The sequence below is a fragment of the Salvelinus namaycush genome, unplaced genomic scaffold, assembly GCF_016432855.1.
Source record: "Salvelinus namaycush isolate Seneca unplaced genomic scaffold, SaNama_1.0 Scaffold9, whole genome shotgun sequence".
Classification (NCBI taxonomy): domain Eukaryota; kingdom Metazoa; phylum Chordata; class Actinopteri; order Salmoniformes; family Salmonidae; genus Salvelinus; species Salvelinus namaycush.
In genome coordinates this window covers 918,577-1,062,755 of record NW_024061641.1, presented here as the reverse complement: position 1 = coordinate 1,062,755, position 144,179 = coordinate 918,577, and the positions used below count along the sequence as shown (strand labels likewise).

Here is a 144,179-nt window from a genome sequence, read left to right as displayed (position 1 = left end):
TACTTTTCCACACATTTTACAACCTTACAGAGGGAGGGAGAGAGAGAGAGAGAGAGAAAGGGAGAGAGAGAGAGAGAGAGAGAAAGGGAGAAAGAGAGAGGGAGAGAGAGAAAGGGAGAGAGAGAAAGGGAGAGAGAGAGAGAGAAAGGGAGAGGGAGAGAGAGAGAGAGAAACACTGAGTGAATCTAAACTCCCACGTTGTCTGAAGAGTATCTTCCGTTTTCTCCTTCTTAGTGAACATCTCTAACTGATATCCAGCCTACACCCTGTATTCAAAGGTTGGGTGGGAACGTTACAATGCTAGAAGGCTAAACGGCTAAATGGCTAGAAGGCTAACAGGCTAGAAGGCTAACAGGCTAGAAGGCTAAACGGCTAAAATGCTAGAAGGCTAACAGGCTAGAAGGCTAAACGGCTAAAATGCTAGAAGGCTAAAAGGCCAAAAAGCTAAAAGGCTAGAAGGCCTAAGGTAGTGACCTCAGTATCTGGTACTGAAAACCCACATAGCACAGGAGCACCCGTGTCTGTTGGATTTTTAAAATATTTTTGATAAAATAGGATAAAAAAAATAAAAAAATAAGACAGAGAGACAGAGAGACATACAAACAGACAGAAACAGAGGGAGAGAGACAGAGAGAAATAATGAGAGAGAGAGAGAGACATTCAAACAGACAGAAACAGAGGGAGAGAATCAGAGAGAAATAATGAGAGAGAGAGAGAGAGAGACGTGTTTCTTCACTCCATACCCCAAAGGCAATCTCACACATCTTCTCCACCCACTCTGTGCTGACGCTTCTCTCTGCAGCGAGCACATGAGTCTTGTCGTTGGTCTCCACACAAAAGGCGGACATATTGTCTTTGGGACAGGCTTCAGTGAGGGCAGGGAGGATAGAGATACAATCTGATAGACGGATAACCTGAGGAGGAGGAGAGAGAGGGACAGAGCAGTGGAGGGGAGAGAGAGATAGATTATTATTCATATATTGTCTTTGGGACAGAAAAATTAATTCTTATTTTTGAACTTTCAACCCAACCCCTCAAGCCCCTCCCCCCTACCACATTTTCCCATCGATCCGGGGATTTGAACCGACAACCCTCCATCCAACTAGGGCTGGGAGATATGGCCTAAAAATCATATCTACAGTTTTTAGAACTTATGGGCGATTCACGACATATATATAAATAAACGTTGTATAATTAAAGGTCCAATACACTGCATTTCAAACAGTCAGCAATAATCTTATGAATTCAGGGCTTGTGAAGTTATACCTAAGCTAAGTATAAGCCTTCCACAAGCATAATTATTTTATCAAAGTAGTTGAACCTGTTTTTTTGTGTGTTTTTTTTGCAATAATCACTGATCTGGCTTTTTTTTAAATAAAAATGCCCTTTTTATTACAGATGTAAATCAGAAACATGCAAAATGCACATTCACTAATAATGACCAACTTCTGGTAGCAGCCATTATAGAAAATGAACACAGTTGTCTTAAACAATCTGTCAAGCACAAGCCCACGTGCTAGTGAGTAGCTAATGTTTACATTTCAAGTGTAGCCAACTTGGATCTATTTTCTAGCTAACGAGGTTGAACAGTTGAATTGTTATGAACACACCCTTCTGTCCGTCTCCAAATGTTTGAACAGCATGTTAGCCTGTCCACTTTGTTCAGATGTTGAAATCAAGTGGCCTACCTTATTTCTTAAAATGAGAACAAGTTATATAATTGTGTTTTATGCTTATTTCACATGTATAAAACACAGACTAGACAGCTAGTACAACAGTGTTTGACTAAAATGCTGCTAACGGTACGTGGTTACCCCAATGCCTCTCACTACAAACTGAGCATTCATTTTCCAGAATCAATGTTCACTGATACTCTCGTTTTACTAGTGTCTGTTGACCCGTGTCTGTTGACCCGTGTCTGTTGACCCGTGTCTGTTGACCCGTGTCTGTTGACCCGTGTCTGTTGACCCGTGTCTGTTGACCCGTGTCTGTTGACTCGTGTCTGTTGACCCGTGTCTGTTGACTCGTGTCTGTTGACCCGTGTCTGTTGACTAGTGTCTGTTGACTAGTGTCTGTTGACTAGTGTCTGTTCTGTGCGCAATTGGAGTAGTTGAGACATAAAAAGAGTATTGTTAGAATAGTTATCTTCTCCTCTATCACAGTATAATGTCTTCATGTGTTTTGGTGTCCATATGACCCATTCTGTTTGACCAAACCTCGAATGCAAATAGCGAGTTGATGTGATCTCTCAACTTTGTTGGCATGAGAGGCAGGGGGAGGGGCTTGGCGTGTGAGGCAGGGGGAGGGGCTTGGTGTGAGAGGCAGGGGGAGGGGCTTGGCGTGAGAGGCAGGGGGGGGCTTGGTGTGAGAGGCAGGGGGAGGGGCTTGGTGTGAGAGGCAGGGGGAGGGGCTTGGTGTGAGAGGCGGAGGGAGGGGCTTTGTGTGAGAGGCAGGGGGAGGGGCTTGGTGTGAGAGGCAGGGGGAGGGGCTTGGTGTGAGAGACGGGGGGAGGGGCTTGGTGTGAGAGGCAGGGGGAGGGGCTTGGTGTGAGAGGCAGGGGGAGGGGCTTGGCGTGAGAGGCTGGGGGAGGGGCTTGGTGTGAGAGGCTGGGGGAGGGGCTTGGTGTGAGAGGCTGGGGGAGGGGCTTGGTGTGAGATGCAGGGGGAGGGGCTTGGTGTGAGAGGCAGGGGGAGGGGCTTGGTGTGAGAGGCAGGGGGAGGGGCTTGGTGTGTGTGTAAACAATAGAGGAAGAGGCGAAGCAAACCTCTCACCTAAATCTGTCCAAAATATGACCTGTGTGTTTCTATGGGCTTATATTGGACCTAAACGTGTTGCCTTCCTTCCTGCCTTTGGAACAATGGCTCTCATTGTTGGGATGGAGACGTGCATCTCTTCATTATGTCCAGAAAAAACATTAATTTAAATTAATCGAATGAATTCGATATGTCGCCCAGCCCTACGTCCAATCAGGGATTTGAACCTACAACCCTCTGTCCAATCAGGGATTTGAACCTACAACCCTCTGTCCAATCAGGGATTTGAACCTACAACCCTCTGTCCAATCAGGGATTTGAACCTACAACCCTCTGTCCAATCAGGGATTTGAACCTACCTTCTTGTCTAGTTTCTTGGTGTTGGGTTTGTCGCTGGCCCCGCCCCCTGAGCAGTCGAAAAACTCTAAGCGAGCGATGCCATTTTGACTGGCTGGATAGAGGACAAACCAGTTCTTCTTCCATTTCTGATGGAGGGAGAGAGAGGAGAGGGAAAAAGACTGATGTTACAAATGATCAGTTATTCAATCCAACTACTAAAATGGAAACAGCTTTTAGTAGAGTAAGACTGTTTGGTAACCACAGTCAGTACTAACCAAATGAATGTATTCTTCAGTAAATAATATTACTATAGTTAATTCTATCTAGATCACTAGGACAGTAGTGATCTATATGAGAACACAGAACACTATATGAGAACACAGAACACTATATGAGAACACAGAACACTATATGAGAACACAGAACACTATATGAGAACACAGAACAACCCTTGAGGGGAAATAGGGGAAATCTGCAAAGGCCTTAGTGATATACAGGAAGTGGTATACAGTAAGTAGGAACGTTTAGAGGACTGTACTCAAGTCCCTAAGAGAAAGTGTAATCAGTCATACATACACACACAGTCTCTCAAACAGGTGGTTAAATCAAATCAAATTTTATTTGTCACATACACATGGTTAGCAGATGTTAATGCGAGTGTAGCGAAATGCTTGTGCTTCTAGTTCTGACAATGCAGTAATAACCAACAAGTAATCTAACCTAACAATTCCACAACTACTACCTTATACACACACAAGTGTAAAGGGATAAAGAATATGTACAGTCTCTCAAACAGGTGGTTAAAGACCTATTCAGAGAATGGAACCTCCAATTGGGCTATCTATAACAAGAGGAAGTACCAGCTAACATCATGGAGTCCCTTCCTGTTCAGAGACACACAGTGTAACCTCAGTAAACACAGGAGGTGACTAACTAGGAGTGTGTGTGTGTGTGTGTGTGTGTTTACGTTCTGCCTAGAGTGTAAACAAATTAGGTGGCCCTATGTCATAACCTCATTGCTTTATTTACAAAATATTGAGCTAATGTTTACACTCTTAACAAACAGGAATGGATATGTGAGAGAACGGTGTGACAGAGGCATGACCTTTCTATAGACAGACTCAAGCTCTTTACATGTTCAAATGTCGCTGCTCACGCCATGCAAATTACACGTCAACTCTAAGGCATAAGGCTGACAGAGAGGGGGAAGAGATAGAGAGAGGGGGAAGGGAGAGAGGGGAAGAGGGAGAGGGGGAAGAGATAGAGAGAGAGGTGGAAGAGAGAGAAGGAGAGAGAGAGGGGGGAAGACAGAGAAGGAGAGAGAGGGGGGAGAGAGGGGGAGGAGAGATAGAGAGGTAGAAGAGAGAGGGGGGAAGACAGAAGGAGAGAGAGGGGGGAAGAGATAGAGGGAGGAGAGAGAGAGAGGAATACAGAGAGGGAGAGAGGGAAGAAGGAGAGAGGGAGGAAGAGGAGAGAGAAAGAGAGAGAGGGGGGAGAGAGGGGTCAAAGTGAATATGTTCGGGCCTAAATGACATCAGTGATGGAGAGTAGACAGACACACACACTCACACACATAGACACACACACAGTGTTGTCTCACATAACAATCTTAAGATGAATGCAGTAATGTACAGTGCATTCTGAAAGTATTAAGACCCCTTGACTTTTCCCACATTTTGTTACGTTAAAGCCTTATTTTTTTTCCTTATCCATTTTAGAATAACAATTTAATCAATCTACACACAGTACCCCATAATGACATCGCAGTACCCCATAATGACAAGGCAAAAACACGTTTGGATTTTTAGCAAATTCATTACAAATAAAAACTGAAATATCACATTTACATAAGTATTCAGACCCTTTACTCAGTACTTTGTTGAAGCACCTTTAGCAGCGATTACAGCCTCAAGTCTTCTTGGGTATGACGTTACAAACTTAGCACACCTGTATTTGGGGAGTTTCTCCCATTCTTCTCTGCAGATCCTCTCAAGCTCTGTCAGGTTGGATGGGGAGCGTCGCTGCACAGCTATTTTCAGGTCTCTCCAGAGATGTTCGATCGGGTTCAAGTCCGGGCTCTGGTTGGGCCACTCAAGGACATTCAGAGACTTGTTCCGAAGCCACTCCTGCGTTGTCTTGGTTATGTGCTTAGGGTCATTGTCCTGTTGGAAGGACAATGGTCCTGAGCACTCTGTAGCAAGTTTTCATCAAGGATCTGTCTGTACTTTGCTCCGTTCATCTTTCCCTCTATCCTGACTAGTCTCACAGCCCCTGCCACTGTAAAACATCCCCACAGCATGACACTGCCACCACCATGCTTCACCGTAGGGATGGTGCCAAGTGTCCTCCAGACGTGACGCTTGACATTCAGGCCAGAGTTCAATCTTGGTTTCATCAGACCAGAGAATCTTGTTTCTCATGGTCTGAGAGTTTTTAGGTTCCTTTTGGCAAACTCGAAGCAGGCTGTCATGTGCCTTTTACTGAGGAGTGGCTTCCGTCTGGCCACTCTACCATAAAGGCTTGATTGGTGGAGTGCTGTAGAGATGGTTGTCCTTCTGGAAGGTTCTCCAATCTCCACAGAGGAACTCTGGAGTTCCGTCAAAGTGACCATCGGGTTCTTGGTCACCTCCCTGAACAAGGCCCTTCTCCCCCGATTGCTCAGTTTGACCGGGCAGCCAGCTCAAGGAAGTTCCAAACTTCTTCTATTTAAGAATGATGGAGGAACTGTGTTCTTGGGGACCTTCAATTCTGCAGACATGTTTTGGTACCCTTCCCCAGATCTGTGCCTCAACACAATCCTGTCTCGGAGCTCTACGGACAAGTCCTTCGACCTCATGGCTTGGTTTTTGTTCTGACATGCACTGTCAACTGTGGGACCTTATATAGACAGGTGTGTGCCTTTCCAAATCATGTCCAATCAATTGATTTTACCACAAGTGGACTCCAATCAATTTGTAGAAACATCTTAAGGATGATCAATGGAAACAGGAAGCACCGGAGCTCAATTTTGAGTCTCATAGCGAAAAGTTTGAATACTTTCCGAATGCTCCTGCAAGTGGTTCTGGGTAGAGTGTCTGCTAAATGACTAAAATGTCAATATAACTGCCGCTGAGACAGAAACCAGGGGACAGGAAGTGTGTGGGATAATTACCCAGGAGCCTCTGCCTCCTCCTGCCTGCTATATGCAGCTGTGTATCCCTTCTTGCACACACACACACACACGTGAGATCAGATCACTGTAACTGTATAAAAATGAAAACGTAAATTATAATTTAATACCTGTATTATATAGCATTGGTGCATATAGCCTACTGTATAATCTGTAGGTAATCTTTAGGCATAATATGTAGGTAATCTTTAGGTATAATCTGTAGGTAATCTTTAGGTATAATCTGGTGTCTCTGCATGCAGTATCCTGGTATGTTGTGTTGACATGACGATACTAAAGGAACGAGCCAGCAGCACCAAATAAGGCAACGGTACGAGCATCAACCACTAATACTGAATGGAAATTATGCAAATGAACTGATAGCTAGCGAGAGAGAGGACATGGACTTCCTCAAACCTGTGAAATCATGTGTGTGTTTTCCGCTTTCTGCAGCTGCATTTCTCCAAATAAAAAAAAGACACACATTTACCTTTAACATAACAACCCAACTGTAACAGCTCACTTCTCTCCCGTGCAGAAAGCCCAGCAATCAATCACATTTTATAGTGTAGAGTGGAGGGTGTTATGGTTATAGTCCAGTACAGTGTTGTCTGACCAGATGAATAGACTGAGAACGCTGTTAGACTAACACACACGCGCTAGGGTCACTAGGAGAGATTAACAGGGAGTAGGTCTACACACTCATCAGTGTTAGAGAACATAGCAGAACATCGCGTTCTACTCTGCATCGCCTTGCTTTCCACTGCCGCGCATTAAAAAAGAATGAGAGGTATCTATCTGTTCAGACACTGAGTCATTGTAACTCAGTCAACTCTTCACAGAAGACTATTTTAGGCCTCTCCATCTGTACATCTGTTACACACCTGCCCGGTGTGTGTGTGTGTGTGTGTGTGCAGACAATTTTCACAGCATATAAAATAAGTACACAGACATAGCAGTGTATAAATAATACTACTACTAATAATACAGTGTAACCTCAGGAGCCTGTCTGGCTGGGTTTCACCTCGGCTTCAACTCAACTGGTACACTATTCCTTAGTGCTCTACCTTTTGACCCACGGCCACTACTTAGGGAACTAGGACCATACAAGGGTGTGTACTGTCACCCCTCTTTTTATTCCTCTACACCAGCGTTTCTCAAACTCGCTTTTTAAAAAGAAAATCCACCAGAGATAATACTTCCTCGGGAAACTGAACTCATTCCACAAATCAATATCCCTAACTTTTTAACAGTTCTTTCAACGAGAGCGCTCTATGTTTCTGGTTCACAGTGTCAAGAAGAGGAACTGCCTCAGGACCATTATAAACACCTGATCTAAGATCCCCCTACGGGTGTCTCTCTGGCTTCATTCTTTGAGCAGCAGGGCCAGGAGGAAAGGCCCATGACATCCTCAGGGACAGCATGTCCTCAACCCACAGTTCCAACTGCTCCCCGTTGGACGCCACCTGTTCTGTCTCAAGTGTTCCACCCAAAAGGCGCAGGGCCTCGTTTGTGGCCAAGGCCATCCGCCTGGTTAACAGGACCATCAAGAATGACTATTCTAGAGATAGTTTAGCCATTAATTAACAACTTTTAGTTTGAATTTTTGTTTCTTTAGATTGAACCATACACTTTTACCTTACTTTTTATACGGTCTGTTTGTCCTGTCTGAAGCACCCTGTCAGCCCCTCTGGGATTAATAAAGTTGTATTGTATTAATGTCAGCCCCTCTGGGATTAATACAGTTGTATTGTATTAATGTCAGCCCCTCTGGGATTAATACAGTTGTATTGTATTGTATTAATGTCAGCCCCTCAGGGATTAATAAAGTTCTATTGTATTTATACTGTAATAGCTTCTCTGATTTTTACACCCTGCAGGCCCCTAATAACACAAGATATCCTCCATCCATCCACCACACCCAGTCTAGAGTCTGCTGCTGCAGGGTGCAGACAAGCAGCTGCCTGTCTCTCAGTGTGTGTGGAGGCTGATGGGAGGAACTATTGGAGGACGGGCTCATTGTAATGTCTAGAAAGGTACAAATGGAACAGAGTCAAACATCTGGTTTCCATGTTTCATCTGTTTTTTTTCTCTCCCCAATTTCGTGATATTCCCGTACAACTGGCGACCGAAGTCAGCGTGCAGGCGCCCGGCCCGCCACAAGGAGTCCCTATAGCGCGATGGGACAAGGACATCCCGGCCAGCCAAACCCTCTCCGAACCCGGACGGCGCAGGGCCAATTGTGCGCCGCCTCATGGGACTCCCGGTCACAGCCGGCGGCGACACAGCCTGGGATCGAAGTGCCGCCTCAAGCACCTCGACGCAGTGCCTTAGACCGCTGCGCCACTCGGGAGGCCCTGTTTGATACCGTTCCGTTTATTCCATTTGAGTCATTACAATGAGCCCATCCTCCTTGCTTATCAGAAAGTCAAAACATAGCATCCTCCTCTGACTGCATTAGTAAGAAGTTTCAACAATCATACATGCATAGATGCCTAGCTGACAAGACAAAAACACAATAATAATTCAAATGAAGTAGGGTACAGTTAAGATCTATAGTATGCATATCTGTATGATTTAAAAATGTGAATTGAGCAGTGCTCAGCTATAAATGTACTTATGAAACCTTTCAGACTTATTAGTAGTACACAGTTGTGTCACATTTTCCGACCTCAAGACGTGGTTGTATCAAAGTGTGTGTTCTCACCAACAGAACGGATGCTTACACAATCCTCCCTGTTTAACGTCTACCACCCTCTGACACTGTCTACCACCATCTGACACCATTTAACACCGTCTGACACCGTCTGACACGTCTACCACCATCTGACACTATTTAACACATCTACCACCATCTGACACTGTCTACCACCATTTAACACCATCTGACACCGTCTACCGTCATCTGACACTGTCTACCGCCATCTGACACCGTCTGCCGCCATCTGACACCATTTAACGCCATCTGACACCATCAGTCATAACCACACATAATAATAGACCATGGTACACTGATGGACCCACCAGAAAGAGAGAGAAACAGGAGAGAGAGAGATACAGAGAAAGCTTTGACTATGTACAGACTCAGCGGGCATAGCCTTGCTATTGCAAAAGGTCGCTGTAGGCAGACCTGGCTCTCAAGAGAAGACAGGCTATGTGCACACTGCCAACAAAATGAGGTGGAAACTGAGCTGCACTTCCTAACCTCCTGCCAAATGTATGACCATATTAGAGACACATATTTCTCTCAGACTACACAGACCCACAAAGATTTTGAAAACAAATCCAATTTTGATAAACTCCCATATCTACTGGGTGAAATACCACAGTGTGACATCACAGCAGCAAGATTTGTGACTTGTTGCCACAAGAAAAGGGCAACCAGTGAAGAACAAACACCATTGTAAATACATTTATTTTCCCTTTTGTACTCTAACTATTTACAAATCGTTACAACACTGTATATAGACATAATAAAACATTTGAAATGTCTTTATTCTTTTGGAACCTTTGTGAGTGTAATATTTACTGTTCACTTTTCTTGTTTATTTCACTTTTGTTTATCCATTTCACTTGCTTTGGCAATGTAAACATATGTTTCCCATGCCAATAAAGTCCCTTGAATTGAATTGAGAGAGAGAAACAGAGAAAACGAGAGCGAGAGAGAGAGGGAGAGAGAGTTGAAAGAAAAAGTACAAAGAGGCCTCTTACAGACCAATGACTAGTGACCGTGTGTTACTATTAATGTTCATATACAGGCCTGCGGGCTATAGGGCAAGGTAGCTATATACAGGCCTGGGGGCTATAGGGCAAGGTAGCTATATACAGGCCCGGGGGCTTATAGGGGAACATAGCTATATACAGGCCTGGGGGCTAAAGGGCAAGGTAGCTATATACAGGCCTGCCTGGGGGCTAAAGGGCAAGGTAGCTGTATACAGGCCCGGGGGCTTATAGGGGAACGTAGCTATATACAGGCCCGGGGGCTTATAGGGGAACGTAGCTATATGCAGACTGAAAGATATAACATGAAGGTCCTCTATTAGTAATAGTGATTACTAATAGAGGACTTAGTAATAGTGATACTTGATAAGTAATAGTAATAGTGATACTTGATAAGATTGTGTTATGGCTTCTTAATTAATAAAAACGCACATGCATACACATTACACACACACAGTAATAGGCCTACTAAGTTGCAGCTGACAGTGCAGAGAAAAAACAACTAGTCCAATATTGAAGCTCAAACAGATTAAATAAAACACTGACAGTATAGGCTACTATACATTCAAGTTTGGACTGCTCTAAACCTAGACCTATCCGTCAGCAACAGTTGAAACTAGTTGATGACTATAGGGCAATATCATGTCAAAACATTGATGCTGAGTTGCAATAGAGAGGTAAACTGGTGCCTTCTCTACTTCCCCTTGTTGTGGAACTCGTTCGGCAATACGATTTTGCATAATATCAAAACTAAATCTTTGACATGGGATGTAAATTAGGCTATAATGATTTGCGGGATGGTCGGACCCGGCGTCTGAACTTGACTGGATACAATAGCTTACTTTAATTGGATCAATGTGTGCTCTATGACGTAGAAGAACGGTCCCAAGTCCAGTCCGCGACGGTTAACCAGATAGGGGCTTTCTGTATTTTTCCTCTTCAACTTGAAAACAGTTTTAGTGGGCTATGACAAGTTAGAATTACGTAGTTGTATGATATTTTATTGTCTTACCTTGCCAAACTTCTGATGTTGAACGTAAAGTTGTCCCTCTTTTACGTGGGTATCCATCTCTAAAGTTCGGACCCCGTCCGAAGAACTAGGAATACTCTCGAATTTGACACCACTTTTCGGTTACTTTTCCTTCTCTGTCTGAACTTCCTTCAACTCAACTTTACTTACTTCCGCAAACAACGCGCTTTTCTCAACGTCCCGAGGCATTTAAAGTATTTTAATACAATTAAGACATGTTTGAAACGGGAGAAAAAGTACCCGGTGGTCTTGAAAAAGTTGTTATCTAACGTCCTGAAAACCTGACGGTTATGTTATTGTCCGTCGCTTGTCGCCACCCGCCGCTCCCTCTTCCTCCTTGTGCCCCGCGTGCCGTGTGTCCACGCAGTCTGGCGTGCATGATGAGTGCGCTGCACCGCTCTCTCCTCTCTGTTCTTCTCCTCTCTCTCCTCCTCCCACCTCCTCGTTTTGCACTCAGTCTGACAGTATGAGGACAACAGCAGAGCAGCATAGTTCAACAGCTGGCTCGCAATGCCACACACACACACCTTTGACTTATGTTTATTTGTTAATGAATTATTTCGGAAATAAGTAGAATGTGCTCAACCAACGTGAGTAAAGGTGCAACCTAAAAACGCGTAGACGTCATTGGATAGGATAAGGCGCAATCCTCGCTCACCATGAAAAATAGGTCGTTTTATTAGATACATTTAAAAGATTGACGTTTCAACGTTCAATAGCCTTCTTCAGAATAATTACAAAGGGAAAGGACAAGTTCATACCGGGCATTCTTTCAAACGAAAAATAGCATTGCAACATTTTGTGCATAAGGCATTTGAATTCAGAGTCCATTTATATAATTAATTGGAATCCAAATAATAGGCCTGCATTGATCCTTCATGTGTTGACTTGGTTGTGCCCAGGTTTGCTCAACATATAGACAATGCTTGTGCCTTTTGCCAAGATGTCACACAGGAATTATGTGTGTTTGTATTCTTTGTGAAGTTACATAATATCTCTCCTTGACCTCTCTGGCTGACTCAACACACCTTGTCCCCAGATCTTTATCTTCAAAATAACAGCCACACAATCTTTATAACTCTCTCTCTCTCTCACACACACACAAATACACAGCATATTTTGTACTATTCTTGTGGGAACCTAAAATTGATTTCCATTCAAAATCCTATTTTCTCAAACCCTAAACCTAACCCCTAAGCCTAAAATACCCGTTGCCCCCCCCCCCCCCCCCCCCCAATTCTTCATTGGCATGGGAAACATGTATCAATTCAATTTCAACTTGTGTAATTCCGCCCCCTGCTGGTTATTAGGAAATACTGCGACACAGAGTAGATACTAGATTAGCTCCTGAGTGAAGCTGGGCGTTGGATGTAATTATTTACAAGGCATGGACATCATAAGATCCTCCCACAATAAAACTGATTATATAAAAGTTATTTAAAAAATGTCGAAGTCTAAACTGTATAATGTGATCTGATTGGATCGGAAACTGAAGTGACGTGTCACATGATCGTAACAGGAAAAGAGAGAAGTAATGGCTGCAGTGTTCGGTGGTGTTGAAGGGTGAGTCTCTAATAAACCGTTTTTATCCGGTAATAATTTGAATGAAAACGTGTTATCAGACAGATGTAGTGCAGAACTGATTAAGGCCAAAGGCTGTGCTGTTGTTTGATTGTCACATCGAAAATAAACCTGTCTGACTAAACTCTACACCAACGATTCATCAGAAACTTCCTTTCACCGGGGAGTGGAGTTTAGTCAGTTAACACTATCAATATTCTTAAGGAAAAGCTTACTATTCATTTAATTTGTTTGTGTGTGTGCGCTCCTGTCTGTCTGTCTCCTCTACTGTAACAGTGGTGGGACCCACTCCAAGGCGGTGTTGGTCTCTGAGAATGGGGAAATCCTTGCAGAGACAGACGGCCCCTCAACCAACCACTGGGTGAGATGACAGATCTAGGATTAGTTTACCATATTCCCTAGCCTGATGTTAACCGTTAGGTGGTTAAAGTAAAGCTGACCTCAGATCAGTCGAAGGCCCCTCAACCAACCACTGGATGAGACCACAGAACTGCCAGTACACTTTTATTATGACAGCGAGTAGATTCCAATGTACAGGAAATGAGTTCCTGCACCTCTTGTAGATTATTATCTTAGAAATATTATCCGGCATCTAAATAAAAAAAAAACATAATTGGCATCTATTTCAGTCCAACCACTTGTAAGTGCTGATCTGAAGTCAGATTTGTGTTTTCCCTCCTAATGGTTAAGATCAGGATTTAGAGAGGGTAAGCTGGTCTTAGATCTGTGCATAGACGTGTGAAGAAAGAGGACGTTAAGCTTCTATTAAAGTCATGAGTGGTTCTTCTACATTATGAAACGTTTCATGAGTGATGACTGTATGTGTTGTCTTTCAGTTGGTGGGTGTTGACAAGTGTATCGAGGCCATCAACGACATGGTCCAGAAAGCCAAAATAGAAGCGGGGCTAGAACCAGACACACCTCTCCACTCTCTGGTGAATCAATTCATGATTTTAATGCAAAAATCTAATCTAAAGCCTAATATACAAGCATTTCGCTACATCTGCTAAATATGTGTATGTGACCAATCAAATTAGATTTGATTAGATTTTGATATACTATTTACCAGCTCTGTTAGCTACTCAAAATGGCGTTCCTGAGCACTTGCATTGAGTGTATAATTTGAGACGCATCTACACAGAATCACCTTTTTTTGTGTAGCTAATTGTAGTTCTTGGGTTGTGTATTGTGTAGGCTAATAGTTACTAAGGCTTAAGGTCAATTCCATGTTTAAAAAATAATAATAATAATAAAAAAAGGACCCATGAGCACCAACGAACAATTCATAGGAGCATGTCAAATTGGGGGCAAATGAAAGTCTATATGTTTTACAAATTAAGGAATATATATATATATATAAAAAAAATGTATAAAATGTATATATATATATACATTTTTCATCCTAAAAATTGGGAAAAATCAAAGGCTTTGATTTCTTGTCAAGCAGATGGAACAGGGATCTTTTTTTTACCAGAAAAACTATTAAAAGTATTAGAAATGCATGGAAACACAATACTGTTGAAGACCCGCGACAGCTAATATCAACACCTATATTTACTGTTGGAATTTCTCTCCCTCATGAGAAGGGAGGGAGGATAATGAAAGTTCACAGAAGTAACAAGTTTATTTATTTATTTATTTATTTAACCTTTATTTAACCAGGAAGGGCTCATTGAGATTTAAAATCTCTTTTTCAAGAGCGTCCTTGCCAAGATAGGCAGCACCAAGTCATTACAAAAATTACAGACAGACAACATGAAAAACTACAAGTAATCTAGTAAAAACCATAGAATTCACAAGAGTATAACAATATCAAAAACAGCAAATTAAAAACATTGACAGGTCAGGGAATCAGCCTCAAAATCATTCATCAGTGATTTAAAAACACCAATCGGGACAAGTTCTTCCAGTTTAAAATTATTTTGTAAGGTGTTCCAAGACGATGGCGCAGAGTACATAAAAGACCTTTTACCAAATTAAGTTCGGACATTTGGAACAGTTAGCAAGTAAAGGTAGACCTACCAATTAGTTAGTGTTTTTACTGATATACATTTTGTGTATGAATTATTAAATGATTCAAACTAAATTCTGTTACCAAGTCGTTAATTGAATGTCCTAATAATCAGTAACGGAATTTCTGCAAATGAATTGGCTACAATGTGAAATGATAGTAGTCACAAACCCCAGTTAGGTCACCTGATACTCTTCTGTTCAGGTGATAACGGTTTCCTTTCACTTTCTCTTTCCCAAAGATAGACATCCAGATCGGACCAAATCTGAACCAACTATGTTTCACAAGTTTGGACAGTACAGTAGTGTACAGTACAGTAAAGTAGAGTACTGTACAGTAGAGTAGAATAGTAGATTATAGTTCAGTAGGGCACTAAAATTGAGTACTCTACTCTACTGAGCTCTGCTGTACTCTACTGAGCTCTGCTGTACTCTACTGAGCTCTGCTGTACTCTACTGAGCTCTGCTGTACTCTACTGAGCTCTGCTGTACTCTACTGAGCTCTGCTGTCCTCTACTGAGCTCTGCTGTACTCTACTGAGCTCTGCTGTACTCTACTCTACTGAGCTCTGCTGTACTCTACTGAGCTCTGCTGTCCTCTACTGAGCTCTGCTGTCCTCTACTGAGCTCTGCTGTACTCTACTGAGCTCTGCTGTACTCTACTGAGCTCTGCTGTACTCTACTCTACTGAGCTCTGCTGTACTCTACTGAGCTCTGCTGTACTCTACTCTACTGAGCTCTGCTGTACTCTACTCTACTGAGCTCTGCTGTACTCTACTGAGCTCTGCTGTACTCTACTCTACTGAGCTCTGCTGTACTCTACTGAGCTCTGCTGTACTCTACTGAGCGCTACTGAACATAACTGTACTGTACTCAGCTCTACTGAACTCTACTATACTCTACTCTACTGTACTCTACTATACTCTACTGAGCTCTGCTGTACTCTACTCTACTGAGCTCTGCTGTACTCTACTGAGCTCTGCTGTACTCTACTGAGCTCTGCTGTACTCTACTGAGCGCTACTGAACATAACTGTACTGTACTCAGCTCTACTGAACTCGACTATACTCTACTGAGCTCTGCTGTACTGTACTCTACTGAACTCTACTATACTCGACTGAGCTCTGCTGTACTGTACTCTACTGTACTCTACTATACTCTACTGTACTCTACTATACTCTACTGAGCTCTGCTGTACTGTACTCTACTGAGCTCTGCTCTACTCTACTGAGCTCTGCTGTACTCTACTGAGCTCTGCTGTACTCTACTGAGCTCTGCTGTACTGTACTCTACTGAACTCTACTATACTCGACTGAGCTCTGCTGTACTCTACTCTACTGTACTCTACTATACTCTACTGAGCTCTGCTGTACTGTACTCTACTGAGCTCTGCTGTACTGTACTCTACTGAGCTCTGCTGTACTGTACTCTACTGAGCTCTGCTCTACTCTACTGAGCTCTGCTGTACTGAACTCTACTGTACTCTACTGAGCTCTGCTGTACTGTACTCTACTGAGCTCTGCTGTACTGTACTCTACTGAACTCTACTATACTCGACTGAGCTCTGCTGTACTGTACTCTACTCTACTCTACTGAACTCTACTGTACTCTACTGAGCTCTGCTGTACTGTACTCTACTGAGCTCTGCTGTACTGTACTCTACTGAGCTCTGCTCTACTCTACTGAGCTCTGCTCTACTCTACTGAGCTCTGCTCTACTCTACTGTTATGTCCAAACTTGTGAAACATAGACATCTATGATTGGTTCAGATTTGGTCCAGTCTGGTCCAACCAAATTTGGTTTTGTTTGGGGGCAGAGCTCATTAAAATAATAGCCAGTGTGTAGAATAATACCCAAATATGGAAAGGAAGATATTGGATATTTCTACCTTTGTGTACCTATTTAGAATACATCACCATGAAGAGAATGACATTAATATCCATAATGATGTATTACTGTGTAATACAGATCAGGGACCCATGATGTAATTCCATTACAGGAAGTAAATCCACTTTACTTATTGTAGTTCAAAAGAGATTTTTTCAAAACTCAAGGTGTGATGTCATCGCTGACGCCACATTCTTTCTGCAGACGTCTGGGAACCTTAATTCAGATGGTTTTCACATTAAAAAAACTGAGGGAGATTTTACCAAAATTGTGTTACCTAACTTTGCATCTACACTGTTCTTCCAGTAAATGTGTTTTTGTAAAATATTCGGTGTAAATTGTTTAAAGTTGTCCTTGTCCATAGAGTTATATGGTTTGTTAAACTTTGAAATCAATGGTTTTTGTTTGGCATACATTTTAAGTGAAGAATCTGAGTCCCAGCGCAAATCCGTTAGCGTGTAATTGCCTCTTTTTACTAAGTAGGCTAACATTTACATTTACATTTAAGTCATTTAGCAGACGCTCTTATCCAGAGCGACTTACAAATTGGAAAGTTCATACAGATTCATCCTGGTCCCCCCGTGGGAATTGAACCCTGGTCCCCCCGTGGGAATTGAACCCACAACCCTGGCGTTGCAAGCGCCATGCTCTACCAACTGAGCCACACGGGGCTAACTATTATGATAACTTGTAATATCTCGCTGTCCCAGGGAATGTCTCTAAGCGGAGGGGAACAGAAGGATGCTATTGATAAGATCATCCAGGAGATGAAGAAGAGGTTTCCTAAACTCAGCATCAATTATTACATCACCACCGATGCCATCGGCGCCATGGCAACAGCCAGCGACCGGGGTAACGGAACCGTCTTTTTAACGTAACTTTTTATTGAAAGTGATAAATTAGGATTTTAAAGAATGATTTAATATGATCAATAGCCAGTATCAGAAATGGATCGTTAATCTGCGTTTTGTGTCCTTCGACTTAATTGTTGAAAGGAATGTTCACTGTCATCATACAACTGTGTAGTATGACTTCACTCATCCCTCCATCTCTCTCTGCCCCTCTCACACTCTATATAGGAGGTATAGTGTTGATCAGTGGGACTGGTTCTAACTGTAAGCTGGTGAACCCAGATGGAAGCCAGGTCGGCTGTGGAGGCTGGGGTCATATGATGGGGGACGAGGGATCAGGTAGCCATGACGACAACAATCAACATAAACAGAAGAAGTCCGATAAACTTGTCTAACTCTTATGATCACCTCTCTTTTCCTCCATTCATTCCTTTTTTCATCCTACTGTTTCTCTCTTTCTCCTCCCCCCTTTTCCCTTCCCAACCCTTTCATCCCCCCCCCCCCCCCCCCCCCTTCTCTCTCCCCACTCTTCTCCCCCTCTCTCCCCCCTCTTTCCTCTCTCCATCAGCGTTCTGGATCTCCCACCTGGCAGTGAAGACGGTGTTCGATGCCAAAGACAACCTGGCCAAGCCCCCTTATGATGTCGCTCACGTCAAGAAGGTTATTGAGGATTACTTCCAGGTGAGAGGTCAACCGAAAGTACAACAGGAAATTAAATCGAGTACAGGCTTAACTGAATGACAACCGAGACAGAATGCAATCAGTTGCCCTAAACGAGGTTCTGATGACGGGTTTCGGTTGTTTGGAGGTGGAAGGTCGTTTGGTGGGCAGGTGGAAGGTTGTGTGGTGGTGGAGGTGGAAAGTCGTTTGGTGGGCAGGTGGAAGGTTGTGTGGTGGTGGAGGTGGAAGGTCGTTTGGTGGGCAGGTGGAAGGTTGTGTGGTGGTGGAGGTGGAAGGTTGTGTGGTGGTGGAAGGTTGTGTGGTGGTGGAGGTGGAAGGTTGTGTGGTGGTGGAGGTGGAAGGTTGTGTGGAGGTGGAAGGTTGTGTGGTGGTGGAGGTGGAAGGTTGTGTGGTGGTGGAAGGTTGTGTGGTGGTGGAGGTGGAAGGTTGTGTGGAGGTGGAAGGTTGTGTGGTGGTGGAGGTGGAAGGTTGTGTGGTGGTGGAGGTGGAAGGTTGTGTGGTGGTGGAAGGTTGTGTGGTGGTGGAGGTGGAAGGTTGTGTGGAGGTGGAAGGTTGTGTGGAGGTGGAAGGTTGTGTGGAGGTGGAAGGTTGTGTGGAGGTGGAAGGTTGTGTGGAGGTGGAAGGTTGTGTGGTGGTGGAGGTGGAAGGTTGTGTGGTGGTGGAGGTGGAAGGTTGTGTGGTGGTGGAGGTAGAAGGTTGTGTGGTGGTGGAGGTGGAAGGTTGTGTGGTGGTGGTGGAGGTGGAAGGTTGTGTGGTGGTGGTGGAGGTGGAAGGTTGTGTGGTGGTGGTGGAGGTGGAAGGTTGTGTGGTGGTGGTGGAGGTGGAAGGTTGTGTGGTGGTGGTGGAGGTGGAAGGTTGTGTGGTGGTGGTGGAGGTGGAAGGTTGTGTGGTGGTGGTGGAGGTGGAAGGTTGTGTGGTGGTGGTGGAGATGGAAGGTTGTGTGGAGGTGGAAGGTTGTGTGGTGGTGGAGGTGGAAGGTTGTGTGGTGGTGGAGGTGGAAGGTTGTGTGGTGGTGGAGGTGGAAGGTTGTGTGGTGGTGGAGGTGGGAGGTCGTTTGGTGGTGGTGATGGAAGGTTGTGTGGTGGTGGTGATGGAAGGTTGTGTGGTGGTGGTGATGGAAGGTTGTGTGGTGGTGGTGATGGAAGGTTGTGTGGTGGTGGAAGGTTGTGTGGTGGTGGTGATGGAATGTTGTGTGGTGGTGGAAGGTCGTTGGAAGTCTGCTGCTGCAAAACAGCAAGTGGGAAACACAATGTAGATTTATACCCATTGGTTGAAAGGAAGGAAAGTGATTATTGCACCAGTGAGCCCATAGGTTAATCAGCAAGCGGGGTGGAATTGCCTTGGTGTGCCTTGCTCATAGACTGAAGTTAATAGGTGGAGGACATTCCCCTTGCTAATAGTGAAGGAGGAAGAAAGACATGACGTTATGCTGATGAGGTGACGTTATAAACACTACCCCATAAATGCCTTTATGCGTTCCCCGATGAATTAAAAGTGCCAAGTCATTCAGACCAGCCTTCCTGATTTAATCAGGTGTAAATGTCTTGGCACTTTTAATTCATCAAGTAAACAACATATTTTACATATTTTCCCCTCTCTCTCCCCCTCTCTCTGTTCTTCCAGGTATCAGACTTGATGGGGATGCTCCCTCATCTCTATAGAAACTTCCAGAAGTCTCAATTTGCTGGACTCTGCCAGAAATTAGCTGAAGGTTAGTTTTCCTCCTATTTTCACTCTCCCAACAGCATAAGTGTGTTTGGACTGAACTCATGTGGTGCATGGTTTTAATCAACCTCAGATACCATATTACATATTTTGTATTGATCTATAAATGTGTGTTATTGTGAGTTACAGGGGCTAAAGCTGGTGATGCTCTATGTCAGTATCTGTTCACCCTGGCAGGCAGGGTCCTGGCCCAACACATAGTGGCTGTACTACCTAAAGCACAACAGGTGAGACACACACATTTTACCTACATACAGTGCAAAATTTGACTTTTTACACATTATGTTACGTTACAGCCTTATTCTAAAATGGATTAAATGTTGTTTTCCATCAATCTACACACAATACCCTACAATGACAAAGCAAAAACAGGTTTTAGGATTTTTTGGGGCAAATAAATAAAAACTGAAATCACAATTTCATAAGTATTCAGACCCTTTACTTTGTTAAAGCACCTTTGGCAGCGATTACAGCCTCAAGTCTTCTTGGGTATGACGCTACACGCTTGGCACACCTGTATTTGGGGGGTTTCTCCCATTCTTCTCTGCAGATCTTCTCAAGCTCTGTCAGGTTGGATGGAGAGCTATTTTCATAGCTGCACAGCTATTTTCAGGTCTCTCCAGAGCTGTTCAATCAGGCTCAAGTCCGGGCTCTGGCAGGGCCGCTCATGGACATTCAGAGACTTGTCCTGAATCCACTCCTGTGTTGTCTTGGCTGTGTGCTTAGGGTCGTTGTGCTGTTGGAAGGTGAACCTTCACCCCAGTCTGAGGTCCTGAGCGCTCTGGAGCAGGTTTTCATCAAGGATCTCTCTGTACTTTGCTCCGTTCATCTTTGCCTCAATTCAGACTAGTCTCCCAGTCCCAGCCGCTGAAAAACATCCCCACAGCATGATACTGCCACCACCATGCTTCACCGTAGGGATGGTGCCAGGTTTCCTCCAGACATGACACTTGGCTATCAGGCCAAAGTTAAATCCAGAGAATCTTTTTTCTCATGGTCTGAGAGTCTTTAGGTGCTTTTTGACAAACTCCAAGCGGGCTGTGGCTGTCTTTTATTGAGGAGTGGCTTCCGTCTGACAACTCTACCATAAAGGCCTGATTGTTGGAGTGCTGCAGAGATGGTTGTCCTTCTGGAAGGTTCTCCCATCTCCACAAAGGAACTCTAGAGTTCTGTCAGATTGACCATCGGGTTCTTGGTCACCTCCCTGACCAAGGCCCTTCTCCCCCGATTGCTCAGTTTGGCCGGGAAGCCAGCTCTAGGAAGAGTCTTGGTGATTCCAAACTTCTTCCATTTAAGAATGATGGAGGCCACTGTGTTCTTGGGGACCTTCAATGCTGCAGAAAGTTTTTGGTACCCTTCCCCAGATCTGTGCCTCGACACAATCCTGACTCGGAGCTCTACGTACAATTCCTTCGACCTCATGGCTTGGTTTTTGCTCTGACATCCACTGCCAACTGTGGGACCTTATATAGACAGGTGTGTACCTTTCCAAATCATGTCCAATCAATTGAATTTACCACAGGTAGACTCCAATCAAGTTGTAGAAACATCTCAAGGATGATCAATGGAAACAGGAAGCACCTGAGCTCAATTCCAAGTCTCATAGCAAAGGGTCTGAATAAGGTTTCAGTTTATTTTTAATAAATGTGCAAACATTTCTACAAACCTCTTTTCGATTTGTCATTATGGGGTATTGTGATGTCATTATGGGGTAATGTGATGTCATTATGGGGTATTGTGTGTAGATTGAATTATTTTTTTCCTCATCCATTTTAGAATAAGGCTTTAACGTAACAAAATGTGGGAAAAGGTCAAGGGGTCTTAATACTTTCAAAATGCACTGTACTTTCATCCTTTTATATGATGTCGTATATAAGTTGGTTCAACAGATTACACTGATATTGTATCCCCCTTGTATCTCTCTCTGTCTCTCTCTGTCCCCCTCTCTCTCTCTCTCTCTGTCTGTCTCTCTACATCAGCCTCTGTTGACAGGTGAACAGTGTCTACCCATCTTGTGTGTTGGATCAGTGTGGAAGAGCTGGGACCTGCTGAAGCCAGGTGGGTTAAAACTGACTGTTGTTGGATCAGTCCAGTCTGTTGTCAAAATGTCCTCTTATGGCAGGATTTCCTAGCCTGGGTACTAGTCTGTTTGTGCTAAAATCCCACTCCTTGTTAAACATGTTTGGAATGGGATGATGGCACAAAAAGATCTGGGACCAGGCTAAGGATTTCCCAGGTCAACATAAAGATTTGCTTTTTCAAGCCAACAGTCCACACTTGGATGTCAAAATGACACTAAGATCACCGTGCACAATGCCAAGCGTCGGCTGGAGTGGTGTAAAGCGCGCCTCCATTGGACTCTGGAGCAGTGGAAACGCGTTCTCTGAAGTGATGAATCACACTTAACCATCTGGCAGTCCGACTGACTAATCTGGGTTTGGCGGATGCCAGGAGAACGCTACCTGCCCCAATGCATAGTGCCAACTGTAAAGTTTGGTGGAGGAGGAATAATGGTCTGGGGCTGTTTTTCATGGTTCGGGCCCCTTAGTTCCATTGGAGGGAAATCTTAACACTACAGCATACAGTGACATTCTAGATCATTCTGTGGTTCCAACTTCGTGGCAACAGTTTAGGGAAGGCCCTTTCCTGCTTCAGCGTGACAATGAGCCAGGCCTAATCAACCAACATCAGTGCCCAACCTCAATAATGCTCTTGTGGCTGAATGGAAGCAAGTCCCCGCAGCAATGTGCCAACATCTAGTGGAAAGCCTTCCCAGAAGAGTGGAGGCTGTTATAGCAGCAAAGGGGGAACCAACACCATATTAATGCCCATGATTTTGGAATGAGATTTTTGACGAGCAGGCGTCCACATACTTTTGGTCATGTAGTGTGTTTTTTAATTTGTTTAGCTCACATAATATAATTTAACATTATGCATTAAAGTGTTTAATAGAACAAATGTGGCTAAAACAAATGTAGACATTAATACATGCATTTCTATAGCTTCTAAAATATTTTTTTTAAATGTGGGGGAGTACCAAGATGGAGGAGCAATGGCTTCCAAACAGCGCCCCCTGTCAGCCATCTAGTGTATATATAAATAATTGGGTTCAGCTAAGCTCTAACCGTCTCGTCGGCAGGTTTCACAAAGGTCCTGGCGGAGTTGGAGTCCACGCCTGCCTTCAAGGGTCGTTTCTACGGTTACAACCTGCTGACCCTGAGGCAGTCATCAGGGTCGGCGCTAGGCGGCGCGGTTCTCGGCGCGAAGAGCGCGGGCGCCACGGTAACACTCAACTACGCCGACAACACACAAGTCTTCTACAAACACTCCTTTCAAAGCAGTCAATGAGGAATCGCCTCTGAACCAATTCAAACGAAGCCTCACAAGCTTGACCAATCAGGACGCAGCTATAAGTAGGGCAACGTTTGGGATTGAACCAATAATTAAGTGCTTGGGATTTATTTGACCAATAATATGGCCTTGATTTGATTAGCTCTGATTTCTTGTACTTCTAATAACGCTCCACAAGAGGGTGATCTTTAGCTATCAAGCACACCGCATCTGTCCATCATTGTACTGTAAATCTAATATATCAGCAGGAAAGATTTGTATGTTTAATCATATTAAGAGAATATAGTCTCTGAGGTATCTGTTTTCCCAATAACTGTAATGCAATTATGAAATATACACAACATTTTGTAATCTGTTTTGTAGTAAACATTTGTGAAAGCATTCGGTCGCTGTCTTGTTATTTTTACCGATTCTTCTTCTCTCACTTGCTGACACAAGGCTGCTGCAAGCTACATAACCATGGCTTGGATTGGTCAGAACAGCCCAGCCATTGTGACATCGTGGTTATGGATTGTTGTGATATGACATTCTATGAGTCACAACATTCTACTCCAAAGGACACAGCAGAGAGCAAGTTCTAACCAGTGTGACATCATAGTTCTAACATTCCGTTTCTAATCCAGAGAGTGTAAAGGAACATTCTCCTGTAGAAGTTCACATCAGCTGTGTCCACACACTGGCTGCTTTCTCACTCTGGTAAAGTGATAGATAGAATGTAAAAACCAGATGAGTATTATGACAAGCCGGAAGGTAAGGTAAAATCAGTTTGTTTTTGTGAGGTAGACCTACCTAATTCAATACCACCAAACTAGTTCAAGTCAATGGTTCAGCTATTGTGCTGTTCACATACGACAGATTTGCCTGTACTCATATATATACCGTTGAAAGGAATGACATTGAGCCCTGATGTGTCATGTAAGAAAGTCTATTTTGTCTCCACTGTCTATGAGCGACAGAATGAAAGAGGAAGACATTGAGAGAGAAACAGTTTTAATCCCGGACCCCCAAGGGCCTCTTCAGACCTACAGGACTGTCTTAATTGAGCCTCTACAGGTGCGCCGCAAACTTCCACGCCCCGCACTCATCACCCCACCCAAGGTGAGTGGGATGAGCTTTGAAGTGGTGTGTGTGTGTGTGTGTGTGTGTGTGTGTGTGTGTGTGTGAGAGAAAGTGTCTGTGTGAGTGGTAAGACTTCTACAAATCTATCCAACAACATCAGCTAACTAACTATTGATGCGGTGGGTAGTTTTCCCCAACTCAGCCCAACGCTGGTCCATGGCTGATTCTACATGTTGGGGACTTAAAAAGTAACTATGGTGACCAACTGAGGCTACACACAAGGCTGATTCTTTAAACGACCGTTGCATTAGGCGGTTGGATCGGCTTTAGTTGATGTGTAGCGCTTTAGTCACCTGGGTACCCGCCTACTTAGCTGACATTCCACTCCTTGTAGTCCGTGTCATATGCCAAAGACTGGGTTGATGTTTAGCAACACATGGAAACCATGTGTTTGATGTCTTTGATATGAAGTCCACTCATTCCGCTCCAGCCATTACCATGAGCCTGTCCTCCCCCAATTAAGGTGCCACCAGCCTCCTGTGGTAGGTACACACACACCACCACCAGTCATAGATGTAAGTACACCAGACCTGTACCAGACCTGACAATACTTTAATGGATGTGTCTATACTGGTGACTCAAAGACAACCTCTCTGCTGTACGAATTGTGTTTTGCATCTCTGCGCTACCAGCATAACTTTCAAACAGGAAAGGACAGATGTGATGGCTCCTCTCATATTTCTGTCTTATCTTAGTCTGACCACTGGGGGGCGACCACTGACCAACCTAGACCTAATTATCTAACACAACTGACACTATTAACTAGACCAACCTAGACCTAATTATCTAACACAACTGACACTATTAACTAGACCAACCTAGACCTAATTATCTAACACAACTGACACTATTAACTAGACCAACCTAGACCTAATTATCTAACACAACTGACACTATTAACTAGACCAACCTAGATCTAATTATCTAACACAACTGACACTATTAACTAGACCAACCTATCTAACACAACTGACACTATTAACTAGACCAACCTAGACCTAATTATCTAACAACTGACACTATTAACTAGACCAACCTATCTAACACAACTGACACTATTAACTAGACCAACCTAGACCTAATTATCTAACACAACTGACACTATTAACTAGACCAACCTAGATCTAATTATCTAACACAACTGACACTATTAACTAGACCAACCTATCTAACACAACTGACACTATTAACTAGACCAACCTAGACCTAATTATCTAACACAACTGACACTATTAACTAGACCAACCTAGACCTAATTATCTAACACAACTGACACTATTAACTAGACCAACCTAGACCTAATTATCTAACACAACTGACACTATTAACTAGACCAACCTAGACCGTAAGTCCACCTTACACTTGACCCATGTGTGTGTGTTTTGACTATGTTAAAACAAGAAACATTTCACTAGTCCCCACAAGGAAAAAGGCTATTTTAAAAAAGGCTATATTGTTGTTCTGGCTCGGACGAGGCTTACTTACTCACCTTTTGCCTAACTGCTGCTCTGTAATGCTGCTCTGCTGCGCTATAATTCCTGCAAAGAGGCCATCTATAGTCAGGCATAGATTTAAGGGAAGGGGGAAAGGATATGCTTTCAACCGAAATGTGTCTTCCGCATTTAACCAAAACTCTGAATCAGAGAGGTGTGGGTGGCTGCCATTGTTGGGGTTTAACTGCCTTGCTCAAGGGAAGAACGTCAGATTTTTCCACCTTGCCAGCTCGGGGATTCAAACCAGCGTCCTTTCGGCGGTTACCTGCTAGGCTACCTGCTGCCCTTAATCTGCAGTGAAGATCTGCGCAATAGTACGATTGAACTTTAAAGGCAATGTTTCCACGTTCGCAGAGATTGCATTCACAGTAAATGCTGCGTATGTCGGCTCAATCAGAGAATACCTTTAAATTTCACTCGTACTATAAAGTGGATCTTCAGCGCTGGGGATTCAATCTAGCCACTAGAACTTGTCTTGACATCTTTTTTACATTTCAGATTTGTGTAAGTATTCAGATTTGTGCTTTAAGATAGACAACACATCCTCAAGACAAAATATTTGACCTATATATCCTTTTGCCCCATCTTTCTTCCCCTCCATCACTCTCTCCCATCATCTTTCTTCCCCTCCATCACTCTCTCCCATCAGCTTTCTCCCCTCCATCACTCTCTCCCTTTAATTTTTCTTCCCCTCCATCACTCTCTCCCATCATCTTTCTTCCCCCCATCACGCTCTCCCATCATTTTTCTTCCCCTCCATCACTCTCCCATCATATTTATTCCCCTCCATCACTCTCCCATCAGCTTTCTTCCCCTCCATCACTCTCCCATCAGCTTTCTTCCCCTCCATCACTCTCCCATCAGCTTACTTCCCCTCCATCACTCTCCCATCATATTTATTCCCCTCCATCACTCTCCCATCATATTTATTCCCCTCCATCACTCTCCCATCATATTTATTCCCCTCCATCACTCTCCCATCATATTTATTCCCCTCCATCACTCTCCCATCATATTTATTCCCCTCCATCACTCTCCCATCATATTTATTCCCCTCCATCACGCTCTCCCATCATATTTATTCCCCTCCATCACGCTCTCCCATCAGCTTTCTTCCCCTCCATCACGCTCTCCCATCAGCTTTCTTCCCCTCCATCACGCTCTCCCATCAGCTTTCTTCCCCTCCACCGCTCTCCCATCAGCTTTCTTCCCCTCCACCGCTCTCCCATCAGCTTTCTTCCCCTCCACCGCTCTCCCATCAGCTTTCTTCCCCTCCATCGCTCTCCCATCATATTTATTCCCCTCCATCGCTCTCCCATCATATTTATTCCCCTCCATCACGCTCTCCCATCATATTTATTCCCCTCCATCACGCTCTCCCATCATATTTATTCCCCTCCATCACTCTCTCCCATCATATTTATTCCCCTGTCCCAGGGTGACAGAGTATGCTGATAAGTTTGGTTCTCTGACTCGGGCCTTCAGAGGAACCCAGCCCTCCATATACTACATGGTCCCTAGTGTGAAAACACAGTGTGTGAGTGAGAGAGAGAGATGGTCCCTAGTTAAGGTAACTGAACTAAATGACTATCGCCCCGTAGGACTCACTTCTCTCATCATGAAGTGCTTTCAGAGGCTAGTTAAGGACCCTATCATCTTACCTGAGACCCTAAACCCACTACATTTCACATACCGCCACAACCGATCCACAGGCAACGCCATCGCACTACACACTGCCCTATCCCATCTGGACAAGAGGAATACCTATGTAAGAATGCTGTTTGACTACAGCTCAGCCTTCAACACCACAATAACCTCCAACCTCATCATTAAGCTCGGGGCCCTGGGTCGGAACCCCACCCTGTGCAACTGGGTTCTGGACTTCCTGACGGGCTGCCCCCAGGTGGTGAAGGTAGGCAACAACATCTCCACTACGCTGATCTTTAACACGAGGGTCCCACAGGGGTGCGTGCTCAGCCCTCTCCTGTACTCCCTGTTCACCCACATCTCCAACTCAATTATCAAGTTTGCAGACGACACTACAGTGGTAGGCCTGATTACCAACAACGACGAGACGGCCTACAGGGAGGTGGTGAAGGCCCTCGGAGTGTGGTGTCGGGAAAACAACCTCAACGTCAACAAAACAAAGGAGATGATCATGGACTTCAGGAAACAGCAGAGGGAGCACCCCCCTATTCACATCGAAGGGACAGTAGTGGAGAAGGTGGAAAGTTTTAAGCTCCTCGGCATACACATCACAGACAAACTGAAATGGTCCACCCACACAGACAGCGTTGTGAAGAAGGCGCAACAGCGCTTCTTCAACCTCAGGAGGCTGAAGAAATTTGGCTTGTCACCCAAAACCCTGACAAACTTTTACAGATGCACAATCGAGAGCATCCTGTCGGGCTGTACCGCAGCCAGGTATGGCAACTGCACCGCCCGCAACCGCAAAGCTCTCCAGAGGGTGGTGCGGTCTGGGAGCAAACTACCTGCCCTCCAGGACACCTACAGCAACCGATGTCACAGGAAGGCCAAAATAAGAATTAAGGACAACAACCCGAGCCATGGCCTGTTCACACCGCTACCATCCAGAAAGCGAGGTCAGTACAGGTGCATCAAAGCTGGGACTGAGAGACTGATAAACAGCTTCTATCTCCAGGCCATCAGACTTTAAAAAATCGCTCACTATCCGACCTCTGCCCAGTACCCTGTCCTGAACCTGGGCTTTTTCACATAGAAAATTCAGTACCCTGGTTCGGTTTCCTGGAGCGTGTTTGTGAGAATATTACAGAATAAGTTTATCATTCACAAAACCTGAAAAACAACAGTTTCATGTTGCGATTAGCAAGATGCACATTCTACATGACATTAGCGAGCTAGCTTGTTTTAGAACCTGGTACTCTGGTCCTGGATCTTGGACCCATTACTCAAGCAGGTCCAGGATTTGTTTCACACATGCTTTATAGCGCGAATCAGGGTACCAAACGCTCCATGATCCGGATCATAAAGGGAAATGTGAAAGCATCCTTAGTCAATGTAACTATCCGGCTACCACCCGGTACCTTCGAGACTGCTGCCCTATGTACTTAGTCAATGAACACTGGTCACTTTAATAATGTTTACATACTGTTTCGCCCACTTCATATGTATATACTGTATTCTAGTCATGGCTCATCCTACATAAGGGCAGATAAGACTAGTGGTTAGAGAGTTGGGCCAGTAACCGAAAGGTTGCTGGGATCGAATCCCTGAGCGGAAAATGTCAAAATCTGTCGTTCTGCTCCTGAACAAGGCAGTTAACCTGCTGTTCCTAGACCCAACATTGTAAAAAAGAATATGTTCTTAACTGACTTGCCATATAAAAACTACTGCTGTACACACCTGTTTTATTCATATACTGTTTATAATAAACTTTGAGAGAGTGAGAGACTTGCATGGAGTATTGTAGCCCTTGACCATGACTCAGTTCCATATCATTAGAAGTTCCAAGAGTCAGTTCCAAGAGTCATTGGAAGGTGTCTTCTGTATGGGAGGGGGTGGAGTTTAGTTAAGAGCCCCTGACGCTCGGTCTGAACATTAACACTCATCTCTTGCTGTACGGTTTTTGAACGCATAAGGACTTTATCTTTCATATCATCGAGAAATAATTGTCAAAAAAACCAAAAGGTTAAATTGATAGACACCTTTTATAGGGTTAGAGTTCCCACACGGCCATAACTCCATGTCACAGCGCGTGTTTACAGAAGACCGGCTGATGACTGGACTACCTGGGATAATTAGCACTCTGCATCTCCCAACACCGGTGTGTAAAACGGAAGATGGACGCCACAAACGTGTTGCAACTGAAAAAGACTGGTCGGCTGCAACTGTGTCGAGGCAGTGTGATTTCTGTTTCCAGAACCGTAATGGAGAATCAATTCATGTTGAGATGGAGTATTTTGGCTTAATTTACAATTGAGCCATTTAAGTAGCAGGTGCAGACATTTTTTTTCTTCTCTTTCCCACAACCTTAGCATTGCAAGTGCTAACTGAGCCACATGGCTTCCAGAGCCAATTCACCTTTAAACAGAACATGGAGTAACGGTGGGCTCCTTTCAGTCCATTATTTTGCTAGGACTACCAGTCACAGAAATGAGATACTATAGGGAGTGTGTAGGACCTGGATACTGTGTACGAGGCTAACTATTGTGTGTGTGTGTGTAGGACCTGGATACTGTGTACGAGGCTAACTATTGTGTGTGTGTGTGTGTGTGTGTAGGACCTGGATACTGTGTACGAGGCTAACTATTGTGTGTGTGTGTGTAGGACCTGGATACTGTGTACGAGGCTAACTATTGTGTGTGTGTGTGTAGGACCTGGATACTGTGTACGAGGCTAACTATTGTGTGTGTGTGTGTGTGTGTGTGTAGGACCTGGATACTGTGTACGAGGCTAACTATTGTGTGTGTGTGTGTGTGTGTGTAGGACCTGGATACTGTGTATGAGGCTAACTATTGTGTGTGTGTAGGACCTGGATACTGTGTACGAGGCTAACTATTGTGTGTGTGTGTGTAGGACCTGGATACTGTGTACGAGGCTAACTATTGTGTGTGTGTGTGTGTGTGTAGGACCTGGATACTGTGTACGAGGCTAACTATTGTGTGTGTGTGTAAGACCTGGATACTGTGTATGAGGCTAACTATTGTGTGTGTGTGTGTGTGTGTGTGTAGGACCTGGATACTGTGTACGAGGCTAACTATTGTGTGTGTGTGTGTGTGTGTGTAGGACCTGGATACTGTGTACGAGGCTAACTATTGTGTGTGTGTGTGTGTGTAGGACCTGGATACTGTGTACGAGGCTAACTATTGTGTGTGTGTGTGTAGGACCTGGATACTGTGTACGAGGCTAACTATTGTGTGTGTGTGTGTAGGACCTGGATACTGTGTACGAGGCTAACTATTGTGTGTGTGTGTGTGTGTGTGTAGGACCTGGATACTGTGTATGAGGCTAACTATTGTGTGTGTGTAGGACCTGGATACTGTGTACGAGGCTAACTATTGTGTGTGTGTGTGTAGGACCTGGATACTGTGTACGAGGCTAACTATTGTGTGTGTGTGTGTGTGTGTAGGACCTGGATACTGTGTACGAGGCTAACTATTGTGTGTGTGTGTAAGACCTGGATACTGTGTATGAGGCTAACTATTGTGTGTGTGTGTGTGTGTGTAGGACCTGGATACTGTGTACAAGGCTAACTATTGTGTGTGTGTAGGACCCTGATACTGTGTATGAGGCTAACTATTGTGTGTGTGTGTAGGACCTGGATACTGTGTACGAGGCTAACTATTGTGTGTGTGTGTGTAGGACCTGGATACTGTGTATGAGGCTAACTATTGTGTGTGTGTGTAGGACCTGGATACTGTGTACGAGGCTAACTATTGTGTGTGTGTGTGTGTAGGACCTGGATACTGTGTATGAGGCTAACTATTGTGTGTGTGTGTAGGACCTGGATACTGTGTATGAGGCTAACTATTGTGTGGGTGTGTGTAGGACCTGGATACTGTGTATGAGGCTAACTATTGTGTGTGTGTAGGACCTGGATACTGTGTACGAGGCTAACTATTGTGTGTGTGTGTGTAGGACCTGGATACTGTGTACGAGGCTAACTATTGTGTGTGTGTGTGTGTGTGTGTAGGACCTGGATACTGTGTACGAGGCTAACTATTGTGTGTGTGTGTAAGACCTGGATACTGTGTATGAGGCTAACTATTGTGTGTGTGTGTGTGTGTGTAGGACCTGGATACTGTGTACAAGGCTAACTATTGTGTGTGTGTAGGACCCTGATACTGTGTATGAGGCTAACTATTGTGTGTGTGTGTAGGACCTGGATACTGTGTACGAGGCTAACTATTGTGTGTGTGTGTGTAGGACCTGGATACTGTGTATGAGGCTAACTATTGTGTGTGTGTGTAGGACCTGGATACTGTGTACGAGGCTAACTATTGTGTGTGTGTGTGTGTAGGACCTGGATACTGTGTATGAGGCTAACTATTGTGTGTGTGTGTAGGACCTGGATACTGTGTATGAGGCTAACTATTGTGTGGGTGTGTGTAGGACCTGGATACTGTGTACGAGGCTAACTATTGTGTGTGTGTGTGTGTAGGACCTGGATACTGTGTACGAGGCTAACTATTGTGTGTGTGTGTAGGACCTGGATACTGTGTACGAGGCTAACTATTGTGTGTGTGTGTAGGACCTGGATACTGTGTATGAGGCTAACTATTGTGTGTGTAGGACCTGGATACTGTGTACGAGGCTAACTATTGTGTGGGTGTGTGTAGGACCTGGATACTGTGTACGAGGCTAACTATTGTGTGTGTAGGACCTGGATACTGTGTATGAGGCTAACTATTGTGTGTGTAGGACCTGGATACTGTGTACGAGGCTAACTATTGTGTGTGTAGGACCTGGATACTGTGTATGAGGCTAACTATTGTGTGTGTAGGACCTGGATACTGTGTACGAGGCTAACTATTGTGTGTGTGTGTGTAGGACCTGGATACTGTGTATGAGGCTAACTATTGTGTGTGTGTGTGTAGGACCTGGATACTGTGTACGAGGCTAACTATTGTGTGTGTGTAAGACCTGGATACTGTGTACGAGGCTAACTATTGTGTGTGTGTGTGTGTGTGTGTGTAGGACCTGGATACTGTGTACGAGGCTAACTATTGTGTGTGTTTGTGTGTAGGACCTGGATACTGTGTATGAGGCTAACTATTGTGTGTGTGTGTGTGTGTGTAGGACCTGGATACTGTGTATGAGGCTAACTATTGTGTGTGTGTGTAGGACCTGGATACTGTGTACGAGGCTAACTATTGTGTGTGTGTGTGTGTGTGTGTGTAGGACCTGGATACTGTGTACGAGGCTAACTATTGTGTGTGTTTGTGTGTAGGACCTGGATACTGTGTATGAGGCTAACTATTGTGTGTGTGTGTGTGTGTAGGACCTGGATACTGTGTATGAGGCTAACTATTGTGTGTGTGTGTAGGACCTGGATACTGTGTACGAGGCTAACTATTGTGTGTGTGTGTGTGTGTGTAGGACCTGGATACTGTGTATGAGGCTAACTATTGTGTGTGTGTGTGTGTGTAGGACCTGGATACTGTGTACGAGGCTAACTATTGTGTGGGTGTGTGTAGGACCTGGATACTGTGTACGAGGCTAACTATTGTGTGTGTGTAGGACCTGGATACTGTGTATGAGGCTAACTATTGTGTGTGTAGGACCTGGATACTGTGTACGAGGCTAACTATTGTGTGTGTGTAAGACCTGGATACTGTGTACGAGGCTAACTATTGTGTGTGTGTGTGTGTGTGTAGGACCTGGATACTGTGTACGAGGCTAACTATTGTGTGTGTGTAGGACCCTGATACTGTGTACGAGGCTAACTATTGTGTGTGTGTAGGACCTGGATACTGTGTACGAGGCTAACTATTGTGTGTGTGTGTAGGACCCTGATACTGTGTACGAGGCTAACTATTGTGTGTGTGTAGGACCTGGATACTGTGTACGAGGCTAACTATTGTGTGTGTGTGTGTGTGTAGGACCTGGATACTGTGTATGAGGCTAACTATTGTGTGTGTGTAGGACCCTGATACTGTGTACGAGGCTAACTATTGTGTGTGTGTGTAGGACCCTGATACTGTGTACGAGGCTAACTATTGTGTGTGTGTAGGACCTGGATACTGTGTACGAGGCTAACTATTGTGTGTGTGTGTGTGTGTGTGTGTAGGACCTGGATACTGTGTACGAGGCTAACTATTGTGTGTGTGTAGGACCCTGATACGGTGTACGAGGCTAACTATTGTGTGTGTGTGTGTGTAGGACCCTGATACTGTGTACGAGGCTAACTATTGTGTGTGTGTGTGTGTGTAGGACCCTGATACTGTGTACGAGGCTAACTATTGTGTGTGTGTGTGTGTGTGTGTGTAGGACCTGGATACTGTGTACGAGGCTAACTATTGTGTGTGTGTGTAGGACCTGGATACTGTGTATGAGGCTAACTATTGTGTGTGTGTAGGACCCTGATACTGTGTACGAGGCTAACTATTGTGTGTGTGTGTAGGACCCTGATACTGTGTACGAGGCTAACTATTGTGTGTGTGTGTAGGACCTGGATACTGTGTATGAGGCTAACTATTGTGTGTGTGTGTGTGTAGGACCTGGATACTGTGTACGAGGCTAACTATTGTGTGGGTGTAGGACCTGGATACTGTGTATGAGGCTAACTATTGTGTGTGTGTGTGTGTGTGTGTGTGTGTAGGACCTGGATACTGTGTACGAGGCTAACTATTGTGTGTGTGTGTGTGTGTGTGTAGGACCTGGATACTGTGTACGAGGCTAACTATTGTGTGTGTGTGTAGGACCCTGATACTGTGTACGAGGCTAACTATTGTGTGTGTGTAGGACCTGGATACTGTGTACGAGGCTAACTATTGTGTGTGTGTGTGTAGGACCTGGATACTGTGTACGAGGCTAACTATTGTGTGTGTGTAGGACCCTGATACGGTGTACGAGGCTAACTATTGTGTGTGTGTGTGTGTAGGACCCTGATACTGTGTACGAGGCTAACTATTGTGTGTGTGTGTGTGTAGGACCCTGATACTGTGTACGAGGCTAACTATTGTGTGTGTGTGTGTGTGTGTGTGTGTAGGACCTGGATACTGTGTACGAGGCTAACTATTGTGTGTGTGTGTAGGACCCTGATACTGTGTACGAGGCTAACTATTGTGTGTGTGTGTAGGACCCTGATACTGTGTACGAGGCTAACTATTGTGTGTGTGTGTAGGACCTGGATACTGTGTACGAGGCTAACTATTGTGTGTGTGTGTGTGTGTGTAGGACCTGGATACTGTGTATGAGGCTAACTATTGTGTGTGTGTGTGTAGGACCTGGATACTGTGTACGAGGCTAACTATTGTGTGTGTGTAGGACCCTGATACTGTGTATGAGGCTAACTATTGTGTGTGTGTGTAGGACCTGGATACTGTGTATGAGGCTAACTATTGTGTGTGTGTGTGTGTAGGACCTGGATACTGTGTACGAGGCTAACTATTGTGTGGGTGTAGGACCTGGATACTGTGTATGAGGCTAACTAATGTGTGTGTGTGTGTGTGTGTGTGTGTAGGACCTGGATACTGTGTATGAGGCTAACTATTGTGTGTGTGTGTGTAGGACCTGGATACTGTGTATGAGGCTAACTATTGTGTGTGTAGGACCTGGATACTGTGTACGAGGCTAACTATTGTGTGTGTGTAAGACCTGGATACTGTGTACGAGGCTAACTATTGTGTGTGTGTGTGTGTAGGACCTGGATACTGTGTACGAGGCTAACTATTGTGTGTGTGTGTGTAGGACCTGGATACTGTGTATGAGGCTAACTATTGTGTGTGTGTGTGTGTAGGACCTGGATACTGTGTATGAGGCTAACTATTGTGTGTGTGTGTAGGACCTGGATACTGTGTACGAGGCTAACTATTGTGTGTGTGTGTGTGTGTAGGACCTGGATACTGTGTACGAGGCTAACTATTGTGTGTGTGTGTGTGTGTGTAGGACCTGGATACTGTGTATGAGGCTAACTATTGTGTGTGTGTGTGTGTGTAGGACCTGGATACTGTGTACGAGGCTAACTATTGTGTGGGTGTGTGTAGGACCTGGATACTGTGTACGAGGCTAACTATTGTGTGTGTGTAGGACCTGGATACTGTGTATGAGGCTAACTATTGTGTGTGTAGGACCTGGATACTGTGTACGAGGCTAACTATTGTGTGTGTGTAAGACCTGGATACTGTGTACGAGGCTAACTATTGTGTGTGTGTGTGTGTGTAGGACCTGGATACTGTGTACGAGGCTAACTATTGTGTGTGTGTAGGACCCTGATACTGTGTACGAGGCTAACTATTGTGTGTGTGTAGGACCTGGATACTGTGTACGAGGCTAACTATTGTGTGTGTGTGTAGGACCCTGATACTGTGTACGAGGCTAACTATTGTGTGTGTGTAGGACCTGGATACTGTGTACGAGGCTAACTATTGTGTGCGTGTGTGTGTGTAGGACCTGGATACTGTGTATGAGGCTAACTATTGTGTGTGTGTAGGACCCTGATACTGTGTACGAGGCTAACTATTGTGTGTGTGTGTGTAGGACCCTGATACTGTGTACGAGGCTAACTATTGTGTGTGTGTAGGACCTGGATACTGTGTACGAGGCTAACTATTGTGTGTGTGTGTGTGTGTAGGACCTGGATACTGTGTACGAGGCTAACTATTGTGTGTGTGTAGGACCCTGATACGGTGTACGAGGCTAACTATTGTGTGTGTGTGTGTGTAGGACCCTGATACTGTGTACGAGGCTAACTATTGTGTGTGTGTGTGTAGGACCCTGATACTGTGTACGAGGCTAACTATTGTGTGTGTGTGTGTGTGTGTGTGTGTGTAGGACCTGGATACTGTGTACGAGGCTAACTATTGTGTGTGTGTAGGACCTGGATACTGTGTATGAGGCTAACTATTGTGTGTGTGTAGGACCCTGATACTGTGTACGAGGCTAACTATTGTGTGTGTGTGTGTAGGACCCTGATACTGTGTACGAGGCTAACTATTGTGTGTGTGTGTGTGTGTGTAGGACCTGGATACTGTGTACGAGGCTAACTAGTGTGTGTGTGTGTGTGTGTGTGTGTGTGTAGGACCTGGATACTGTGTACAAGGCTAACTATTGTGTGTGTGTAGGACCTGGATACTGTGTATGAGGCTAACTATTGTGTGTGTGTGTGTAGGACCTGGATACTGTGTACGAGGCTAACTATTGTGTGTGTGTGTAGGACCCTGATACTGTGTATGAGGCTAACTATTGTGTGTGTGTGTAGGACCTGGATACTGTGTATGAGGCTAACTATTGTGTGTGTGTGTGTAGGACCTGGATACTGTGTATGAGGCTAACTATTGTGTGTGTGTGTGTAGGACCTGGATACTGTGTACGAGGCTAACTATTGTGTGGGTGTAGGACCTGGATACTGTGTATGAGGCTAACTATTGTGTGTGTGTGTGTGTGTGTGTGTAGGACCTGGATACTGTGTACGAGGCTAACTATTGTGTGTGTGTGTGTGTAGGACCTGGATACTGTGTACGAGGCTAACTATTGTGCGGGTGTGTGTAGGACCTGGATACTGTGTACGAGGCTAACTATTGTGTGGGTGTGTGTAGGACCTGGATACTGTGTACGAGGCTAACTATTGTGTGTGTGTAGGACCTGGATACTGTGTATGAGGCTAACTATTGTGTGTGTGTGTAGGACCTGGATACTGTGTACGAGGCTAACTATTGTGTGTGTGTAAGGACCTGGATACTGTGTATGAGGCTAACTATTGTGTGTGTGTAGGACCTGGATACTGTGTACGAGGCTAACTATTGTGTGTGTGTGTAAGACCTGGATACTGTGTACGAGGCTAACTATTGTGTGTGTGTGTGTAGGACCTGGATACTGTGTACGAGGCTAACTATTGTGTGTGTGTAGGACCCTGATACTGTGTACGAGGCTAACTATTGTGTGTGTGTGTGTAAGACCTGGATACTGTGTATGAGGCTAACTATTGTGTGTGTGTAGGACCTGGATACTGTGTACGAGGCTAACTATTGTGTGTGTGTAGGACATGGATACTGTGTACGAGGCTAACTATTGTGTGTCTTTGGGCTGGTTTGCTAACTACCTCTCTCAAAGAGTGCAATGTGTAAAGTCAGAAAATCTGCTGTCTCAGCCATTGCCTCTCGGCAAGGGAGTAACCCAAGTCTCGATCCTAGGCCCCACGTTCTTCTCAATTTACATCAACAACATAGTGTCAGGCAGTAGGAAGCTCTCTCATCCATGTATATGCAGATGATACAGTCTGATACTCAGCTGGCCTCTCCCCAGATTTTGTGTTAAATGCTCTATAACAAAGCTTTCTTAGTGTCCAACAAGCTTTCTCTACCCTTAACCTTGCTCTGAACACCTCCAAAACAAAGGTCATGTGGTTTGGTAAGAAGAATGCCCTTCTCCCCAAAGGTGTGATTACTACCTCTGAGGGTTTAGAGCGTGAGGTAGTCACCTCATACAAGTACTTGGGAGTATGGCTAGATGGTGCACTGTCCTCTCAGCACATATCAAAGCTGCAGGCTAAAGTTATTTTTAGACTTGGTTTCCTCTATCGTAATCGCTCCTTTTTCACCCCAGCTGCCAAACTAACCTTGATCGTCCTACCCATGCTAGATTACGGAGACATCATTTCTAGATCGGCAGGTAAGGGTGCTCTCGAGCGGCTAGATGTTCTTTACCATTCGGCCATTAGATTTGCCACCAATGCTACTTATATGACATCACTCTATACTCCTCTGTAAACTGGTCATCTCTGTATACCCATCACAAGACCCACTGGTTAATGCTTATTTATAAAACCCTCTTGGGGCGGGGCACCTATCTGAGATATCAACTGCAGCCCTCATCCTCCACATACAACACCCGTTCTACCAGTCACATTCTGTTAAATATCCCCAAAGCACACACATCCCTGGGTCGCTCCTCTTCAGTTCACTGCAGCTAGTGACTGGAACGAGCTGCAACAAACACTCAAACTGGACAGTTTTATCTCAATCTCTTTATTCAAAGACTCAGTCATGGACACTGACAGTTGTGGCTGCTTTGTGTGATGTGTTGTCTCAACCTTTTTGCCATTTGTGCTGTTGTCTGTGTCCAATAATGTTTGTACCATGTTTTGTGTTGCTACCATGCTGTGTTGTCATGTGTTGCTGCCTTGCTATGTTGTCTTAGGTCTCTCTTTATGCAGTGTTGTCTCTCTTGTTGTGAATTGTCCTATATTTATTTTGTATTTTTAATCCCAGGCCCCCGTCCCGGTAGGAGACCTTTTGGTAGGCCGTCATTGTAAATAAGAATTTGTTCTTAACTTGCCTAGTTAAATAAAAAAGAAAGATGTGTACGAGGCTAACTATGGTACGAGTGTGTGTGATATTTAAGCCAACAAAAGGTCACATGCTGTACTGCAAGTCATTATGCTGAACACTGAAGTAGTAGAGCAACGTCTCAGAAGTAGCAACATCATTATACTATTCCCATTAACACACCGTGTTTGGGTCCCAAATGGCACCTATTCCCTACATAGTGAACTACTACTTTGGACCAGTAGTGCCCGATGTAGTGAATAAGGTGCCATTTTCAGATGCAACACATCAGTTTCATCCTCCTCACCAGACTCCCATGTCCCACCTCAGGACCTGTCCAGAATACCAGCCACTGACCAACAGCCTTCACCAGACTCCCATGTCCCTCAGGACCTGTCCAGAATACCAGCCACTGACCACCAGACTCCCATGTCCCGCCTCAGGACCTGTCCAGAATACCAGCCACTGACCACCAGACTCCCATGTCCCGCCTCAGGACCTGTCCAGAATACTAGCCACTGACCACCAGACTCCCATGTCCCTCAGGACCTGTCCAGAATACCAGCCACTGACCACCAGACTCCCATGTCCCTCCTCAGGACCTGTCCAGAATACCAGCCACTGACCACCAGACTCCCATGTCCCTCCTCAGGACCTGTCCAGAATACCAGCCACTGACCACCAGACTCCCATGTCCCTCCTCAGGACCTGTCCAGAATACCAGCCACTGACCACCAGACTCCCATGTCCCTCCTCAGGACCTGTCCAGAATACCAGCCACTGACCACCAGACTCCCATGTCCCTCCTCAGGACCTGTCCAGAATACCAGCCACTGACCACCAGACTCCCATGTCCCTCCTCAGGACCTGTCCAGAATACCAGCCACTGACCACCAGACTCCCATGTCCCTCCTCAGGACCTGTCCAGAATACCAGCCACTGACCACCAGACTCCCATGTCCCTCCTCAGGACCTTTCCAGAATACCAGCCACTGACCACCAGACTCCCATGTCCCTCCTCAGGACCTGTCCAGAATACCAGCCACTGACCACCAGACTTCATCCTCCTCACCTTGATCTTTATATAGTTAATTTGATGTAGGAAACAAACCTAACTATATAAACAGTCAGGAAAAACATCCCTTCGTCTGTTTGAAATTCCGTTACTTTCCAGAAGTTACACATGCAATACAAAAGAACCATGGCTGTTCCTCAACACATTTCTCCTTACACCTTTGGAATAGCACCTAAACCCATCGCCGTTGTCTTTGAGCAGGTTGTGGAGGGAAGGTAGAGCCATGTACTTAGCGGTGGTGTAGAGCAGAGCAGCTCAGAAAAGTCTTCCCTCAGGGCAGAGCAGCCTGCAGTGCCTCGGTTATAAACCAATCTCCCTGGAAGACTTCCAAGAGAAACTTTCCCTTTCTGTTTGTGCTCATCAACTTTAACATGACAATCTTTCCTTCCTCCTAAAGTTGAGAAATAACTCCTAAACAAAGTGGACAAAGACAACCAGACATTTACCTGCAGTTTTTCATCTTTATTCATCTTTTTTTTTTTGTATTGAAATTCATACTTTGTGTTGTCAGGACTTTCCAACTCAAAAATCACAACAAAAAAAATGATTTATGTAAATCCACTCGGCGGACAATTCTTATTGGTTGACCCAGCGTGCACGTGGCCTGTGATTAGTCAACCTGACCTCAAGTCCCGCCCATTCATTAGAACCTCCCCTAGACACTGAGCTAGACAGACTAGTATGAACCCCAAAACGGCACCCTATTGCCCATGTAGTGCACTACCACTGGGAGCCCCATGGGCCCTGATCAAAAGTAGGGCACTATACGAGGGAATATGGGTGCCATTTGGAATTCATTTCCAATTCCCGTTTTGACCACAGGCTACAGCAACCCAAGAGAGACAAAACAACTTTGCTCCTCGAAAGACAAAATAAATGAGATTTAAATTTTAAAACAGAGCCTGATCAGGTGTTTATATAAACACGATTGAACCAACAGAGTTATACATGATGCTTCCATTCTTTCAGTACTGAGAGAGGCCGCATCCCAAACTGAACCCTATTCCTTATTTAGTGCACTACTTTTGACCTGAGCCCGTAGGGTTCTGGGTAAAAGTAGAACACTGTACGGGGAACAGGGTGCCATTTGAGATGCAAGCCAGAGAGAACAGCCTTGTTCCAAACACTAAATACCCTAACCCCTACACCCTTGTTCACTTAGAACCATCAAAAGGGTGACAACTCAAATGCTCCCCATACAGCCCTACCTTTCAGATCCAGGTTCTGATATGGGGGATAGAACCTCAATCTTTTCACCCACAAGGGGTTAGGGGAGAGGAGTAACTGGTTTGGAACCAGGCCCATGAGAAACAGAGTGTTTATGATGTAATAAGAGGACATTTAGGCAGGTCTGTAGGTGGGTATCAATAAAAACGTAGAGTGTTCGAGTCGGCTGCTAGGGGGGCAAGGAGACCCCGAGCTCCGCTAAAACCATGTGCCATTTTAGGGATTGTTAAATAACTGTTTTCATCAACTCTTGAAGAGCATAGTCAATAGTTATACAGCAAGTAACTGCATCCTTTCATGATCAATAAACATCAATTGATCATGTATTTTTAGATACGTAAGAGTAGCCTATTAATTTGGCATGTAGCAAAATAGATTTCCAGACAACATAATTTAGCTTGCTTCATCAGAGATTAGGCTTGTGGAAAGAGCTTGACATAAACAAGTCCTCATCTTGGTAAAGTGGACTACGGTCACCACCACTAGAGGACAAGCAAATCAAACAATATCTGGATATAGCCATCTAGTTTAGTTTATCCCCTGAAAGTTAGCTAGCCACATTGACGCAATCTGCCGTTGGCTAGCCACATTGACGCAATCTGCCGTTGGCTAGCCACATTGACGCAATCTGCCGTTAGCTAGCCACATTGACGCAATCTGCCGTTAGCTAGCCACATTGACGCAATCTGCCGTTAGCTAGCCACATTGACGCAATCTGCCGTTAGCTAGCCACATTGACGCAATCTGCCGTTAGCTAGCCACATTGACGCAATCTGCCGTTAGCTAGCCACATTGACGCAATCTGCCGTTAGCTAGCCACATTGACGCAATCTGCCGTTAGCTAGCCACATTGACGCAATCTGCCGTTAGCTAGCCACATTGACGCAATCTGCCGTTAGCTAGCCACATTGACGCAATCTGCCGTTAGCTAGCCACATTGACGCAATCTGCCGTTAGCTAGCCACATTGACGCAATCTGCCGTTAGCTAGCCACATTGACGCAATCTGCCGTTAGCTAGCCACATCGACGCAATCTGCCGTTAGCTAGCCAATTTGACGTGGTACATCAATCAATGTATTCTCTATCACGTCTGTCAGCAGCAATAGGAATTAAAACATTCTTAAAAACAATGTTGTAAAGGGGATAATGTTAGCTAACGTTGCTAGCTATGCCTACATTGGTTGGAGAAAAAAGAAAAGTACATTAGGTCTACTTACCACTATATGTTTAGCCAAATGTACAACGTTTCTACCAGTAGCTAGCGAAGTAAACATTATCAGCTAACAGTACAACTGCAAATGCGCCCTTCTGCTGCTTGACAGGCAGAGACCACAACTGATGGGAAATTAACCTAAACCACTCATACTTGTCAGGTATAGCTCTCCTTTCTACCACTCAAATATCCAATCAAATGGTGGGCAATATTGAGATTTATCATGAGGCTACCCTCGTGTCTGAAATCCCATGAGCAATTGATGTTTACTGATCATGGAAAGCATGAAGTTACTTTATAACTGACGATAGAGACAAATATAGAATAATCTGACGTTTGTATTTTTGACTCTGGGCTTCAAGAGGAGATGATATTACAACCAAATAGTTAACATTTATTTAACAATCCCTTGAAAACGGCACGCAGTTGTCAACGGTTTTAGTGGATCTAGGAGTCTCCTTGCCCCCTCAGCAGGCAATTCAAAACCTCTGCACCGTATTGTGACGTTTTATTGATAACGACCTATTGAACAGAGTCATTATGATGTCATGTTGTAACCAGAGGTACGTAGATGTACAGAGTTCTAGAACGGACAACTGTCTGTCATCCATGTTGGCACAGGGTCATTCTATAGCAACAACAACATTCTTAGTTGGATTCCAATTAGAATGGTAATGTTGTGGAACATTCCGGCACAAACATGGCAGCCATGAAAAGTATAAATGCAGATCTCAAAATGGCACCCTATTCCCTATGTAGTGCACTACTTTGGACCAGGTAGTGCACAATGAAGGTGGAACGGGGTGTCATTTGCCTGTTGCAATATCATGGAGCTTTTAGGTGCCAACATGGCAACCATGAAAAAGGTCGGAAAATCTCAGAGTTTCTCGTTTCTCTGTATATGTACGTCTCGATGTGCGTCCGAAAAGGTACCCTGTTCCCTATGGACTCAAGCCCATGGGCCCTGGTCAAAATTAGTGCACTACATAGGGAATAGCGTGCAATTTGAGACACTACCTTTACAGTGTACATGGAGCAGCAGCTTCCTCTATAGGGACTTATTCATACTGACACCCCCCACCCTGTCCCTTAGTTAACCATCAAACAAACAGAAAATCTAAATAAAAGTCCCCCCACCCTCCTATGGGTTTCTATCTACACGCCCTGGACCTGTGTGTGTTGTTCTGTGTGTGTGTGTGTTCCGGTCGAGGCCGCCAGAGTCTCTGCGAGGGTGTGTGAGATCGTGCTTGTGTGTGCGCGTGGGCGCTCCCTGGGGGTGAGGGGGACTCCTAGTATTTCACTCCTGGAACGAACTCCTTCGCATCGGGGTTCAAGTTGCTCTTCCTCTGCAGGGAGAGATGGAGTGATGGCAGGAATAAAAAAAAAAGGAGAAAAGAAAGTGAGAACCATTCAATTGTACAAAACTCATTTAACACACACATTACAAGATGGCGGTCTATTGTTGTGTTCTCTGACGCGCGTGCGTGTGTTCCGCTGTGTCTCCTCACCGCCATCTCCTCTGCGTTTCCTCCGTCGCTGACTGACAGGCCGTTAAGCTGCTGCTGGATCTGACCCACCCCCGAGGGGAGGTCCCTGGCCGGGATGAACCAATCCTGGTCCTCCTCATCCAACATTTCCTGGAAACAACGCTCCAAGAACTCCTGCTCCAACAACTCCTCTTCAACCTGACAGAGAGAGAGAGACATGGCTATTTCAGCCACAACCGTTGCTGACAGGTGTATAAAAATCGAGCACACTACCATGCAATCTCCATAGACACACATTGGCAGTAGAATGGCCTTATTGAAGAGCTCAGTGACTTTCAACATGGCACCGTCATAGGATGCCACCTTTCCGACAAGTCAGTTCATCAAATTTCTGCCCTGCTAGAGATGCCCCGGTCAACTGTAAGTGCAGTTATTGTGAAGTGGAAACGTCTAGGAGCAACAACAGCTCAAGGCACAAAGTGGTAGGCCACACAAGCTCCCAGAACAGGACCGTCGAGTGCTGAAAAATCGCCTGTCCTCGGTTGCAACATTCACTACTGAGTTCCAAACTGCCTCTGGAAGCAACGTCAGCACAAGAACTGTTCGTCAGGAGCGTCATGAAATGGGTTTCCATGGCCGAGCAGCCGCACACAAGCCTAAGATCGCAATGCCAAGCGTCGGCTGGAGTGGTGTAAAGCGCGCCTCCATTGGACTCTGGAGCAGTGGAAATGCGTTCTCTAGAGTGATGATCACACTTCACCATCTGGCAGTCCGGACAAACAAATCTGGGTTTGGCGGATGCCAGGAGAACGCTACCTGCCCCAATGCATAGTGCCAACGGTAAAGTTTGGTGGAGGAGGAATAATGGTCTGGGCCTGTTTTTCATGGTTAGGGCCCCTTAGTTCCAGTGAAGGGAAATCTTAACGGGGGGGGGGGGGGGGGGGGGGGGGGGGCGGAGGGCAACTCCATATTAATGCTCATGTTTTTGGAAAGAGATGTTCAACAAGCAGGTGTCCACATACTCCATCCCTCCATGTACACTACATGACCAAAAGTGAGACAATGCTCCAGGAACTCCTCTTCAGACACTAGTAGTAGTTTATCAGTGAGCCAGGCTAAAATGATCTGTTCTCAGTGCCCAGTATAGAAAGGGAGGGGAGGGAGAGAGCGGGATAGATGAAGGATGAAGGCTCATCTTACTGTAATGAGATCCTCATTACACTAAAAAAAACATTACACAACACACAGAGAGAGAATGGTGTGTGGTTGGACTCCACCTCTAAAGGGTTTCCTCTTGATAAAACAGACACATCTAGGACTAACTGTCTGGGTGTGTGTACACCAACCTGTCTGTTGTAAACATCCTCATTCTCCATCCACATGTACTCAGCAAAGGGATCGTCTCCTCCCTGATCGCCCTCTCCTGGATGCCCATTTGCTACAGGCTCCTTGCCTTCCTTCCCCGGAGCCCCACCCCCCGGCGTCTTCACTACCTCGGGACCACTCATCTCCGACGGCTCTGATGGGACCGGAGAGATGAAGAAGCATGGTTACACACACACACACAACGCTTCTTGTTTGATTTCCTTGGTATTTCTGAGTAATACTGGCATTGTGACAACCCTACCAGTGTTTCCACTGCAGTCATTTAGCTGTGCCGCTGCGCACAGGGTGGGAAATTAACACCAGCTAAATGCTTGTAGATTTTGTCATTGGCTGGTGAGAGCATTTGGAAGCAGTTTTTTATGCTTGGCTATATGCATTGTCCAATCTGTTAAAATAATTTAAACAAATAATTGTACTAATATGTTGTTATTGGGCAAATTCCCCCCCCCCCATTCATTTGAGTACAACATCCTTTTAAAAAGTCCCCAGAACTGATCATTCTACTTTTTTTAAATTTTATATATATATATATATATATCAGGGTGGGGGGGGGGGGTACCCAAACCCCCTCACTGTAACATCCCCCCCCCCACAACTGCTTAACATTTTTCCTGGAGGAAACACTGAGCCCTACAGTCTACCTCCACTTTTAAAACCTAAAAATAGGCCAATTCATTAAACATCACATTGACAACCAGCCTGAGAAACACAGGGAGGGAGTTCTGCAGGAGTTTACAAAAACAACATTGTAGACAAACAGCATCCATAAAAATAGTAGAATACTGCAGCAAACACATACAATAGAGCACCATAACATAATTCACAGGCCTTCTGTTATCTCTAGAACGGTCCTAAATGACACCAGGACTGTACAAACTATAGATCATTGACTAACTAAAGCACATCAGACAAACTGTCTGGTAGATCGAGGAATGAAGTAGCCAGGCCAGGGATTGACATATAAAAAAAGGAATGGTGGCACTGATATATATATATATATATTATTCCACAAATCTAACGTAGAAGGAATATAATCAATCTAAAAACACAAAAGCGTATCAATTTTTTTTCACTACTACACTTCTAATTTTTGCAGTTCAAAGTAGGTACTAAAGTGCCCACGTTTTGTTGCTAGTAGATAATGAAGATCAAATCTAATTTTATTCGTCACATGTTTGGTAAACAAACAGTTGTAGACTAACAGTGAAATGCTTACAGGCCCCAAAATACAAAATGTAAAGTGATATGTCGTATTGGGACTTTTAGTTGGAAGGATGAAACCAATTATTTATTTTTTTAAGCAACCTAATTATGCAATATTCCCTTTAAGGTCTGAAAAGGCACTTGCCCTCGGGGTAAAACAGGAGTATTGTTTTGGTTGCCTAATGATTATGATCCCTTACCCAAGTAACTATTTTCACCTGCACACCGGGGAAGAACCAGAAAGAACAGACTAGTTGAACTATTTGTATTTTGGTTGTCATCAGAAGAAAATCACCTGCCCAATGGGGCAACCACAGAGCAGGTTGATGATTGACTGCTCATGTCTGGCAATAGGGCTTAATATCAATCCCTGAGCCATGTCTAGAATGGTAGAACAGTGGTTCAAGCTCCATACTGATTTCAGTTCAATACAGCTCCATACTGATTTCAGTTCAATACAGCTCCATACTGATTTCAGTTATAGTTAAATAAGGCTGAATGTAACATTGAGATAAGCACTTATAATAAAGAAAGGAAAAAAGCAAAGCGTCATTATACTTTGCATCCATTGATGGTAATAGGAATCGTATGAGGTATGATCGGATTGGGGATGGTAAATTGGCCATGTTCTGTTATAATCTCCACCCGGCACAGCCAGAAGAGGACTGGCCACCCCTCATAGCCTGGTTCCTCTCTAGGTTTCGGCCTTTCTAGGGAGTTTTTCCTAGCCACCGTGCTTCTACACCTGCACCTAGAAATTGGACCAACGCCTGGCCTGTGTAGTCCATTGGTTAGTGACTCGGACCCCTGACTTCTGACTACCTTTCCTTTCTCAATTAAATACAACGGATATATATTTTAAAGAATTTGGACCAGTGTCGTCAGAATACAGTTCAACCACAGGTGGCTGATGGAAAGTCTAGTAGAAGCTCCACAAAGTCCACGCTGAGAAGCAATTTATCGAACCGTTTCCTGTATTATATATACACACACTTCTACTATGTTACACTCATTCCCTGTCATTCAGAGGGAGGAGAACAAAAGAAAACACTGAATGAGGCAGCGACGCCTCTACTTGAGAGGGGAAAACACCACATTTGATGTCAACAAAACGTGTACGGCCATGGACCGGTGCTTATGTAATACAGCTAGTCAGAGACCTGCGTGACATTGCAGAGGATTGCACTGCCTGTGTGAATGCTATAGCTAGCTATATCTGAACGTTACGCAGTAAGCTACAATAGCTAGCTGCTCTTCGACACAGCAACCCTAACGTGGACAGCTAGCTACATTGCCAGTCCTTGCTACTGCAGTGTAGGACAATTTGCTAACTTCACATGAAGCCACGTGTTTTCTTTATTTAGCGATCAACTATGCCAAGATGGCACACCTGTGTATGGAATAGCTACTGTGTATTTCTAGCTGGTTAGCCATCACTGGTAAATATAGCTAGTCTGATGCTATTTGTATTGGGTCAACGTGTTGTTGTGTAACTTATTAACCACGCTGCATGCAGGGAGGGGCTTGCTCGTGTATGTATACTCTGAGAAATGTAAACAAGTTATTAACCATTGGTTATTTTCGGCCTCGTTAAAAGCTTAACTTAATTCTGCTAAGACACGTCTTATGGGGGGCAATAGGTTTGTGGTGATGGATTTAACGATACCTAACGATGCTACATCAACCTGCCTTCCATTGCTATCTGGCTAATAAACCAGTCTCACACCTTAGCAAAACACCTTCCTAGCTAAGAATCGAAAACAAATGGTGGCTAACATCATCAAGGTTGGTTGTAACAGGCCGCACATGAAGTGATGACCAAAAACGACAAATATACATGAAATTAGCGCGCTAGCTGTTAAAATAATTGTGAGGTCTTAACTAGGCAATGCTAGGTACAACATGCTACCACCATCATGGGATGGGCCTACATGGAAAACATAACGAAACACTTAGCTAAAGGAGTTAGCTAGCTAACGGTCACAAAAACAAAGTTTAACGGTGAACATATTTTGAAACAGCTGGTAGTAGAACGTATTTCCCACAAACACACGTAACAATCGCAATGTCAGATCTTAGAATGGCAGAACGCAAGGCTAACAATAGGTTTGAGTTCCATTCCCATCTGGATTGATGCGTCAGAGACGCAATTAGCTAGCATTTGTTAGCTAGGTCAGTGCATGGCATTTCGCACGGAATCGGGCCAAGACGCAATATTCAGTTTTCAAATATTTGGCTGTGAAATCCACGTAAAACAAATGACGACGGGTGTTCTAAAGTCATACCTGGCATCCCCTGCTTTAGTGTTTCCTCTTTAAAAAAAGACAAAATAAAAAAACGTATTTCCAACACACTCGTAGGCTAGCTAACGTTAGTTAGCTAAATACATTAGGAACACGGTGGTCATGTGGTCTAGGCTTGAACAAACAGCCAACAAGCGCCCTCCCCTGCCTCTCACCAAAACACACACTTGCGTGGCTAACATTAAAACTAGTGGAGTGGTATGGGAGACAAAGTCAGCGGGAGGTATATGTTGAACATTAAATATAAATATTACGGTATAGCGGACACTATTAAACGTTTAATGGTGATAAACATTTTATAACTAGCTAGTAGCAGAGTAAATAATGCTTAACAGACAAGTGCGAGTGTTTTGAGAAACTCGCCAACTACCTACATCCTTTATCGTTAGCTAACTAACTAGCTTTGTTTAGATATTCAACAGTCAAGCAAAGCGAACGATATGGGCTTGCCAAGTTAAGATTGATAACACAGCCACAGCTGTTAGCAACCTACGATAGCCGCTAACCTATAAATAGGTAACGTTACTCACCAACCAAGTTGAAATGTGGTAAACAAACCCCGTAGTAAAAACTAAACGGCAGCTCATATGAAAGCGGCTCCTCAATTGCCGAAAGAACACCCAGAACAAAACAATTTAACACATCCAATTTTTAAGATTCGTAAATATGCGTCTTTGTCCGTTTTTCCCCGTTATAATCCATAGAGAAAGAGCCTCGAAAATCACGATTTGTGCCACAACCGCGAGCCAGGAAAATGGTCACGTGGTACCGAATGTCCAACTGTACACACCGACTATTGGTGGGAACGGAAATCAGTCAACTCCTTTTACTGACATCACTGGTATCGAGTAAAACAAGAAACAGCCCCCTTTTCATTCACAGACGGAGTAAAAAACACAAAGTGCAATCTAGTAAAGTAGGGCATATATACAGTCATTGGACAGGCTACACATTATTTCTTCCTTTCCCTAATAGTATTCCTGGTGCCTTTATAATATGTGTCAAGTTAATTATTTCATGGTCCTGGTCTAAACTGTGACGAATACCATATCAACAAGTACGGTCATTACTAATCCTTTCAGATGTGATTGTCCAAGAGAGGAGAGGAAAAAAGTCAATTCAAGACTATTGAGATTCTGCTAATGGCAATGGTTGAAATGCATTATCTTTAACAGTCAGCAGAGGGCGCCACAAATAGATATTTTGAGAGCATGGGAGGTGTTTGTGAGAGAGATAACACTTTATGGAACACAAAGCCTTCACTATCTCATCCTGGAATATCCAAGGCTTTGGGGTCCTCTGCCTTTGGCCTAAAAGAGCAGGGAACCCAGACTTCACCAAAGAAATCAGAAATACAGACATTGTCATCCTACAAGAAACATGGGGACCCACTGGTTGCCCTCTAGGTTACAGAGAGCTGGTAATCCCATCCACCAAACTACCAGGTGTGAAACAGGGAAGGGACTCAGGGGGTATACTAATTTGGTATAGAGCAGACCTAACCCACTCTATTAAATTAATCAATACAGGAAGAATTTACATTTGGTTAGAAATTCAAAAGGAAATTACCACAAAAGAGAAAAATGTCCTCCTATGTGCTACCTATATCCCCCCACTAGAATCCCCATACTTTAATAAAGACAGCTTCTCCATACTGGAGGGGGAAATCGATCATTTCCAGGCCCAGGGACATGTACTAGTCTGTGGCAACCTAAATGCCACAACTGGACAAGAACCTGACACACTCAGCACACAGGGGGACAAACACCTACCTGGAGGTGACAGCATTCCCTCCCAAATATGCCCCCCTAGACACAACTATGACAAAACAACCAACAAAATGTGTCACAACTCCTGCAGCTCTGTAACACACTGGGTCTATACATAGTCAATGGTAAGCTTCGAGGGGACTCCTATGGTAGGTACACCTATAGCTCATCTCTTGGCAGTAGTACTGTAGATTACTTTATCACTGACCTCAATCCAGAGTCTCTCAGAGTCAGCCCACTGACACCCCGATCAGATCACAGCAAAATCACAGTCTACCTGAACAGAGCCGTACTCAATCATGAGGCATCACAGCAAAATAAACTGAATAATATTAAGAAATGCTATAGATGGAAGGAAAGTAGTGTGGAAACATACCCAAAAACTATTAGGCAACAACATATTCAATCCCTATTACACAACTTCCTGGACAAAACATTTCACTGTAATAGTGAAGGTGTAAACTTGGCAGTATATATGACCTCTCAGCTTCCCTATCAAAATGTCAAGCAGACAACCGAAGAAAATTAACAACAATGACAAATGGTTTGATGAAAAAATGCTAAAACCTAAGAAATACATTGTGAAACCTGTTCAACCAAAAACATAGAGACCCAGAAAACCTTCGCCTTCACTATGGTGAATCACTAAAACAATACAGAAATACACTACGGAAAAAGGAAGAACAGCAAGTCAGAAATCAGCTCAATGTAATTGAATAATCCATAGAATCTAAACACTTCTGGGTAAATTGGAAAACACTAAACAAACAACAACACAAATAGTTATCTATCCAAAACAGAAATGTATGGATAAACCACTTCTATAATCTTTTTGGCTCTATAACAAAGAACAAACAGCAAAAACATATACATGATCAAATACAAATCTTAGAATCAGCTATTAAAGACTACCAGAACCCACTGGATTTTCCAATTACATTGACCCGAACTACAGGACAAAATACAAACCCTCAAACCCAGAAGGCCTGTGGGGTTCATGGTATCCTAAATGAAATGATAAAATATACAGACTACAAATTCCAATTGACTATACTTAAACTCTTTAACATCATCCTCAGCGCTGGCATCTTCCCAAATATTTGGAACCAAGGACTGATCACCTCAGTCCACAAATGTGGATGCAAATTTGACACCAATAACTACCGTGGGATATGCATCAACAGCAACCTTGGGAAAATCCTCTGCATTATCATTAACAGCAGACTCGTACATTCCCTCAGTGAAAACAATGTACTGAGCAAATGTCAAATTGGCTTTTTACCAAATGACTGTACGACAGACCACATATTCACCCTGCACACCCTAATTAACAAACAAAACAAAGGTAAAGTCTTCTCATGCTTTCTTGATTTCATTTTTGTTTTTACTCAATTTGGCATGAGGGTCTGCTATACAAATTGATGGAAAGTGGTGTTGGGGGAAAAACATACAACAGTATAAAACCCATGTACACTAACAACAAGTGTGTGGCTAAAATCGTCAAAAAACACACACGTTTCGTTGCACAGGCCCTTGGTGTGAGACAAGGATGCAGATTAACCCCCACCCTCTTCAGCATAAAATGTATCAACGAATTGGCGAGGGCACTAGAACTGTCTGCAGAACCCGGCCTCACCCTACCAGAATCTGAAGTTAAATGTCAAATCTAAATCAAATCAAACTTTGTCACATGCACCGAATACAACAAGTGTAGACCTTACTGTGAAATGCTTACTTTACAAGCCCTTAACCAACAGTGCAGTTCAATGACTGGAACAAATTGCAAAAATTGCTGAAGTTGGAGACTTACATCCCCCTCACTAACTTTAAGCATCAGCTGTCAGAGCAGCTAATCGATTGATGCAGCTGTACACAGCCCATCTGTAAATAGCCCATCCAACCAACTACCTCATCCCCATATTGTTTTTATTAACTTTTTTGCTCTTTTACACACCAGTATCACTACTTGCACATCATCATCTGCACATCTATCACTACAGTGTTATTCTGCTATATTGTAATTACTTCGCTACTATGGCCTATTTATTGCCTTACCTCCTCACGCCATTTGCACACAGTGTATATAGACTTTTCCTATTGTGTTATTGACTGTACGTTTGTTTATTCCATGTGTAACTCTGTGTTGTTGTTTGTGTCACACTGCTTTGCTTTATCTTGGTCAGGTCGCAGTTGTAAATGAGAACTTGTTCTCAACTTGCCTACCTGGTTAAATAAAGGGGAAACAAAAATAAGAGTTAAGAAAATATTTGCTAAATGAACTAAAGTAAAAAATAATAAAAAGTAACACAATAACATAACAATAATGAGGTTATATACAGGGGGTATCGGTACCGAGTCAGTGTGCGGAGGTACAGGTTAGAGGTAATTTGTACATTTGTACTGTTTGCTAATGATCTGGTATTTCTGTCCCCAACCAAGGAGGGCCTACAGCAGCACCTAGATCTTCTGCACAGATTCTGCCAGACCTGGGCCCTGACAGTAAATCTCAGTAAGACAAAAATAATGGTGTTCCAAAAAAGGTCCAGTTGCCAGGACCACAAATACAAATTCCATCTAGACACCGTTGCCCTAGAGCACACAAAAAACTATACATACCTCGGCCTAAACATCAGCGCCACAGGTAACTTCCACAAAGCTGTGAACGAGCTGAGAGACAAGGCAAGAAGGGCCTTCTATGTCATCAAAAGGAACATAAAATTTTACATCCCAATTAGGATCTGGCTAAAAATACTTGAATCAGTCATAGAACCCATTGACCTTTATGGTTGTGAGGTCTGGGGTCCGTTCAACAACCAAGAATTCACAAAATGGGACAAACACCAAATTGAGACTCTGCATGCAGAATTCTGAAAAAATATCCCCTGAGTACAACGTACAACACCAAATAATGCACACAGAGCAGAATTAGGCCGACACCCGCTAATTATCAAAATCCAGAAAAGTGCAGTTAAATTCTACAACTACCTAAAAGGAAGCGATTCCCAAACCTTACATAACAAAGCCATCACCTGCAGAGAAATTAACCTGGAGAAGAGTCCCCTAAGCAAGCTGGTCCTGGGGCTCTGTTCACAAACACAAACAGACCCCACAGAGTCCCAGGACAGCAACACAATTAAACCCAACCAAATGATGAGAAAACAAAAAGATAATTACTTGACACATTGGAAAGAATTAACAAAAAACAGAGAAAACTTGAATGTTATTTGGCCCTAAACAGAGAATACACAGTGGCAGAATACCTGACCACTGTGACTGACCCAAAAGTAAGGATAGCATTGACTATGTATAGACTCAGTGAGCATAGCCTTGCTATGAGAAAGGCCGCCATAGGCAGACATGGCTCTCAAGAGAAGATAGGCTATGTGCACACTGCCCACAAAATGAGGTGGAAACTGAGCTGCACTTCCTAACCTCCTGCCCAATGTATGACCATATTAGAGACACATATTTCCCTCAGATTACACAGACACACAAAAAATGTGAAAACAAACCCAAATTTGATAAACTCCCATATCTGTTGGGTGAAATACCACAGTGTTTCATCACAGGTAGCAAGATTTGTGACCTGTTGCCACAAGAAAAGGGACAAACACAATTGTAAATACAACCCATGTTTATTTATGTTTTTATTTTCCCTTTTGTACTTTAACTATCTGCACGTTGTTTTAACACTGTACACTGCCACAATATGACATTTGATATGTCTCTATTCCTTTGAAACTTGTGTAATGTTTACTGTTCATTTTGTATTGTTTATTTCACTTTTGTTTATTATCTATTTCACTTGCTTTGGAGATGTAAACATATGTTTTTCATGCCAATAAAGCCCTTTGAATTGAATTGAGAGAGAGAGAGAGAGAAAGTGAGGAGAGAGAGAAAGAGAGGAGAGAGAGAGAAAGAGAGAGAGAGAGAAAGAGAGAGAGAGAGCAAGAGAGAGAGAGAGAGAGAGAGAGCAAGAGAGAGAAAGAGAGAGAGAGAGAGCATGAGAGAGAAAGAGCGAGAGGGGAGAGGGAGAGAGAGAGAGAGGGGAGAGAGAGAGAGAGAGGGGAGAGAGAGAGAGAGAGAGACAGAGAGAGAGAGAGAGAGCATGAGATGTGTGTGTGAGAGAGAGAGAGAGAGAGAGAGAGAGAGAGCATGAGATGTGTGTGAGAGAGAGAGAGAGAGGGGAGAGAGAGAGAGAGATGTGTGTGAGAGAGAGAGAGAGAGGGGGGAGAGAGCGAGAGAGATGTGTGTGAGAGACATAAAAATGAGTAGTAAAGTTGTAGAGCGCCAGATGTTCCCAAGAGTGTGAGATTATACAGACTCTGTTGACCTCACATAAAACACTTGCAGTCTGTTACTCATAATCTCTCTCTCTCTCTCTCTCTCTCTCTCTCTCTCTCTCTCTCTCTCTCTCTCTCTCTCTCTCTCTCTCTCTCTGTTAGAGGGCAGTGGTTTGTTGGCGGGGGGGGGGGGGCTTCATTCTCACCAACACTACCTGGGGTGGGGACCCATAGCTACAGGAAAGGCACACACACTTGTTTATACAACACACACACACACACACACACACACACACACACACACACACACACACACACACACACACACACACACACACACACACATACACACACATGTGGAAAGGAAGCCACACATTAATACACACACAGGTAGTGAGAGTCAAAGCACTCCTTCTATTTGTACAAACATGATTAAAAACTCAAAACACACCAGCACTCAAAACACAACAGCACTCAAAACACAACAGTACTAAAACACAACAGCACTCAAAACACAACAGCACTAAAACACAACAGAACTCAAAACACAACAGCACTCAAAACACAACAGCACTAAAACACAACAGCACTCAAAACACAACAGTACTAAAACACAACAGCACTAAAACACAACAGCACTCAAAACACAACAGCACTCAAAACACAACAGCACTCAAAACACAACAGTACTAAAACACAACAGCACTAAAACGCAACAGCACTCAAAACACAACAGCACTCAAAACACAACAGAACTCAAAACACAACAGCACTCAAAACACAACAGTACTAAAACACAACAGCACTAAAACGCAACAGCACTCAAAACACAACAGCACTCAAAACACAACAGAACTCAAAACACAACAGCACTCAAAACACAACAGCACTAAAACACAACAGTACTAAAACACAACAGCACTCAAAACACAACAGTACTAAAACACAACAGTACTAAAACACAACAGCACTCAAAACACAACAGAACTCAAAACACAACAGCACTCAAAACACAACAGCACTAAAACACAACAGTACTAAAACACAACAGCACTCAAAACACAACAGTACTAAAACACAACAGCACTAAAACACAACAGCACTCAAAACACAACAGTACTAAAAACACAACAGTACTAAAAACACAACAGTACTAAAACACAACAGCACTAAAACACAACAGCACTAAAACACAACAGCACTCAAAACACAACAGCACTAAAACACAACAGAACTCAAAACACAACAGCACTCAAAACACAACAGTACTAAAACACAACAGTACTAAAACACAACAGCACTAAAACACAACAGCACTCAAAACACAACAGAACTCAAAACACAACAGAACTCAAAACACAACAGAACTCAAAACACAACAGCACTAAAACAAAAAAACACGCTTACACACAGTAAACAGAAATTTCAAAGAGCTGTCATGGTCACTAGACAGAATTGGCAAAATATTTGAATGGGCACAGTGGGCAATTATTGTGTGTGGACTTATGTGTTCTCAAAAGTCAGGATATTTTGCATGTCCTGAAAAGTAAAAATGCTATTTTACGTTTAAGTGTTATGTTCAGGGTTTGGGGTTAAGGTTAGGGTTATAGTTAGGGTTTTGGGAAAATAGGATTTTGAATGGGAATACATTTTTACTTCCCAAAAAGTCCTGAGAAGTAATGGAAACATGGCTGTGTGTGTGAGGGGAAGGAGACGGGGGTTGTTGAAGGGTGTGTCTGTCCAGGATACCAGAATTCCAGAGATAACGATGAAGCGTCCACAAGGAATGTCCCAGGGTTCCTCCCTGTCACCTGACTAATCACTTCCTGTCTCGCTGAGGGGACAAGGACAATGTTGGACATCTGGACCAAGACACACCCTAAGAGTGTGTGTGTTCCACGTGGCTGGTGGCACCTTAATTAGGGAGGGATACCAGTCTTCTTTAGCTAATATTCCACTCCTTGCCACTCCTGTCGACTGGTACCCAGACTACATTGTAGCGGCAGGTAGCCTAGTGCGTTGGTCCAGTAACCAAAAGGTTGCTGGATCAAATCCCTGAGCTGACAAGGTAAAAATCTGTCCTTCTGCCCCTGAACAAGGCAGTTAACCCACTCGTCCCTGGTAGGCCATCATTGTAAATAACAATTTGTTCTTAACTGACTTGCCTAGTTAAATAAAGGTTACATTTATTTTTTTAAATAAAAAAATCTAGATAGCAATGGCTGGAATGGTATCAAACACATCACACACATGGTTTCCATGCTATTCCATTCACTCCCTTCCGGCCGTTACTATGAGCCGTCCTCCCTTCCCCAGGTGGTGTGTGTCCTTGTCTCCAGTGGTGTAGTGAAGGGTTGTTAGGGGGCTTGGATGGGCTAGGCTGGGTTGTTAGGGTAAACACAGTTTACACACCTTTTCTACTTTTGCGTGACAGTTTACTCACCTTTTGTGGAAAAATGCATTGAAAATACTTTACTCACCACGACCAGCAATCAGTTTACCTATTTATTTTTTTGGTTCCACTAAATCACTGCTCTTAGGTAACAAGCCCTCCTTGCCCTCAACAATGATACGTATTCTTTAAATAAACCAAATAGTCTTGTTCTACTCCCAACATGCCTGGTTCAGTCACACAACCTGTCGTCCTGAGAAAGCCATTCATTGGTCCATAAAGAGAGAGGTAGAGGAACAAATATATTCATTGGTCCATAAAGAGAGACGTAGAGGAACAAAGCCATTCATTGGTCCATAAAGAGAGAGATGGAAAGAGAGAGATGGAGAGAGAGAGAGATGGAAAGATGGAGAGATGGAGAGAGAGAGATGGAGAGAGAGATGGAGAGAGAGAGATGGAAAGAGAGAGAGATGGAGAGAGAGAGATGGAAAGATGGAAAGAGAGAGATGGAGAGAGAGAGAGATGGAATGCTAGGCTACCAATCAGAGTGAGAGAACAAGAAGAGCAAAGAAAAGGAGAGTGATGGAGGGTTAAGAACTAGAATCGGGTCCATATGGGGCCCTCTCCTTGATTGCCATATAGACCTAGGCTGCATCTCAAATGGCAACCTATTCCCTATGGTCCCTGGTCAGAAGTAGTTCACTAAGTAAGGAATAGGGTGCTATTTGGGATGCTGCCCTAATGACTTCCAGAATCCCCTCACAGCTAATTTAATTTGAAAATATGACAGGACCTGGAGTGTGTGTGTGTGTGTGTGTGTGTGTGTGTGTGTGTGTGTGTGTGTGTGTGTGTGTGTGTGTGTGTGTGTGTGTGTGTGTGTGTGTGTGTGTGTGTGTGTGTGTGTGTGTGTGTGTGTAAGTATGTGTGGAGAGAGCGTGTGTGTGTGTGTGTGTGTGTGTGTGTGTGTGTGTGTGTGTGTGTGTGTGTGTGTGTGTGTGTGTGTGTGTGTGTGTGTGTGTGTGTGTGTGTGTGTGTGTGTGTGTGTGTGTGTGTGCGTGCGTGCGTGTGTGTGTGTGTGTAGAGAGCAGGGGGGTGATGTATGCTTTCATGTCCCTGTTGGGAAGAAATCTGATCCCTGTAGTGTAAGATCAAATCTCCAAGAGCAAAACACACACACGCTTAAAACACTTGCAGATTTTCAGAAAAGGTTGAAAAGACGGCAAGTACAGCATCAACAACACTAAAGTACTTGTCCATAAAACATAAAACACATTTCAGCCCAATGTAATAAAAGTTATACTTTTAGTTGTAGAGATTGAGAACATGAAGTCTCTCTCTCTCTCTCTTTCTCTCTCTCTCTCTCTCTCTCTTTCTCTCTGGTAACCCACAACAGGAAACCTTTTAAATGTATGTTTTTTGAAAAGCAGGGACTCAAAGAAAGAGAGAGAGAAAGTGAGGGAGGGAAGGAGAGGGCAAGAGCACAAGATGAAATAAGAAGCAAGGGGAAGACAGGAAGAAGGGGACTAAAACAGAGAGAGGGAGGGAAAGGAGGGACTGAGGAAGAGAGAGAGGAGAGAAGGAAAGGGGCGAGATGACTTAATCAGTGGGTACTGCCACTCCAAGAACACTCCACCCACTCTCTCACACACACACACACACACACACAGTCTTGTACAGCTAACCTTGTGGGGACACACAATTCAATCCCATTCAAAATCCTATTTTCCCTAAACCCTAACCCTAACCCTAACCTTAACCTTAACCCTAACCCTAACCCTAATCATAACCCTAACCCTAACCCTAGCACCTAACCCTAATCATAACCCTAATCATAACCCTAACCCTAACCCTAGCACCTAACCCTAATCATAACCCTAACCCTAACCCTAACCCTAGCACCTAACCCTAATCATAACCCTAACCCTAACCTTAACCCTAACCCTAGCACCTAACCCTAATCATAACCCTAACCCTAACCCTAGCACCTAACCCTAATCATAACCCTAACCCTAACCCTAACCCTAGCACCTAACCCTAATCATAACCCTAACCCTAACCCTAGCACCTAACCCTAATCATAACCCTAACCCTAACCCTAGCACCTAACCTTAACCCTAATTATAACCCTAAACCTAACCCTAACCCTAACCCTAGCTCCTAACCCTAACTCTAACCCTATCCTAACCCTAAACCTAACCCTAGCTCCTAACCCTAAAACTAATCCTAGCTCCAAACCCTAAACCTAACCCTAGCTCCTAACCCTAACCCTAGCTCCAAACCTAACCCTAGTTTCTAACCCTAAACCTAACCCTTAACACAATTCTAACCCTAACACTAATTCCAACCTTAAACCCAAACCCCTTAGAAAGGGCCTGTGACCTTGTGGGGACAAACAAAAAGTCCCCAGTTGATCACATTTTTGTTCATTTACTTCTGGGGACTTCTGGTACCCACAAGAATGGTAAAACAAACAAACAAACAAACAAACAAACAAACACACACACACACACACACACACACACACACACACACACACACACACACACACACACACACACACACACACACACACACACACACACACACACACACACACAAACTCCCTCTCCCTCTCTTTCCCCGCCCTCTCTCTCTCTCTCTCTCTCTCTCTCTCTCTCTCTCTCTCTCTCTCTCTCTCTCTCTCTCATACACACACAGAGCATATTCTAAATGAGGTAAGCTCCCCACATCCCACATGTTGTACAAACCTTTTCCCTGTTTTCCGTGTGTGTATATCCGTGTGTGTGTGTGTGTGTATCACTTCTTTCTTCTCTGACATTCCGGGCCAGTTGAAAGACTGACTGCTGGGCTGCGGACACAGCACAGCAACGCTCCAGGCAAAGATTTGGGAATATTTGGGATCGTTCCATAGTTTTTTCAGGAAAGTTTCCCCCCCTTCTCCTCCATTGGACTTTTCCAAAGTCTTTGTTTAACTATTTTACCCTCCTATTTCTATTGTCGGTTGTTTTTTGGAATTCTGCTCTTGGAATTCTGCTCTTGGAATTCTGCTCTTGGAATTCTGCCGACGTTCGGTTCCATCTGGGAAGTTGAACATTCCCAGTGATTCCTGATCCCTGCAGCAGAAGCATCCTCTCCTCTCTCTGTCTCTCCTTAGTTCTGCTCCAGTGAAGAACAAGGGCAGGAACGTTGTTTCAGGAAAAGACGGGTGAGTTTGAGGATTTGTTTTAGGATATGCTGCTGGAGTTTCAATTGGGAATTCTCTTTTTACAGTTAATTAATGTTTTCCTGCATGTTGTTTTGTGTTTTTACATGTGGATACATTTGTAGAATGAGAAGAGATTACCTGCTGTAAAAAAAGCCAGCAAGTGCCCCTATGGTTAACAGTGGAAGACAGGGGTAGGGCAACAGGTCTTTGGTTAACAGAGGAAGACAGAGGTAGGGCAACAGGTCTATGGTTAACAGTGGAAGACAGAGGTAGGGCAACAGGTCTATGGTTAACAGTGGAAGACAGAGGTAGGGCAACAGGTCTATGGTTAACAGAGGAAGACAGAGGTAGGGCAACAGGTCTATGGTTAACAGAGGAAGACAGAGGTAGGGCAACAGGTCTATGGTTAACAGAGGAAGACAGAGGTAGGGCAACAGGTCTTTGGTTAACAGAGGAAGACAGAGGTAGGGCAACAGGTCTATGGTTAACAGAGGAAGACAGAGGTAGGGCAACAAGTCTATGGTTAACAGAGGAAGACAGAGGTAGGGCAACAGGTCTTTGGTTAACAGAGGAAGACAGAGGTAGGGCAACAGGTCTATGGTTAACAGTGGAAGACAGAGGTAGGGCAACAGGTCTATGGTTAACAGAGGAAGACAGAGGTAGGGCAACAGGTCTATGGTTAACAGAGGAAGACAGAGGTAGGGCAACAGGTCTATGGTTAACAGAGGAAGACAGAGGTAGGGCAACAGGTCTATGGTTAACAGAGGAAGACAGAGGTAGGGCAACAGGTCTATGGTTAACAGTGGAAGACAGAGGTAGGGCAACAGGTCTTTGGTTAACAGAGGAAGACAGGGGTAGGGCAACAGGTCTATGGTAAACAGAGGAAGACAGAGGTAGTGCAACAGGTCTGTATTTCAGTGAGAAGGAGGTGAAATTTTGGTGCAGAGTTGGTCAGGGGGTTACTCAGTTTATCTGAGCTACACCTGTCTGGGGTCAAAGGTTAACGGTCAGGGGTCAGGAGTCTGGAACGGTCAATCTATATCACTTTATTTTTATTGGACGTCCCCAGTGTGGAGGGGAGGGGGAGGGGATAGGGGGTGCGGTTTGAAGGGCGGGGGGTGGGGGGGTCCCCATTAGTTCCTGTCGAGACAGCAGTTACTCTCCCTGGGCTCCAGCAAAGATTAAGGCAGTAATATACATTATAATACAATTTTTAAACATTAAAATACATTTACAACAGATTTAACAACACATTAAGTGTGTGCCCTCCAGCCACTACATCACACAATCCAAGTGTAGGTGTGTGTATAGTGTGTGTGTGTGTGTGTGTGTGTGTGTGTGTGTGTGTGTGTGTGTGTGTGTGTGTGTGTGTGTGTGTGTGTGTGTGTGTGTGTGTGTGTGTGTGTGTGTGTGTGTGTGTGTGTCTCTTCACAGTCCTCGCTGTTCAATAAGGTGTATTTTTTTCAGTGTTTTATATCTGATTTTACTGCGTGAGTTACAAGAGGTGGGGAGGGGTTTCTCTTCTTCCTCAGGAAGCTCAGTCCGTGATGATGTCATCGCTCCTTTGTGTGCTGAAGTGTTCTGTGTGTGTACCATAACCACAACAACCCACGGGCCACAGCTATGTGTGTACCATAACCACGGCAACCCACGCGCCACACCATAACCACAACAACCCACGGGCTACAGCTGTGTGTGTACCATAACCACGGCAACCCACGCGCCACACCATAACCACAACAACCCACGGGCTACAGCTGTGTGTGTACCATAACCACGGCAACCCACGCGCCACACCATAACCACGACAACCCACGGGCTACAGCTGTGTGTGTACCATAACCACGGCAACCCACGCGCCACACCATAACCACGACAACCCACGGGCTACAGCTGTGTGTGTACCATAACCACGGCAACCCACGCGCCACACCATAACCACGACAACCCACGGGCTACAGCTGTGTGTGTAGTGTTAATGGGGCCGAAAAGTGGCCTAGTGTGTTGTCCAATCGGCCCCCCATGTTTTGAGAAGCCCTCTCTCTCTCTCTCTCGCTCTCTCTCTCGCTCTCTCTCTCGCTCTCTCTCTCTCTTTTCTCAGGAGACGAGAGAGAGAGAGAGAGAGAGAGAGAGAGAGAGCTTCTCAAAACATGGGGGGCCGGAGAGGAGAGGGGAGGGAGATTAACAGAAAAGGAGTATGAAAAACTGGAAAAGAGAGATGGAGAGGAGGAACTGGGAAAAAGAGAGAATACATTAGAGGGGAAAGTGAAAGGGGAATGGGAAAACAGATGGAGGGACAAAAGAAGGGGGAGGGGTGAAGAGAGGGGATTTAAATGTGTTTTTTTTCTCTCTCTGGTTTTATCATTAAATGGGAACAAGGGAAGAGAGCTTTAATGCTGCACACACACACACACACACACACACACACACACACACACACACACACACACACACACACACACACACACACACACACACACACACACACACACACACACACCTAAACACACACACACTGAAACAGAAACATCTTTGTTTGATGGCAGCGGCCCGTTGAACACACATAGACACTGAAACACACACACTTCTGCACGCAGGTACATAAATACACAGATTTTCCTGCAGACAGGTGTAATCTGAGCTAGTGTAACGTTTGTTTCAAACACAATCTCTGAATCAGGATATTCACCATATATCCTTCTCTCTCTCCTTTTCTCTCTCTCTCTGCCTCCCTCTGTCCTTCTCTCTCTCCTTTTCTCTCTCTCTCTGCCTCCCTCTGTCCTTCTCTCTCTCCTTTTCTCTCTCTTTCACACTTTCTGCTTTCTCTCCATGTTCTCTCTCTCAATGTTTTGTTTTTGTCTCTCTCTGTGTCTGTCACTCTCTCTGTCTGTCTCTCCTCTCTCTCCCCCTCTTTCTCTGTCTCTCTCTCTCTCTCTCTCTCTCTGCTCTGCATGCAGAATTTGGTGTTTGTCCCATTTTGTGAATTCTTGGTTGCTGAGCAGACACCAGACCTCACAACCATAAAGGGCAATGGGTTCTATAACTGATTCAAGTATTTTTAGCCAGATCCACATTTTATGTTCCTTTTGATGGCATAGAAGGCCCTTCTTGCCTTGTCTCTCAGATCGTCCACAGCTTTGTGGAAGTTACCTGTGGCGCTGATGTTTAGCCTGAGGTATGTATAGTTTTTGTGTGTGCTTGAGGGCAACGGTGTCTAGATGGAATTTGTATTTGTGGTCCTGACAACTGGACCTTTTTTGGAACACCATTATTTTTGTCTTACTGAGATTTGCTGTCAGGGCCCAGGTCTGACAGAATCTGTGTAGAAGATCTAGGTGCTGCTGTAGGCCCTCCTTGGTTGGGGACAGATCTAGGTGCTGCTGTAGGCCCTCCTTGGTTAGGGACAGAAGCACCAGATCATCAGCAAACAGTAGACATTTGACTTCAGATTCTAGTAGGGTGAGGCCAGATGCTGCAGACTGTTCTAGTGCCCTCGCCAATTCGTTGATACATATGTTGAAGAGGGTGGGGCTTAAGCTGCATCCCTGTCTCACCCTCCGGCCATGTGGAAAGAAATGTGTGCTTTTTTGCCAATTTTAACCACACACTTATTGTTTGTGTACATGGATTTTATAATGTCATATGTTTTTCTCCCCAACACCCCTTTCCATCAACTTGTATAGCAGACCCCTTATTGCCAAATTGAGTCAAAAGCTTTTTTGAAATCAACAAAGCATGAGAAGACTTTGCCTTTGTTTTGGTTTGTTTGGTTGTCAATTAGGGTGTGTAGGGTGAATACATGGTCTGTCGTACAGTAATTTGGCAAAAAGCCAATTTGACATTTGCTCAGTACATTGTTTTCATTGAGGAAATGTACGAGTCTGCTGTTAATGATAATGCAGAGGATTTTCCCAAGGTTACTGTTGACGCATATCCCACAGTAGTTATTGGGGTCAAATTTGTCTCCACTTTTGTGGATTGAGGTGATCAGTCCTTTGTTCCAAATATTGGGGAAGATGCCAGAGCCAAGGATGATGTTAAAGAGTTTAAGTATAGCCAATTGGAATTTGTAGTCTGTATATTTTATAATTTCATTTAGGTTACCATATGGACATAAAGCTTATTAAAGAGCAGTGTGTGGGTTTCTTCTTTTTCCTCATCTTATTCAAATGTTACCATGCACCTGCAACAAAGATAGCTCAGATGTGCGAGTGCCTTTTTACATTTTGAATTGAGGATACCATCAACACAACAGGCCTTTTGGTGTTGGAGGGTTTGTGTTTTGTCCTGTTGTTCATTCAAGGTAATTGTAGAATCCAGTGGGTTCTGGTAGTCTTTAATAGTTGATTCTAAGATTTTTATTTGATCATGTTTATGTTTTTGCTGTTTGTTCTTTGTTATAGGGACAAAAAGATTGGAGAAGTGGTTTATCCATACATCTCTGTTTTGGATAGATAACTCTTTGTGTTGTTGTTTGTTTAGTGTTTTCCAATTTCCCCAGAAGTGGTTAGATTCTATGGATTCTTCAATTACATTGAGCTGATTTCTGACGTGCTGTTCCTTCTTTTTCCGTAGTGTATTTCTGTATTGTTTTAGTGATTCCCCATAGTGAAGTCGTAGGCTCAGGTTTTCCGGGTCTCTATGTTTTTGGTTATACAGATTTCTCAATTTCTATCTTAGGTTTTTGCATTCTTCATCAATCCATTGGTCATTGTTGTTAATTTTCTTTGGTTTTCTGTTTGAAATTTTTAGATTTGATACGGAAGCTGAGAGGTCAAATATGCTGTTAAGTTTACACCTTCACTATTACAGTGGAATGTTTTGTCCAGGAAGTTGTCTAAAAGGGATTGAATTTGTTGTTGCCTCTCTCTCTCTCACACACACACACACACACACACACACACACACACACACACACACACACACACACACACACACACACACACACACGTGGAGTCTTTTCCTGTGTTAATGATGCTTTTCCTGGACAGTTGTTGAAGCTGGTCTGTCTGTGTTTAGTTCTGTCCAGGAACATATCTAGTACAGGAAGAGAAAAAGAGACAGAGAAGGAGGAGAGGAGAGGAGAGGAGAGGAGAAGAGAAGAGAAGAGAAGAGAAGAGAAGAGAAGAGAAGAGAAGAGAAGAGAAGAGAAGAGAAGAGAAGAGAGGAGAGGAGAGGAGAGGAGAGGAGAGGAGAGGAGAGGAGAGGAGAGGAGAGGAGAGGAGAGGAGAGGAGAGGAGAGGAGAGGAGAGGAGAGGAGGCAGAGGGGGAGGAGAGGAAAGGAGGGAAGGCAGAGGGGGAGGAGAGGAAAGGAGGGAAGGCAGAGGGGGAGGAGAGGACGGACATGAAAAGAGAGGGATGACATGTCGATTGCATCAACCAGAAAGGTTCATTCTATTGTCCAGTTTACGGGGAGATGGGGAGGTTCAAGTCCCTAGTGAGACATCATGGTAGAATGGAGGGATGTATTGCCGAAGGAAATGGTAGAATGATGATTTACTGGGAAAGATGGGTTGATCTGTGGCTGTCTGAAGGTTGGAATTAATGAGGGTTGGAATAAATACATGGGGGCGACCGCACCCACTGACCAGAGCACCCACTGACCAGAGCACCCACTGACCAGAGCACCCACTGACCAGAGCACCCACTGACCAGAGCACCCACTGATGGGAGAGACCATTCGTTTTGTCTATGTATTGTATTGTACTGTACCGTATTATATTGTCTATATTTTGTATTGTACCGTATTGTGTTGTACCGTATTGTATTGTACTGTATTGTGTTGTACCGTACTGTATTGTATTGTATTGTATTGTATTGTATTGTATTGTATTGTACCGTATTGTATTGTGTTGTACTGTATTGTATTGTACTGTATTGTATTGTACTGTATTGTACCGTATTGTATTGTACCGTATTGTGTTGTACCGTATTGTATTGTACTGTATTGTGTTGTACTGTATTGTATTGTGTTGTACTGTATTGTATTGTATTGTACCGTATTGTATTGTACTGTATTGTATTGTACCGTATTGTGTTGTACCGTATTGTGTTGTACCGTATTGTATTGTACTGTATTCTATTGTACTGTATTGTGTTGTACTGTATTGTATTGTGTTGTATTGTATTGTATTGTACTGTATTGTATTGTATTGTACCGTATTGTGTTGTACCGTATTGTATTGTACTGTATTGTGTTGTACTGTATTGTATTGTACTGTATTGTATTGTACTGTATTGTACTGTATTGTATTGTACCGTACTGTATTGTACTGTATTGTATTGTACTGTATTGTGTTGTACTGTATTGTACTGTATTGTATTGTACTGTATTGTACTGTATTGTATTGTACTGTATTGTATTGTACCGTATTGTGTTGTACTGTATTGTGTTGTACTGTATTGTACTGTATTGTATTGTACTGTATTGTACTGTATTGTATTGTACCGTATTGTATTGTACTGTATTGTGTTGTACCTATTGTGTTGTACCGTATTGTATTGTACTGTATTGTATTGTACTGTATTGTGTTGTACTGTATTGTATTGTGTTGTACTGTATTGTATTGTATTGTACTGTATTGTATTGTATTGTACCGTATTGTGTTGTACCGTATTGTACTGTATTGTGTTGTATTGTATTGTGTTGTACTGTATTGTACTGTATTGTATTGTACTGTATTTTACCGTATTGTACTGTACCGTATTGTATTGTACTGTATTGTGTTGTACTGTATTGTATTGTGTTGTACTGTATTGTATTGTATTGTGTTGTACTGTATTGTATTGTACTGTATTGAATTGTACTGTATTGTACCGTATTGTACCGTATTGTATTGTACTGTATTGTATTGTACCGTATTGTGTTGTACCGTATTGTATTGTACTGTATTGTGTTGTACTGTATTGTATTGTGTTGTACCGTATTGTATTGTACTGTATTGTGTTGTACTGTATTGTATTGTGTTGTACTGTATTGTATTGTACTGTATTGTAAGTTGCATCAATATGTTTTGACCAGGACTGTTTACAATCCAGGGTTACTCGAAGCAATTTAGTCACCTGAACATTCCATATGATTCATTACAAGATTTAGTTGAGGTTTAGGGTTTAGTGAATGATTTGTCACAAATACAATTCTTCTAGTTTTGAAATATTTAGGACTAACTTATTCCTTGCCACCCATTCTGAAACTAACTGCAGCTCTTTGTTAAGTGTTGCAGTCATTTCAGTCGCTGTAGTAGCTGACGTGTATAGGGTTGATTACTCAAAGCCAGTGGCATGTCGTTAGTAAAGATTGAAAAAAGTAAGGGGGCCTAGACAGCTACCCTGGGGAATTCCTGATTCTACCTGGATTATGTTTGAGAGGCTTCCATTATAGAACACCCTCTGTGTTCTGTTAGACAGGTAACTCTTTATCCACATTATAGCAGGGGGTGTAAAGCCATAACACATACGTTTTCCATCAGCAGACTACGATCGATAATGTCAGAAGCGGCACTGAAGTCTAACAAAACAGCTCCCACAATCTTTTTATCATAAATTTCTCTCAGCCAATCATCATTCATTTGTGTAAGTGCTGTGCTTGTTGAATATCCTTCCCTCTAAGCGTGCTGAAAGTCTGTTGTTAATTTGTTTACTGTAAAATAGTATTGTATCTGGTTAAATTAAATTTGAACATTTGTCCTATTTAGTTTTTTTGGCATATCCCATTCACTCTGGGACACCCTAGAAGAGTGGGGTCATGGCCAGGGATCAGCCATTACTGACGGCGACCCTGGAGTATTTAGGGTTAATTTCCTCGCTAAAGGGCACATCGACAGATTTTCCCCTAGTCGGCTCAGGGATTTGAATCAGTGACCTATCAGTTACTGGCCCAACACTATTAAGCGGCAGGTAGCCTAGTGGTTAGAGTGTTGGGCCAATAACCAAAAGGTTGCTGGATCGAATCCTCGAGCGGACAACGTAAAAATCTGTCGTTCTTCCCCTAAACAAGGCAGTTAACCGACTGTTACCCGGTAGGCCGTCATTGTAAATAATAATTTGTTCTTAACTGACTTGCCTAGTTAAATAAAGATAAAATAGCATCTCTGTGTTTTGTCCTCTCCCAGGCTGTCCTGGCCGTGGCAACCCTCATCATGGCCGACATGAACAGCCTACAGGTCCCAGGTAAACACACATGAACACACACACTTGGCATGGTATGTACTGTATAGGGTTAACGCCCCTCGTGTGTGTGTGTGTGTGTGTGTGTGTGTGTGTGTGTGTGTGTGTGTGTGTGTGTGTGTGTGTGTGTGTGTGTGCGTGCGTGCGTGCGCGCGTGCGTGCGCGTGTGTGTGTTCCTATCTGTCACCTTCTCCGGTTTGAGGTGTGAATGAGGTCACCTCGCTCCCTTTGGGAATAGCACGACATTCCACTCCGTGGACGGAAAGACCCTTTAGTGTGTTTACACCTCAACGTTCTGATACCGTAATCACCATGGCGATACAGCATACAGACACGTTCCTGGGATAACAGCAGTGCTTCTGGAATCTTGGAATCATATCCTGGAATACAGCACTTGGAATTTATGTTCCGTGTTGGAAAAATGATGGAATAGTCCTGTATGTGTCATGACAGTGTGTATGTATAATGTAATGTCACTGTTTTCCACAGATAACAGAAATTCCCAGTGCACAGACAGGCTTCATAAAACAAGCTTGGTCCTCTAATTTGAGTTGTCTGACGAAACATGCCTTTGACTTCCTCAATAGTCTGCCTGTTTTTTGTATAGATCTGTTAGATATCTAGACCCAGAAAGTAGCTAATGAAAAAAATTCCCAGCATTTCTCCGCCCCTCCCCCTCTCTTAGGTGAAAACAACCTCACATCCTCTCCCTCAGTCGGACGAAATGACTGCAGCATCGCACCCCTCACACCCTCAGCCTCTCCGGTAAGATCTCCCCCTCCTCACCCCCTAGACATCAAATCCTCACCCCCTAGCCCCTCACCCTTTAACCATCCCTTCACATCCCTCACCCCCTAGCCCCTCACCCTTCAATCATTCGCTCACATCCCTCACCCCCTAGCCCCTCACCCTTTAACCATCCCTTCACCTCCCTCACCCCCTAGCCCCTCACCCTTCAATCATCCCTTCACCTCCCTCACCCCCTAGCCCCTCACCCTTCAATCATTCGCTCACCTCCCTCACCCCCTAGCCCCTAGCCCCTCACCCTTCAATCATTCGCTCACATCCCTCACCCCCTAGCCCCTCACCCTTTAACCATCCCTTCACCTCCCTCACCCCCTAGCCCCTCACCCTTCAATCATTCGCTCACATCCCTCACCCCCTAGCCCCTCACCCTTTAACCATCCCTTCACCTCCCTCACCCCCTAGCCCCTCACCCTTCAATCATCCCTTCACATCCCTCACTCCCTAGCCCCTCACCCTTCAATCATCCCTTCACATCCCTCACCCGCTAGCCCCTCACCCTTCAATCATCCCTTCACATCCCTCACCCCCTAGCCCCTCACCCTTCAATCATCCCTTCACATCCCTCACCCCCTAGCCCCTCACCCTTCAACCATCCCTCACCCCCTAGCCCCTCACCCTTTAACCATCCCTTCACATCCCTCACCCCCTAGCCCCTCACCCTTTAACCATCCTTCACATCCCTCACCCCCTAGCCCCTGCTTTATCTCTACCAGTGAAGAACAGGAGGTTAAAATGGTGGCTGACACAATCTCTCAACCAACACACACCCTGTCCAACAACACACACACTCTTAAGTCAACATAGACACTTTCCATCAACATACTTTGAAGCTTGGTCCAGGGGTGGATATTTCCAGTTCATGAAAGTGTAGACCTCACTTACTGTAAGTTACTGACTGAGCAACATCACATAAGTAAATCATTGAGAACTATTTACTCTATTTAGTATTTAGCTATTAAACCTGAATGCCTCGGAAAGCAATTAAGCTGTTATCATATTTTGATAGGAAGGAGTGTTGAGTCCTGTCAGTACCAGCATACCTCACACACACTCTCCCCTCTCTCTCCCCCGCTTTTCTCTCCTCTCTGCTCTCTCCCTCTCCTTTCTCTCTCTCCTCTCTCTCTCCTCTCTCCCTCTCCTTTCTCTCTCTCCTCTCTCTCTCTATCCTCTACTCTCCCTCTCCTCTCTCTGCTCTCCCTCCCCTTTCTCCTCTCTCCTCTCTCTCTCCTCTCTCCCTCTCCTTTCTCTCTCTCCTCTCTCTCTCTATCCTCTCTACTCTCCCTCCCTCCTCTCTCCCTCTCCTTTCTCGCTCTCTACTGTCCCTGTCCTCTCTCCCTCCCCTCTCTCCCTCTCCTCTCTCTCTCTCTTCTCTACTCTCCCTCTCCTCTCTCCGCTCTCCCTCCCCTTTCTCCTCTCTCCCTCTCCTCTCTCTCTCTCTACTGTCCCTGTCCTCTCTCCCTCCCCTCTCTCCTCCTCTCCCTATCCCCTCTCCCTCCCCTCTCCACTCTCTCTCTCCACCCCCCCTCCCTCCCCCACACACACACAGAACTTCATCAGTGTCTCTCTCTCTCCTCTCTCTCTCCAGAGAACGGAGGCCAGGTCGAGGATGGCTCATCCGTTCTCTGTGGTGGTAGCTATAGACTTTGGAACCACCTCCAGCGGCTATGCTTTCAGCTTCACACGAGACCCAGAGGCTATTCACATGATGAGGTAGGTGGACACACACATGCACACACTCACACGTCACCACCTCCAGTGTGTGTGTGTGTGTGTGTGTGTGTGTGTGTGTGTGTGTGTGTGTGTGTGTGTGTGTGTGTGTGTGTGTGTGTGTGTGTGTGTGTGTGTGTGTGTGTGTGTGTCTGTGTGTCTGTGTGTGTGTTTATATCCTCAATTCTGTCTGACATCACAGCATCTCGAACTACATTTAGATTACACTATCCCACTTCTGCAAGTCAACCAAACTCACTCCCTCATTTGATTGACCGCTGTCTCATCCACTCTCTGCAGGCGCTGGGAGGGCGGGGACCCGGGCGTAGCCAACCAGAAGAGCCCCACGTCCCTGTTATTGACCCCTGAGTTGAAGTTCCATAGTTTTGGGTTCGCTGCCAGAGACAACTATCATGATCTGGATCCTGAAGAGGCTCAACACTGGCTCTACTTCGACAAGTTCAAAATGAAGATACATAGTATTACTGTAAGATAGGAGGGAGGGAGGGAGGGAGGGAGGGAGGGAGGGAGGGAGGGAGGGAGGGAGGGAGGGAGGGAGGGAGGGAGGGAGGGAGGGAGGGAGGGAGGGAGGGAGGGAGGGATAGCAGGAGAGGAGATAGAGGGAGAGAGAGATAAAATGATGGTGGAAATAGAGGGAGTGGGAGATAGAGGGAGGGATAGAGGGATACATGGAGGGAGGGAGGGATAGACGAAGGGAGGGAGGGATAGATGGAGGGAGGCAAGGAGAGATGAAGCCAGGGAGAAAGAATGAGGGAAAGAGAGATTCAGGGGGAGGGAAAGAGAGATAAGATAAGGGAGGGGGTCATTGTGAGGAAAACCAAGAAAGGAAAAATGAAAAGGAGAGAGATGAGCGTGAGGAAGTAAGAGAGGTTGTAGAAAGATCAAGAGAGAAGACAAGAGGGGAGAGGGAGTATAGGATTAAAGAGTATCAGACAGATGTTGTGTATTGTGTTTTGCAGCGGCTTTACAGCAGTGTGTCTTGGTTTCCTGCAGGAGCTCACCTGTTGTGTTTTGCAGCAGCTTTACAGCAGTGTGTCTTGGTTTCCTGCAGGAGCTCACCTGTTGTGTTTTGCAGCAGTTTTACAGCAGTGTGTCTTGGTTTCCTGCAGGAGCTCACCTGTTGTGTTTTGCAGCAGTTTTACAGCAGTGTGTCTTGGTTTCCTGCAGGACCTCACCTGTTGTGTTTTGCAGCAGTTTTACAGCAGTGTGTCTTGGTTTACTGCAGGATCTGACCATGGAGACGGAGCTGGAGGCGGTGAGTGGGAGGAAGGTGAGGGCCATCGAGGTGTTCTCTCACGCTCTCCGGTTCTTCAGAGTACACGCCCTGAAGGTACAACCCCTGACCTCTAACCCCTGATTGCTAATTAACAACACCGAGAAGAGTTTAGAAAAGAGTGAGATGAAGAGAGAAGTTAACTCTATATGTGAATATAGTGGAAGGAGAGTGGAGAGATAAAAGGAGAGGAGATGGAAGGAAGAAGGAGGAGGAGGAGTGGAAAGAGGGGAGGACGGGAGGAGAGGTAGAATGAAGAAGGAGGAAGAGGAGGGGAAAAGAGGGGAGGATGGGAGGAGAGGTAGAATGAAGAAGGAGGAAGAGGAGGAAGAGGAGGGGAAAAGAGGGGAGGTCGGGAGGAGAGGTAGAATGAAGAAGGAGGAAGAGGAGGAAGAGGAGGGGAAAAGAGGGGAGGATGGGAGGAGAGGTAGAATGAAGAAGGAGGAAGAGGAGGGGAAAAGAGGGGAGGACGGGAGGAGAGGTAGAATGAAGAAGGAGGAAGAGGAGGAAGAGGAGGGGAAAAGAGGGGAGGACGGGAGGAGAGGTAGAATGAAGAAGGAGGAAGAGGAGGAAGAGGAGGGGAAAAGAGGGGAGGATGGGAGGAGAGTAGGAGAGCAGAGGTGGAATGTGGCAGTATTCCAGACCTCCAAAAGCAGAGCCTGTGGTGAGGTCGGAATGTCATGGTGCGGTCAGGAATAACTGTTCCGACCTTAAGATGCTCCCAAAGCAGGTATAACTGTTCCGACCTTAAGATGCTCCCAAAGCAGGAATAACTGTTCCGACCTTAAGACGCTCCCAAAGCAGGAATAACTGTTCCGACCTTAAGACGCTCCCAAAGCAGGAATAACTGTTCCGACCTTAAGATGCTCCCAAAGCAGGAATAACTGTTCCCGACCTTAAGATGCTCCCAAAGCAGGAATAACTGTTCCGACCTTAAGATGCTCCCAAAGCAGGAATAACTGTTCCCGACCTTAAGATGCTCCCAAAGCAGGAATAACTGTTCCGACCTTAAGATGCTCCCAAAGCAGGAATAACTGTTCCCGACCTTAAGATGCTCCCAAAGCAGGAATAACTGTTCCCGACCTTAAGATGCTCCCAAAGTAGGATCCTAAACCTCCACTAATACATCAGATTATTCTGGCTTTCTGTGGCTTAAGGGTCTGTCTGTCTCCCTGCCTGTTTGCATTGTAGGAGGTGAAGGACCAGTCTTCGTCGCTATTGGAGGGAGATGAGGTGAGATGGGTGATCACTGTTCCTGCTGTGTGGCGACAACCAGCCAAACAGTTCATGAGAGAGGCTGCCTATCTGGTGAGATATCACTCACTCACTCACTCACTCACTCACTCACTCACTCACTCACTCACTCACTCACTCACTCACTCACTCACTCACTCACTCACTCACTCACTCTCGCTTTCTCGCTTTCTCGCTCTCTCTCTCTCTCTCTCTCTCTCTCTCTCTCTCTCTCTCTCTCTCTCTCTCTCACTCTCACTCACTCACTCACTCACTCACTCACTCACTCACTCACTCACTCACTCACTCACTCACTCACTCACTCACTCACTCACTCACTCACTCACTCACTCACTCACACACACACACCTAGATGAATGTTAATAGGGCGTCACAGTTCCCTCTCTTATCTCTCTCCGTTCCCATTGATGTGTGCTGTGATAAGGACCCTACATTCCTATAGTGCCACGCAGACTTCCTACTGCTGGGAGGGAGGGATGAGGTGGGGTCGGTAGAGATGACGCAGACTGAAGGACTGTGGGATTAGGATTGTACAGCATGTCAAGACAGTCTCACACACGTGCACACCTACAGTATGTGTGTGAGACGTGGAGTCTCTCCTCAGAATTCAGGAGTATTTCTACATTTAGATCCACACTTCTTTCGCCTGAGTCTCAAAACCTGCACCACCCCTCCATGTTCTGGGTCCAACCTCTCTCTGTTCTGGGTCCCAAACCTCTTGCTGTTCTGGGTCCCAAACCTCTCTGTTCTGGGTCCCACCCCTCCATGTTCTGGGTCCAACCTCTCTCTGTTCTGGGTCCCAAACCTCTCTCTGTTCTGGGTTCAACCTCTCTCTGTTCTGGATCCAACCTCTCTCTGTTCTGGGTCCCAAACCTCTCTCTGTTCTGGGTCCCAAACCTCTCTCTGTTCTGGGTTCAACCTCTCTCTGTTCTGGGTCCCAAACCTCTCACTGTTCTGGGTCCCAAACCACTCTCTGTTCTGGGTTCAACCTCTCTCTGTTCTGGGTTCAACCTCTCTCTGTTCTGGGTTCAACCTCTCTCTGTTCTGGGGCCAAACCTGTCCTCTGCCTCCTCCCTCGGCTCTCCCTCCATGTTCCAGTGTGGGTCTGGCTCCAATCCTGGATGGCTGGGTGGTGTATTTCCTGCTCATGGTGATGTCATTGGGTTGAACAATCAGGGAGACCGGCATACAAACACAGGAAACCACTCCTGGAGTCTCAACCCTCTCAACCCTCCCTTATAGCCTCAACCCTCTCAACCCTCCCCAAGCCCACATCTCTACTCAACTCATCCACTTTCCTACCACTCCCCCATCCCTCCCCTCCACTCTCTTGTACCCAGCCCTCTTTACTCTCTCCTCTCCCCAGCACTCCCCTCCTCTTGCTTAACAACCCGCCAGGACAACCCCTCTCCTCTCAGTCCAGCTCTGTCAGGACAACCCCTCTCCTCTCAGTCCAGCTCTGTCAGGACAACCCCTCTCCTCTCAGTCCAGCTCTGTCAGGACAACCCCTCTGCTCACCCTCTCCAACCCCCATCCAGCTCTGTCAGGACAACCCCTCTCCTCTCCTCTCCAACCCCCATCCAGCTCTGTCAGGACAACCCCTCTGCTCTCCTCTCCAACCCCCATCCAGTTCTGTCAGGACAACCCCTCTCCTCTCCTCTCCAACCCCCATCCAGCTCTGTCAGGACAACCCCTCTTTAATCTCTTACTCAACTCCCACTACAATTTGACTCCTGCTCCATTTACCAAACCCTCACTTTACCTCAGTCACTTTTGCCACAAAAAAAACAACAATTATTTATATTGCAACAACTTTATTTTAATCCATAAATCACACTGTAATCACACACTGTTTATCTCTGTTTATCTAATTCACCCCTCTAACTATACATACCCGCTTTAACCCCCACTATGCATACCCACTCTAACCCCCACTAACCCCTACTGTACATACCCTCTCTAACCCACACTATGCATACCCCCTCTAACCTCCACTGTACATAACCTCTCTATCCCCCACTATGCATAACCTCCCTAACCCCCACTGTACATAACCTCTCCAACCCCCACTATGCATACCCCCTCTAACCCCCACTGTACATACCCCCTCTAACCCCCACGGTGCATACCCCTTCTAACCCCCACTGTGCATACCCCTCTCTGACCCCCACTATTCATACCCCCTCTAACCCCCACTGTGCATACCCCTCTCTAACCCCCACTATGCATACCCCCTCTAACCTCCGCTATGCATACCCCCTCTAACCCCCACTATACATACCCTCACCAACCCCCACTATGCATACCCCCCTCGGACCCCCATTATTCATACTCCCTCTAACCCACACTGTACTTAACCTCTACAACCCCCAATATGCATACATCCTCTAACCCCCACTGTGCATACCCCCTCTAACCCCCACTGTGCATACCCCTCTAACCCCCACTGTGCATACCCCCCTAACCCCCACTATGCATACCCCCTCTAACCCCTACTATGCATACCCCCTCTAACCCCCACTATGCATACCCCCTCTAACCCCCACTGTGCATAGTCTAACCCCCACTATACATACCTTCCCTAACCCCCACTATAAATAGCCCCTCCAACCCCCACTGTGCATACCCCCTCTAACCCCCTCTACGCATACCCCCTTTAACCCCCACTATTCAGGCTGATCTTGTCTGAGGCTTAGAACCTTATAGAACCTCTAGAACCTTATATTTAGCAGCATTAATCCTCCCTCTGTCTCTCTCTAGGCTGGTCTAGTATCTCCTGACACTCCAGAACAGCTCTTGATAGCTCTAGAACCTGAAGCAGCTTCCATCTACTGTCGCAAGCTCCGCCTACACCAGGTGATTGACCTGAGCCTCCGGCCAATGACCAACGGCCTCAGCTTGGAGAGCGACGGGTCCCGCCCTTTTGACTCCAGCTTCAGACAAGGTGAGAGAGAGAGAGAGAGAGAGAGAGAGAGAGAGAGAGAGAGAGAGAGAGAGAGAGAGAGAGAGAGAGAGAGAGAGAGAGAGAGAGAGAGAGAGAGAGAGAGAGAGAGAGAGAGAGAGAGAGAGAGAGAGAGAGAGAGAGAGAGAGAGAGAGAGAGAGAGAGAGAGAGAGAGAGAGAGAGAGAAAGAGAGGTAATGTAATGTATCTGGCTTTGCCTTGAATGACTGTTTGCCTGTGTGTGTGCTGTTACAGCAGTGCAGAAGTATGTGTGTGTATTTTGTGTGAATGGACATACACCCACCCACACACACAGGATATTGTAATTGGAACAAGATGCTGTGAGCCCATGATCTCACCCACACTCTTCCCCGTTAGCTTTCTCTCATCTCTTTCTTTCTCAAACACTGTAACGGCCTCAAAACATGGTTAAACTATCACGTTGATGTCATGAATGGTCGGTCCTTGCGTTCGTAGCTCTGTCTATGAGTTTGAGAGTGGTCACATTTCTCTAGCCCGATCCCTCAACTGTTTACCAATACATTGGCAGGGACTCCTCTTTGTTGTTGTTTGAACTACAGATTGCCCTTTTAAACGTCATCATTTGTATGTTTCTTTCCTCCCGTTTCCTCCTCTGTTTGCTCCCGTTTCCTCCTCTGTTTCCTCCCGTTTCCTCCTCTGTTTGCTCCCGTTTCCTCCTCTCTTTCCTCCTCCCTCTCTTTTGGATTTGTTTTCGAATTCTTTGTGGATCTGTGTAATCTGAGGGAAATATGTGTCTCTAATATGGTCATACATTTGGCAGGAGGTCAGGAAGTGCAGCTCAGTTTCCACCTCATTTTGTGGGCAGTGTGCACATAGCCGGTCTTCTCTTGAGCGCCAGGTCTGCCTATGGTGGCCTCTCTCAATAGCAAGGCTATGCTCACTGAGTCTATACATAGTCAAAGCTTTCCTTAAGTTTGGGTCAGTCACAGTGGTCAGGTATTCTGCCACTGTGTACTCTCTGTTTAGGGCCAAATAGCATTCTAGTTTGCTCTGTTTTTTGTGAATTCCTTCCAACGTGTCAAGTAATTATCTTCTTGTTTTCTCATGATTTGGTTGGGTCTAATTGTGCTTGCTTAGGGGACTCTTCTCCAGGTTCATCTCTCTGTTGATAATGGCTTTGTTATGTACGGTTTGGGAATCACTTCCTTTTAGAATTTATTTTAAAAGGAAGTGATCGTTTTGTCCGTAGTGGGGTGTCGGCCTAGTTCTGCTCTGCATGCATTATTTGGTGTTCTACGTTGTACACAGGGGATAATTTTGCAGAATTCTCTATGCATTCTCAATTTGGTGTTTGTCCCATTTTGTGAATTCTTGGTTGGTGAGCGGACCCCAGACCTCACAACCATAAAGGGCAATGGGTTCTATAACTGATTAAAGTATTTTTAGCCAGATCCTAATTGGTATGTTGATTTTTATGTTCCTTTTGATGCATAGAAGGCCCTTTCTTGCCTTGTCTCTCAGATCGTTCACAGCTTTGTGGAAGTTACCTGTGGCGCTGATGTTTAGCCTGAGGTATGTATTGTTTTTTGTGTGCTCTAGGGCAACGGTGTCTAGATGGAATTTGTATTTGTGGTCCTGGCAACTGGACCTTTTTTGGAACACCATTATTTTTGTCTTACTGAGATTTACTGTCAGGGCCCAGGTCTGACAGAATCTGTGTAGAAGATCTAGGTGCTGCTGTAGGCCCTCCTTGGTTGGGGACAGAAGCACCAGACCATCAGCAAACAGACATTTAACTTCAGATTCTAGTAGGGTGAGGCCGGGTGCTACAGACTGTTCTAGTGCCCTCACCAATTCTTTGATATATGTTGAAGAGGGTGGGGCTTAAGCTGCATCCCTGTCTCACCCCCCGGCCCTGTATAAAGAAAGGTGTGTGTTTTTTGCCAATTTTAAACGCACACTTGTTGTTTGTGTAAATGGATTTTATAATGTAGTATGTTTTTCCCCAAACACCACTTTCCATCAACTTGTATAGCAGACCCCTTAAAGCCAAATTGAGTCAAAAGCTTTTTTGAAATCAACAAAAGCATGAAAAGACTTTGCCTTTGTTTCGGTTTGTTTGTTTGTCAATTAGGGTGTGCAGGGTGAATACGTGGTCGGTCGTACAGTAATTTGGTAAAAAGCCAATTTGACATTTGCTCAGTACATTGTTTTCACTGAGGAAATGTCTGCTGTTAATGATAATGCAGAGGATTTTCCCAAGGTTGCTGTTGACGCATATCTCACGGTAGTTATTGGGGTCAAATTTGTCTCCACGTTTGTGGATTGGGGTGATCAGTCCTTGGTTCCAAATATTGGGGAAGTTGCCAGATGTAACATCATCAAAGCCAAATGAAAACAATACAGAAATACACTACGGAAAAAGAAGGAACAGCATGTCAGAAATCAGCTCAATGTAATTGAAGAATCCATAGAATCTAACCACTTCTGGGAAAATTGGAAACCAAGGAGTATAGCCAATTGGAATTTGTGGTCTGTATATTTTATCATTTCATTTAGGATACCATGAACCCCTCAGGCCTTTTTGGGTTTGAGGGTTTGTATATTGTCCTGTAGTTTATTCAATGTAGTTGGAGAATCCAGTGGTTTCTGGTAGTCTTTAATAGCTGATACCAAGATTCGTATTTGATCATGTTTATGTTTTTGCTGTTTGTACTTTGTTATAGAGCCAAAAAGATTGGAGAAGTGGTTTATCCATACATCTCCATTTTGGACAGATAATTCTTTGTGTTGTTTTTTTTCCAATTTTGTTTTTCAATTTTCCCAGAAGTGGTTAGAGTCTATGGATTCTTCAATTACATTGAGCTGATTTCTGACGTGCTGTTCCTTCTTTTTCCGTAGTGTATTTCTGTATTGTTTTAGTGATTCGCCATAGTGATGGCGTAGGCTCAGGTTTTCTGGGTCTCTATGTTTTTGGTTAGACAGATTTCTCAATTTCTATCTTATGTTTTTGCATTCTTCATCAAACCATTGGTCATTGTTGTTAATTTTCTTCGGTAGTTTGCTTGACATTTTTAGATTTGATAGGGAAGCTGAGAGGTCAAATATACTGTTTAGGTATTATACTGCTAAGTTTACACCTTCACTATTACAGTGAAACATTTTGTCCAGGAAGTTGTCTAGAAGGGTTTGAATTTGTTGTTGCCTAATTGTTTTTTGGTAGGTTTCCACACTACTTTCCACTTTACATCTATAGCATTTCTTAATATTATTCAGTTCCTTTGGCTTTGATGCCTCATGATTGAGTATTGCTCTGTCCAGGTAGACTGTGATTTTGTTGTGATCTGATAGGGGTGTCAGTGGACTGACTGTGAACGCTCTGAGAGACTCTGGGTTGAGGTCAGTGATAAAGTAGTCTACAGTACTACTGTCAAGAGATGAGCTATAGGTGTACCTACCATAGGAGTCCCCTCGAAGCCTACCATTGACTATGTTGCAGGAGCTGTGACACGTTTTTGTTGGTTATGTTATCGTAGTTGTGTCTAGGGGGGCAAATGGGGGGAGAGAATGCTGTCACCTTCAGGTAGGTGTTTGTCCCCCTGTGTGCTGAGGGTGTCAGGTTCTTGTCCAGTTCTGGCATTTAGGTCGCCACAGACTAGTACATGTCCCTGGGCATGGAAATTATCGATTTCCCCCTCCAGGATGAAGAAGCTGTCTTCATTAAAGTATGGGGATTCTAGTGGGGGGATATATGTAGCACACATGAGGACATGTTTCTCTGTTGAGATCATTTCCTTATTCATTTCTAGCCGAATGTAAAATGTTCCTGTTTTGATTAATTTAATAGAGTGAGTTAGGTCTGCTCTATAACAAATTAGTATACCCCCTGAGTCCCTTCCCTGTTTCACGCCTGGTAGTTTGGTGGATGGGACTACCAGCTCTCTGTAACCTAGAGGGCAACCAGTGGGTCCGTCTCCTTCATACCATGTTTCTTGTAGGATGACAATGTCTGTATTTCCAATTTCTTTGATGAAGTCTGGGTTCCTGCTCTTTAGGCCAAAGGCAGATGACCTCAGACCTTGTATATTTCAGGTTGAGATAGTAAAAGCTTTGTGTTCCATAGTGTCTAGTGTTGTTTTTGTGTGGTTTAGGCCCGTACCATCACAGTAGATGTGAGCAGAGCATGTTGAGCATCTGATACATACCTCTTAGGTCGCAGGATGGGGCTTGGGCGGGTGTAATAGTGGGGGTTGGGCCAGGTCTTGGGGGTCTCTCTGGTCTGGGAGGGTGTCTCTCTGGTCTGGGAGGGTGTCTCTCTGGTCTGGGCCGGGTGTCCGTTGCTCCTGTGTGAGGTGCTGGGGCTACGTTTCAGGGTGACGTCCTTCAGGGTCCTGGCAAAAGTGGGGATTGCTGCCTTGTATAGGTGGACCTTGTATAGGTGGATTGCTGCCTTGTATAGGTGGACCTGGTCATAAAGGCTGTTCAAGTCCAGGGTGGAGTGGTGGGCCAGGTAGACACTAGGTTTTGGGGCACAGTCTTGCGAAATGCTTGCATTCACCCACTGTATGGTGGCAGGGTGAAAGTATTTTCCTGGTAGCAGGGTGGAGATAACCACTTGTGCGTTGGGGAAAGTGGAAGAAGCTTTTTCAATCACTCCCTTCAGTGCTGTGACCACCCTTTCCTGCTGGGCCCTTGTGCTGGTCTGTTTTGTGGGTTTGTTCTGTCTGGATTGTGTGGACCAGCTCTCTGAGCTCCACCATGTTTCCCTTCAGCACTGTGAATTTATCCCTCTCAATGATGGAGGAGCGGTGCAGTTGTGGGACCTGGGTGTGTTCAGTGCTGGGGGGGTGACTATCCTCGTCTGCAGGACAGTTTGAAGAGGTGTGATCAGACTCACCCAGGATGGGGGAGCTCGTCTCGGGGCTGCTCGTCTGCAGGGCAGTTTGAAGAGGTGTGATCAGACTCACTCAGGATGGGGGAGCTCGTCTCGGGGCTGCTCGTCTGCAGGACAGTTTGAAGAGGTGTGATCAGACTGACTCAGGATGGGGGAGCTCCTCTCGGGGCTGCTCGTCTGCAGGACAGTTTGAAGAGGTGTGATCAGACTCACTCAGGATGGGGGAGCTTCTCTCGGGGCTGCTCGTCTGCAGGGCAGTTTGAAGAGGTGTGATCAGACTCACTCAGGATGGGGGAGCTCCTCTCGGGGCTGCTCGTCTGCAGGGCAGTTTGAAGAGGTGTGATCAGACTCACTCAGGATGGGGGAGCTCCTCTCGGGGCTGCTCGTCTGCAGGACAGTTTGAAGAGGTGTGATCAGACTCACTCAGGATGGGGGAGCTCCTCTCGGGGCTGCTCGTCTGCAGGACAGTTTGAAGAGGTGTGATCAGACTCACTCAGGATGGGGGAGCTCCTCTCGGGGCTGCTCGTCTGCAGGGCAGTTTGAAGAGGTGTGATCAGACTCATTCAGGATGGGGGAGCTCCTCTCGGGGCTGCTCGTCTGCAGGACAGTTTGAAGAGGTGTGATCAGACTCACTCAGGATGGGGGAGCTCCTCTCGGGGCTGCTCGTCTGCAGGGCAGTTTGAAGAGGTGTGATCAGACTCATTCAGGATGGGGGAGCTCCTCTCGGGGCTGCTCGTCTGCAGGACAGTTTGAAGAGGTGTGATCAGACTCACTCAGGATGGGGGAGCTCCTCTCGGGGCTGTTCGTCTGCAGGGCAGTTTGAAGAGGTGTGATCAGACTCACTCAGGATGGGGGAGTCGTCACAAAGAGAGATCTTTTCCTGCTGGAACTGCATGAGGAAGCCCTGCACCATTACTGTCCCAGACTTGTACATGTTGACAGAGGTTGTTTCAATATCCTCAATGTCTAGTTTCCACCCTGGGCCAATACCCTCTCTCTTGACAGTAGTGTGCTCTTATAGCACTGTGGCATGCCAGGGGATGGTCTGTGTGGAAAATGAAGTTACTTACATTCCCATCTTTGTAGCAGTCAGCAAATAGTGTCTCTGGATTGTCCTTGAGGAGCTTTTTTTGTACTTATTCCGTGCAGTGTTGTTTTTAATATCCATGGGGTACTGTATTGTAATGACCTCTCCACAGGGATAAGCCATGAGGGCTTCAAAGGCCTCTGCATTTGGGTGGGGGGCTGTGAAACTCTCCTGCCATTGTTAGGCCCAATAATTTTCACACCTCTCACTTCACACAAGTTAAAGCCAGGTCATTTCTGTCCTAGCAGCTTGGTAAGCTTAGTAGCCTTATTTATTAAGCTTTATATAATAAAATTATCTAGAGGTTGTCTTTTAGTAGGTTCAGACTGAACATTACTCTGTCTTGTGTTGGATGGTATTTCCAGGTTCCACTCTGTTTATTCCACAGGTTTTGATTCGTTGGAAGTTTTAGGTACGGTATTTTGATTTGGATTAAAGGTTTTGATGTTGAGGTTAGTATCATGTAGAAGTCCTTGCGAAAAAAATAAGTTTATCTACATTTATCCAACTGAAATTATATATTTTTGCAGAAGAACTCAGGAGGCCATGAGCTCACTACCTCTCTCTCTGTGTCTTTTCTCTCTCTCTCTCTATCTCTCTCTCTCTCTGTATCTTTCCCTCTCTCTCTCTCTCTCTCTCTCTCTCTCTTTCTCTGTATCTTTTCTCTCTCTCTCTCTCTCTCTCTCTCTCTCTCTCTCTCTCTCTCTCTCTCTGTCTTTTTTCTCTCTCTCTTCTTTGTATTTCTTTGCTGTAAAATGACTTCCAGACCCCTTATAAAAACACACAAGCACGCATGAACACACACAGTGTTTTTTTCAGTGGTTCCTGGTTATGTTATTCTGTTCAGAGTCATTACCATATGAGAAAGTATGGGCCAGGGTTCAAATTGCCCCCCCCCCCCCCCCACACAAACACGCACACACACAAACACACACACAAACTCTCCATATCCCCAATGTGTGTCTCATTTCAAAATCCCAGATGTCAAAGATACAATACAGGGCCTTGTCATTGTCCCAAAATAGACAACAGAGATGATCTACAACAGAGACTGTATCTACAACAGAGACTGTATCTACAACAGGGACTATATCTACAACAGAGACTATATCTACAACAGAGACTGCATCTACAACATAGACTGTATCTACAACAGAGACTATATCTACAACATAGACTGTATCTACAACAGAGACTGTATCTACAACAGAGACTATATCTACAACAGAGACTATATCTACAACAGAGACTATGTCTACAACATAGACTGTATCTACAACAGAGACTATATCTACAACAGAGACTATATCTACAACATAGACTATATCTACAACAGAGACTATATCTACAACAGAGACTGTATCTACAACAGAGACTATATCTACAACAGAGACTATATCTACAACAGAGACTATATCTACAAAAGACTGTATCTACAACAGAGACTGTACCTACAACAAGGGTCCTATGATTGTTGTTTAGACCAGGGTTGACCAGGGTTAAAGCACAATGTCCTAGAACCTCAGCTAATATCAACACATCACCTAACACTAACCACATTCGGGTACGTTATAAAAACCCAAGATGCTTTGAGGTTAAAGCCGATTTTAAGAGCAAATCTCTGCTATTTTAACTCTCTCTCTCTACTATCTCTCTACTATCTCTCTACTATCTCTCTACTATCTCTCTACTATCTCTCTACTATCTCTCTCCATTCTTTCTTGGCTGCAGTGCAAGTCTTTACTCTGTTGTTTTCAGTGGTTGAAGCCATTTACTCTTGACAGTTAGTTAACATTCTGACAGTTATGTCGGTTTGAATGTATTGGGTCGCTTCCAGGGCCCCCTCACTAAAGTTTGAGTGTATTGGGTCGCTTCCAAGGCCCCCTCACTAAAGTTTGAATGTATTGGGTCGGTTCCAGGGCCCCCTCACTAAAGTTTGAGTGTATTGGGTCGCTTCCAGGGTCCCCTCACTAAAGTTTGAGTGTATTGGGTCGCTTCCAGGGCCCCCTCACTAAAGTTTGAATGTATTGGGTCGCTTCCAGGGCCCCCTCACTAAAGTTTGAATGTATTGGGTCGGTTCCAGGGCCCCCTCACTAAAGTTTGAGTGTATTGGGTCGCTTCCAGGGTCCCCTCACTAAAGTTTGAGTGTATTGGGTCGCTTCCAGGGCCCCCTCACTAAAGTTTGAGTGTATTGGGTCGCTTCCAGGGCCCCCTCACTAAAGTTTGAATGTATTGGGTCGCTTCCAGGGCCCCCTCACTAAAGTTTGAATGTATTGGGTCGGTTCCAGGGCCCCCTCACTAAAGTTTGAATGTATTGGGTCGCTTCCAGGGTCCCCTCACTAAAGTTTGAGTGTATTGGGTCGGTTCCAGGGCCCCCTCACTAAAGTTTGAATGTATTGGGTCGCTTCCAGGGCCCCCTCACTAAAGTTTGAGTGTATTGGGTCGCTTCCAGGGTCCCCTCACTAAAGTTTGAATGTATTGGGTCGGTTCCAGGGCCCCCTCACTAAAGTTTGAATGTATTGGGTCGCTTCCAGGGTCCCCTCACTAAAGTTTGAGTGTATTGGGTCGCTTCCAGGGTCCCCTCACTAAAGTTTGAGTGTATTGGGTCGCTTCCAGGGCCCCCTCACTAAAGTTTGAGTGTATTGGGTCGGTTCCAGGGCCCCCTCACTAAAGTTTGAATGTATTGGGTCGCTTCCAGGGTCCCCTCACTAAAGTTTGAGTGTATTGGGTCGGTTCCAGGGCCCCCTCACTAAAGTTTGAATGTATCGGGTCGGTTCCAGGGCCCCCTCACTAAAGTTTGAATGTATTGGGTCGCTTCCAGGGTCCCTTCACTAAAGTTTGAATGTATTGGGTCGCTTCCAGGGTCCCCTCACTAAAGTTTGAATGTATCGGGTCGCTTCCAAGGCCCCCTCACTAAAGTTTGAATGTATCGGGTCGCTTCCAGGGTCCCCTCACTAAAGTTTGAATGTATTGGGTCGGTTCCAGGGTCCCCTCACTAAAGTTTGAATGTATTGGGTCGCTTCCAGGGTCCCCTCACTAAAGTTTGAATGTATTGGGTCGGTTCCAGGGTCCCCTCACTAAAGTTTGAATGTATTGGGTCGCTTCCAGGGTCCCCTCACTAAAGTTTGAATGTATTGGCTTGGGGGTGTAGCCTAGTTTAAGAGCATTGGGCCAGTAACCGAAAGGTCACTGGTTTGAATCACCGAGCTAACTAGGTAAAAAAATATGTTGATGTGCCCTTGAGCAAGGCACTTACCCTAATTGCTCCTGTAAGTCAAATCAAATCAAATTTTATTTGTCATGGTTAGCAGATGTTAATGCGAGTGTAGCGAAATGCTTGTGCTTCTAGTTGCTCTGGATAAGAGTGTCTGCTAAATGGCATAAATGTGTTCAAGTATCTAACATGGTTTAATGTTGTGGGTTGGTTGCGTTACAGTAACATGTATTTGTGTGTGTTCTAACTGTGGGTTGAGAGTTTTTTTTTTTTATGTTGTCTGTTTTTTTTGTATGTTGTAGGTTGTTTGTTTGAATGTTATTGTATGGTTGTTAAAATGTTGTCTGTATCTTGTGTGTGTGTGTGTGTGTTGCAGCGCGTGAGCAGCTGAGGAAAGCGAGACACAGCAGAACTTTCCTGGTGGAGAGAGGGACCGGAGAACTCTGGTCAGAGATGCAGACTGGTTAGTCACACACATACTAGCGTGCACACAGTCAGATAGACAGAACGCAGACGGATATAAGGGGGTAGACGGTGAGAAAGGCTTTGAGGTCCAGGGTCAAAATAATCAACTCTTCAACCCCCCAATGCGCCCAAAAAAATTCCCTAAGCCGGTCCCTCACCCCATCTCTCTTCTCACTGAGCCATGACAGGAGTCTGGAGAGCCACGCGCCCTCTCTGACCCCTACTACCCTCCCTCCCTTCCTGACACACACACGCCTGCAGGCACAGGCACAGGCACACACCATGACACACACACCATGACCAGGAAGGGTTTGGCCCCTGAGACTCTCCTCTACAACTCTACTGTAAATAAACTCTCTCTCTCTCTCCCCCCTCTTCCTTTCTCTCCTCTCCTCCCAATTCCTACTCAATTACTCACTTTTTTCACCAAATCTTCTCTTTCCTCCCCTCTCTTTCCTCCCTCTCTTTCTTCCCTCTTTCCTCCTCTCTTTCTTCCCTCTCTTTCCTCCCTCTCTTTCTTCCCTCTCTTTCCTCCCTCTCTTTCCCTCCTCTCTTTCCTTCCCTCTCTTTCCTCCCTCTCTGCCCCTCCTCTCTTTCCTCCCTCTCTGTCCCTCCTCTCTTTCCTCCCTCTCTGTCCCTCCTCTCTTTCCTCCCTTTCTCCCTCACTCTATAGCCAGAAACACAGAGGTCCAGACTTATCTCTATAATTAGAAACACAGAGGCCCAGCCTTATCTCTATAATTAGAAACACAGAGGCCCAGCCGTATCTCTATAATTAGCAACACAGAGGCCCAGCCTTATCTCTATAGCCAGAAACACAGAGGCCCAGCCTTATCTCTATAATTAGAAACACAGAGGCCCAGCCGTATCTCTATAGCCAGAAACACAGAGGCCCAGCCTTATCTCTATAATTAGAAACACAGAGGCCCAGCCTTATCTCTATAGCCAGAAACACAGAGGCCCAGCCTTATCTCTATAATTAGAAACACAGAGGCCCAGCCTTATCTCTATAGCCAGAAACACAGAGGCCCAGCCTTATCTCTATAGCTATCACAAACATACACATGCAATCTCAGCTATTGTAATGCCTGGGAGACCGACTCATAACAAACTCTCATGGTGTACTCAGACCTCCATCAGAGAGAAAACACACATTGTCAAACACACACGCACGCACGCACGCACGCACGCACACACACATATATTGACAGACTGACAGATTAAACCACTGCATCGTAAGAAAAGGAGAGCCCTATTAAAAAAAGTATACTTTCTTAAACTCCATGAGACACAAAAAAAACGTTCAAGATTGAGTGCTGAATGATTGAAATTGACACTCAAAAGTTACTGATCTTTCATGGTGTGTGTGTGTGTGTGTGTTCGTGTGTGTTCGTGTGTGTTCTCTCGCCAGGTGACCGGTACATAGTGGCAGACTGTGGAGGAGGAACAGTAGACCTGACAGTTCATCAGATAGAGCAGCCCCAGGGGACACTGAAGGAACTCTACAAGGTCTCAGGTAACAACCTTAGATACCTCACCACCTTAGATACCTCACCTTAGATACCTCACCACCTTAGATACCTCACCACCTTAGACACCTCACATTTGATACCTCACCACCTTAGATACCTCACCACCTTAGATACCTCACCACCTTAGAATACCTCACCACCTTAGATACCTCACCACCTTAGATACCTCACCACCTTAGAATACCTCACCACCTTAGATACCTCACCACCTTAGAATACCTCACCACCTTAGATACCTCACCACCTTAGATACCTCACCACCTTAGATACCTCACCACCTTAGATACCTTACCTTAGATACCTCACCACCTTAGATACCTCACCTTAGATACCTCACCACCTTAGATACCTCACCACCTTAGATACCTCACCACCTTAGATACCTCACCACATTAGATACCTCACCACATTAGATACCTCACCACCTTAGATACCTCACCACCTTAGATACCTCACCACCTTAGATACCTCACCACCTTAGATACCTCACCTTAGATACCTCACCTTAGATACCTCACCACCTTAGATACCTCACCACCTTAGATACCTCACCACCTTAGATACCTCACCACCTTAGATACCTCACCACCTTAGATACCTCACTTTAGATACCTCACTTTAGATACCTCACCACCTTAGATACCTCACCACCTTAGATACCTCACCACCTTAGATACCTCACCACCTTAGATACCTCACCACCTTAGATACCTCACCTTAGATACCTCACCACCTTAGATACCTCACCACCTTAGATACCTCACCACCTTAGATACCTCACCTTAGATACCTCACCACCTTAGATACCTCACCACCTTAGATACCTCACCACCTTAGATACCTCGCCACCTTAGATACCTCACCACCTTAGATACCTCACCACCTTAGATACCTCACCACCTTAGATACCTCACCACCTTAGATACCTCATCACCTTAGATACCTCACCACCTTAGATACCTCACCACCTTAGATACCTCACCACCTTAGATACCTCACCATAGATACCTCACCACCTTAGATACCTCACCACCTTAGATACCTCACCATAGATACCTCACCACCTTAGATACCTTACCACCTTAGATACCTTACCACCTTAGATACCTCACCACCTTAGATACCTCATCACCTTAGATACCTCACCACCTTAGATACCTTACCACCTTAGATACCTCACCATAGATACCTCACCACCTTAGATACCTCACCACCTTAGATACCTCACCACCTTAGATACCTCACCTTAGATACCTCACCACCTTAGATACCTCACCACCTTAGATACCTCACCTTAGATACCTCACCACCTTAGATACCTCACCACCTTAGATACCTCATCACCTTAGATACCTCACCACCTTAGATACCTCACTACCTTAGATACCTCACCACCTTAGATACCTCACCACCTTAGATACCTTACCACCTTAGATACCTTACCACCTTAGATACCTCACCACCTTAGATACCTCACCACCTTAGATACCTCACCACCTTAGATACCTTACCACCTTAGATACCTTACCTTATACAGTACCTAACTGTTCAGAGATCAGCCGCAGGGGACACTGAAGGAACTCTACAAGGCCTCAGGTAACAGATTAATTGTAGCTTAGACACCACCTCTTCACTTACCTTCGCCCCCTTCTTCACCTGCCTACGCCCACCTCTTCACCTACCTACGCCCACCTCTTCATGTACCTACGCCCACCCCTTCACCTGTCTATGTCCCCTTCTTCACCTGCCTACGCCCACCTCTTCACCTACCTACGCCCACTGCTTCACCTACCTACGCCAACCTCTTCACCTACCTACGGCCACCTCTTCACCTACCTACGCCCACCTCTTCACCTACCTACGCCCACCTCTTCACCTACCTACGCCCACCTCTTCACCTATCTACACCCACCTCTTCACCTACCTACGCAATGGTCAGTGGTGAAAACTCAGGGTTGAACAGTTCAGTGTTGAGTACTCGGGTGTATAGTCAGGGGTGTATACTCAGGGGTGAATACTTAGGGGTGTATAGTCAGGGGTGTATAGTCAGGGGTGAATAGTCAGGGGTGTATAGTCAGGGGTGAATACTTAGGGGTGTATAGTCAGGGGTGAATAGTCAGGGGTGTATAGTCAGGGGTGTATAGTCAGGGGTGTATAGTCAGGGGTGAATAGTCAGGGGTGTATAGTCAGGGGTGTATAGTCAGGGGTGTATAGTCAGGGGTGTATACTCAGGGGTGTATACTCAGGGGTGTATACTCAAGGGTGAATACTTAGGGGTGTATAGTCAGGGGTGGATACTCAGGGTGTATAGTCAGGGGTGAATAGTCAGGGGTGAATAGTCAGGGGTGAATAGTCAGGGGTGTATAGTCAGGGGTATATAGTCAGGGGTGTATAGTCAGGGGTGAATAGTCAGGGGTGTATAGTCAGGGGTGTATAGTCAGGGGTGAATAGTCAGGGGTGAATAGTCAGGGGTGTATAGTCAGGGGTGAATAGTCAGGGGTGAATAGTCAGGGGTGTATAGTCAAGGGTGAATACTCAGGGGTGTATAGTCAAGGGTGAATACTCAGGGGTGTATAGTCAAGGGTGAATAGTCAGGGGTGAATAGTCAGGGGTGTATAGTCAGGGGTGAATACTCAGGGGTGTATAGTCAGGGGTGAATAATCATGGGTGAATAGTCATGGGTGAATAGTCAGGGGTGTATAATCAGGGGTGTATAGTCAGGGGTGAATAGTCAGGGGTGAATAGTCAGGGGTGAATAGTCAGGGGTGTATAGTCAGGGGTGTATAGTCAGGGGTGTATAGTCAAGGGTGAATAGTCAGGGGTGAATAGTCAGGGGTGAATACTTTTTTTACGAGACTCATACAATGTTTTCATTAATTTGCCTATTTTAGGAGGTCCATACGGGGCGGTCGGCGTCGACCTAGCCTTTGAAGCCATGCTTTGTAAGATCTTCGGGGAGGACTTTATCGAGAGCTTCAAGGTAATTTTCTAGAGCATAGAGCATGACGCTTGCATCGCCAGGGTCGTGGGTTTGATTCCGGCTGGATAATAGCGTCTGATAAATATCTGTTTTTTTAGGCGAAGCGTCCCGCTGCATGGGTGGATCTGACCATCGCGTTCGAGGCTCGTAAACGCACGGCCACGCCAGGGCGATCCAGCGCACTGAATATCTCTCTGCCCTTCTCCTTTATCGACTTCTACAAAAGATACAGAGGACAGAGTGTGGAGACTGCCCTGCGCAAGAGCAAGTATGTAGTGGGGAGCGAAAGGTTGTGTGTGTGTGTGTGTGTGTGTGTGTGTGTGTGTGTGTGTGTGTGTGTGTGTGTGTATTTGACATCTCTCCCTGTGTGAGGATGAACAAAATAACATAAAAATAGTGTATGACCCCTCTCTCTACATTAGTAAGAACATAGAAAAGTGGTCGTCTCACCCCCTGCATGTCTCTTTTACGGTCTCTCTCTCTCTTTATTTATCCGGGCGAACAAACTCTTATTTACAATGTCTCTCTCTCTGTAGCATGAACATAGTGAAGTGGTCGTCTCAGGGAATGCTACGTCTCACTCCTGAAGCCATGAACGAACTGTTCCAACCCACCATTAACAACATCATCAAACACATTGGTGAGACACACACACACACACACACGCAGACACACACACACACACACACACACACACAGACACAGACACACACACACACACACACACAGACACAGACACAGACACACACGCAGACACACACACAGACACAGACACACACACACACACACACACACACACACACACACACACACACACACACATAGACACAGACACAGACACAGACACACACACACACACACACACACACACACACACACACACACACACACACACACACACACACACACACACACACACACACACACATAGATACAGACACAGACACACACACACACACAAACACACTCACTAACATTATTTGGTCTGACAATGTAGCATAAAGGGACACATTTGATATAAACCTCAACATTGACATGTTGGTCTCACCTCCCCTCTCATTCCTCTCTCCCTCCAGAGGAGTTGATGCAGAGACAGGAAGTGCAGGGTATTCGCTTCCTGTTCCTGGTTGGGGGTTTCGCTGAGTCGCCCATGCTGCAGCGGGCGGCCCAGAATGCTTTGGGGCAAACGTGTCGCATCATCATCCCTCAGGATGTGGGTCTGACCATACTGAAGGGGGCTGTGTTGTTCGGACTGGACCCCACCGTGGTGAGAGTATATACACACAGACAAACACCGTGGTACGCAGAGTCACACTGTGGTACACACACACCGTTGTATGCGCACACCATGGTACGCACAGTCACACCGTGGTACGCACACACACAGTTTTGTAGAACTGACCTTGTGGGGGGACACAATTTAGTCCCATTCAAAATCCTATATTCCCTAACCCCTAACCTTAACCCAAAAACCTAACTCTAAAACTAAACCTAGCTCCTAACCCTAACCCTAAACCTAGCTCCTAACCCTAATCCTAGTTCCTAACCCTAAAATGTATTCTAACACTAAATTCTAACCTTAACCCTTAACCCCCTAGTTGGTCAAATTTTTGGGGACTTCTGGTTAAACACGTCCGCTCTCAACCCCACTGTGGTACGTATACACACTACTACCATGGGTGCATCTCAATTGTATTTCCTTATTGCCTTGATTCCTCTCTCCTCGTATCCTTCTCAAAAGGTTCCTCCCCTCTGAACTTCTCCAATGGGTTGAGAAGTAGGTGAGGACAGAGGATGTGAGGAATCAAGGAAATACGATTGAGATTCACCTCCTGTTCTAAACATTTCCCCTGTTCCTCCCTCCAGGTGCTATGACGTCACCAACTATTCGAACCAATCACTGCTCTCTCTCCTCTCCCCAGGTGCACACACACACTGTGGAACCCTGTTATAAACATTTTCCATCTCCCTTTACTCTCCTTCAGGTGCGTGTGCGTCGTTGCCCTCTGACCTACGGCGTTGGGGTTCTAAACCGCTTCGTGGAGGGTCGACACCCCCGGGACAAACTACTGGTCAAGGAGGGCCGTGATTGGTGCACCGACATCCTCGATAGATTCGTCTCCGTTGACCAATCGGTGGCTTTAGGCGAGGTCGTCAGGCGGAGCTACACGCCGGCTAGGTCGGGTCAGACACACACACACAGAGCAAAGTCGGGTTACACAAACACAGCGAGGTCGGGTCAGACACACACATAAACATGCACACACACAGCATGGCTGGGAAGGGCTTAGGGACCCGAGACTCTCTGCACCTCGACAGACAGACAGACGGACGGACGGACGGACGGACGGACGGACGGACGGACGGACGGACGGACGGACAGACAGACAGACAGACAGACAGACAGACAGACAGACAGACAGACAGACAGACAGACAGACAGACAGACAGACACACAGACAGACACACAGACACACAGACACACACACACAGACACACACACACAGACACAGACACACACAGACACACACAGACACACACACTTAGAGAGACTCACCAAACCTTCTCCTCCCTCTTTCTCTAGATCCGGTCAGAGGAAGATCATCATCAATATCTACTGCAGCGTCAGCGACGACGTCGTTTACATCAGCGACCCTGGAGTGAGGAAGTGCGGCGCGATCACTCTGGATCTACCGGAGGCGTTGCCGGGGACGGTTGACGGGGCGGAAAGGAGAGAGATCCGAGCCACAATGCAGTTCGGAGACACAGAGATCAAAGTGATGGCGGTAGACATGGCGACCAATCAGACGGTCCGAGCCGCCATCGACTTCCTTTCAAATTGAGGAGACTGAGTACAATGTCAAAGAGTAAAGAAGGAGAAAGTAGGAAATGGACCCACGAGGAATAGGTCCGAAGTGAAAGATCCAGGATCAATTAAATGTTTCAATATTGAGTTATGGCATGATGTGACATTTTAAGTGACTACAAGACCTTCGAACTGCTCAACATCACAATTCCTTTTTTCACATCGAAACAAAACATCTCAATCTGATCTAGGATCAGGTCCCTCTGGGAGCTGCCTGAATATATTGGGCTTGTTGGAGACCACTGCCGAATCCTGACCAATCACCTTGAATCATAAATAACCACTCATGATTACTTGTAGATAAGTCGGTCAGCATTTACCCACAATGCATCACGGATCAAATCCTTGCTCTCGAACATGGCTATAGACTCTTGCCTGTATCTAGTTCCAGTGCCTCCGTCTTCAAGTCAACTGATAATATAATAATAATACTAATGTTGTAGTGCCACCTTGTGGCCACTGGATTGAATGACCAGCTGAACAAGTGTTTTACTTTCTCTGTATGGAGAAATGAACTGAACTATGGACTGGTTGTGACGAGGACTGACAGAAATATGCTATGAATATATCCGAACCATTGATTGTATACGCTAGTAATTTAGACCTTTTATATACAGTTGCTTGAAAGAAATGTAGGCTTCTTGGAAAAACACCAAATAAGGTATGATCACAACAGTATTTAAGTTGTGTACACAGTACATGCAGATGTCCTGATGGATCCTGTATTTTATACCCTTCTCATATGAAATATTATCATTTTATGTATAAAGAACTATCTTAAGAAATAACCTGTCTATAGCTTGTTCATCGAAGATAACCATATTAATTGTCGGTTGAAGCTAGAATCCTTATTTTGCTAGAATCCTTATTTTGCGCATTTTTTGTCAAAAGCTAAGGGATGGGCTTGGGAAAATGTAAGGACTCAAAACCATAGACAGAGCTATGTATATAAGGATGGACCATCCATGATATCAAATGTAATAGTTTTAGCCATGTTGAGGCTATACACTGCATTTACATTGTTAACAAACATTGAGTAAAAGAAGCTCATATTTTGGTTTCTGATTAAGTAAGATAGGTGAACTGAAGCTCATATACACATAGTATATGTGCATTCAGCAAGTATTCACACTCATTGACTTACTCCACATTTTGTTGTGTTACAAAGTTCAATTAAAATTGATTTGGAACTTTTTTTTTTGTCAATGATCCACACAAAATACTCTATAATGTCAAAGTGGGAAGAAAAATGATAATATTTGTATGTTTAAAAAAAAAAAAAAAAAAAATCTTGATAAGTATTCAACCCCCTGAGTCAATACGTCAGAATCACCTTTGGCAGCGATTACAGTTCAAATAAAATAAAATTGTATTGGTCACACACACATGGTTAGCAGATGTTAATGCAAGTGTAGCGAAAATGCTTGTGCTTCTAGTTCCGACCATGCAGTAATATTTAACAAGTAATCTAACAATTTCACAACAACTACCTTATACACACAACTGTAAAGGAATGAATAAGAATATGTACATATAAATATATGGATAAGCGATGGCCGAACGGCATAGGCAAGATGCAGTAGATGGTATAGAATACAGTATATACATATGATATGAGTAATGTAGGGTATGTAAACATTATATAAAGTGGCATTGTTTGAAGTGACTAGTGATACATTTATTACATCCAATTTTTCATTATTAAAGTGGCTAGAGATTTGAGTCAGTATGTTGGCAGCAGCCACTCAATGTTAGTGATGGCTGTTTAACAGTCTTATGGCCTTGAGATAGAAGCTGTTTTTCAGTCTCTCGGTCCCAGCTTTGATGCACCTGTACTGACCTCGCCTTCTGGATGATAGTGGGGTGAACAGGCAGTGGCTTGGGTGGTTGTCCATGATGATCTTTTTGGCCTTCCTGTGACATCGGGTGGTGTAGGTGTCCTGGAGGGCAGGTAGTTTGGCCCCGGTGATGCGTTGTGCAGACCTCACTACCCTCTGGAGAGCCTTAAGGTTGTGGGCGGACCAGTTGCCGTACCAGGCAGTGATACAGCCCGACAGGATGCTCTCGATTGTGCATCTGTAAAGGTTTGTGAGTGTTTTTGGTGACAAGCCAAATTTCTTCAGCCTCCTGAGGTTGAAGAGGCGCTGTTGCGCCTTCTTCACCACGCTGTCTGTGTGGGTGGACCATTTCAGTTTGTCTGTAATGTGTACGCCAAGGAACTTAAAACTTTCCACCTTCTCCACTACTGTCCCATCGATGTGGATAGGGGGGTGCTCCATCTGCTGTTTCCTGAAGTCCACGATCATCTCCTTTGTTTTGTTGACGTTGAGTGTGAGGTTATTTTCCTGACACCACACTCCGAGGGCCCTCACCTCCTCCCTGTTGGCTGTCTCGTCGTTGTTGGTAATCAAGCCTACCACTGTAGTGCCGTCTGCAAACTTGATGATTGAGTTGGAGGCGTGCATGGCCACGCAGTCGTGGGTGAACAGGGAGTACAGGAGAGGGCTGAGAACGCACCCTTGTGGGGCCCCAGTGTTGAGGATCAGCGGGGTGGAGATGTTGTTTCCTACCCTCACCACCTGGGGGCAGCCCGTCAGAAAGTCCAGGACCCAGTTGCACAGGGCGGGGTCGAGACCAGCTTAATGACGAGTTTGGAGGGTACTATGGTGTTAAATGCTGAGCTGTAGTCGATGAACAGCATTCTTACATAGGTATTCCTCTTGTCCAGATGGGTTAGGGCAGTGTGCAGTGTGATTGCATCGTCTGTGGACCTATTGGGGCGGTAAGCAAATTGGAGTGGGTCTAGGGTGTCAGGTAGGGTGGAGGTGATATGATCCTTGACTAGTATCTCAGTTACCTTAGCTTTCTTGGGAACAGGAACAATGGTGGCCATCTTGAAGCATGTGGGAACAGCAGACTGGGATAGGGATTGATTGAATATGTCCGTAAACACAACAGCCAGCTGGTCTGCGCATGCTCGGAGGACGCGCCTAGGGATGCCGTCTGTGCCGGCAGCCTCGCGAGGGTTAACACGGTTAAATGTTTTACTCACGTTGGCTGCGGTGAAGGAGAGCCCGCAGGTTTTGGTAACGGGCCGTGTCGGTGGCACTGTTCTGTCCTCAAAGCGAGCAAAGAAGCTGTTTAGTTTGTCTGGGAGCAAGACATCAGGGTCCGCGACGGGTCTTTCTGCATAAGTCTCTAAGAGATTTGCACACCTGGATTTTACAATATTTGCACATTCTTTTTACAATTCTTCAAGCTCTGTCAAGTTGGTTGTTGATCATTGCTAGACAGCCATTTTCGAGTCATGCCATACATCTTCAAGACAATTTAAGTCAAAACTGTGACTAGGCCACTCAGGATCATTCAACTCCAGTGTATATTTGGCGTTGTGTTTTAGGTTATTGTCCTGCTGAAAGGTGAATTTGTCTCCCAGTGTCTGTTGGAAAGCAGACTGAACCAGATTTTCCCATAACATGATGCAGCCACCACCATGCTTGAAAACATGAAATGATACTCAGTGATGTTTTGGATTAACAGTTTATTCAGGACAAAGCTCATTTAATTGCCACATTTTTTTGTTTTACTTTAGTGCCTCAATGCAAACAGTATGCATGTTTTAGAATATTTATTTGTTCATGTTTCCTTTTCACTGTCAATTAGGTTAGTATTGTGGAGTAACTACAATGCTGATGATCCATCGTTAGTCTTCTGTCACAGCCATTAAACTCTGCTTTATAGTCACCATTGGCATCATGGTGAAATCCCTGAGCAGTTTCCTTCCTCTCCGGCCACTGAGTTAGGAATGACACCTGTATCTTTGTAGTGTCTGGGTGTATTATATTTTTACGCATCTACCAATAGGTGCCCTTCTTTGTGAGACATTAGAAAAACCTCCCTGGTCTTTATGGTTGAATTTCACTGCTCGACTGAGGGACCTTACAGATTAGTGTGTGTGGGTACAGATTGTTCAATAATGAATGACTCAGTCCATGCAATTTAAGCAAATGTTACACTCCTGAACAAAAATAAATGATACATACACATTTGATTTTTTTACTGTTACAGTATAAGGAAATCAGTCAATGGAAATAACTTCATTAGTCCCTAATCTATGGATTTCACATGACTGGGAATACAGATATGCATCTGTTGGTCACATACCTTAAAGGTAGGGGCATGGGTCAGAAAACAAGTCAGTATCTGGTGTGACCACCATTTGCCTCATCCAGCGCGACATCTCCTTTGCATAGAGTTTATCAGGCTGTTGACGGTGGCCTGTTGTCTGTCTCACTCCTTTTCAGTGGCTGTGAGACATTGGATATCGGCGGGAACTGGAAACCGCTGTCATACACGTTGATCCAGAGCATGCCACACATGCTCGATGGGGGACATGTCTGGTGAGTATGCAGGCCATGGAAGAACTGGGACATTCTCAGCTTCCAGGAATTGTGTACAGATCCTTGAGACACGAGGCCGTGTATTATCATGCTGAAACGGGAGTTGATTGCAGCGGAGGAATGGCACGACAATGAGCTTCAGGATCTCGTCACGGTATCTCTGTGCATTCAAATTGCCATCGATAAAGTGCAATTGTGTTTGTTGTCCGTAGCTTATGCCTGCCCATACCATAACCCCACCATGGGGCACTGTTCACATCAGCAAATCTGCTCGCCCACACGATGCCATACACATCTGCCCGGTAGTTGAAACCGGCATTCATCCGTGAAGAGCACACTTCTCCAGCGTGCCAGCGGCCAACGAAGGTGAGCCTTTAACCACTGAAGTCGGTTACGACGACGAGCAGACATTTTAGTTTACGAAAACACCTTCAGTTGTGCAAACACAGTTTCATCAGCTGTCCGGGTGGCTGGTCTCTGACGATCCTGCAGGTGAAGAAGCCCGGATGTGGGAGGTCCAAGGGCTGGTCATGAGGCCAGTTGGACATACTGCCAAATTCTCAAAAAACTACATTGAGGTGGCTTATGGTAGAGAAATGAACATTCAATTCTCTGGCAAAAGCACAAGTGGACAATCCTGCAGTCAGCATGCCAGTTGCACGCTGCCTCAAAATGTGATACATCTGTGGCATTGTGTTGTGTGACAAACCTACACATTAGAGTGGCATTTTATTGCCCCCTGCACAAGGTGCACCTGTGTAATGATCATGCGGTTGAAATCAGTTTCTTGATATGCCACACCTGTCAGGTGGATTATCATCTTGGCAAAGGAGAAATGTTCACTAACAGGGTTGTAAACACATGGAGAAATAAGCTTTTTGTGCGTATGGAACATTTCTGGGATTTATTTCATTTCACCTCACGAAACCAACACTTTACATGCGTTTATATTTTTGAGGCTTGCCATAACGAAAAGGGTTGAATACATATTGGTATGGCAACCCCCAAACGTCATTGAAGGGTAGGTAAACGCTATGCATCAGGATTTGACTAGTGAAGCTTTCCAGATCATCAAATCCAAGGTATTTTCAGCTAATATTCAAACACACACCTCTTCCTGCAACACACAGGAGACAGTAGTTGAGCTGTAGAATTATTGATTTTAATGGTCCAATAATAAATAGCAACAAAGCAACAAAAAACATTGTCAACAACATGACTAACTCAGTGCGTGTGACAGTTAGAAGCATTACAAAAGACAGCACCCTTGACTCTGTCCTAGACAATGGCTGGGGGGGGGGGGGGGGGGGGGTCTAAACACATGCAAAAAAACGAAAAGAAAATGGTATTGGGGCGATGCGGCTCAAGTCTCCAGCCATCTCAATGTGAAGAAATGTGACACAAAGGGAATAAGAGTTGTAGTTAGTAAGACAGACTGATGTTAGTCATATAACAGGTGAACTGGTTTTGCCAACTAATGCATTAAGATGACTGGACAACATAGATGCCATCAGTTACAAGGAGAGAAAAGGGAAATTGGACCAAATTCGACCACCATCCTAGCCAGAGCCCAGAGTACCACTACTACCGTTGCTGTTGCACCCCTCACGTAAGAAGTATTGGGAGGGGACTGAAGTGAGGCTTGACCAGAGCCATAGACATACACGGCTCAGTAAACTCCATTAGAATTTAGAGGCTCTCTAATAGAACCGCCATGTTGGTTCCAAACATTCCAAAGACTATCACATTCTAATTAAAATGAACAGAATCTCATCTTGACTGCTGTTGTCATGGGAACATTTAGTAACAAAGTGACTGATTCTTTCCTATTTCACCAGAATGTCTGTCTATGGCTCTGGAGGTTAGAGGTCAGGGTCCCCTTTAGTGAGCATGGGGTCTGCCACGTCCACGGCCTCTCCCGCCCCCTGGTGGCCCTTCTACGCTACTGCGCGGGTTCTTGATGGTCTCATCCACTGAGAGGATGAGGCAGGCGGCCTCGCTGGCGGCAGTCAGGGCGTTGATACGCACGATGGAGGGTTCCCACACACACGCCAAGTAGTTATCAGCTATATCCTCATTGTTCACGTCTACACCGTACCACATACCACCCTAATAGGAGAGGGGGAGAGAGAGAGACAGAGGAGGTTAGTGTGTGGACCTCTCATAGGGGTTTAAGCAGTAAGCCTAATGAAGCAGACTATAGAAGAAAGTCAGCGAGAAGTGGGTGCAGGTGCATCTGCGACAGCAGAAAGTCAGATACTAGTGGTTTTTCAACAGCAAGGCTCAGATCAACATGGCAGCGTCAACATAGCTGCTATTGTTTATAAAAAAGTTGGTATAAATGTTAAAATAAACTTTTCTATATCCATCTATGACACTCAAACTGGAAACATAATATGGGTACAATTCATTGGTTACTGACAGGTGCCAAATAGCACTTTTGAACACAAGATTTTTGTAAAGTTCATGCAGTCAAGTCACAAGTCGGACAGTTTTTATCCCCATAAGAGTTAAACGTAGATTTCAATTTCGGCTCAGTACGTGGACCTCCTGTGTCTACACACACACACAAAAAAAAAAATCGTAAAGATTTGCCATTTAACTTTTAAACTGTCTTAGCCTATCTATCTAATGTGGCATAAGCAGTCATGTTGTCAAACAACTACTTCAAAAGTCTTATGTAGGACCCCTTCGCACGGTACGCAGGGATGACGAAACGACAAGAGGCGCTGTTAATTTTAAAACCTCATTTTAGATATTTTTTCTGCTTATAATTAGCAACATTTGGTAGACTATTTGTTAGTCAAATTGTCTACAATAGCTTCTCTTCTGTCATTACTTGACGCTTAAAGCCAGAATACGGTCATATCGATAGAATGTTTATGATGCACTGAGCATTCTATCTAGTTGACGTCGGTCAAGTACTTTGATTTCTGTTTAGGGACCAGGGAGACATCCAAATGATAGTTTGAACATTTTTAAAGAAATGGAAAGCTGTGAAAACGATCCAACATGTTTTCGGATAGTATTTCAGTTGGTCTTGGGTGCATATTGTGTGTGTTTGAAAATGAAACTTGTCACCTTTTATAAAATTGCATGTTTAGGCTATATAACAAGACCCTAAACGATCAAGCACATTCTGTTAAGATGTTGAAAGAAATAGTTTCATATTTCTCCACTCCTGTTCCCAAAACAGAATTAACATTTGGTCTAGAATTTTACTGAGATAAAAACTTAAATTCGGCAGGAGTTATTAAAATAGGCTACATGAGGCCTACAGTCAGTGTCCAGACGGCAAGATTATATTCCAACTACTAGACTGCTACACTAAAAAGACAATTCTGGCATCCATACAGCGCTATTTGATGCAAAGAGAGAAAGTGTTGTGAAAAGACAGCCAGGGATTGTCATTCGTTAGGCCTGCACAAGTCTGTCACTCATCTCTGCCTTCGGCCAAGATGTCAGTTATCGTTCAACCACACCTCATTTGAGCGTATTCAACAAGTTGAAGTCTATTGGTTCGTTCTTCATGCGGTAATGATCAAGTAATAGGTTCCAAGAAAACTTGAGGATTTTTCTAATTATTGTGACAGGCTCATGTTTTAACAGTACGGTGTACCCCCAATGTTTTTATTTTATTTATTTTTTAAACTTACTTTCACCTCTACCCATAATGCAACACAATGAAAAGGTGACCAACAACAGTCAACATCTTGACAAAAGTGATCGGCTGGAACGCGCCCATTGTCTACCCACCTGTGTAGGCATGGTGTGTGTGTGTGTGTCTACCTGTGCGTGCTTGGCCCGCAGCTTGTTGAGTATGTTGGTGGCGTCAAAGCCTGCGTTGTCACACAGCTGTCTGGGGATAATCTCTAGAGCCTTAGCGTATGCTCCAATCAGCAGCTGCTGCTTGCCAGGAATGGTTCTGGAATAATCACGCAGATACTTTGAGAGTTCCATCTCGATCGCACCTCCGCCAGCCACGATGGAGTCATTCTGGAGAGGATGGAGGGAGAGGTTAATGAATGGTTCTGGAATAATCACAAAGATACTTTGAGAGTTCCATCTCTACTGCACCAGCTAGGATGGAAGAGAGGAGACGATTTAAACTGTCGTTCTTATTTACAATGACGGCCTACCGGGGAACGGTGGGTGCCATCCTTCTACAGTGAGCTGATATTTAAAAGCCTAGTTTTAAAATTTGTGATTTTTCTAGTCTGTGTTTTTTAAATGTGTGCCCACTTCCACTTCCTCCTGTCCCTGAACAAGGCAGTTAGCCTTGTTCAGGGAGTTAGCCTTGTTCAGGGACAGAATGACAGATTTTTACCTTGTCAGCTCGGGGATTTGTTACTGGCCCAACGCTCTAACCACTAGGTTACCGACTTCAATGACTGTTAGGGAACAGTGAAATGTGCTGGATAGGAGGACGCATTTAACTACACAGATACCTTGGGTTAGTTACCCAGCCCAAGCACTGATTAAATATCAGCTCACTGTAGAAGGATGGCATTGGTTTAAGTCAGAGTTGAGTAGAGGGAGCACTTGTCACAAAGACCATTTTAGCTTCAGGATGTGCCCTCAATCCAACACTATGGTTTAGGTCCAGTGGCCTGCGGGTCAACCTACCTTGATGGCTCTGCGTACGATCATGATGGCGTCGTGTAGAGAGCGCTCCGTCTCCTCCATGAACTGCTCAGCTCCGCCCCTCAGGATGATGGTACACGTATGGGAGCGAGGACAACCCTTGAAGAAGTTATACCTGGAGGAAGTGGGCACACATTTAAAAAACACAGACTAGAAAAATCACAAATTTCAAAACTAGGCTTGGTGAAATTTTCCCAATCTTTGCAATACAATATTTTAAAAAAGACACTGCCAGGCCAGGGAAATGTTCCACTAGCCAGGGCTCGGTTTCCTGATATCGATGGAACTTAGGCTAATGAGTGTTTTAACAAAGCATCGTTACAAAACGGCCGAATATGTAACATGCGTTTCCCAAAACACAGTGCAACAAAAAACGTTTGCCAAGTGCGTTGTTAGAGCACGTGTCGATAGGCCTACGGATAGAAAAAAGGCAGCGCAGTTTTCTCCATTCAACATTAACAGGCCTCCCGAGAGGCGCAGTGGTCTAAGGCACCGCATCGCAGTGGTCTAAGGCACCGCATCGCAGTGGTCTAAGGCACCGCATCGCAGTGGTCTAAGGCACCGCATCGCAGTGGTCTAAGGCACCGCATCGCAGTGGTCTAAGGCACCGCATCGCATCACAGTGGTCTAAGGCACCGCATCGCATCACAGTGCTTGAGGCATCACTCCAGACCCGGGTTCGATCCCAGGCTGTGTCATAACCGGCCATCCCTTAGGGTTGCCCACAACTGGTCCAGCGTCATCCGGGTTAGGCCGGGGCCCTTACTTGGCTTATTGCACTCTAGTAACTCCTTGTGGCGGGCACATTGGTGCAGCTGTCTTCCGTGTTAAGTGGGCGGGTGTTAAGGAGTGCGGTTTGGCGGGTCGTGTTTTGGAGGACGCATGACTCGACTGTCGCATCTCCCCGAGCCCGTCGGGGGAGTTGGCGCCCCGTCGGGGGAGTTGGCGCAATGAGACAAGATTAAACTTGGATCGCAATTGGATATCATGAAATTGGAGAGAAGAGGGTGAAATACAAAAACCTTACCATTATTCCACAATTACTGACAACAGATCAACTCCTAGTGAAATTATCACCGATATGGCTGCAAATATTAAGCCAGATTATTCTAGCCCAATGCTTAGCCTACCCTACAATAGGCCTAATGCACTAAAGCATTGATTTGGCACATCCTGAAATATATTGAGTCAAATTACAGCCAGCCTACAACTGGCAAAATATTAATTGAATTAACGTGAAATTGATTTCAATAGGTCTATGTAGTCCACTGTAGGTCTCTTAAGACAGTCCTCTTGGTTTTCATTTGAAGCACCATTTTATACTCTTCGCTTGTTTGCCAACTTTGTATTTGTAGTCAACTTTGTACTGGGCGGTCACAGAGACAAACATTTTTATTCTGTGTTTAGCGGAGATCTTCCGTTACAAAATGCGCAAGGACAATTATTATTATTTTTTTAATCCAACAGCGCACTTAGCTGTTCTACAAGTGTCCCGAAGCAGTCGGCAAATAAACACACTGAGGAGTGTTCCTCCTAGGAGCCCTCACCTCTCTCCTCCAACCTGCACCTCTTCAAAGACTTCACAGCGCCCCAGGACATCGTCTGTCATGGAGCCAACACTGGTCTGGATGGAGCCCCCGCAGGCCTGGAGGACACATTACACAGAAACACACACCACATTAGGAACAATACAGTTTGAAAATGTACAAACCAATAGAAGATACTATTGATAAGAATTACACTCTTGACAGTTGCTCTAAATTCAGACAAATGCTTGCGAACTTCTCAAATGAGAAACAGACATTTTCCATGGCTTGGAAGACTCTACAAATGAACACAGCCCAGTTTTAAAATCCAATTATCTGACTGCGGTCCCATACCATCATTGTCCTCTTGAGGTCCTCCTCCTGAACACGTCCGGCACAAAACAGATCCCGGTCAGCAAAGTACTGTGTGGCCACATCTCCAATGGGCAGCTTAGACAGGACCACCTTAAAAAGGAGCAACATGTCACATTTCAGACACAACTTTTGATTTCTTCATGCTTTTAAAACAAAGATAAATTGTGAGTCTAGATTTACTATCGCTGATGCGTTTTTTGGGGGGATAAGTTGAATTAATTTCCTTTAAAAAAAAGTCTGCTAGCATGAAAGTCAACATTGTCTAACCTTAGTCTCCGCTGCCAGCAAGCTAGCATGCCGTAGTCACGGCAACCCGTTCAACCAACTGCCAGAGGACATGTAAACCAGGGAAAACGTCGTCTAGCTACGTACCTTGGCTCCTGACTTGTAGATCTTCTCCAGCTTGTCATACAGGATGTTCCACTCTGCATCCACGATGGCCTGGTAGTCCTGGAGAGGAGACCCGAGGGGAAAGGGTGCATAGACTTCACTCTCCCTTATTCATTTAAAAAGCATTGGTGTAGGGTACTGTAATGCCTATGGCTTAGTCAATAATACTCTTTATATTTCAGATGTATACAGGGACAGGGTGATTGAATGGAACGCCATCTTTAGAGTCTGGCGGTAGTGCTTAACCCAAGACTCCAGATCACATATAATCACTGGAGACGTGGGTACGAATCACGTCTCTCTCATATATATATTTTTTAAGCAGGTCGAAACATCTGGCAATTGTCTTAGTCTAAATATGAAGAATATGAGACTGAGTGACAACAGCAGAGCCAAAAACGCTCCTTTATTGATTGTTAAATTGATTGATCGATTACTAACCTCAACAGATTTGACGCGGACCTCTGCATTGTCCTTCTCGGCCTTCAGCTCCAGCTCTACATTGAGCAGAGCGATCTTGGGCTGGTCGTAACGTTTAGGCTGCATCTCAAACCCGGCGTAGGAGAACGTCTTCTTGAAGGCCACGCCAGCTACCAGGTGAGACTCCTGTAGAGGGAGGAGGGGTGGGAGAGAAGAGGGGAGAAGAGACAAGGGGGGTAAAATTAGTCTCTTGTAGAGGGAGACAGACAAGACTGCAATAGGTGGTGGAATAAATGAAACCTTTTGAAAGGATCCAGGCCACATGGTAGTGCACTAGAATCAATAATTTCCCTGTTAACACCAGACAGGACGCTGGGTTGTACCGTGTTTACACTGGGACAGGAGTAGACCATTTTTAAAAACCTGGAAGACCAGGCGTTTTGAATTTAGGCAATCACTGAACTAATCAATTAGCTCAGTTGGTCAGGTGTGTTGTCTAGTTGGAACAAAGTAGTTTACCCTGCTTTAGGTCCTATAATGAGATGGACCCTAGGTCCCAGCCCGACACCCCAAGATGGAGAGCCGCGTTAGTATATCGAGATTCAGCACTGTAGTCTCATCTCACTAAAACGACACGCTCCATCTTCCCTCTCTCACACCCCCTAAGGTGCCAGTCTTACCTCCAGAGCTCCTCCCTGCACCTTCTTGATCCCGATCATCTTGAGAGGCAGCAGCTCATCGAGCATCATGACAGCCTCCACCACCATCTCACTGAAGAACTCCTTCTGACCTGGTGTTGAATTACAACATTAATACAAGCTGTATACTACAACCTTAACACCCCATGAATACCCGTACTCTGAAAAACTACCAGTCGTTAGGGTTGCATTATTTTGGCAACTTTACAAAAATTCCCAGAATCAGGAAGGAATAAGCAGGAAATCCAGAATTGTTCAACCAGGATAAAATGTTAAAACAAAAAAAGGGGGGGGGGATTTTGCCACCCTACCAATAGTAACAAATGCTGTAGATTAACAAATTGTAAGTCATTTGTAAAGCTAATTCCATCACCTTATGATTCTGTTGGTCAATCAAATCAAATAAAAACTGACCTGCGATCAGCTTGGAGTTCATGGCTGTGGCAGCACACTTCACCAAGAGTTCCCTCTGTTCTCTAGAGGGGGATAGAAGAGAGGGTGTAGACAGTGATCAGCTTGGAGTTCATGGCTGTGGCGTCACCAAGAGCTCCCTCTGTTCTCTAGAGGAAGACCACGGTTCAATCTGATGTCCAACGGAAACTTCTTCCCGCTTTATTCCATCCCCTTTGAAAGATCACACGCACACTCCCAACTCACTTCTTGTCGTCCTTCTTGACGGTGACAGAGATCTCTCGGATCTTCTTGACAGCCAGGTGCGTAGCGCTGCGGAAGGCTCTGATGATGGTCTGGGGGTGGAGACCCTCCTCCACGTACGGCTTCAACTGCTTCAGGAACTCTGCTGCCAACAGGGTTACAGACGTGGTACCGTCACCCACCTGGACAGAGAATAGAAAACAATGAATACAAATGGAGAGGGAACAGACTAACACTAGAACGAGAGGAGTCAGATGGGGGGGCTAGAGGATGGGGGGCTAAGGAGCCAGATGGGGGGGCTAGAGGAGCCAGATGGGTAGGGGGGGGGGGCTAGAGGAGCCATCACTAACACTTTCACAGAGACAGATGTACACAAACAAGACACACACAGACCTCAGCATCCTGGGAGCGTGCGATGTCCACCAGGGTCTTGGCAGCAGGGTGAACCACATCCAGCAGCTTCAGGATGGTCGCCCCGTCATTGGAGATGGTGGCTTTACCTGAGGGAGACATCCCACACACATAGCTTCAGTATCATTGCAAAAACAAGTGTCCAACTACTGCAGGCCATGCTCCCGTCCCCCCAAAATGGCAGACCATTTTCCCCCCTTCTCTGACATCTCCTCCATCCCTCTCACCTCTGCCATCCACCATGAGTTTGTCCATGCCGCGAGGCCCAAGTGTGGTGCGGACGGCCTCAGCGATGACCTGGCAGGCATTGATGTTGCTGATCAGCTGAGGGACGCCCTGAGACGTATCTGTCCCCTCCTTAAGCAGGATAACCGGTGTGGGCTACAGGGAGAGGAGGGAAGGAAAGAATTGAGAGATGATAACCGGTGTGGGCTACAGGGAGAGGAGGGAACGAATGAATTGAGAGATGAGCAAGACATCCTTCAGCAAGATGTTGGCTGGAGACAGACATCGATATTACAGTCACTATGCAGACAAGTTGGGCCCTGGTTAAGAGTGGGAAGGATGGAGAGGTAGGGTACTATGATTTCCGTGGACGGAATCGCGGAATTTGGTAATAAAAATGGAATCAACTGTAAAACGTGGAATATTGCATGATTTTCCATATTTTGACCGAAATTGATTTATTAAAAAAAGTGTAATGTAGAAAGTCGGACTCTTACGTCACCTCACAACTTGGCTGTCACTTTGAGAAACATGTCGAAGACGCCGTCAGAGGGCCAAGTCGTCAAAAACTAAAACATTCGACCCTAACCCCTAAATTCAGAGCAGAGCAATACCCAAAGAACTACGAGGTGTTTTGGAAATTCTGTCAACATACTATTGAGTGGAGCTGTAAAAACACAACGGGATGACCACTTAATGTCTAAAGCCAATGTGAAGAACAAAGAAAAGCACTGTTAGCCAGAGCATGCCTCTTCAAACGACCATTACTAGTGTAAGGGTATTAGCAGGTTCAAGACGAGAATTTATTCAGGACTTTGTGGCTGTGTGCGCCGAGTCTGACATCCCCTTAGAAAAGCTAAGAAAGCTACGGCCATTTCTAGTGAAGCATTGTAACTCCTACTAGCACGCAGCTAGGCTCACTTTGATCTCAAAAGCATCTCTCGACTGCATGATTGAAAGACTGCTCGTGCCCGTCAATACAGGCCTACAATAATACTCCAAAGAGCTCTGCAGAGATTGGGAGGCAAGTGCTTAACACATTGCATCCAGACACTGATACAATTCTGCTTGGCGTGGCTTAAAATAGTTTGATAGTGATTTTATTTTACTTGCCCCGGAAGAGCGTTAACGTCGAGCCCTGTAACACACCCAAACGAGGCCCATCTGAAACATGATCAATGAAATCACCAAGTAGCCTATTGTGGCAAAGATACGTCCGTAGCAGATTGTTAAACAGAACTTTATATGGATAATGTAGGTAGGCTAACCTTTTTTTCCCCTGTCAAAAATGAAACGAGCTCTTTCTGGTCACTAATCTGGATATGTGCACCGCCTTTTGCGCACCAATGCTAATGACTGGTCATTGGTCAACACACGCAACTTCCTGTTCTGAAGCACAGATCGGATTTTTTTAAACCAAAATCTGGGTCAATTGGCATAGGCTTTTGTTAGTGACCAGATCAAATAATTTAATAAAAGGTATAAATATAAAATATGTATAAAAATATATTTCCCCCAGTTTCACACTAGCAATGCCTCCAAACCTCAATGAGCTAGCTCACCTGACCTGTGTTGATTGACAGATTGCTGGTCCAATCACAGGGCCAAGTGTGCGTTTCACCAGCCAATCTTGCAAAGTTTTTTTTTTTATGTGCAATACTGTCTCAGGTGGCTGAAGGGTTATCCACACAGACTGTGCACAAAATGACTGACAGAACTTGGCCAGATAATTTCAAGACATCAGTCTCAGTCTCAAGTCCAGAGTCTTGAGGCTCCATGTCATTTTTTTTCTTCTATCAAGTAGATTCAAGTCATAAAAATTCGTGACTCGAACCCAAGTCATGACTCCACACATTTGGCTTTAAGCGTAGTGTTTGATGAAATAATTAAGACAAATGCTGGCCATCACAGATGCTCCTGAAGTTGCCGATAATAAGAGACAACAGCAGTCTGCAACCATTTTCATGTGGAGTGACAGTTTACAGTGACCTGCGTGCTAGTTATGATTTTCCAAATGCACATTTGTGAAACAGTTTAATTTAAATAATGTCTATGTATCTCAGAATAGTAGTAATGATTGTATTCTCACGTGCAAACTTGATTGTTTTTAATAACGCTTTAGCCATCTGCCTCACCAATTAACTAGTTACAAATTCTAACATGTATTATGTAAAAGATCCGTTTCTGGACGATGAAGCATGCTGCTTGTCAAAATGACCGAGGGACGCAGATTGTTTCATTTGATTAAGGCCAAGCAACGGCGCTCCCCTCTCCCCACTTTTGCTCGATAACATGACGGGGCCTTACACCAGTTCAACGTAAAATAACGTATTTAGTGTCTAAGGGGCTAGCCTTCCAATATGTCAATAACAGACAAAAACATGCTTAGTTGGGCCCATATGGGAGATATAACCCGCTAACTAGCCTAGCATAGCATAGCTGGAAGGTTCTCGACTGTTCTAACAATCTGATGCGCCACAACGCTGTCAAGACCGACAACCACTTCTTGCTAGCTACTACTGTAGTTAGCACATGGTTAGAATGGATCCACCTTGTCAAGATATTTTTTGCATTTCAACTAACCCGTTTATCCTAACCTGCTGCGTAAACTCTACCCCATTACGAGAATTCAAATCTGGCGTTAAATTTGACAAAAACTGGATCCTTCAAACCGTGACAGACAACCACACCTTGCTAGCTAGTAACGTTAGCACAAGTTGACAAAGCCAATACGTAGCTATTTTACTTAACCAGACGCGATGACTACTACGAAACAATATACATGGGTTTACACATAACTATAAACCCCATGTCAGCATATTACTAATGTACATAGCTAACCCCCCCCCCAAAAAAAATTAACTAACCGTACAGGACCGTCGCTAACTTGTAACAATACCGGTATGTCCATATGATGCGAAGTGATGCTACTTGTTAGCATCGTGATAACGGTGGACTTTATAACGTATTTTATTAGAAAAATAATGAGTCAATCTGGATAGAAAGAGCATACATTTTACAATACATGCAAATTGGGAACACATATACACGGATAATTTGACGGATGCGGGTGGATTTTGTCTGAATGAGCGAAGCATGAACGGCTACTCACCATCATCTTTACAATTCTTTTGAGAGAAACGGCACCGGTGTTCTATCCCACAATGCAGTTCGACTATGAACTTCTCTTCCTGTTTAATATAGCGTTTTAGATGTATCTATTTTTTAGCAGGGGTAACTTTGTACTTGTCATTGGGACACGCTTTAGAATTGGAACACGATTAAATTGAACTATTTTGACGTAGCCGAATTGTATATTTCCAGTCCCAATTCAATAACATTCTTTGTAATTTCTCTTGATATCGGCATTATCTTGTTGAGTGCACTCTGTCACATCAGTCCCAGGCCGTTGCATGTATTTCATGAGTCGACTGTTAAAAATGTAATGTCTTTCAATTCATTTCATACAAGAAATTATCATCCTAGAACATAATATACAAAATAATGATACTTTTCCCCTTTCATCTGTGCTTATACTAATTGTAGCTGTTTCCACACATGCAGTTTCTGCACATCTATTTCCATTATCATTACTCTGTACCTAATAGAACTTGGGGCCGCAGTGGAGAGGTTCCTCGAGTTGCTAGATGTCCACATCGAAGTTCCTCGATGTCCACATTACTGAGGACTTAACGTGGACCTCTGACACCAGCACAGTCGTGAAGAAGGCACGGCATTGCCTCTTCTCCCTCAGAAGGCTGAAACGATTTGGGATGGCCACTCAGATCCTTAGGAACTTCTACAGCTGCACCATCGAGAGCATCCTGACTGGTTGTATCACCATATGGTAAGGCAACTGCACCGCCCTTCGACCGGAAGACCCTACAGCGGGTGGTGCGGACGGCCCAGTGCATCACTGAGGATGAGCTCCCAGCCATCCAGGACGTACATGCCAGGTGGTGTCTGAGAAAAGCCTGAACAATTGCCAAACACTCCAGCCACCTGAGACATGGACTGTTCTCCATACTACCGTACCGGCGCATCAACGCTCAGACCAACAGACTCCTAAGCAGCTTCTATCCCCTGGCCATAAGACGGTTAAATGGCTGACGTCTACTGCTTCACCTCACACCTACACTGCTGCTAAAATTAGTATTGATTTAGTATTGACTACGCTGTCGTTCATTGATTATTGCCTTTACCATTAGTATCTATTTATCCTGCTACTATTCACTGTTAGTCCTGTTTACATGTACATCTATCTATAGTGCCTTCAGAATGTCTTTACATCCCTTTACTTTTTCCACATTTTGTTGTTTTACAGCCTGAGTTTTAACCGTATTAAAATTCAGACCTACACACATTAACCCATAATGTCAAAGTGGAACTAGGTTTGTCGAAATGTTCAACTCCTTTGTTATGGCAAGCCTAAATAAGTTCAGGAGTAAACATTTGCTTAACACGTGTCACTGCAACTGGATCCTGGACTTCCTGACGTGCCGCCCCCAGGTGGCGAGGATAAGGCCACAACCCATCCACCACGCTGACCCTCAAAATGGGGGCCCCTCAGGGGTGCGTGCTTAGTCCCCTCCTGTGCTCCCTGTTGACCCAAGACTGCGTGGTCATGCACGACTCCAACGCCATCAATAAGTTTGCTGACAACACGACGGTGGTAGGCCTGATCACCAACGACGATGAGACAGCCTACAGGGAGGACGTCAGTGACGACGTCAGTGACCTGGCAGTGTGGTGCCAGGACAATAACCTCCCCCTCAACGTCACCAAGTTAAAAGAGCTGATCGTGGACTACAGGAAATGAAGGGCACGCCCCCATCCACCTTGACGGGGCTGTAGTGAAGCGGGTCGAGAGCTTCAAGTTCAGCTGCACCATTGAGAGCATCTTGACTGGCTGAATCACCGCTTGGTATGGCAACTGCTTGGCATCCGACCGCAAGGCGCTACAGAGGGTAATGCGTACGGCCCAGTACATCACTGGGGCTGAGCTCCCTGCCATCCAGGACCTCTATACCAGGCGGTGTTAGAGAAAGGCCCTAAAAATTGTCTAAGACTCCAGCCACCCAAGTCATTGACTGTTCTCTCTGCTACCACACGGCAGGTGGTACCGATACACCAAGTCTGGAACCAACAGGACCCTGAACAGCTTCTACCTCCAAGCCGTAAGACTGCTAAATAGTCTTATGGCTTGGGGGTATCCAGACTATCTGCATTCAGAAGAAATTAATATACACAATATATAAAAACCAGCTCCTCCCTTGTCAGAGATTGACTATTTGTTGCTTTCCCACCATCTAAGATTCCCTAAAAACACGCCACTAAAAGTAATGTTAACTGACTGATATTATCGCATAGGACAAAACGTATAAGATATCCTAAGCATGTGTTGACTTCAGACCTTATTTTCAACGTTTATCCCAAAACCCTATTCTTTCCCCATTCATTTTTCCAACAGGGATGGCTGAACGAACCAGAGGTAACTAATTTCCGGGTTTTAGGACTACAAGCTCTCGAGCTCTATTGCGTTCCCACCAGAGTATGTGGGAGGAGTTGAGCTCCGCTAAAAACCGATTCATGCTCACAGGGGGAAAAAACTGCCGCTCCAAATTCGCTCCATTCATTAAAATCACAATTTAACCAACACCCATCTATTTTTGTGACTACCTAGACCTACCAATTGGTTTTTAAGTATTGAAACCAAACCATCTGGATTTTAATGAAAAGTATTTGAATAAATATGAAAAGGTGAATGTAAGAAGTGAACATAATTTCAAATAGGCTACATGTCGAATTAAACAGCATATAAACACTCTAAATAGGTCAGGAGCCAGACAGGAAGCCTAAAAGGAACAAAAATGAATTATTTAGGGTATATTATTTATATTATTTCAAGGATATAGCCTACAAAGAAATACACTGTGAAGCGAGTGCGACACAACAGTATTTAAACAACATTTTGTTGTATTAAATCATTATAGTCTACAAATTGCGCATATAGGCTGTGACTTGCTTAGAATTAAAAAACAATGAAACGAAAAATGCCTAATGTACTTTTTCCCTGACACCCACACGTACTAATTACATTTCGAATGCTTAGCAGGACAGAAAAATTGTCCAATTCACACACTTATCAAGAGAACATCCCTGGTCATCCCCACTTCCTCTGATCTGGTGGACTCACTAAACAGAGAACATCCCTGGTCATCCCTACTTCCTCTGATCTGGAGGACTCACTAAACAGAGAACATCCCTGGTCATCCCTACTTCCTCTGATCTGGTGGACTCACTAAACACAGAACATCCCTGGTCATCCCTACTTCCTCTGATCTGGTGGACTCACTAAACAGAGAACATCCCTGGTCATCCCTACTTCCTCTGATCTGGAGGACTCACTAAACAGAGAACATCCCTGGTCATCCCTACTTCCTCTGATCTGGAGGACTCACTAAACAGAGAACATCCCTGGTCATCCCTACTTCCTCTGATCTGGTGGACTCACTAAACAGAGAACATCCCTGGTCATCCCTACTTCCTCTGATCTGGAGGACTCACTAAACAGAGAACATCCCTGGTCATCCCTACTTCCTCTGATCTGGTGGACTCACTAAACACAGAACATCCCTGGTCATCCCTACTTCCTCTGATCTGGTGGACTCACTAAACACACATGCTTCCTTTGTAAATTATGTCAGCCCAACCTCACGTTCAATTCGTGCATATATGTACATCATATATAACAGCAGATTTCGTGCGTATTTTTTACACCCTAATTCATGAGTTAATGCTTGGAGTCTTCACAGATCGTGTGACATAAAACACTACCTTTCTTTCTTTACATTAAATTACATTTATGACAGTGTTATGTGTCCTTATTAAGAATGTAAGAATTTAATTACAACATTGAAGTTAAACCCTGTACAAACTATGGATATTGGAGTTCTCGGGAAATGCCCCGTACGTGTTACTATGCCTACGTGTTTCACCGTGAAAACAGTTGTCATTGGGCACACAAATCCAAAGTAATGTAGGCCTGTGCCATTGCAAAATCGAATGCTTCTCACCGAACGTTAAAACCTCTTACAATGAAAATAGGCAATTTATAAGCCTACTGTCATTAGAGTATAGTCTACTTGTTGGATGAATTGGATGCGCACTGGTGTCTAGCTGTAGGCTAGTTGTCTAGTGATATTGTCCACCATCATCAGCAGATCCAAGAAATAAAACTAATATTGACAGAAAATAATAAAGCTAAACTAACGGTCTACTACTTCTGGCTACGGATGGCACGGAGAACACCAGTTCTCGCGTGCACCTGGAAAAAACAACGCAATGAGCGCTCTTAAACAGCTGACTGACAAAAGCAAATGATGATAAATCAACTGATAAATCTAATGCGTTGGCTATCAAGGACAAGGACGCATGGCAAACGAATGGCAAAAATTAATAAATACAAAGGAAAATCTATGCTTAAACATATTTACCACTATTTTAAACTTGAAACATATAGAATGCTTAAATTAGAGCTTATGAACCAGTTGCTATTAAATTTAAGTTTTTGTACAGAAAACCTGTGGCTAGGGTAGGATTCTAGGCTAACCTGGTCTAGCTCCTCTGTTCCAAGATCATCAGGAACAGTCGGAGGTGGAGGCGGCTATGGAGCCATTATCCTGGCGGCGCATTTGGAAGGGTGGGTAGACTCTGCACACCGAGCTAGCTGGAGCTCGGCAGTGTCATCGCTGTTGGGCCTGGCGGCGGTCTGTGGTTTGATGCTGACGCTCATCGTTCTCCTAATCGTTTTGGTGAAGCCCATTTCTGATATCCACCGTGGTAGATTAACTGGTTTGAGCTAGCTAAATAGGCTAAGGCTAATAACACTAGCACATTTTACAGCTAGCTAGCTAAGAGTGAAGCAGCTTCAACGGTATACTTGACCCCGCTCTAATAAATCGAAATAAAATATTACAGGCGTAGGAGTATCATGTTATTCACTTAGCCTACCACAGAGATGAGAAGTGTTTTTCCCCCAAAGGAAAATACCTAACCACCTAGTGTCTTTCCATAGCCCCCCTACACACACCGCAGCGCGCCCTGCCCCATTGTGTTGAAACAGTGCAGCGGAGAAAGATTTTTTTATGTGCCAACCTGTCACTCAATCATTAAAACTTTGTTGCTATTTTTATATAGGGACATAAAACTACAACTGAGGGAGCTATAGTTTGATCTGAGGCGGCTAAGCCCCCTCATCCAGCCAGGCTCGCCCCAGGACCCTTGTCTGCAGTGTGAGAGGCCTGACAAGGAGGCCATAGATGGATTCGTCTCCCGCGTCATTCTTGGGGGTGTCTGAAGCCAAGTGGGTGACTGAAGTCTGCTTGATTGAAGCGGGGTACATGGGTCCCCCTCCTCTTCCGCTCCCCTCCTTTTCTGGAATTGTATTTAATATAACTGTATCAATAAGCCCGACTGTTCTGTCATCACCCTGAGAGACATTCCAAATTAAAACGACCAGATATTACTGTTTCTAATGAAGGTACATTTTCAACAAACCTGTGAATTTCCTGCAATACTCTGTACTCATCATTCAAATCCAATCAAACTTTATTTACATACAATGTTTTATGACAATCTATGATAGATCTATTCATCTGAGAGACACAGTATGAATGGCCTGGAGTTGCTCTCTCGTAAGAGTGTTGTCCACATCCTGTCTTTTTATTCCCATCTTCTGACTGAAGATTTTCTTTCTTCTGTCTGTTTCTCTCTCTTTGTGGATATTATCCATATGTTTCAGCAGATGAGTCTTCTGAGTGAATCTTTTACCACAGACTGAGCAGCCATGTTGTTTCTCTCCTGTGTGAGTCAGTATGTGCAAGTTCAGGTTTCCCTTCCGATTGAACATTTTCCCACAGTCTCTACAGCTAAATGGTTTCTCTCCTCTATGAATGCGTATATGTTTAGTAAGGTGCTCCTTACGATTGAAGCTTTTCCCACAGTCACCACAGCTAAAGGGTTTCTCTCCTGTGTGAGTCTGTCTATGTTTAGTTAGGTGCTCCTTGCGATTGAAGCTTTTCCCACAGTCACCACAGATAAATGGTTTCTCTCCTGTGTGAATACTCATGTGCCTGGACAGATGTCCTTTTTGTTTGAAGGTCTTGCCACAAAAGGAGCAGGTGCAGGGTTTCCCACTGTGACAGAGTTGGACATGGGCCTTCTGTTTACAGGTGGAGTTGTAGCGTTCACTTAGGCTCTTCTTGGCGAGAGTCACATGCCTCTGCAGGTCAGCTTCCAGAGCTTTTCTGGACATGATGCTGGGCTTGGAACGGTGTTTCTCCATTGGTCGATTGAGATCCAAAGGTGGGCTGGGATCCAATAGTGGACTGTTGTAAAGTCCTACTGGGTCAATTCTTACAGCGGAGCTGTGGCTTGATGCATTGTTTTGATTATCTGGAGGGTCACAGTGAATGTCGAGACCCTTTAGGTGGGCCACAGTGCCAAAAGAGGTGAGATACATTGGTTTAGGTTCACTCTCTCTGTTCTCCACAGTCTGGGTTTGGGGAAGAGTCAAGAAACAAAGATGGTCCTCCTGATCACATTCACTTTTCACAGAAGTTGAAGGGAATATGGAGTGTTTGGTATGAAAGAGCCCTTGAAGCTGCTCTTCCTCCTGACTGGTTCTCAGTTCCTCCTGTTCCTCTTTAATCTGTATGGTCTCTGGGTCCTCCTGCCCCAGTCTGGGGCTCCACTCCTGCTCACAGTGCTGCTGCTCAGGGGGAACCTCCTCTTCAGAGACAGAGAGCTGCAGGGAGTCTGGAGGGAAGGAGAAGGGGAGCAGAGGTTACCTAGACAGCCGTTAGACAAGTAAGCATTTCACTGTTAGTCTACACCGGTTGTTTACTAAACATGTGGCATAACATTTGATCTGAGGGTTGGGGTCAATTTGAATTTAAGCCTGTAAATTCAATATAAAGTCAACTCAAATTCCAATCCAATAACAACAAAAATATGTATATTTTAAATATACTCTTAATACATTAAAAAGCTATTTATTTCTAAAGTTTGTCAATTCATTGATTATAAATTAAAATAACTTCCTGGTTTTCGTGACAAAGACTATGTTTTTACCCATGTATGGTAAACGTTAAAAAACGTACAATTGTTGAAATGGTGATCACTGTTAGCCTAAACAGTGTGGAGTGTATTAATTGAGTAGAGCTATAGCTAGCTATCAGTAGCGCTACATACTAACCTATTTTACATAGCGTTATCTCAGGTGTGATCCGCAGCAGTCTCCGTAGCCGATCATTCTCCTCCTGGTACTCCACTACCGTTTTCTCAACTGCCCCGAAAATCTCTACTGCAGCCGCCATTAAACGCGCATTTAAAAACACTCGCAACAACTGTAGTTTGGACATATTTCAGTCGACTGAGAGTTGGGAATTCAGCTACTATGGCTTCGTCAACGAAGAAAGAACGGCTGTCACAAACAAACCATACCCGCTGACAATTTCTTGTGCTGCGTTCATAACCTTCTTCTTTGCTGATGTTTATTGGCGGACTACACTCATAAGGTGTATTGCCGCCACCTACTGTACGGGGTAATACAAAAAAATACCCCAAAAACAAAAAATGTTGTGGATGAACAAATCATACTAAATTACCAACAATAAATAAATAAACACGGACCAAATTCACGCCACTACCCTGAATGTCAAACAAAAACGGTACTATTCAGATCCCTACACCTGGAAGGGGGGGAACTTCTTAATTCAGTACGCCCTGTAATATATTTTAGCTGTAAAGTCCTGGAGATCCAGAAATATATTTGCCCCTTGACAATGATGTCTAGCTTCTTTGATTTATTTTATTAGTTTGACTCGTGCAATTTATCACTTTCGTTATAAACGCAACAAAGTCCACTTTCTTCACTATTAGTATGTCGGGATCCTTCTCCTGCATGGCATTCACTGCAGACTGTGGGGCCATCCATTACCATCTCCACTCTACTCACTCCTCAGCTATTTTCACTGCCTCCACATAGGAGACCTGCTGGATGGCCCTGATCCTAGCTAATGCGACCTCATTCATCCGTACAGGGCACTCGTCACAATTACAACAACATGCTTCATCTGACTCTTCAGCTACTACACAGTTATTCCTTCTACAAACACTTGCCACGTGTCCTAACTTTTTACAATTGTAACACTTCTGTCTCACCGCATATCTCACATAACCAAGTTTACATAAATTGGGAGAACCACTTCACCAAACGACAGTAAAACCGACAGGTTTTGCTCCTTCTTTCCGTCTATCATTCGATTCAATCGACGTGCGTCTACCACTCCTGGGCCCTCATTTATCAATGTTGCGGACGAACAGAAATGTTCATAAACTATGCATGCGATCATTTCTAAGCAAAGTGTGGGATTTATCAATTTGTACTTATACTTGAGAATGTGCGTAAATGTAAGCACACCTCTGACCATGCGTACGCACAGCACCTTGTGGGTGAAAAGTCAAACTGCTAACGAAATACCATCCTTCACCTGGAGAAAGGTTTGACATACTGGACCAAATCATAAACTATGAAGAAAAAAGATAATACATTAATAGTTTATTCATGTAGTTCTTTTATAGACACTTAATCTACTAATAGTTTTCTCAGGGTGCTATCGATATCATAAACATGAAACCATTTAAGCCTAATTGAATAATAAAGTCAATTAGAAAGAGAGTGGAATATATAAGGTTGGAGGCAGTTTAGTTAAACCAGTTAAATAATATCAAAGGCAACACCGAGGCATTGTGACTTGTCCAAAATGGCAAATCTTGCATTGCTGGAGGATGTGGCACAAGCTGCATTACACAGGGAGCGTGTTTTCAATGAGTATGCAGATTTTTTGGGCTGAGAGCGACGCATGGTTTATTAGTAGATTTCGTTTTCCAAGGCATATTTTATTGTATCTCTGCAACCAACTCTCTCCAGTATTAGAAAGGGAGACGAAACACACCAATGCCATTCCAGTGCATACCCAAGTCCTCTCCACCCTGGGATTTTTGGCCACTGGAATATTCCAACAGGAGATTGGTCTGGCATTTCACAACCAACCAGGAGCCGAATACTGCCTGCAGTCCTTCATGGCATTATTTCATTGACCCCACAATACATACAGGTCCCGTACACTGCTGTGCAACAGGCCAGAGTGAAAAGGGATTTCCATACCATAGCTGGATTTCCCAATGTCATTGGAGCAATTGACTGCACCCACATCGCAGTAAAAGCACCGTCATTGAACAAATGCAACTTCAACAGAAAAAGTTTCCACTCTGTCAATGTGCAGGTGTAACCGATGTGAAATGGCTAGCTAGGTAGCGGTGGTGCGCGCTAGCAGCCTTTCAGTCGGTGACGTCACTTGCTCTGAGACTTGAAGTAGTGGTTCCCCTTGCCCTGCAAGGGCCGCGGCCTTTGTGGAGCGATGGGTAAAGACGCTTCGTGGGTGACTGTTGTTGATGTGTGCAGAGGGTCCCTGGTTCGCGCCCGGGGCGAGGGGAAGGTCTAAAGTTAAACTGTTACACAGGTCATCTGTGATTCACATTTGGCTTTGTTGAATGTAGGTGCCAAATGGCCAGGTGGGACACATGATTCATTCATTGTGCAGAACAGTTCAGTCAGGCCTTAACCTCCAGGAAGGAGCTTTTGTGGAGCGATGGGTAACGATGCTTCGTGGGTGACTGTTGTTGATGTGTATTGGTAAGTGACTTATGTTTTATTTTCCATGTTAGACCTCTACTGGGAAACAATATCTGAATGTTGTGTTCATAACTGCAGAAAAACATGGCTGATGACTCCCCTCACAAACCCCTCAAACCAACAAGAGGCAAGGTACAACCAAGCCCACACACGCACAAGATCAACAGTGGAGCGCACCATAGGCCTGCTGAAAGGGCGCTGTGCTTGTCTGGGACAGGAGGCACACTGCAATACCAGCCTAGCAAGGTTTGCCTCTGAAATGACATTCCTTCAAATGCCATTACATGAATGTAATACAATGTGTAAATTCCTTTTTAGGTTTGCTACATTGTCAAGGCTTGCAGTGTGCTCCACAACTTTGCATTCAAAAATGGCATTCCGCTGAATGATCCACTCAGACCTGATGAGCCCATGCCTGACAGGGAGTGTTTCCCACCACCCATAGCTCTGGCACTGAGGACAAGAGTCAATATCATACATAGGTATCTGTTCTTCCAAATATTGTAATCAAATCGACAAGGAAAACACATTTACATTGCACCAGAATTTATTGTCTCACATGTTTGACACAATCATCAAGTTCTTTCAATGATTGATTTATCTCTCTCAGGCCGTTGCGTACATCCTCCAGTTGCTGTTTGAGTCCAATAATTGATGTGTTGATTTCTTCTTGTTGTTTCAGGACTGACTGCGTCAGTCAAAACATGCGGGGCAGCTGAAGCGCTCGACCAAAGAGGACACCCTTCTGGTAGGCCTGGGGATGAGGGGTCAGAGGACACCCTTCTGGTAGGCCTGGGAATGAGGTGTCAGAGGACACCCTTCTGGTAGGCCTGGAAATGAGGGGTCAGAGGACACCCTTCTGGTAGGCCTGGGAATGAGGGGTCAGAGGACACCCTTCTGGTAGGCCTGGGAATGAGGGGTCAGAGGACACCCTTCTGGTAGGCCTGGGGATGAGGGGTCAGAGGACACCCTTCTGGTAGGCCTGGGGATGAGGGGTCAGAGGACACCCTTCTGGTAGGCCTGGGGATGAGGGGTCAGAGGACACCCTTCTGGTAGGCCTGGGAATGAGGGGTCAGAGGACACCCTTCTGGTAGGCCTGGGAATGAGGGGTCAGGGGACACCCTTCTGGTAGGCCTGGGGATGAGGGGTTAGAGGACACCCTTCTGGTAGGCCTGGGAATGAGGGGTCAGGCAAATCCTCCACATCTGTCAAGATTTCATGTTTTTTTATTTTATTAATTTTGTTACATTTGTTTTGTCATATATTTGTTATATTTGTTGTCAAGAAAAAATATTTAGATGTGATCCATATCTGAATATTAAGGTTGCGAAAATAAAGCTTGTGTAACGGTCGTCGTAGTCGTTCTCCTCCTCAGACGAGGAGGAGCATGGATCGGACCGACACGCAGCGAGGTATGTAGACATAATGAATTTAATAACAAGACGAAACACGAAGAACACTTGAACAATTTACAAAACAACAAACGACGTTAAACAGACCTGAACATGAGAACTACAATATAACGAAGAACGCACGAACAGGAAAAACGAATGAACGAACGAGACAGTACCGTGTGGTGCAACAAAACACAGACACAGCAACAATCACCCACAAACAAACAGTGAGAACAGCCTACCTTAATATGGTTCTCAATCAGAGGAAACGTCAAACACCTGCCTCTAATTGAGAACCATATCAGGCAACACATTAACCCAACATAGAAACACATAACATAGACTACCCACCCAGCTCACGTCCTGACCAACTAAACAAAGTAAAACAAAGGAAAAACAGGTCAGGAACGTGACAGAACCCCCCCCCTCAAGGTGCGAACTCCGGGCGCACCCCTAAAACTCAAGGGGAGGGTCTGGGTGGGCATCTGTCCGCGGTGGCGGCTCCGGCGCAGGACGAGGACACCACTCCACCATTGTCTTTGTCCCCCTCCTTAGCGTCCCTTGAGTGGCGACCCTCGCCCCCGACCCTGGTCCAGGAACCTTCACCAAGGCCCCTCCTAAATAGAGGAGACAACTCAGGACAGAGAGGTAGCTCAGGACAGAGAGGTAGCCCAGGACAGAGAGGTAGCCCAGGACAGAGGGGTAGCTCAGGAAAGAGGGGTAGCTCAGGACAGAGGGGTAGCTCAGGACAGAGGGGTAGCTCAGGACAGAGGGGCAACTCCGGACTGAAGGGCAGCTCCGGACAGAGATGCAGCTCCGGACTATATGGCAGCTCATGACTGGAGGGCAGCTCATGACTGGAGGGCAGCTCATGACTGGAGGGCAGCTCATGACTGGAGGGCAGCTCATGACTGGAGGGCAGCTCATGACTGAAGGGCAGCTCATGACTGGAAGGCAGCTCATGACTGGAAGGCAGCTCATGACTGGCTGGCGGCTCTGGCAGCTCCTGACTGGCTGGCGGCTCTGGCAGCTCCTGACTGGCTGGCGGCTCTGGCAGCTCCTGACTGGCTGGCGGCTCTGGCAGCTCCTGACTGGCTGGCGGCTCTGGCAGCTCCTGACTGGCTGGCGGCTCTGGCAGCTCCTGACTGGCTGGCGGCTCTGGCAGCTCCTGACTGACGGACGGCTCTAGCGGCTCCTGACTGACGAACGGCTCGGGACAGACGGGCGGCTCTAATGGCTCGGGACAGACGGATGGCTCAGATGGCGCTGGGCAGACGGATGGCTCAGATGGCGCTGGGCAGACGGATGGCTCAGATGGCGCTGGGCAGACGGATGGCTCAGATGGCGCTGGGCAGACGGATGGCTCAGATGGCGCTGGGCAGGCAGGCAGCTCAGACGGCGCTGGGCAGGCAGGCAGCTCAGACGGCGCTGGGCAGGCAGGCAGCTCAGACGGCGCTGGGCAGACGAGCAGTGCAGGCGGCGTTGGGCAGACGGCCGACTCTGACCTGCTGAGGCGCACAGTAGGCCTGGTGCGTGGTGCCGGAACTGGTGGTACCGGACTGGAGACACGCACCTCAAGGCTAGTGCGGGGAGCAGGAACAGGGCACACTGACTTCTCGAGGCGCACTATAGGCCTGGTGCGTGGTGTAGGCACTGGTGGTACTGGGCTGGGGCGGGGAGGTGGCGCCGGATATACCGGACCATGCAGGCGTACTGGCTCCCTTGAGCACCGAGCCTGCCCAACCTTACCTGGTTGTATGCTCCCCGTAGCCCGACCAGTGCGGGGAGGTGGAATAACCCGCACTGGGCTGTGTAGGCGAACCGGGGACACCATGCGTAAGGCTGGTGCCATGTACACCGGCCCAAGGAGACGTACTGGAGGCCAGATATGTTGAGCCGGCTTCATGGCACTTGGCTCAATGCTCAATCTAGCCCTGCCAGTGCGGGGAGGTGGAATAACCCGCACCGGGCTATGCACACGTACAGGAGACACCGTGCGCTCTACTGCATAACACGGTGTCTGCCCGTACTCTCGCTCTCCACGGTAAGCTCGGGGAGTTGGCGCAGGTCTCCTACCTGACTTCGCCACACTCCCTTTTAGCCCCCCCCTAATACATTTTTGGGCTTGACTCTCCGGCTTCCAGCCTCGCTTACGTGCTGCCTCCTCATACCACCGCTCCTGGGCTTTAGCTGCCTCCTTCTCCTCCCGAGAGCGGCGATTCTCTCCAACCTTAGCCCAGGGTCCTTTTCCCTCCAAAATTTCCTCCCATGTCCAGGAGTCCTGTGTAATTGGCCACTGCTGTCGCTGCTGCCCGTTACCCCGCTGCTTGATCCTTTGTTGGTGGGTGATTCTGTAACGGTCGTCGTAGTCGTTCTCCTCCTCAGACGAGGAGGAGCATGGATCGGACCAACACGCAGCGAGGTATGTAGACATAATGAATTTAATAACAAGACGAAACACGAAGAACACTTGAACAATTTACAAAACAACAAACGACGTTAAACAGACCTGAACATGAGAACTACAATATAACGAAGAACGCACGAACAGGAAAAACGAATGAACGAACGAGACAGTACCGTGTGGTGCAACAAAACACAGACACAGCAACAATCACCCACAAACAAACAGTGAGAACAGCCTACCTTAATATGGTTCTCAATCAGAGGAAACGTCAAACACCTGCCTCTAATTGAGAACCATATCAGGCAACACATTAACCCAACATAGAAACACATAACATAGACTACCCACCCAGCTCACGTCCTGACCAACCTAACAAAGTAAAACAAAGGAAAAACAGGTCAGGAACGTGACAGCTTGACTTACCATCAGTTGGTGTGTCTGGTATTCCTTCAGGGTCTGGGAGAGATTCCTCAGTATCACCATCACAAATGATGCCAGACAATGAGGTCTCTCTAATTATGCTGCCAGTACGCTGGTCCATAGCAGACAGTGAAGAGTCACTCTACCCTCCTCCTGTTGCACATATATCCCTTTTGTGGATCAAATGTTTAATTTTTTTTTGCATATGTTTTCAAATATTTTTAATTCCATGAACTGTTCTGCACTCAGATGAGGCAGAATTTACCACCGCTCTAACCTGCTCCCAAGTGACATTTCTGGCAGCTTTAAAGGGAAGGTATGTGACCATAAATGGTCATTTAGGGCGGTTCTTTATGTAAATGAGACTTCACGTGCACTAGCACAGTGTTTAAGAACGTGTCTGATTTATCAAGGCAAAATATTTACAGGTGTGTGTAAATCAACATTCTACATTTTCTTAATACAATTTAATTTAGAAGCTTTTCTACGCAATATTGATAAATGAGGGCCCTGGAATGTTATCCCTAAACCACACAGCCTCTATGTCCAACAAAACACCAGAGATGCCCTTCTCTGTGAAAGATGCAAGAGTTTGTGTTCTCGAAGTAGCACCCATATTGTTCGCTTTCCTTGTTCTTTTTCTTCTTCTTTGAGGTTTAACGACAGTTGGCATCCAATATGTTGCATTACCGCAATGTACTAGACCGGAGTACAACTCCCTTATACTTTGCTTTAAAAACAAATATATATTTACAAAATATACAAATACCCTACCATCTAACACAGGGGTGAGAAATTACACTACACTCACAAAAAATTCAAAAAATGTATCAAATAAAAACAACACCGACCTACTTCCACTATTTAAATCTATTTAGTCCTACCTCATGCCAACAACCTGAAAGGATGGGACATCACCACTCAACACACCCTGTAACTCTTCTGATGTCAAATCTCGCACACCCAAATACCTCTCTGCGGCTTGTGTTCCATCCCTGCCGTACAGTTGATAACCATTACTATAAATGCTGAAAATCCAATCTTACTGAAGCATATATCACTTGTTGGGTAATCCCTTTGTACTGGTACAGATCTACTAGTCACACCACTCTTCTCAGGATCCCTCCCCCTTGACCCATCTTCTCTTCTTTCTTCACTGCCTCAGCATATGACAACTTCTGCACTACTATAACCCTGGAAACCTCAACCTGCCTCTCTCGCATAGGACATTTCTGATCCCCAGCGCCCATGGGCACCCCTACAATTAACACATACCACTACTTCCCCAATGCTACACATTCCTTTGTCTCATGCCCTTCTGCACACTTCTCACACCTAGGAACCTCCCTCCTACACACTGCTGCCACATGCCCATACGCTTGAGACCTGTAACAAGGTAATGTATTTGGCACAAAAGCTCATACAGGATAACTTATATATCCTAACATCACTTTGTCGGGCAAGACTCAACATCAAAACTCTAAAGAACAGATAATGACTCTTCTGTTTCTCCACCCTGTCTGCATCGCACCAAACAACGAGCATCACAAACACCGGGAATCTTCTCCTTCAGTTGGTCAACTTTTACATTTACTGCTACCCCAGTAGTCACTCCTTTCAATGGTGCCCTTTTCTTGAGAGCGAAACAATCCACATTTCTTGCCCCCATTCGTTTTTTGTTCTCATTCCAGGACAGCTGTTGCTTCACCAACTTTTTCTCCATTTCCTCTGCACTACTCGCCGCCATTTCCCTTCCTCTAATCCCGCCTCCGTGTTGTGTTTTCTTCATACTTCCAGCCTCTGCATTCATAACCAATTAGGAAAGTGTTTTTCACCACATAGGACTGGGAAAAATACATTGAACGCCCCTCCGGTAATTACTAGTGGGAAACTTGTCTATCATCCCTGAGCTCCAACTTCTCCCACATGCTGACCTCTGACATCACCTACTAAGGAAATGACCTTGATAACGACAAAACATTATTTATAAAAAGCAATCTATTCATGTGTTTTTTGAACACTATAAGTTGTTTACAAGCATGATAGCTGTACGTTTAGTTTATGGTTGACGCAGCTTGTTGGCCATTAGCCAATCTGTGTTTCTCAACGAGTTCAAAGACCGTGAATGTATCCAACTGGTATTTACAACAGGCAATTACCACCTTCCCACTTGGTTATGAACGCAGCCTTTGTTGTCACTATCAGAGCTATAAAAAAATATATTCTTTGTTTTAGCACAGACAAAGATGGTGGATAAATGAAGATGGTTTACTCAGGCGGTTTACCATTGAAAAAAATGTTGTCAGTTCCTGTCAATAGCAGCTTGGTCTGTTCTACTTATACTGAACAAAAATATAAAACCAACATGTAACATTTTCAACGAGTTTACTGAGTAACAGTTCATATAAGGAATCAGTCAATTTAAATAAATTAAATTGGGCCCTAATCTATGGATTTCACATGACTGGGCATGGGCGCACCCACTGATGAGCAAGGACCAGCCAATTAGTTTTCCCCCACAAAAGGGCTTTGTTACAGACCAAAATATCCCTTATCCTTTTACACCCAGTGGCCTATCCACACATTAGAGAGTGCCAGACTCCGTTTTATTGTTCTTCAAACCGGGATGATGGACATCGAGACAGAGGACAACTAGATCTCCCAAGGGACCAAGCCCCAAGGAGATGACTGTCCACGACGACAGATACAGCATCCTAAATGAATGGAGGACTACGTAGTCAACCACCCACACACTCTAATAACCGCTCCAAGTGGGCATGTCCACCGAGGTGAGGGTATTCAAACTGGTGAGTCCTCCCCCCACAGGTCAGCTACAGGCAAGCCAAGCCCCCGGAAAAAGAAGACCTTGAGGAGGATTCTGATGAAGAGGATCATCCTCATCCTCAACAAAGTGAACTGTTGAGCCCAGGCCAGCCACAATAAAAGGTCGTTAAAAGCACCTCCAAAGAAGGGGGGGGGGGTTAACAGCAGTTAACCCACTGTTCCTAGGCCATCATTGTATATAAGAATTTGTTCTTAACTGACTTGCCAGGTTAAATAATTTAAAAAACTATGTTTAGCCACTGATTGGTTGGTACTTCAGAAATTGTGTGCAGTCTTACATTACATTCAATGTATCTGGGATAATGACATGAGGTGTTTACTGGCTCTTTGGTTTATATTGAGCACATGTGGTCTTAGTTAGTGAAATTTACAAGAAGCCTGGCGTCACTTCTGAAACATAATGAATACATGCCTTGAATATTTTTGGTCATCAGAGTGTATTTTCTCTCCTTTTCTGTCGCAATAGTTGAATCTTTTATATGTCCCTCCCTTATTTAAAAAGTGTGACAGTTTTGTGATCTCCATTTAATCTTTATTTAACTAGGCAGGTCAGTTAAGAACAAATTCTTATTTTCAATGACGACCTACCGGGGAACAGTGGGTTAACTGCCTTGTTCAGGGGCAGAACAACCGATTTTTTACCTTGTCAGCTCAGGGATTCGATCTTGCAACCTTCTGGTTTATAATCCAACGCTCTAACCACTAGGCTACCTGCCGCTCCTACACTCTAACCACTAGGCAGGTAGATCGGACACTACTAAAGGCTATGAGCTTTTTTGGTATTTTCTCAACTGTACTGGTTTACATTTAATATGTCTCAAAGTCAGGTTTGATTTGACCGTTTGATTGACTGAACACAAAGGTGTTGTACCCTGGAAACTTGAGCTGAAGCATGCCCTCTGCCTAAGGGTCCTAGATGGACCTTTATTAGGTTTTAAACCCACTGTGTTTGCCTGGCTACCCATCCACATCGCTCTGGCCAACTGATGTTTCTTCTCCACGTTGAGTCTGGATTTGCCAACCTCCCCAACAATTTCTAGAATGTGAACACATTCTGACCGTTCTGATTGGTCCCAGAAACCGAAGGGTTGGGCTAGAGCCGGCCTACACGACGACATCATTAACTTTGGTACTCTGATTGGTTAGACTTGTTAGAGAAGATCCAATCGCTGATTAATTTGTTTTGTACAACGCCCCTCATTTCAAAGTCACACAAATGACAGTTTCAGACTGAATGTATGCAGCGATAGATAGAGCAGAGGAATTAAATTCAAGGTGAGTCGTTAGGTAAGCCTAACATGTCGCTTTATATCACACCAGGGTCTACTAACTCACCACGAGATCTACTTTTTTCACCACGATAAACCGTTTCAATCTGTCTCTGACAGAATCAACCTCACTGACTTATTAAAGATAGAATCCACATTAGGGGAAACAGTGCTACTGTTCACCCCAGCGCCATTGTTAGCGTTTTTGTTTTGTTGACTAAATGTAAAAGAGCAGCGTGGTAAAACAACTTGCAGAACATCAGTGGAGGCTGCTGACGGGAGGACAGCTCATAATAATGTCTGGAACTGATTCCGCTCCAGCCATTACGAGTCTGTCCTCCCCAATTAAGGTGCCACCAACCTCCTGTGCAGGACATATTCTTCTGTTCTATCGAAGCGTGCAGTGATGTCAGAGGGAGAGAAAAAATCTGTGTTCGTTGTTTGCTGTAACTTCTTTGCTGTTATAATATCCCAAACAGACGTGGCAATTTCACCATTAATGATTCCAGCTTTAAAGAGAATAATTTATTACCCCCCCCCCCCCCAAAAAAGAATTGGTTATGCAATGTTGACAATACATTAATGTGTGGACACAAACGTTTTTTTCAATTTCAATTTAATTTAGAAGAAATAGGTAATTATTTAAGAAAAGTGCAAAGGTGCCAATATATTTTGCCGCACCTCTATGATAACCACTGTTTGTCTAAGTGTAGTTATTGTTTCTCTTTACTACGGGTCTGTAGGCTGCCTTACACAGTAGTAAACTCCCATCCAGCTGGCGGCGCTGTTGTGCATTTCTGGGCTCACCACCCACTAGAATAAAATGAATTTTCTAAAATTCGTTGACTAGTGCACGGAAGTAGGATTGGAGACGACTTGTTTTGATTGTCAACGTTCCCTGTGTGGAGTAAAGAAAGACCAACTGACTCTACTAAATAGGCTACCCAACTCTCATTCGACTGAAAATGTCTAAACTACAGTTGTTGAGTGTGTTTTTAAATGAGCGCTTAACGGCGGCTGTTGTGGAGATTGTCGGGGCAGTTGAGAAAACGGTAGTGGAGTACCAGGAGGAGAATTATCGGCTACGGAGACTGCTGCGGATCACACCAGATATACCACTAACGTTATCTAGAATAGGTACGTAGCTATGAACATATAAGAATGAATAGAACGGGCTTGCAACTGATGCGGCTCATGCAATGGGGATGCATTTGTTGTAATGTCATTTGAGTTGATTCAACAAATCACAGCACAGATTGTTGGATATACCTCCTGCTGTGCTCCTATGTGTACACTCGTAATGGCCGCCATCCAAACATTATACCATAATTGACTTGAATAGGGACACTCGTTCGAATCATTCTTATTTCTGTGGCTATGTAGCCTTTGATCGTGAGTCTCTGTAAGGGGAGTTCAGGAACATTAACACGCATCACTTGCGGTACGGTTTTGTAAGCATAAGGACCTTATCTTTCATATCATCGAGAAATACACAATGTTAAATTGATACCTTTTTATAGGGGTAATGTTTTCACAACGCCATATCTCCATGAGGGAGTTATTTTATGCTGGCCCTGGTTGAACCGGACAAAGACGCTGCTCGGTCATTTTGTCGACAATGTAGCATGGCACATCATTCAGAAACATACAACATATATTTTCCGTAAAATAAATGTTTGCATTTTCTAACTAGTTTTTATCAAAAGCAATCACAGAATCTTACTAATTAGCCAACAACACATGCTTAATTATGTCACTTATTTTGAGCCGACTTTACTTTGGCCCCTGGGTGAGAATAATCGACCCCCCTCATTGTTACAGCGCCTGTTCACGGAAAAGAGACGAAAGACGGAGGCTGCTGTCCAAACACTTAAGACACACCCTATCCCCTCAGCCCTCAAATTAAGTGTACACTTCTGATGACGTTTTATGACGTCTGACGAGTATACACTTACAGGGCGAGGGAGGAAGGAATCATAAAATAAAATGTATTAACAACAAATCAATACAGGAAGTACATGTGGGAACACAAGTATATATCATTAATATACAAAGGACAATAGGGCTAGGGGGTACAATATCACATTACACAAGGACTTTAAGGGACATACAGACACTTAGAATTCTAACACCTTTTTTGTTAGTAGAGTATTTCATTGTCTTAGAATATAGTTCAATTTGTTTTTGTAAGGTAAGAAAATTGTGTTTTGTTTGTAAATTTACATTTGTGAATATGAAATTTGGCCAAAAGAATAATGAAATTATTTACATAAATTGTTTCAGCTTATTTCTATTTTAGGTAAATAATCCAAGCAGTACATCTCTCCACAATAGTGTAAGATCTGCATAAATGTGTTCAATTATAAATCTACTGATGTCTTGCCACAGTTTCCTTACATAAATACAATGCCAAAAAAGATACAACGTTTCTGGGTGGACATTACAAAAGGTACAATTTGTTTTTCTTAAACTTCTTCATATAGTGGTTGGCAGGATAATATTTATGAACAATTTGAAAGGAAACTTCCTTAATTTTGTTAACAAGTATGTATGTGTGTGGCAACATCCAAACTTTTCCCCAACAGATATTATCAATAAATCTGTTCCAATAAGGCATGACATAAGGTATAGACATCCTGCTGAAACAAGGTTCGTATCGCTCTGTTGTTGACTGGACCAAAAGAGAAACAAATCTTTCCTACTGATGAGTCAACAGGGTCAATGGAAGGTAGGTTCTGAGGGTCAGGTCTTGACACGTTCCTGAATAATAAAGCAACACCTGAGGGAATGGCATCTAAAACAATTGCAAAATCTTTAGGTGTTACAGGGACCTTGTAAAGTGATAAGAATTCCTTATAAATACGTTTTTTTTTTTTTTAACTCAGCATTTACAAGTTGGCTCGCCGAGAAATTTTCCCTTGGCCGGAAATTCGTCACTCGTTCATCCCGTGATGATTGTGTTTTCAGCCACCGGTAGCTTGTGGGTGTTTTATATGCGCTATCAATTGAGTGAATGTCTACTTATAGAATTATTAATATACAACTACTGTATGATAGCTAGCAAATTAATTAGCTAACTAACGTTAGCCTGTCTAGCTGGAACTTCTGAAGGAAAATTTATATTTCTACAATTTCGAAAAGATAACCAAACAAAATACTTTTTACGGGGTGTGTTTGTGCCGTCATGTGCATTAGTAGCACAATTTCAAACTTTTTTCCATTCGTGTTTACTTACACTTGTATGTTGACTTCTCCATTGTTTTTAAATTTTCGCTGTCTTTTGTTAGCGGATGTACAATCGTCGCAAATTGAATTATGGGGAGTTTCAGGCCCCGGAGTGAACATAATTGTACACACGCAAGCTCGACTAAATACGACAGCTGAGGGGCTTACGTTGCAAACTTCCCTTGCTTGGCTAATGATTTAGACCGCCCGCCAAGATGGCGATGGGGATTCCCCCAAGGGCATAAGGCGAGGGTAAGTGGACGAGGGTGTGTCTTTTTATAAATTTGAACTGCAAGCCAGAGTTGATTACTTGAGCTAATTAGCTGCTTCTCATAACACCTGTGTGTAAAATATGAAATATGAATAGAAGACGGATGCCACTGAAAAAAATACTGTCGGCTGAAACGGTTAAAACAGTGTAGAGGAAGTGTGTGTTTTGCATTCGTGAAATTATTTTGATGTGATATGAAAGGAGAGGGATTTATGCTTCTAGAACCAGACCGGAATTGAGAACCGATTCACATTTAAATGGAGTGTTTGGCTGTTTTGGCTTCCAGAGTCATTTCACCGTTTAAACAGAACATGTAAGGAAGGTCCTTGGACTAAGGTGTAACAGGCTCATTTTAGTCCAATATTAAGCTAGGTGTGTATCTAGATCTAGTGATTGCTAGCTATAGTTATACTCAACTGTTTAGGCTAGCCAACAGTACTCACCATTTTTTAAATAGATTTTTAACCCTAAAGCCACCAACATATTTTGACCCCAATAAGAAACTATTGGAAAAATCAACAATCAGAGCAGGCATTAGACATGTAATTAATGTTATCTGAAAATGAAAATGAAAAAAACTTTTGCAAAATCGCAGTTAATTTGCATGTTATGAACAAAATTAAACATTTCTCTTTTGTGGCCTATAATGTGCAGCTTTTATCCATAGGACAATCCACATTAGTACTAAAAAGCTGATTTACCATCATTTGATTATAGTATCATTTATTTTCATAATGTTTAAATAAATATACATTTTGTCATATTTGTGGTATACTTAATTTTATTGACAAAAAAAGTGATTAATCTATAGATCCTGAAAGACATTGACCAAAATATGGCTTTGTTTTCTTTATTTACTCACCCAGTTTTAGCATCGCTGTAAGTGACACAAGTTTACATGGACACAATAATACGACAATTGTGAATAGTCAGATTAATATAATAGTTCGATTTAAAATGTTTACATGCTTGGCAAGAAGAACAATTTCCCTAATAATCCTGTTTACACGGACACATCTGAAATCAGGCTGCCCGATGGGACTTTTGATAAATGCAGAAAAAATCCAAATAAATGTAGCATTACTGTAAGTGAAACAATGGGAGTGGTGGGTGCTATGGCAACGTGCTTCAAAAAAGCATGTCCAAGTCACTTCAAACCCAAATGGTATAGCACCCACAATATCATAAAACGTTGCACACATAGAATACTGGAGGATATTATAGGAATTCTGGTATTTATAAAATTTTCAGTAGAATGCCACAGTAAAAAACTTTTTCCGGAGAATACACACCATATTTTCCATGACAATATGTGGAGCCTCAAATAGAATTGCAATTTATAACAGTCAAAAACAAACATTTAGCTGTTAGCTAGGCAAGTCAAATCAAATTTTATTGGGCACATATACATGGTTAGCAGATGTTAATGCGAGTGTAGCGAAATGCTTGTGCTTCTAGTTCCGACCGTGCAGTAATATCTAACAAGTAATCTAACAATTTCACAATAACTACCTTATACACACATGTCTCCCCCTCTTCAAAGGAGAGACACTCTAGACTCAAACTGCTACAGACCTATATCTATCCTACCCTGCCTTTCTAAGGTCTTTGAAAGCCAAGTTAACAAACAGATTACCGACCATTTTGAATCTCACCGTACCTTCTCCGCTATGCAATCTGGTTTCAGAGCTGGTCATGGGTGCACCTCAGCCACGCTCAAGATCCTAAACGATATCATAACCGCCATTGATAAGAGACATTACTGTGCAGCCGTATTCATCGACCTGGCTAAGGCTTTCGACTCTGTCAATCACAACATTCTTATTGGCAGACTCAACAGCCTTGGTTTCTCAAATGATTGCCTTGCCTGGTTCACCAACTACTTCTCCGATAGAGTTCAGTGTGTCAAATCGAAAGGGCCTGATGTCCGGACCTCTGGCAGTCTCTATGGGGGTGTCACAGTGTTCAATTCTCGGGCCGACTCTCTTCTCTGTATACAACAATGATGTCGCTCTTGCTGCTGGCGATTCATTGATCCACCTCTACGCAGACGACACCATTCTGTATACTTCTGGCCCTTCTTTGGGCACTGTGTTAACTAACCTCCAGATGAGCTTCAATGCCATACAACTCTCCTTCCGTGGCCTCCAACTGCTCTTAAATGCAAGTAAAACTAAATGCATGCTCTTCAACCGATCGCTGCCAACCGTCCAGCATCACTACTCTGGACGGTTCTGACTTAGAATATATGGACAACTACAAATACCTAGGAGTTTGGTTAGACTGTAAACTCTCCTTCCAGACTCGCATCAAACATCTCCAATCCAAAGTTAAATCTAGAATTGGCTTCCTATTCCGCAACAAAGCATCCTTCACGCATGCTGCCAAACATACCCTCGTAAAACTGACCATCCTACAGATCCTCGACTTCGGCGATGTCATTTACAAAATAGCCTCTAATACTCTACTCAGCAAATTAGATGCAGTCTATCACAGTGCCATCTGTTTTGTCACCAAAGCCCCATATACTACCCACCACTGCGAACTGTATGCTCTCGTTGACTGGCCCTCGCTACATATTCGTCGCCAAACCCATTGGCTCCAGGTCATCTATAAGTCTTTGCTAGGTAAAGCCCCGCCTTATCTCAGCTTACTGGTCACCATAGCAACACCCACCCGTAGCACGTGCTCCAGCAGGTATATTTCACTGGTCATCCCCAAAGCCAATTCTTTTTTTGGCTGCCTCTCCTTCCAGTTCTCTGCTGCCAATGACTGGAACGAACTACAAAAATCTCTGAAGCTGGACACTCTTACCTCCCTCACTAGCTTTAAGCACCAGCTGTCAGAGCAGCTCACAGATCACTGCACAGATCACTGCACCTGTACATAGCTCATCTGTAAATAGCCCATCCAATCTACCTCATCCCCATACTGTATTTATTTATCTTGCTCCTTTGCACCCCAGTGTCTCAACTTGCACATTCATCCTCTGCACATCCTACCATTACAGTGTTTAATTACTATATTGTAATTACTTTGCCACCATGGCCTATTTATTGCCATACCTCCCTTATCCTACCTCATTTGCACATGCTGTATATAGATTTTCCTACTGTATTATTGATTGTATGTTTGTTTATTCCATGTGTAACTCTGTCTTGTTGTATGTGTCGAACTGCTTTGCTTTATCTTGGCCAGGTCGCAGTTGCAAATTAGAACTTGTTCTCAACTAGCCTACTTGGTTAAATAAAAAATATGTAAAGGGATGAATAAGAATATGTACATATAAATATATGGATGAGCGATGGCCGTGCGACATAGGCAAGATGCAGTAGATGGTATAGAATACATATGAGATGAGTAATGTAGGATATGTAAACATTATTAAAGTAGCATTATTTAAAGTGACTAGTGATACCTTTATTAAGTCCATTTATTACATTGGCCAGAGATTTGAGTCTGTATGTTGATGGCTGTTTAACAGTCTGATGGCCTTGAGATAGAAGCTGTTTTTCAGTCTCTCGGTCCCAGCCTTGATGCACCTGTACTGACCTCGCCTTCTGGATGATAGCGGAGTGGTTGTTGTCCTTGATGATCTATTTGTATTTTGATGCTTAAAATTAAAACTAAGACGTTTTGTGGTTGGATTTGCAGTATGTATTTAGTTTGAGACGGAAGCTAGCAACTTTTAACAGACTGTTTCGTCTGGACAAACAAAATGGTTGCTTAGCAACCAGATACTGACATGTTCTGTGGAGGGGGGAAAAAGTGCCAATATTTGCATTGCATTGGAGGATAGCTGAGGGTTGTTGAATCAGGATTAAATACTTTGTTCTCCTCGAGCTCATTAATGATAGAATGTTCATATTTGAAGATGGCAGAAAGGCCAGTCTTTTTGGCACATGACATGGAGTAAAGGGAGTAGAATGTTGGATAAATAAACTGGTACCTAGTCTCTGTCTAGAAGCTGGCCCTAGCTATCTGCTATGCTGTATAGAATACAGTCTCTGTTTAGAAGCTGGCCCTAGCTATCTGCTAGGCTGTATAGAATACAGTCTCTGTCTAGAAGCTGGCCCTAGCTATCTGCTAGGCTGTATAGAATACAGTCTCTGTCTAGAAGCTGGCCCGAGCTATCTGCTAGGCTGTATAGAATACAGTCTGTCTAGAAGCTGGCCCTAGCTATCTGCTAGGCTGTATAGAATACAGTCTCTGTCTAGAAGCTGGCCCTAGCTATCTGCTAGGCTGTATAGAATACAGTCTCTGTCTAGAAGCTGGCCCTAGATATCTGCTAGGCTGTATAGAATACAGTCTCTGTCTAGAAGCTGGCCCTAGCTATCTGCTAGGCTGTATAGAATACAGTCTATGTCTAGAAGCTGGCCCTAGATATCTGCACTCAGGCACGTCTAAAGGCTGTATAGATCATAGAGATTTACACGTCACCTGTGTGATTAAAATTTCTGCTCCTCCTTCCCTCCAGACTCCCTGCAGCTCTCTGTCTCTGAAGAGGAGGTTCCCCCTGAGCAGCAGCATTGTGAGCAGGAGTGGAGCCCCAGTCTGGGACAGGAGGACCCAGAGCCCACACAGATTAAAGGGAAACAGGAGGAACTCAGGACCAGTGAGGAGGAAGAGCAGCTTCAAGGTCTGGAGCCTGATATCATAGAGTTCGATTTCACTCCTCCTTGTGTGAAAAGGGAATGTGATCAGGAGGACTCACTTTGGTCCTTGACTCTTCCCCAAACCCAGACTGTGAAGAGCAGAGTGAGTGACTCTAAACCAGTGGATCTCAAACCTTTTGTCACTGTGACCCACCTAAAGGATCTTGACATTCTCTGTGATCCTCTAGATAATCAGAACATTGCCTGCAGCCACAGCTCAACTGTAAGCAGAAACCCAGTAGGACTTGACAGCAGCCCACCATTGGATCTGAACCCAATAATAGGGGAAACCTGCACCTGGCCCTTTTGTGGCAAGACCTTCAAACAAAAAGGACATCTGTCCAGGCACATGAGGGTTCACACAGGAGAGAAACCGTTTAGTTGTGGTGACTGTGGGAAAAGCTTCAGTCAGAAGGGGACACTAACCATGCATAAACTGACTCACACAGGAGAGAAACCATTTAGATGTTTTTTTTGCTGTAAAAGCTTCAGCCAGAAAGGGGACCTAATGAGGCATATACTGACTCACACGGGAGAGAAACCATTTAGCTGTGGTGACTGCGGTAAAGGCTTCATTCGCAAGGAACACTTAACTGCACATTTACAGACTCACACAGGAGAAGTGTCGGTCTTAAGCAGAACCTAACCATGCAGAAACTGTCTGAACCGTTTAGCTGTGGTGACTGTGTGAAAAGCTTCGGTGTCAAGGGGATCCTAACTGTTGACATACAGACACAGGATGATACATTTTTATTTGTGGTGACTGTGGGGAAAGGCTTCAATCATAAGATGGACCTAAGGAGGCATAAACTGACTTACAATGCATTTGGAAAGTATTCAGACCCTTTGACTTTTTCCACATTTTGTTACATTACAGCCTTATTCTAGAATTGATTAAATAAAAAATGTCCTCAATCTACACACAATACCCCATAATGACATCACAATACTCCATAATGACAGTGAAAACTGTTTTTTACCATTTTTTCCCACTTTTTAAAATATTTTTTAACGTATTTACATAAGTATTCAGACCCTTTGCTATGTGATAATAAAATTGAGTTCGGGTGCATCCTGTTTCCATTGATAATCCTTGATGTTTCCTTTGGAAAATTCAGTTGATTGGACATGATTTGTAAAGGTACACACCTGTCTTTTATAAGGTCCCACAGTTGACAGTGGATGTCATAGCAAAAGCCAAGCCATGAGGTTGAAGGAATTGTCCATAGAGCTCCGAGACAAGATTGTGTCAAGGCACTGGGGGAGGGTACCAAAACATTTCTGCAGCATTGAAGGTCCCCAAGAGCACAGTGGCCTCCATCATTCTTAAATGGAAGAAGTTTTGAACCACTAAGACTCTTCCTAGAGCTGGCCGCCCGGCCAAACTGAGCAATCGGGGGAGAATGGCCTTGGTCAAGGAGGTGACCAAGAACCAGATGGTCACTCTGACAGAGCTCTATAGTTCCTCTGTGGAGATGGGAGAACCTTCCAGAAGGACAACCATCTCTGCAGCATTCCACCAATCTGGCCTTTATGGTAGAGTGGCCAGACGGAAGCCACTCCTCAGTAAAAAGGCACGTGGCAGCCCCCTTGGAGTTTGCCAAAAGGCACTATAAGGGATTTCTATACACTGCTCAAAAAAATAAAGGGAACACTTAAACAACACAATGTAACTCCAAGTCAATCACACTTCTGTGAAATCAAACTGTCCACTTAGGAAGCAACACTGATTGACAATAAATTTCACATGCTGTTGTGCAAATGGAATAGACAAAAGGTGGAAATTATAGGCAATTAGCAAGACACCCCCAATAAAGGAGTGGTTCTGCAGGTGGTGACCACAGACCACTTCTCAGTTCCTATGCTTCCTGGCTGATGTTTTGGTCACTTTTGAATGCTGGCGGTGCTTTCACTCTAGTGGTAGCATGAGACGGAGTCTACAACCCACACAAGTGGCTCAGGTAGTGCAGCTCATCCAGGATGGCACATCAATGCGAGCTGTGGCAAGAAGGTTTGCTGTGTCTGTCAGCGTAGTGTCCAGAGCATGGAGGCGCTACCAGGAGACAGGCCAGTACATCAGGAGACGTGGAGGAGGCCGTAGGAGGGCAACAACCCAGCAGCAGGACCGCTACCTCCGCCTTTGTGCAAGGAGGAGCACTGCCAGAGCCCTGCAAAATGACCTCCAGCAGGCCACAAATGTGCATGTGTCTGCTCAAACGGTCAGAAACAGACTCCATGAGGGTGGTATGAGGGCCCGACGTCCACAGGTGGGGGTTGTGCTTACAGCCCAACACCATGTAGGACGTTTGGCATTTGCCAGAGAACACCAAGATTGGCAAATACGCCACTGGCGCCCTGTGCTCTTCACAGATGAAAGCAGGTTCACACTGAGTACGTGACAGAGTCTGGAGACGCCGTGGAGAACGTTCTGCTGCCTGCAACATCCTCCAGCATGACCGGTTTGGTGGTGGGTCAGTCATGGTGTGGGGTGGCATTTCTTTGGGGGGCCGCACAGCCCTCCATGTGCTCGCTAGAGGTAGCCCGACTGCCATTAGGTACCGAGATGAGATCCTCAGACCCCTTGTGAGACCATATGCTGGTGCGGTTGGCCCTGGGTTCCTCCTAATGCAAGACAATGCCAGACCTCATGTGGCTGGAGTGTGTCAGCAGTTCCTGCAAGAGGAAGGCATTGATGCTATGGACTGGCCCGCCCGTTCCCCAGACCTGAATCCAATTGAGCACATCTGGGACATCATGTCTCGCTCCATCCACCAACGCCACGTTGCACCACAGACTGTCCAGGAGTTGGCGGATGCTTTAGTCCAGGTCTGGGAGGAGATGCCTCAGGAGACCATCCGCCACCTCATCAGGAGCATGCCCAGGCGTTGTAGGGAGGTCATACAGGCACGTGGAGGCCACACACACTACTGAGCCTCATTTTGACTTGTTTTAAGGACATTACATCAAAGTTGGATCAGCCTGTAGTGTGGTTTTCCACTTTCATTTTGAGTGTGACTCCAAATCCAGACCTCCATGGGTTGATAAATTTGATTTCCATTGATAATTTTTGTGTGATTTTGTTGTCAGCACATTCAACTATGTAAAGAAAAAAGTATTTAATAAGAATATTTCATTCATTCAGATCTAGGATGTGTTATTTTAGTGTTCCCTTTATTTTTTTGAGCAGTGTATATTAGAAATACATTAAAACACAATAATACTGAACTTAAGACCACTAAGGAAGGCCAACTAATAACATTTATTTTTCATTTTGCAGAAATGATTTGCCTAATGTGAGTTTTTAAGAGCATTACCTAGTCTCTTGTTATTGTTACTAAAACCCCACATACAGTTAGCTCCAATAGTTTTGGCACAGTAACACATTTTTTGTTGTTTTGGCTCAGTTTTGACTACATTAATACCACATATAAGTGAATTTGATTAATACACATCAAAGTGAATTTGATTAATACACATCAAAGTGAATTTGTCCCAATACTTTTGGTCCCCTAAAATGTGGGGATTATCTACAAAACGTGTTGTAATTTCTAAACGGTTCACCCAATCTGGATGAAAATACCCTCAAATTAAAGTTGACAGTCTGCACTTTAACCTCGTTGTCATGGTATCATTTCAAGTGCTGGAGTACAAAGCCAAAACAATAATAAACATTGTCAGTGTCCCGATACTTTTGGAGCTCACTGTATCTTTAAGATAGTTTTCTAATTTCTCTCCCTCATGAGGAAGGATAATGAAAGTTTACAGAAGTAAGAAGTATAGTTGGACCTACCAATTAATTATTGTGTTTGTTTATGATTTATGAAGTGCTTTAAAACTGTCATTCTGTTACGAAATACATAACAGACTTAGCGAAAAAAATAAAAAATTATGCATTTCTGTGTAGTACAGATCAGGGACCCATGATGTCATTCAGTTACTGTCATTCTGTTATCAGGTGTTCATCCACTTCAGGGTCAATTTAAATACACACTAAACAGAAATATAAATGTGCAAACTGCAACAATCTCAATGATTTTACAGAGTTACAGTTCATATAAGGGAATCAGTCAACTGAAATAAAATCATTAGGCCCTAGTCTATGGATTTCCAGAGATATGGATCTGTTGGTCACAGATACCTTTTAAAAAAAGGTAGAGGTGTGGATCAGAAAACCAGTCAGTATCTGGTGTGACCATTTGCCTCGTGCAGTGTGACACATCTCCTTCACATAGAGTTGATCAGGCTGTTGATTGTGGCCTATGGAATGTTGTCCCACTCCTCTTCAATGGCTGTGCGAAGTTGCTGGGTATTGGTGGGAACTGGAACATGCTGTCGTACACGTCGACCCAGAGCATCCCAAACATGTTCAATGGGCGACATGTTTGGTGAGTATATAGGCCGTGGAAGAACTGGGATATTTTCAGCGTCAAGGAATTGTGTACAGATCCTTGCAACATGGGGCTGTGCAGTATCATGCTGAAACATGAGGTGATGGCCGTGGATGAATGGCACGACAATGGGCCTCAGGATCTCGTCACAGTGTCTCTGTGCATTCAAATTGCCATCGATAAAATGCTATTGTTATGACTGCCCATACCATAACCCCACCGCCACCATGGGGTACTCAGTTTACAATGTTGACATCAGCAAACCGCTCACCCACACTACGCCATACACGCTGTCTGCCATCAGCCCGGTACAGTTGAAACCAAGATTCATCCGTGAAGGGCACACTTCTCCAGCGTGCCAGTGGCCATCGAAGGTGAGCATTTGCCCACTGAAGTTGATCACGATACCGAACTGCAGTCAGGTCAAGACCCTGGTGAGTACGACGAGCACATAGATGAGCTTTCCTGAGTCGCTTTCTGACAGTTTGTGCAGAAATTCTTCGGTTGTGCAAACCCACAGGTTCATCAGCTGTCTGGGTGGCTGGTCTCAGACAATCCTGCTGGTGAAGAAACCAGATGTGGAGGTTCTAGGCTGGCGTGGTTACACATGGTCTGCGGTTGTGAGGCCGGTTGGATGTACTTCCAAATTCTCTAAAACGGTGTAGGAGGCAGATTATGGTAGAGAAATGAACATTCTCTGGCAACAGCTCTGGTGGATATTCCTGCAGTCAGCATGTCAATTCAAGTCTCTGGCAACAGCTCTGTTTATTCATTCCTGCAGTCAGCATGCCAATTGCACGCTCCCCCAAAACTTGAGACATTTTTGGCGTTGTGTTGTGTGGCAAAACTGCACATTTTAGAGTGGCCTTTTATTATCCCAGCAGAAGGTGCACCTGTGTAATGATCATTCCTTTTAATCAGCTTCTTGATATGCCACACCTTGGCAAAGGAGAAATGCTCACTAACAGGGATGTAAACAAATTTGTGTGCAAAATTTGAGAGAACTACGTTTTTTGTGCATATGGAGGATTTCTGGAATCTTTTATTTCAGCTCATGAAACATGGAACCAACACCTTACATTTTGTTTATATTTTTGTTCAGTATAGTTTTTTTTAACTCGAGGTGTAATATCATAGCTGACATCCCATTCTTTCTGCAGACATCTTTGAATCTTGACTCAGAATGTAACGGCTGTTCTCCTCTTCGTCCGAAGAGGAGGAGTAGAGATCAGACCAACATGCAGCGGGTTTAGAAAACATAATGAATTTATTAAACGACGAATACGAACACGAAACAACACTTGGAATAATTACAAAATAACAAAACGAACGAAGACAGACCAGAACTAGAGAACTTACAAATAACACGAAGAACGTACGAACAGGTATAGACTACAAACCAAAACGCTACAGTCCCGTGTGGTACGAACATACATACAGACACGGAAGACAACAACCCACAAACAAACAGTGTGAACACCCTACCTTTATATGGTTCCCAATCAGAGAAACGTCAAACACCTGTCTCTGATTGAGAACCATATAAGGCTAATTACCAACGACCTAAACATAGAAACACAAAACATAGAATGCCCACCCCAACTCACGCCCTGACCAACTAAACACATACAAAAATAACAGACAACAGGTCAGGAACGTGACACAGAATAAATATTTAACAGTTTTTAGAAAACTTGGGTCACATAAAAAACATACAGAGATTTTACCGTCATTCAGTTACCAAACTTTACATCTGCGCTGTTCTTCAAGTAAATGGGTTTTTGTCAAATTTTCAGTGGACATTTTTTAAAGTTGTCCTTGTACAAAGAGTTTGTTTAACTTTGGAATTAATGTTTTTTTGTTTGGCTTACATTTAAAAAAATTAATCTAACTCTGCGTCTCAGCTCTATCTAAAAAAAAAACTATTGATTCTTGATTGTGATACGGTTTTTGGAAACCTAAAAACTGAACTTCATAATCGTCCAAAAATAACTTTACAAATGATTCGAGCCAATGTTTGTTTTTGATCCCACACCTTGTTTCCATTCACTCAGGGAGTGTTGTAGTTCAGGTCAAAGTGCAACACTAAACACCTCTGTGGGAATCTGTGGTAAAACAGCATCGGTGTATATTATTTTGGGTTGATATAAAAGTTGAGTTTCTAAGGTTTCCAAAACCGTATTGAACACAACAATTATTGAGGGTTTGACAGAGTGTCAGGACTTTTGTACACATTAGCCACAGTGAGTTCCATAGTAGGAATGAGAACCCAAGTCTTATATGGGTTGTGTTAAGAAGAGCTTATACCTAGCTGGACTCAGGCACGTCTAAAGGCTGTGTAGATCATAGACATCCATGCCAATAAAGCCATTTGATATTTTAAAATCATAGAGATCTATAATTCACCTGTATGATTAAAGTGTTCTATTTAATTGTGTGGTATATAAATAACCTCTGCTCCTTCCCTCCAGACTCCCTGCAGTTCTCTCTTTCTGTCTCTGAAGAGGAGGTTCCCCCTGAGCAGCAGCACTGTGAGCAGGAGTGGAGCCCCAGTCTGGGGCAGAAGGACCCAGAGACCACACAGATTAAAGAGGAACAGGAGGAAGTCAGGACCAGTCAGGAGGAAGTGCAGCTTCAAGGTCTAGAGCCTAATATCATAGAGTTCCAATTTACTCCTTCCTGTGTGAAAAGTGAATGTGATCAGGAGGACCCACTTTGGTCCTTGACTCTTCCCCAAACCCAGACTGTGGAAAACAGAGAGAGTGACTCTAAACTAGTGGATCCCAAACCTTTTGTCACTGTGACCCACATTAAGGGTCTCTACATTCCCTGTGACCCTCCAGATAATCAAAACAATGCCTCCAGCCACAGTTCAGCCGTAAGCAGCGACACAGTAGGACTTGACAGCAGTCCACCATTGGATCCCAGCCCACCATTGGATCCCAGTCCACCATTGGATCCCAGTCCACCATTAGAGAAACACTGTTCCAAACCCAGCACCACGTCTAGAAAAACTCACCACTGCCATGACTGTGGTAAAACGTTTGCTCTAAAAGCTGACCTGCAGAGGCATATGACTCTCGCCAGGAAGAGACCCAACGAATGCCACTTCTGCCAAAAACGCTACATCTCCACCTGTAAACTGGGGGCTCATGTCCAACTCTGCCACGTAGAGAAACCCTGCACCTGTTCCATTTGTAGCAAGTTCTTTAAACTCAAAAAAGAACTTTCCAGGCACATGAGGACTCACGCAGGAGAGAAATGTTTTAGCTGTGGTGATTGTGGGAAAGGCTTCAGTCTCAAGAAGGACCTAACCAGGCATAAACTGACTCACACCGGAGAGAAACCATTTAGCTGTGGTGACTGTGGGAAAAGCTTCAGTCAGAAGGGGAACCTAATTGAACATAAAAGGACTC

At 44.7% G+C, this 144,179-nt stretch overlaps 6 protein-coding genes across 7 annotated transcripts in view; 2 read left to right on the top strand and 4 right to left on the bottom strand.

Moving 5' to 3' along the window:
* Window positions 1-11,412, bottom strand: part of dok1b (docking protein 1b) — a 23,267-nt gene extending 11,855 nt beyond the window's left edge. The window contains exons 1-3 of the mRNA XM_038987942.1: window positions 10,973-11,412; window positions 3,113-3,238; window positions 744-914 (exon numbers count right to left, since the gene is read on the bottom strand). Coding sequence (XP_038843870.1) covers window positions 744-914; window positions 3,113-3,238; window positions 10,973-11,029 — 354 coding nt within the window. The 5' untranslated portion in view covers window positions 11,030-11,412. The remainder of the gene's footprint in view (window positions 1-743; window positions 915-3,112; window positions 3,239-10,972) is intronic.
* A 1,112-nt stretch (window positions 11,413-12,524) lies between these two features.
* Window positions 12,525-23,456, top strand: nagk (N-acetylglucosamine kinase). The gene is made up of 10 exons (XM_038987978.1): window positions 12,525-12,553; window positions 12,848-12,932; window positions 13,408-13,506; window positions 17,178-17,319; window positions 17,547-17,657; window positions 17,887-17,999; window positions 19,623-19,710; window positions 19,854-19,951; window positions 21,704-21,782; window positions 22,864-23,456. The coding sequence occupies exons 1-10, from the start codon at window positions 12,525-12,527 to the stop codon at window positions 23,070-23,072; spliced, it is 1,053 nt and encodes a 350-aa protein (XP_038843906.1). The 3' UTR covers window positions 23,073-23,456.
* A 16,713-nt stretch (window positions 23,457-40,169) lies between these two features.
* LOC120043313 (polyadenylate-binding protein-interacting protein 2B-like) lies at window positions 40,170-49,300 on the bottom strand. Of its 2 annotated transcripts, none has more exons than XM_038987931.1 (4): window positions 49,081-49,300; window positions 45,005-45,177; window positions 43,680-43,856; window positions 40,170-43,517 (listed from the first exon to the last, which is right to left on the bottom strand). In XM_038987931.1, the coding sequence occupies exons 2-4, from the start codon at window positions 45,164-45,166 to the stop codon at window positions 43,461-43,463; spliced, it is 396 nt and encodes a 131-aa protein (XP_038843859.1). In that variant the 5' UTR covers window positions 45,167-45,177; window positions 49,081-49,300; the 3' UTR covers window positions 40,170-43,460. The 2 variants fall into 2 exon arrangements, with proteins under 2 accessions (XP_038843859.1, XP_038843858.1); XM_038987930.1 differs by lacking the exon at window positions 49,081-49,300 and adding an exon at window positions 48,533-48,664.
* Window positions 49,301-59,762: 10,462 nt separating this feature from the next.
* Window positions 59,763-94,620, top strand: hspa12b (heat shock protein 12B). The gene is made up of 16 exons (XM_038987980.1): window positions 59,763-60,199; window positions 68,311-68,368; window positions 69,051-69,130; window positions 70,758-70,882; window positions 71,180-71,366; window positions 72,126-72,230; window positions 73,365-73,481; window positions 76,188-76,371; window positions 85,922-86,008; window positions 87,422-87,526; window positions 90,434-90,522; window positions 90,621-90,790; window positions 91,059-91,162; window positions 91,599-91,789; window positions 92,508-92,701; window positions 93,107-94,620. The coding sequence occupies exons 2-16, from the start codon at window positions 68,338-68,340 to the stop codon at window positions 93,363-93,365; spliced, it is 2,028 nt and encodes a 675-aa protein (XP_038843908.1). The 5' UTR covers window positions 59,763-60,199; window positions 68,311-68,337; the 3' UTR covers window positions 93,366-94,620.
* Window positions 94,621-98,928: 4,308 nt separating this feature from the next.
* Window positions 98,929-110,334, bottom strand: cct7 (chaperonin containing TCP1, subunit 7 (eta)). Its single transcript, XM_038987929.1, has 13 exons — window positions 110,244-110,334; window positions 107,134-107,287; window positions 106,889-106,995; window positions 106,499-106,677; window positions 106,256-106,317; window positions 105,824-105,933; window positions 105,165-105,329; window positions 104,706-104,783; window positions 104,313-104,423; window positions 103,980-104,077; window positions 102,415-102,547; window positions 101,578-101,784; window positions 98,929-99,897 (listed from the first exon to the last, which is right to left on the bottom strand). Exons 1-13 carry the CDS (start codon window positions 110,247-110,249, stop codon window positions 99,670-99,672), a joined length of 1,638 nt encoding a protein of 545 aa, XP_038843857.1. The 5' UTR covers window positions 110,250-110,334; the 3' UTR covers window positions 98,929-99,669.
* A 5,450-nt stretch (window positions 110,335-115,784) lies between these two features.
* On the bottom strand, window positions 115,785-117,662 carry LOC120043320 (zinc finger protein 568-like). The gene is made up of 2 exons (XM_038987938.1): window positions 117,390-117,662; window positions 115,785-116,950 (listed from the first exon to the last, which is right to left on the bottom strand). The coding sequence occupies exons 1-2, from the start codon at window positions 117,553-117,555 to the stop codon at window positions 115,785-115,787; spliced, it is 1,332 nt and encodes a 443-aa protein (XP_038843866.1). The 5' UTR covers window positions 117,556-117,662.
* Window positions 117,663-144,179: the final 26,517 nt, after the last annotated feature.

Bases quoted from the DNA above. Each gene is read 5' to 3' on its own strand.
- LOC120043320 (XM_038987938.1), bottom strand. From the start codon at position 117,555: ATGTCCAAACTACAGTTGTTGCGAGTGTTTTTAAATGCGCGTTTAATG. The intron at 116,951-117,389 runs GTTAGTATGTAG...CCTTCCCTCCAG, and splicing joins GATAACGCTATGTAAAATAG to ACTCCCTGCAGCTCTCTGTC.
- nagk (XM_038987978.1), top strand. From the start codon at position 12,525: ATGGCTGCAGTGTTCGGTGGTGTTGAAGG. The intron at 12,554-12,847 runs GTGAGTCTCTAA...CTACTGTAACAG, and splicing joins GTGTTCGGTGGTGTTGAAGG to TGGTGGGACCCACTCCAAGG. The intron at 18,000-19,622 runs GTGAGAGGTCAA...CTGTTCTTCCAG, and splicing joins TTATTGAGGATTACTTCCAG to GTATCAGACTTGATGGGGAT.
- hspa12b (XM_038987980.1), top strand. From the start codon at position 68,338: ATGGCCGACATGAACAGCCTACAGGTCCCAG. The intron at 69,131-70,757 runs GTAAGATCTCCC...CTCTCTCTCCAG, and splicing joins TCACACCCTCAGCCTCTCCG to AGAACGGAGGCCAGGTCGAG. The intron at 87,527-90,433 runs GTAACAACCTTA...TGCCTATTTTAG, and splicing joins GGAACTCTACAAGGTCTCAG to GAGGTCCATACGGGGCGGTC.
- cct7 (XM_038987929.1), bottom strand. The intron at 106,996-107,133 runs GTGAGAGGGATG...TGTCTCCCTCAG, and splicing joins ACTCATGGTGGATGGCAGAG to GTAAAGCCACCATCTCCAAT. The intron at 101,785-102,414 runs GTAGGTTGACCC...CATCCTCTCCAG, and splicing joins TCGTACGCAGAGCCATCAAG to AATGACTCCATCGTGGCTGG.
- LOC120043313 (XM_038987930.1), bottom strand. The intron at 43,857-45,004 runs GTTGGTGTACAC...TCTCTCTGTCAG, and splicing joins AGGATGTTTACAACAGACAG to GTTGAAGAGGAGTTGTTGGA. The intron at 43,518-43,679 runs GTGAGGAGACAC...CTCTCCCTGCAG, and splicing joins GAAACGCAGAGGAGATGGCG to AGGAAGAGCAACTTGAACCC.